Source organism: Zosterops lateralis (assembly GCF_965231275.1).
Source record: "Zosterops lateralis genome assembly, chromosome: 1".
NCBI lineage: Eukaryota > Metazoa > Chordata > Aves > Passeriformes > Zosteropidae > Zosterops > Zosterops lateralis.
The window spans coordinates 16,383,822-16,528,000 of record NC_139762.1 but is presented as its reverse complement, the minus strand read 5'-3'; the positions used below and the strand labels follow the sequence as shown (position 1 = coordinate 16,528,000).

The window sequence follows — 144,179 nt, the reverse complement described above, 5'->3', positions numbered from 1 at the left end:
CAGGGGTTCTTGGATGCCCTTCTTGCTTCATCACTCTCTCCAAAGTGCTGCCTACTAGGTGACATCAAAGCATTCCTGCAGAGGGATTTGTCCTATGCAGAGATCCAGAGAATCATGTTTTATGCTGGAGTCCCATTCCCAGTCTTACCTTGGTTTTCAGATATTCAGACAACAGTGACTGTCCCCCTTGCAGATCAGTTGGGCCAGCAGAGGCAATGCTTTTTGTTTACTTAAAACATTGAGTTCTCTTTGCATCTGCTACAAAACTGAGTCTTTTCAGAGGATGGGGGAGAGAGGAGGGAAGGAAGGAAATGGGAAATGGAGAGCAAACTTTATAAGTACATTTGTGAGTATTTCACCTGTCCATTTTCAGAGCCACTCATGCATTAGACTAAATGGTAGCACTGTTAGCAGTTCCACTGAGTGTTTTCTTTATTCTTAAAGAAATTCTGTAAAGGAAATTACTGTATTTGGAGATAATCATATAGATGAAACATCAATTTTAGTATTGCTGTTTCATTTTCACTACTTTTAGATTCTTTAATGTTGCACTGGTGTACGACCGTGTGTAGACTTTTTTCTAATGGTGTGATCTGAACAAGGAATAAGTGTGTTTTCTCTATTCTCTGATACATTATTAATTGGAAATACTACGGGCAATAATGCAAACTTCCAAGTATTTGTAAAAACTGGGCAAGGAAATGTATCTTCTAGCAGTTGGTGAACTGAAGGGTTAGACCTTCAGATCAGTTCCATAACAGTTTATTCAGAGTTTAAAATAATACTTACATGTGCCTATTTCTGATTCATAAATGTTTTCTTAAATAATGACTCACATAGTCATTGTCTTGGTTGCTGAAATTGATTCTCATACTGACTTCTTCAAGACTGAGCCTTGAATTTGAAACTTAGTTTTCTGCCTAAATCATGGTTTAGAAGTTCTTTCTGGAGGCTGGTAGGAAGTTTATTGTAACTTGCTATTGGTGCAAATACAAAGCTTGGCACAGATTCTGTAAGGAGCTTGCTGCTACCTTAATCTTTACAGAATCTAGAGTTGTATTGTCTACAGTTTACCCAGGAACAGACTATCTAGCTTTTTCAAGATTAGGACAGTAATCAAGTACCTTTGAATTTTGGGGTTTTTTTTTAGATGAACCAAATGGGTAATAGAGTAATAATTAGAATATGGGTTACCATGGACAGAAGCATGCAGCAGAACTGTGACAGTGTGTACCTAATTGCATTATATTCACAGTGATCCACTGACATAGGTAGGAAAGATTTTATATGAATTTTGACACTTAGATACAGGACACTTGTGGATAAATAATAGTGGATTTTGTATTTTGGTTACATGGGTGAGCCATGCTGAAGCACAATGTAAATTCATTTGTAAATGGTTATAGATGTTCACGCTGCTTCGTATTCCTTAAAAGGCAGGGCAGAACATGGTTACTATACATGCAGCGCCTTTCAGCATCACTTTTCTGTTTAGACTGCCTGTTCCTTTTGGGAATAGTGCTTGTCATGGCTACAGGCTAGTTTCTGAAAAGAAGAGAAAGAAGCCAAAAGCAGTGTTGTAGCAATGGAATGGACAGGTTATTTTTTCAGATATCTGCAAGTCGAGGGAGCTGGTGGCCAAGGAGCTGAAGCCTGGAGGCTGCAAGGATCCGCTCTCATTAGTGATGTAAATAAGCTCAGCAGGCAGCTTTCCTAGAAAAGGCTGTAGCTGGAGGAGGTGGAGGGCTGACCATGAGCTTCCCTAAAGTGTGAGTTATGTCTGGGGAAGAGCTCAGTGAAACTGAAGCCACCTGTGGGAAGAGAACCAAGACTTGAGGGGGTGTATTTATGAAATCAGAAGAGATGGCATGATTATCATTCCCTGAGGGCAGCAGTCTTACATTGAAGATATTTAGAAACAATCAATGTGGTTCTGTCACTGAAAACAAGAGCTGGATGTATGTCAAGAAAGGACTGTGATTATGATCTAGATTTGAGAGCTCATTCATATGCTCCAGAAACATGTAAACAATGTCTCTGCAAGAGCAAGGCAGCAAGTTTCAGTTACTTCTCAAACTTGGTGCTGATCTGCTCTGTTGTACGGTGGGACTGTTTGGGACGTCACAGGTAAGGAACACCAGTGAATTCAACACAGTTTTGCCCCTCTGCCCCCTTTCCCTTTTTAGGGAAAGTCTCATATTTCCTGGCTCTTGAATTGTTGGGGAAGCTGAAAACATTTGGAAGTTCCTTGTCCTGAAAAAATACACTTTGGGATATTAACTTCAAAGTTAACATTTGTTGCCAGGGACTTTTATTTCTCTAGATGTTTGATGCTCACAAGTGTTGCAGGAATAGGTTCTGTTGCAACTGCTATTGTTCCTCATTCCTCTCTAACTTCCTGGGAATCTGCAGCCTTGGCCTACAGTTGACTCCTGGATGAGCATCCTAGCGCCATGCTTGTGAAGACACAGTCACAAAACAGACATCTTGCTACCGTTTCTGTCTCAGATTCTGTTCTTTAGACTTGGAATTGCAGTATATTTCAGATTGGGAGAGGTCTCTGAACCTAGTTCAGTTTCCTTCTTAAGTGATGTCAGCTGTGAGATTAGACCAGGACTTTTTATCTAGCCAGGCCTTGAAAATCTCCAAGGATGGAGACTGCACAGCCTGTTCTAGTGCATCACCTGGGGACTGAGTGGGCTGGGCTGAAATATGTTGCCCCATCATTGTCACTCTTGGTGTCTTTTTTTCTGATCCTGAAACATGCTCTCAATCAAAATACTATCTGATACAAGTGGTCAAGCTGCTCCTTTGTGTAGAAACCCCCAAGTTTTCCCTTCTTTCCCTGTCTTTCCAGAGGAACTCATATCCATCCATCACAGTGCTCTCCCATCACATGCAAGCCCTCCTACCATAGCTGTTGTTCCCACAGTGTTGTAGTAACAGCACAAGGAGCTCTAGCTTCTCCTGTTTGTTCCCCAGGCTGCCCCATATTTGTATCTGTGCATTTTAGGTGGGTACCTGTTCATAAGGTTTTATTATTATTGAGGTCCCTTTCATTCCTATTATCCTGTATCCTTTTTTCTCAATCCATGTCCTCAAGCTGCCTGGTATAACTGGGGGGTTATGGTTGTCCTCTTCATTGTTCTAACTGACTGCTTTGATATGGCCACTGTGCATATCCAGCTTACAAGGTGTCCCTTGTGACACCCTGACTATAAATTAATTTCTAAAAGGCTCTGCAGGAAAATAAGAGTCCTTGAGTAGCAGACTGGTGTATTGCACTGGGAGAAAACCCCCAGAAAATATGGTGCCATGTGGAGATAGTGATGCAGGTGCAGAATCACCTTAGGGCACAGTGCTGTGTCTCTGGGACCCTGTTGCTTCCACAAGTGCAGTAGTGTGGTACAGGATGCTGCTGCTCAGCAGAGCTTGTCCCACTTGGATCTGACATGTTTGTGGTGCTGTGTCAGTTCTAGGTCTAAAGCAGTCAGGCTCTCAGCCACAACCTCACTGTGCTCTATGCTTGTGCTGGGTCTCTGGTCATTGAGGAATTGTGTTCTTAGAACAGCAGGTCTTCCCTCATGGAAACAAATTTTCAAGTTCAATTTTTTTATACTCTCCAGAGGTACAGGCTATGTTTTTGCTTAACAGAATTTTGTACCTTTTGAAAAACAAAAGGTAGACAAAGAACTTCTATTTAAATAATTTTGCAAACAAGCTAGTTAAAAGTCCATGTCACGTTCAGCTGAAGAAAATTTAGTATTTCCAGCCTGGGCTGCTTTGGAGATAGGATGAATCAACAATTAGGAAGCTTTTCAAAGTAAAGTCATACTGTTCACTGCAAAGTCCTCTTCCCAATGTTTTCCCTTGCTTATCACAAAATTACCACCAAGGTTGTCTTCTAGTACAAAATTCTTCTAAACATCATGGGTAACTTGGGGTCAGTTTGTTTAAAACAAGGGTGAGGATTTATTTGAGGCTAACCTGTGCCTGGAGATAAAATCTCCTTCTGCATAAATCCTCTTAGTTGAAAGTCTTGATCCACTGCTTTTGCAGACCTGTTTCTCATACTTTCTTTAAGCAGGGGATTGGTTTGCTTTCTCTTGCAGGACCTCCCTGCTTCTTTTCACCCTTCCCATTGTCTTTTCATTTTATCTGACCTGTAAAGGATACTATTTCATTGTATTTCATTTCCCCTAGTATTTTGTGAAGGCGTAGTGAATACAGCTGTATTCAAGAAACAGGTAGTTTTCAAAAGGTGAATCTCACATTGCAATGTATTTTTTTTTTTACTGCTTCATTTCTTGTGTAGACTAAATCTCCATACTGCATTTCCCATGGCTCGTAGAAGAGTCAATTAGTTGGACTTGATGGGTCTCACCTTTATTGAACATGTATTTTTTGGGAAGTCTCTTAAGTAAAGAGACTTGTTTAACACAGTCTGTTATATTAGAAAGCAAAAGTTCCCTGCAAATTTTTGAGAGGCGCTCTACCCTTCAGGATTCATTCTGTTTTCCCTTGTTATGGGGAAAACCATGTTCGATTTGTTTCACAGAATGACTTCAGAGATTGGTTTTTGTTCCCATGCTGAGCTTTCTTGTGCATACAGATCTGTAGTCAATGTAAACAGTGCAGCCCTGTACAGGAATTTTGCATGGAACAACTCCCAGAATATGTCTTGTAGGTATTATGCTCACAACCCAACAGGGGAGGTAAAAGCCCCAGCAATTACTAAGGCATAGGCTCTCATTTGTGGTGCTGACTCCATGAGATGGAACAATTTCCATAATTCTGTTTTGCTTTTTCTTGTGTTGAACAGAGGAAAGACATTGCTTTCCTGCAGAGAAAAGGTAAACATGTTAGAAGTTGGATTGTTGGGGTAAAGAGCTGTAGTATTTACATTCTTTCTGAATATTTCTATCTGAAGTTTGGTTTTCTAAAGCCCTTTTCTAGGAGCAATTTCTAGAGATTTTCAGGACGAGACAAATAACTGGGAGACTACATAGAAGCTTCATAGTTCGGGCAATCAGATAAATGGTACTTACTATGAGATTAATTATCAAAAGTAATTACATAGGGGAAGATAACACATGTAGCAATCTGGCAATATCAAGTATCACTGCCTTGGCTCTTTGAACTAGTTTTCCTGCCTTAATTTTCTGTAGTCCAGTGATGTATTACTTTTATAGAGGGATGGGATTTCAGAGAGCATATTCTGAATGGAAACTGCAGTATCCAATACATAGGAGGGTGAGTACTTAGCCATTGCAGTAGATAAAAAAGAAACATTACCAATTCCATTGCAGTAGATAAAAAAAGAAACATTACCAATTCCATAACAAAATAAGATTCAGGGATTTTTTTACTCCAAAATTAAAATATATAGAATTGTTCTGTGAATCTTTAGGTGATTCATAGTTCTTCCTTTTGACAATTATCTTTGGACCCAATCAAAATGGAGTTTGCTGTAATTGCTTGATATCTGAGCTTGCAAAGTAAGGTCTCATTTGAAATGACCATGATCTGTTTTGTTGAGACATTGTTGATCACAAAGATCTTAGTGATTACAGTTCTGCTCTAAACCCCATTTTTAAGAGGGTTTGCATTGCAGTTGGCTTATGAATCTGGAATACTATTATTTTCAGTTATCCTAAGAATGCAAATGCTTACAGATAGCCACAGACTTAAACACTTCTGCCACTTGGGCTGTTACGATCTACGATCTTAGTCCTCCTTTTTACTGTAGACAGTATTTTCAATCTTTCAACTGTGGTGCAGCAATTCATTTTATATTTCTTCTATGAGATAAATAATAAAGTAAAACGTGTCCTCTGTATTTGTTCAGTAAGTTACTGTTCCGTTGTGCTGTTGAAATCTTTGATAAGATAAAGAATAACATGTCTGGTGCTTTCCTTCCTCAGATGCAGGCAGAGATTACTGAAATGAGGATGCATTTCAAAGAGCAGTGGTTTTGAAGGGTTGGTCTCTAAATGCCCCAGTCTACAGAGGTCAGCAAAGAAGTAAGAAAACAAACCTCTGAAAAAGCCAATCTCATTGTCAGCTTCAATTCACCCAACAAACATTTTTAACTTTGAGGATTTTCCAAACAGAACAAAGGTCAAACCAAATGCTGTCAAGTCATGGTTGGAGATGGAGTGTTTCTTGCCTTCCAGCATCACTTTATGATTAATAATTTGTTTAAGTAAATGGTGGTCTGTGAAGACTATGTCTCTGTCACTTGCAAAACATGTTTCTAATGAAGAGAACAGAAATAACACTTTGGATGTCTGACAAACTCTGTGAGATATCTCTTAATGGGAAGAGAAGAATTTTTTTCTAGCTAGATATCTAAAGTTCCTGAACCCTGCCCTGGCAAAAAACTTGCTTTTTATCCTTATAAATTATAGAGGGAGAATACAGGCATCTCTGTTTTTCTTGATTTAATTTTATCCCACATGTATAGGGTTACAAGTATGTGGCAGTTAGGCATAAGTGATAGGATTTTATGCTCCAAATGCTGGTAAGAGAGAAGCTTCAGATCACATAGGTTAATGCAGGCTTGATTCAAAGACACCTAGTCCAAATCTCCTACACTTTTTTAGATCCTACCCACCATCGCAGCAGAAGACCATAAATATTAACAACTGCCAGCTGCTCACTCCTGTAGGGACAACTTCCCCTGGGGTTAATCTTTCTGAGTCAGTGGCAACCTTTAATTGCCAAGCTGACCTAGGGACTTCTGAAGCCTGAGAGTGCAAAGAATGGTTTGCCATCTTCACACCCCATTCCTAGCAAGACTTTTTTCCTCCTGAAAACAGTAACAGCAGGACATAGACCTGATTTTTTTCTCAGATGCAGGAATAGTGAACAATGATGCTATAGCATGGCCATTTCTATTCCTCAGATTTGTGCAATGTATGGGTTTGCGTGCACACATTTTTATCTAGCATCTTTGTTCTGTTTTTCAGATAACACTGATGACATTTTTTGGTTGTTTTTGTTGTCCTTGGAGTTTATTAAGCTAGAGCTTTCAGAGCTGTGCTTCACTTGTTCCCATGTTTTTCCTGGCAAAGAGTAAAATTCAACGCTGAGCCTTTTTCTGCTGGATGTTTTTCTTTTCTGTGATGAACACAAAGTATGCAGTTGGTGTCATGAGAGCACTAGGTGCAGGATTCAGCTGACACTTCCCAGCAGAAAATGCTCCATCTTGCCAGGCCTTTGAGGAGACATGACAGTGATTCATTTTGGTGATAACACAGTAGGAACACAAGTCCAATTGTTTGCTATGTAGGTCAGAATGGGATATGTTGGCATCTCTGTTCACAGACTTTACAAAGATGTCTGGGAATGGGAAGCATGACAGCAAAAAACCTATTCTGATATAACTTAAATTATTCTGCTGATGGAAGTAGGCTATGAACAGTTTGCTGTCTAGCTGGCAGAGCTGGACGTTGTCTATATATGAGGAGGTTTAATTTTTCACATTAAAGAGTTCATTTGCTCTTTACCCAAGCTCTGCAATTAAAGTCTGTCTCTGTGCCAAGGAGAAGGCCCTTAGATATACTCAGTCTTGATGTTCCAGTATGAGTCCCTTGCAGTAGCTGATGGACATGATGTACTTAAAATATCAGGAAATTGACAGTTAACTTGGTTAGCTCAGGACTTTTCTTGCCACCTTGTGCCTTTTAATGTCTGTTCTTCAGAAACCTGTTCAGCAGTCAAATTGGGTTTTGCTTGTTCAGTCAAAACTGGCTTTGGGAATGCAATTTTTTTAACACATTAAAACATTTTGCTGCACACCCCATTGCACATCATGCATGAAAATGGCATGTCTTTTTATGGGAGTCTACCAGCTCTCCCCTGATGTCTGTTCCTTCCAGGAAGCTTCTGGTTATTGAAGATGAAGAACAAAGATTTTTCTCTCTTTCCCTATATGAGTGCTCCAGTGGAGGACCCTGGGACTGCTTTTGTTTGGTATGTTTGGATGATGCATCTCCTTTAAATTAACTGTCAGCTTCTTCTCATACCTGTGGGAGAAATCTGAAATACCTTACAGCATTGCTCAAATATATGTTGTGACAAACATTACAGCCAAAACCATACTTTTTTTTTAGGTTCCACACCATACATATTCAAGGAAAAATATTCTCTCTTTGTCACATGTCTTGAGAGCTGAAAAGATTTTTGAAGCAGTTGGAGGCAGTGTTCCAAGATCAGAGATCAGATCATGTACCTTTTCTTTCCTTCCTGAAAGAAGGAAATAAATCCTGATGGCTGGACATAATATTGTCTGTTGTTATACTTTGTCTTGGGATGTTTATTAGCACAATGTGGACTTTTATGAAACTGTTCTCATCCCTCTATCAGTCCTAAGCATTTATAACAATTATTTTGTCTGGGGTTTTGTTGGTTATCTTATGAAAATGTCTCATATGGGAAGGATACCAAATGAGGTGATAATAAGTTTGAAATAACAATATGAGCAGTGATTTGAGGCTGCAACACAGTTCAGAAGGGAAGTGGGTGGTAACTGATCATTTTATTTCAGCCTCATCAAAAGAATTCAATTGAATCTATTTTTTTATTGTTGGTGAAGCTTATTTTAAAATAAAAAACAACCCAAAAACCAACCTAACAGGGAAGTTCTGTATACCTACCCAAAGGTGAGATTTCTCTTCTAGACAGTGTTTGTGGAAGTGTCTGTAGTTTAATGCCTTTCCACAATAGTCCCTAGCTGAGGATCTTGATTGTTCTTGATTATGAAGAAAGACAGAAAGAAGGAGAGGATCTTGGTTGCTGCTGCTGCACTCTTATGTGAAATGCATGCCAAGGCAGAGCAGAGCACCACATCCTGATACAGAGAAGCATCTGTATGTAAATGAACTCGAGTTTTCAAAGGGCTCCAGTGTTGAGTCCCAAATCTTTTCAGCAACTTTGAAAATTCACTAAAAAAATCAATTACAGGCTAGTTTATGCTGGGAAGAGGAAACGGAGCATGTCCTCTGCTGAAGCATCACGCTGTGATGAATGGCCAGTAGGTCTGGTGAGCCAGTTGTCGGTTCCAGTTTGGTCTTTGTTCCTGTAAATGAGCCAGTGTATATCTGGAAGAACGGGAAGTTGTCTGGAAACTTGATCCAACTGATCCAACAAATAGCTCAGTTGTTGCTGTGATAAAAGCATAGGATGACTATTTCAAATGCTTAAATAATGGTGATATTTTTTAATTACGTAAGTTATTATAGCCTTCTTTAACACTGCCATTACTGTTTGTTGCTGAAATAAGTAAAAGAAAAGAACATAGATTGTGTGCTACACTCCAGTCTTTCCATATAAATATTTCTAAAACCAGAATAAGAAGTAGCATAATAGGATAAAAACCATCTTTTGCTAAATCTTTATCACACACATTTTGACTGCCAGGCATAAAGATTATATAGATTATATTTAGATTTAGATGGTGTAATAATTGCCATTATATGAGGCTATTTTTATATGCATTTATTTAGTGCACTAATCTAAATAAAACTACTTTTAAGAAGTGCTAAGTTTGGTCTGATTCCTATAAAAATTAAGAGAAATGGAGTCCCCCTTGATTTTCTCCTTTGGTGGGAAAGGTGCTGCTGAGAAGGTGCTCAAAATCCTGACATTGTTAAAAACTGGATTTCTCAGTTGCTCATGATTTTTTTTTTTATTCCTCCCTCACAGTTCTGAGGCATTTTACACACATCTACATAAAAGATTTTTTTTTTTTCATAGTTAATCAGTGGAGGTAGAGTAGGGGAATTTTCCCATAATCAGTAAAAAATAAAAATAATAAATTCTGCTGCAGTCTAACACCAGGCAATTCTAGCATTAGCAGAGAGCAACTGTGCCTGTACCACTTCATCCTCGAGTGAAACCTGTCAGCAGCAAAATGCATGTGTTCTCTAGTGGCTCTGCACAGGCTAAGACAAGAAACCCTGGAAACTTTCCCCCGTGCCTCTGGAAAGAAACCTGTGCTGCACCTTCAGGAGCGGCTTCATGAGCTGCTCCGAGGCAGCAGCTTTGCACACCCCTTCAGCTGAGGTTTGCACACCCTTCAGCTGAGGTTTGCACACGCTTTAGCTGGGCTTGGCACCCTTTCAGCTGCGGCTGCCCCCGAGGGCGCTGCCCTGCCCATGTCCCCATCCCCGCGCTGCCCTCCCGTGTCCCCATCCCCGCCCTGCCCGTGTCCTCATCCCCGGCCTGCCCTGCCCTTGTCCCCATCCCCGCGCTGCCCTCCCGTGTCCCCATCCCCGGCCCGCCCTGCCCGTGTCCCCGTCCCCGCGCTGCCCTCCCGTGCGGGCAGAGGTGCCGGCACAGCCCTGGCCGAGGGGCCGGGAAAGTGTCCCGGGCACAGCCCCCGTTCCCCGCTCCTCCGACTCCGTCAGCAACGCAGGAAGCTCCGAACTTGGTTTTCCTCTGCTTTTTTAAGCTCCTGCAGCCTGCCGGCAGTAAATATCAGGCCAGTTTCTAATAACTCATGTTCCCGTTATGTTTAATCAGACAAAGACTGACGTGGGCTCCATTCCTCAGGCGGGCGCCCCCGGCGCGGCTGTGCCTTCCTCCTGCCCACACAGCCCCGGGACAGGAGCCGCTCACAGCGCCGGGCTCGGGACCTGCGCTCCTGGGAAATCCCCCCGTGTAAAGGAGTCCTTGTGCAATAGGCAACAGCGCGGACCTTGCAGCTTTCGCTCCTCCAGCTGACGGAGAGGTGACATGAATCATCCAACATGATTTTGGACCTGGGAGAAATTTTGCTTCAATGCTCTAACAAGCTGCAGCGTTAATTGGGGAAGTTTTAGGGTACATGCATGTCTCACAGAGATCTCAGCATCCTCGGGAATTCCCTGCGAAGCTGCATTCTCCAGATCATCTAAAGTCCCTAGGAATGGAGTGATGACTGCTCTGCTTTCTGTTGGCAGAGAAAATCACCTTCAACTTTCCAAAAAGGGAGAGAGGAAACCCTGATTGCTGTGACACTCCTGGGTTTTGCTCCAATTCTGAAACCTTGGGCAAAGTGCTCCATTTCTTCATGGAAATGGAAATTCCAGCTGAGGGAAGTTAATAAATCTGTTAACGTGGAAAGGGCCCAATTTCCCCCTTTGCCTATCTCATCTGCAAAGTCCATGGGAGTGTTTGTATGCTTCTCAACCCTGCCAGAGATACAATGCACAGCATGTTTTCTCTTGATATAACACTGGAGGGAGAAGACATTTTTCCACAGACAGCATGAAAACTGTGTTAATTCTGATTTCTCCCTTTTAAGGCATTTACACAGCTTGAAGAAATTTTGCTTGTATTTTATAACCAGAGAGCAAAGGCAGGCAGATGGTTGCTGTCATTGTGTGAGTGGCTCTGTACTGCACCAAGCCTGAGAGCAGGCATTGCTGATGGACTTTGGGTAAAACTAGCTTGCTATAGGCACCTGGATTACAAAACAGGTGCCAGTGAGTTAATTTTCTCATCATCCACTTCAATTCGAAACAGGAAAGTTTTTCCTGTCTTGGAAAATGGTTGCTTCTTGAGTGGTAAAGTCCACAAGAGAATCCTCTCTACCTTTCAGGGAGATCCTTTTTGATATGTGATTCTTGGGACAGTTTGACTGTGGCCTGTAAATATGAAGTTCAACATTTGTAAGCAATTAGCTTCATGTTGGAAAAACACAGGCCTTTTGCCCATCACCCATCTGAAACACCAGTACATTACAAGCTGGAGCCTCATTTTCCCCTGGGTGGAGATCTCTGGGATCCTTAGGGGTTTGCTCTCTCTGGGCTGTAGCTGCTCTGCCCCATGTGCATATACAGGTGCTGTGCCCTTGCAAGCAGCTGCTGCATCTGTACCCTGTGTGATGTGTGCCTGAGTGAGTGCCCACGCCAGGAAGTCAGCTCCCCCATCACCCTTTGTCACCCAGCTGGCAGTGTCACTGCAAGCCCCCACCATCCCTGCACACTCACCACTCATTTTCTGGGAGCCCAGCAGAGAGGTTGGGATACATCAGATGGTGAGGTGCATCCAGGGCTTCCTCTGCAGCTGGAGACAGAGCAACCCACTATGAGCCCTCTGCAGTTTCTCCTGGAACTCAGGTGCCCAGCCACAGCCCAGGGCACGTACTGCCTTGTGACCTCTTGTGCTTCTCTGACTTTTGATTCATGCTATTCATCATGTTAGAATTGCACAAGTCAGGGCCTGGGTTGTGTGCCATCCTCCCTTTTCTGGCCTGCTCACACCTATCTCTGAAACTTACTTTCCTCTCTTCCTTGTGCTGGGTAGGCTCTTCATTGAGATAAGTAATTCCTGCTCTCTGTATACTTTCTCTCTCACCTGCCAGCTTAGTCAGTGCTGGACAGCTGCACCATTTACACCTTTCTGGTGCTAAGTCCACATTCTGGATAAATGTTCTCTCTCCTCTGCACATTCAACAACTGTGAAAAGGGCAGATCCTGACAGTCAGGAGGCAGCAAAATACCCTCTCCTCTTTAGATTTTGAGTTCATCTCAGCATTAATAGAAAAAAAGTTCAATCTGTGTGGAGTTTAAACATAACCAGTCTTTGCTGATGGCAAATAGTCTGTTGGAAAGCTCTCCATCCCATAATGTGCAGGGACAACATGAACACGACCTTGCCGTAGCCTGTAATGCACTGAGAGAGACTCTGGGTGGTCTGCTCCCAGGAGTAGCAACTCAGTGGGTGGGGTGGTTCTGTAGATCATAATTTTGGATGACTTCAGTGCAGCACAGAAGACTAAACTTCACACTGCTGTTCCTTGTCAAAAACCATTTACTGCTTAGCTGAACCAGAGCCGAGCCTCCTTGTTGCTGCTCTGTGGAGTTCCACGTGGCACCACAGGGTGCAGGTTGTCCTGCTCTCAGGGTGCATGACCCTGCACCAGCAGAGGTGCAAGGGGCTGACAAAGCTGAGCACTTTTCCTCACCAGGCATGTGGTCCCAGCCATGCAATGATTGCGCTGATGGGCTCCACTTGAGGGTGTTTAGAAACATTCCACCACAAGTGCTTGGAAAAGCAAAGATCTCTCGCTCTGCCAGCAAAAGCATCTCCTAAAAGGAGAAGATAAATTACTTTTTCTATGTGGTAGGCTCACTTTCTAGAAAGACAAATGCCACCAATAGTGGTGGGAGGGATAAAGGAGGCAGCTTGTATAAGGAGGTGATTTCTTTCACCATGAAATCATGCATCTGTTCTGCCTGCCACAGACCTTGCAGCATCAGCCCTCCTTCCCTTGGCTCAGTTTTTTTTTCTCTCAGCATGAGGCTGCAAGCTGCTGTGCTAAAAATACATATTTTTAGCATGAAATAGCTGGTTCTGCAGGAGCACATATCAAAGATACCAAAGCACTACTTACAAGCTCTGAACCAACCTGCTTGGACTTCTCTCCTGAGGGTGGAACATGAGGCCATTGATTAGAATGGGCTTTGCTGACATCCCAGGTGAACTGGGAAATCTTTCCCATCCCTCCATGGATTTCTCTATGTTGTGGGTTTGCCTTAAGTGAATCTTTTTGGTAAGGAAACTGAATTTGAAAAAGAGTCTTCCCAAAAGGTTTATTCACAGTCCTGTAAGCATGAACCAGAATAATGTTACCATTTGTTCTGTGATATTTTCCTACAAATTTATTATTATTCCTGGGTAATTCTTTCAAGACCTGCTGGATACATCTAATAGCTGCGGTGTTTAATCCCTGTGAAGAGCTGTAGATTTTTCTATTTGGGCTGAGCTGACAAAGTCTGGTGTATCACATGCTTCTTACCAACAAAAAACTGTCATTCACTGAAAAAGTCATTCTATCAATCATTGAATGAAGAGATAAAAATTGTAACAATTTGAAGCCATATAACATTGGAATCACAGACTGATAAGGCTGGATAAGACCACTGGGAACCTCTGGAAATAATTTTGTCCAACTCCTGCTCAAAGCAAGTCAGCTAGGACCAATTGTCCAGGGCTGTGTCCAGTTGATGTTGAATGTCTCCAAGGATGGAGGCAATTTTTTCCATTTACCTCGCTGGGCAGCCTGCTGCAGTGCTTTACCACCCTCACAGCAGAGCATATTTTTCTTATTTTTAAATAGAATTTCTTGCGTTTCTGCTTCTGCTCATTGCCTCTTGTCCTGTCACTGGGCACCACTGAAAAGAACTTGACTCCATTTCCTATAAACCTTTCAGATACTTATATACAAGGATGAGATCCTCCCTGAGTCTTCTGCAGGCTGAACAGTCCCAGCTCTCTCAACTTCCCCCTCTATAAGAGATGGCTCCAGTCCTGTAATCAACTTTATAGTCCTTCATTGGACTCTCTCCAGTGTGTCCATGTCCCTCCTGTACTGGTGAACCCTGAACTGGACACAGCACTCCAGGCACGAGAGAGGACCTGCTGGCAAAGCTTTGTCTCAAGCAGCCCATGACATCATTGGTCTTCTTTGCCAAAGTTTCCCAGATCATATTACTGGCTCTCCTGAAAGAGGAGGAACATTTTCTTTCTTCCAGTCTTTAGGTATCTCTCCCGATTGCCAAAGTTACAGAGTGACCTCAAAATGACATTGGCTAGCCCCTCAGCACTCATGGGCACATCCCATGGGCCTGCATATGTCCAATTTGTTTAAGTGTTCCCTAACATGACCACTGAAAGTAAGTCTTTCTTGCTCTGATCTCAGGGTAATTATAGCATTGTACAGTAAGGATGCAATTTTCTCTTAATTCTCTGCAGTGCTCACAGTATGTTGAGGTTTTTTTCTCTGTTCAGTTCTACAGTATTCTCCAGAAAAAAAAAAAAATTACCTCAACAGCAGGTTTTCATGTAATTATAACCTCTAAATCTACCTTCCCTCCTTTTTCCTCCCACTCACTTTCAGCACCTTATTTCTAAATCCTCCTCCTCCCTCAGTACCTATGAGAGAACACGGGCAGTGCAGCATGTCCATGCACTCACATTTAATGCTTTGAGGGGCACAAGAATTGCATGCTTAAACCCTTTGTGTATGCTTGAAAATTTCAGCTTCATTTTGCAGAGGAGGAGAGCTCTGGTGAAGATTTTCCATTTACCTCATCCAAACCCCAGTGCTGACACCAAAAAATCCCCAGCATGTGGTACTGTTGCTGCATCTTCACAGTGAAAAGGTGAAAAAACTCTGTTTAAACATACAAATTTAACTTGCTAACCAGGGTGTGCTTTAGAATACTGCAGAATTTTCCTGAAAGATTAATGATGGTAAAATGTGCTAATGGCAGGCGAGAGCAGCACTGTATGCCCATGGAGGTGGTGCAAGCTGTGGAGCTGCTCCCTGGGGACCCTCTCCCAGCTGCCCCATGCCTGTGATAGCCCAGCATGGCATGGCAGCCCACCTGCCCAACCACTGTGAGCCTGGCCTGAGTTGACTGTGCTCTTGACAGGTCTTGGACAGGCTTGGGGAAGAGTTCCTGGTGGTTGCTGTCAAGCGTGCTGGTCCTCACGCTTCCAGAGAGCAGGCGTACTCTGAAATGACAGGGTTTTTTCCAAAGTGCTTGTCTGTCTTTTATGTTTGCCTCCTCAAGCAGAAGAACATTCTCTGCATTAATACAGCACTGCAGCCTTTTCAGAAATATTGGCCTGGCCTTTGCCTGTCCATCTGCGGGCTTGTGGAAAGGATGAGTCTTGCTTCATTTCTTTCTGTATGTGCCCACATCACCCCAGCAACCTGCCTCGGCCCCAGCCTGCTCCCCACCTTCCTGTCTGGTCTAGATGCTAAAATCTGCCTCTTTTGCCCCACGCTGACAGTTTTTTCCTTCTTAGTTCTTTCAGTGAGACAGGATCCTTCTGTAGTATCTGCCATGGTGTGACAGTTGGATTTTGGACACTGCTAGCTGAGAAGATCTTCTATCCAAGAAAACATTACCCATGCTGTAGGAAAGGAAAAAAAAAAAAAAAATAAAATGCAGCAACTTACACTCCCACTCTGGGAGACCTGTTTACAGTGAGCCTGGAGAGGCAGGCTTCATCTCCAGCTAGTTCCTGCACACCCAGATCGTGTTTGCTGGCCCAGAGCAGGTTGCATTTGGCATAAACCACATGTCTAAAGCCAAGTGCAAAATGGGCACACTGAACCCCTAAACAGACGGAACTGATGGTCACCAACTCCAAGCCCATGCCCCTGCCAATTTGGGATTCTTCTGAAAAGATTTCAATTCCACATTCTAGAACATGAACTTGGAGGGAGGGAAATCCTGCTCACAGGCTTGGTTAGAAAATGAGATGCATCCGATAAAGCACTTTCATTTTATGCATGTAACAGAAAATTAGTTACCTGGTGTCCTCGATTAATCTGCATATGGCCAGAAAGTGATTTCTACAGAACCCAGCGGGATAATCCCATTGCCAAGGCACACCCTGCAAAAGACCTGTTAAATGAGTCACCAGAAACTGTTGTGGAGGACACTGATGGGATAGAAACGAAATTAACTATTTAACTGCCTGGTCCTGGAGGAGCCTCACCATGCTGAGCCAGGCTGTCCTGTGGCACTGCTTCCAGAGGAACAGACTGGATGCACACAGCCTCTGTTCTGCCTCTGACGTGACAAAGGAGAAGCACTGCAGCAATTGCTTGTGCTCTGAGGTTGATCACATCTGACTTTCTGCAACCACACTCAATGGAAAGAGACGATTAGAGAAAATTCTGGTGCTCTTTGTGTCTCTCCAGTGCTGGGATATTGATGAGCAGTGACAGTTGCACGACTGCTGTCCTTTTCCATGGTGGATATGGGAGATGGAAGGGTAGAGGCATGGCAGTGTGTGCTGCTTCTTGCAATCCTGTTCTGGGAGGCTTTTGCCCCTGAAGACCCTCACTGCCACACAGGAGGAATAAGAATTGCATTGAAATTGCCTGGACCAGCAGAATATTTATGTGGATCCATAGACATATATATCAGTATATTTATCTGTATTTCTCCAAGTAGATGTGAAGATTGGTCATTTGCTTTGGGGAAGGGAGGGAGGGTCAGAGTGGATACCTTACCTAACTGCACCAGGAACCAGGTCATACTGGGTTTACTCCATGAAAAAAATCTCACTTCAGATCTGTGTCACACTCTAAATGTCACCAGAGACAAAGTGCCCCCAGTAACTCACCCTGGTTCTGCCCTCCCTGCCCTCCTCCTCTCCCTGTGCAATCCCTTCACTTCTCTAAATGATGCACCACAAACCATGATCACATCCATAAACATACAACATTATCCTGGTGCTCAGTGGGATATCATCACCATTCAGAAATGCAATGAAAATGTACCAGCCCACAAAGAGCTCTGAAATCAGAGTCCACATGTGTTTGAGCAGTGTGTGAAGGACACTGTGGACAGCCCATGTGCCTGTGCAGGCTTCTGCTACCAGACATGCCTGGAGACCAGCATGTGCTGCTGCAAGGTGAGCACAGGCACCTGAGCAGTGCTGTCAGCACACTGGTGTCCTGGCTGAGCTAACCCACCCCAGGGGATGTCAGCGCTGGCAGCACAAAGGCAGTGTCCCCACTCTCTGGGTTCTGAGTCCTAGTCACAGCAGCCACGTTGACATGGCCAGCGGGAAGGTGCTTGTATTCTAGGCTTCAGAAAAAAAGATGGCATTGCCCTGTCTTCAAAGCCACTGAGCTGTGTTTGCGGGAGATGCTCCCTCTTTAGGGAAGAGAGCTTTTAGAGCAATGACTGTAACAATAGTTATTGTTGCAGTCATTGCTCTAAAACAATCTAACGATAGTCTCATCTAGCATCAGTGTCATGTGGGACGCTAAGCACCAAAAGGACAGTGGCACACAAAAGTGAAAGACACTACATTTCGCTTTGAAGTTTCTGTAGCTGGTTACAGAGAGAAAATAGTTTTAATATAAGGGTCAGCCTGTCCAGATTTGTCAGTAGGAAGTGTCCAGTGGAGCTTTAGCTGTTTTACATGTTTAAGAACAGATGTGAAACTGAAGGTCTGTTATTCCTGCACATTTCTCATCTACTCTTTGCCATGAGACATTTCATATGTTTTATACCCCAATGCACCTCCCCTCCCATTGCTATAGTCCTGAAGTACTTAAATTGTAACTTTGTAACTTTATTTCACTGGAAAAAGAAAATATATTGCTGCCTCTCACATACAAAGTAATTATCCCAAAGGCTGTTCTGGTGTCTCTCTTGGTCTTTATCATGCATGAGGTGGAGGCTTGGTGCTGATTCTGGTGCTGCCACAGCAGTGCCTTTATAGTGCTTCTTTCTTCCCCCTGATCTAAGATTCTCTTCAAGCATTGCCAGCTACATGATCCCACAGTCATGAAAGAAATAACAAAAAGAAGTGTTTTCCAGCAGCCAGGAAGTTGGCATATTTCTAGCTACAACAAAGAAAGTGGCCATAGCCTGTTTTGTACAGATGACTTCCTTTAGTTAGGCCAAAAAATGTGACTATTTCAAAGCTGATTTATGTTTCTAACTGAAGTCCAGAATCTTAATCTCTCTTACTGTTTCCCCTGTCTGAACTGTGCTTGGCTGTGTGCAGAGCAAGGAATTAGGGTTAGAGGTGGAAGTCAGAAGGAAGAAAGATCAATTGTTCCTATTGCAAAAGTAAACAGCAGTAAGTGTTTAATTGTTTCTGTATTTTCTAATCAAGTGGATTTTTCAAACAGCTGTGAAGAGCCTTCAGTGTGTGCAAGCAGCACAGACTAAAATCAAATCAATCAATCCATGTCCTCCTCCCCTCTTGAGGAGCTTGCTTTTCTTGTCATTGGTCCAGGGAAAGGACAAGCTCCTCCTGTGCTCTAGGCCTCTGCAGAGAACAGAACAGCAAAAATACCACTTCTCAGTGGATCAAAATCATGGTATCCAGACCCAAACTGGACCAAGTCTAGGGAAATGTCTGGAAATTTTACTTGGTCACCTTCTAAATGCAGCAGGGCAATGATCAGCCCTGAAAGCTGAACCCTGCCTTCACAGCTGCCACTAACATCCAGGGGGCACAGCACAGGGCTCTGACTCCTCACAGCCCTGGGACACTGCAGGAGGACAAAATGTTTATGTGAAAACCAGCCCTTTGGTGAACACATGAGCTCCTGATACCTTGTTTCCAATAGATTTCTGTTTTGTGTTTGCCCTAGGAAAGTGTGGTTTCCTATGCTGTGAATTCCAGAACAGTAGGGCTTCACCCAAAGCAAAGAAAAGGAGGTGTCCTGGGTTGCAGTGTAGGATGTACACAAAGTATTTATTCTATCACCATCTTCATGAACTGTTGAAACCAGGTGGGCTAGTGTTTTCCCAAGCCCCCTGCCTTTTCTGCTAATGGCCCATTAACGCCTTTGGGGTGTTTTCTGCTAATGACTTTTGGGGTGTTTTCTGCTAATGACCCATGAGTCACAGGTAACTCCCTCCAGGGGTTATCTCTGTTAATGGGCCATCAAGGACCCATTTCACACTTCTCATGCTATTGTGAGATGCTCTGCCAAGGGGGAGGAGCCAAGCATTCTCAACTGGATATAAGCTGGGATTTGGGACAGTGCAAGTTGCACTTATCCACTGAATTCCCAGAGGACCAGAGCTCCCAGACCTTTCTACAGGATCACTGCTTCAGGAAGAGCACCTCACCTGGACTGCTTCCACCATCCTGCTCAGGTTGTATTCTGACTCTGTCAGTGATCCTTTGTGTTATTGTATTTATTTTATTTTACTTTTACCTTTTTACCTTTCTTCTTATTAAATTATATCTCTGACTTGGAGCCTCTCATTCATTTTGCTTTCAAACCACAACAGGAGGGTTTTCCAAAAATCACTTGGTCTTCAGCATCAGCCATGCTCCATTTGTGCTGGTCCTGGTGCTAACCAGGCTTTATGAAGATGTTTGGATGGAGGAAAATCACACAGCTTTGCACTACACATCAGAGCATGGTTCTCTCGCTGTCTGCAGCAGCTGAGAACCATGGAAAGCATCAACAAGTTCTTATCCCCAGTAAAGCCACAGTCTAAGCCACTGGCTGCCCACAAGTTTGCATGTCTTTCCATCACCCCAGACTACCCAGGAGTTTCCCCTTCAGTGCGATTTTTAACTCTCCTCATTGCCCTCCTGGAAGTGTGCTATTTATTTTACCCCTAGCATGCATCCCTCAGAAACAAATCTTCAAGTACTCAGAGGCCAGACTGGGGTCAGCTTCAATCTGATTTTTACCAGACTGGCTGGCATCAGCAGCAATGAGACCCTGCTACCCATGCCAGCCCTTGGCTTCATCCCCTCATGAAGATGGTGAAGGATGTATTTCCCCACAAAGATAAGGATGTTTGGTCCTCTGGGACTGAACTGGGCTGTCATGCTAATGAGTGATACCCTTGTGCTTAAAAATGGCCTTATGGATAGTGAGATGCAGAAGGACTGGATGAGTTTCCAGAGGCTCACTGTCCTGTATGTTGTGCAGATGATTTCCCCCTGCCTCTTTCCTATTTTTTCTCCAAGATTTCATGTGTTTTGACAAACAAATGTAACCAGAATGCTGAAGGGATTAACCAGGATTGAAAAGACTTTCTTGACTTGGTGATTTTGACTGTTAATCTTTGGTCTGCATTTCTCTGAGCCACTGGAAGGCTGCAGTGTTCCTGTATGGGATGTAATGGGTGTCACATAAACTCAGGCTGCTACACTGCAGGTTAACTGTGTGCAGAGCAGAGATGAAGAAAGGAATTTAGCGTGGGCAAGAGGCACACCCTCTATTTTGGCAAGAAGAAATTCACATTCTTACTCTGATTTACACTAGTTTATAGAGAAGGCTGAACAGAGTTCTTGAAGCATATGGTAGTGTTTAACTGCATAAAACTTGGAATCAGCTTCAAGTACTGCATGTGGAGAGATCAAAGCTATTAAACTATATATTTTGTATAGGAAATATCTATGATGAAGAAATAAATTCATCTCAGTAATAGCCAACAGGGAGAACTCTTTGAAAACAAAGGCTGGTGTGGTGTCATCCCTCTGTTTACTTGATTTGTGGGGAGACTAGAGCTCCTATTTTAACATAAACTCTGCAAAGGCTTGTGTACTTTGCATAAAGCCACTCGTGCTCCTGAGGCTGAGGCCAAGGCATGTGTGGGGATGGAGCTGGGCTCTCCAGTCTCATGGTGCCAGAGCAGCAGCTCTGCCTCCCTGGCCAGGGGAGGAATGGGGGCTGCACCTTTCTTCTCAGTTACATAGGAAATACTTTCCTCCTGGTGCAGGCTGATGCAACTTGCCTCTGGCTGTGTTTTTCCAAATGTGAAAGAGGGAGAAAAAAGCCTTTGCTTGGGTTCTTTTTTTGTTCACATCTAATTGCCACCTAGTCCAGATCAAGAGGAACCAAGGATGAACTGAAATGCCTGTTCTAGAGGATTTGTGAAAGTCCAGGATCCTTCTGCAACCCTTGGCACTCATGTTGACCTTCAAGCCATCACCATGGAAGGTCCTTTGCTACTGATGATGGCAGCCATTTCCTCCACCATCCTCTACTGTGACCTCCTCTCTTTCTCTCCCTGCTTGCTTTTCCTCACCTGGTGCAGTTCATCTTTCGTGTTCTGGTTATTTATCTGAAGCCTGCTCTCCAGGGCTGCCCCACGTGGCTATTTTAGTCATTTCCTCCAGCAAGTTCCTGCAATTGTTGGCCTGGCATTGTGTGAGTCACCCACCACACTTCCTCCCACGCTCCCTCCCAGATGGGAAAAGCCTCCTCCTCTAGTTTTCCTTTGTTAACCAAGGCATCCTGAAGCAATTCAACCTTTAACAGCACAAAGGCTATGCTTGACTGTGGCAGCCAGGTGCTTTGCAGGACCAGAGCAGAGACACCATCAGAGCAGAGGACATCACTGAGCTGCCTGGCAAGTGGTGCAGACAGAGGAAACCAGCTGGGCTGATCTGCCCCTTTCTTCTCTTCCTGCAGGTCCATGTGGTCACTCTGTCCCTGGGGCTTTTGACGGGGAGTGAAGCCAGATTCAACCAGAGAGAGACCCAGACCTGGGCTTTGCTCCTGCAAAGTGACCTTCCTCGTGGCCTCTCCTGCCCAGAGGACACATGTACATTGCATCCATCATCTGCTTGCCCAAGCACCTGCAAAAAAACCCTACCACACTGTCTGCTTTAGTAGACATGAGGCACAACAAACCCTGCTGCTCAAAGCCACAAATCTCTGCAAGCAGAGCCCTTTTGGTGACAGCAATGCTGGTGCTGACTGTCACCACTCTGTGATGGAGAGCAGGGCTGGTAGGAGCTATCCCAGCACACTGTGTGTGTGCAGGGTGGTGGGAGACAGCCCTGTGCATATGGGCACCACGTGGCCCTGGGAAATCACAGCTCACACCTGGCCACACACTGGCTTGGCCTCCAACTAACGAGCTGCTAGCATGTGAGAAATGGAAATATCTCAAATATATGCAGGGCAGGTTTCTAAATGCATGACTGGAAGTACCTCAGATATATGCAGGGCAGGTATCTGAATACACATGATGGGCATGTGTTTAAAATCTGAAAGAAACAGCCCAGCAAGGATTTTTTACATTCCTTCATGTTTCTTTTTGCCTGTTTGTTTTGCTTTTGGCTTTTTGTGTGTTGTCATACAAAATAAAATTGCATTTTTTCACCCTTGAGTACCAGACTGGTATGGCACTAACATTTCTGTTCCTGTAAGAGTGGCAATCATTGGCAAGTTTGGTCCTAAAAACTCCTTTTGATTATTTGATAGAGATATAATGTTTTTCCTGCTTGTGCTCTGCTGAACAGACTAATTCTCAGGGATGTCTCTTGCATATCAGACTTGCTTCCATCCATGAAGTCTAGCACTATGTTTGTTGGAATATCACCTTTGGCCACAGGTCTCCCCTGGAGGTGCCCAAGGACACACTCACTTCTCTGTTCTGCCTTGCACTGAGTGTGGGTGAGGTGCAGCAAAGGGAACCCTTTGGAGTAAGCCCATATGTGCCCATGGGTGGTTGCTGAGCCCCTCAACAGCCAGGCAGGAGAAGGCACAGACAGCTCTCCAGGTGAAGAGAAGCTGTCCCTGGAAGACCAGGGACCATACATGGGCTTTACAGCTTTACACAGCTCCTCCTTTATACAAGAAGAAATCTGTAATTTCTCCCCTATTAGTACCTGAGGACATTGGCTCAGCTGATGCTTTTTGTACTGCTTGTTAGGTCTGCTCTTCAGTGACACATTTCCCACTGGGAAGGTACTAAAATCATCACCCAGTTGCAAGGGATAATTATAATTTCTGCAGGAGTGATCCTGATGTTTCTCATTCGCACCAGTGCTATGTGTGGAAACCTGTACTTTGGAAGGAGCAGATGGCAAACGTGTCTCTCAAGAGCACTGGGAGAGGAGGAAGGCTAAACTGCCACCACCATTCCATCCTTCATACACGAGGATGCTTCCCTTTATTTGTTTCCTCTTAAGAAGCAACTTGGTCTTTCTTACAGGGAAGTAAAAGGAAAAGAAAAAAAGAAAAAGTAAAAGAGAAAAGGGAAAAATTTAAGAAGAGCAACTATTAATTAAGCCTAGGATTTCACAAATACCTTCTGAGAGGCTTCTGGTGAAGATCAAGTGTAATATAATATTAAATATTTAGTGTGGCCTCTCAAAAGGGATTTGTTCTTTACATATGAAAAAGGGATGAGACTTAAAGATTAAACAGATCTTTTTAATATCCATCTTCAGTTACGCAAAATAACAATGCAATCTGCAGTGACTGAAGAATCTGCATGTGGGGGATTGGGCAGAGTAATTAGATATGAGGGACAGAACACAGGTCTGCAGGGGAAGCTGTGTCAATTTGAGGGTGTCAATGAGGGAGACACAGAGAGACCTGAGAGGAGCAATGCTGACAGCCAGAAGGGGTGGGGCAGCAAAAAAGTGACCATGTGCATGAGGAGGAAGAGTTGTGTAACATTTAGGTGTGGTGGCCTCATAGTTTCCCAGTTGGCCATCAAGTGAACAACAGGTCCTACTACACTGCTGTGGTATGTCTCTGTATACAAGGAAGCTCAGGAGTCTTCCCAAAGGACTCCGAGGAGTCCCTCCTGCCCCAGACAGTGCATTCAAGCAGGAAATACCATGCCATAGGTATGTATATTTATATACACAAATGCATGCATATTAAAAAAAAGAATTTGTGAAATATATTTCTCAGGCGGACAAAAAAATATTTCAAAAGGCAGAATCATAGAATGATTTGGGTAGGAAGGAACCTTTAAAGATCATCTAGTCCAACTCCTCTGAGCAGAGACATTTTCAAGTTTATCAGGTTGCTCAGCACCCTGTTCAACCTGGTCTTGAATGTTTCCAGGGCTGGGGCATCTACCACTCCTCTGGACAACTTGTACCAGTGTTTCGCCAACCCCCTAATAAAAAATGTCTTCCTTTCAATGTTTAAAAACACTGCCCCTTGTCCTATGGCAACAGGCCCTGCTTAAATGGGAGTCCCATCTTTCTAATAGATTCCCTTCAAGTATTGAAATGCCACAATAAGATCTTCTTGGAGCCTTCTCCAGCTGAACAACCCCAGTTCCTGAAGCTTTTCCACATGGAAGAGGAATTCCATCCCTATGTAAGAAGAAAGGAAAAATCACAACCTACACAGTTTGATAAAATGAAGGGTTAAAAGAGATGCTCATGCTGACAGAAACCCTTCTGTTTTTCTTCTTTTAAGCAAGAAAACCATGAGATGAAGACAGGTCATGTCAGAGCCAGCAGCTTGTTTCTCTAAATGCCTCTAGGAGAGCTTGACTATGTGATGTGGCAGCAGCATGAGGCACTGCATAGAGCCCTGCCATGGTAGAGACCAGCCAAATGTGGCCAGAGCTGTGGGGACCCTGCACTTCACTGCTGCCCTGGCTTAAGCCCCTTTTTCACTTCAGCCTTTCCTAAACAATGAATTTGTAGTATTTGGCCTGGCAAAACTTGCTTGCCTGACTTTCTGTGAAGTTGATTACAGCCCTTTTTTTCCAAGTACACTCTGTGCCATTTTTGTGTCTGAATGAGCAGCAAGTACCTACATGGGAAAAAGGTGAGGGTAGCTCAGTCAAGAAAATAAGCCTTTCCCAGTCTTTTCACAACATTCCAGTTTCAATTGTGTCCCTTTTTTGTTCTGTGGAGCAAAACCTTGAATGATTTCAGTCATTTCCCTTTCAAAATAATTGCTTTCCTGATGCAGATTTGGACAGTCCAAGCAAAGAAGTGTTTTTCTTTCCAGCAGCCCTGGTGAAGGAGTGGCAGATACAGAAAATGGAGCCCTGATGAGCTCAGCATTACTAATGCCCATCAGATCCAGTTCTCATCACTGTTTTGCAGCAACTTGCAAATTTTAAAATGTACTAAAGCTGGTGTAACCTGTCTTGAGTTTACCATTTAGATTTGCCAAATACAGAATCAGAAACTCTTATAAACATTTGCTCTGACTTCCCAGGCAGCTCAGGCCAGAGGTTCCCTGAATTAATTTGCCTTTGAACTAGAATATTTCTGTTTAAAAATGCATTGTAGGAAAATTTCTGGGGTTTGAAAATCCATCCCAGTCTATGCTAAACCTCTCTCATGTTTGGTTAATGTCATTCCTAAAACTCCTTCCCTTTGATCTACAACTCCCATCCTCTGACATCCAGCTCTAGATTTTGCTGCCCTTTGTGTTCCAGATTGATGAGCTCCCGCATTACATTTTTATTCTCTTTGGATTCATTTACAGTGGGGTTTGTCTTGCCTTCCTTTGGGTAGCTGCAGTGAGGATGTCTCCAGCAGAGCAAGTCACCACAGGTTCTTTATACTTAGTTGAGGGAAATGGGTACTTTGAGGACACATTTTTGTCACCTGTTTAAGATCTCTCATTTAGAAGGAGAATTGCCCCCCTAAAGTGCTTATTTTCTCTGTGTTGGCTTCAAAGGGAGCCTAAAGGATAAGTTTAAATAATATCTGTGCTTAGTCAGATGAGAACCACCCAAGCAGGCAGTGATCCCAGGCTTCTGAATTCATCTCTGACAAACTCCAAAACCACTCTGAGAACCTCAAATCTGTTTTATAAAGAATAGTTATCACCCTTTGCAGTTATGCCCATCATGCTTCCTTAATGCTTCACAGCTTCCCAAACCCTTCCTGCAGTGGCTGCTACCATGATTCACAAGATGCCACCTCATCCCACTAGCCCAGCAGTCTGAGCTGGGCAGTGAGCTCCCTGCCCATGACAGGGGTGTGGCATTGTTTTCTTTTCAGGGGTTGTTTTTACTCTGTGGAGAGCTCCAGGATCTGTTTAGCAGCTCTATGTTTGCAATGAGGCTGACACCTAAATAAGTGTGACCTGCTCCCAAAGGTGGCACATCTCCTCGCCCCTTGCAAGACAGCTCTGCTAGTCTACCCCCACCACCTCACCCAAAGGACTGGGATGCACTGAAGGCAGGAAATAAAAAGTGAGATACTATTGAGTCAAGGCCAGAAGAGAGTTTCCTCCTCTCTCAGAGAGAATAGTCTCACTTAAGGGAAAGCTTCTTGGTTTGGCTGGGTAAGCCCTGAGCAGATATTAGTATCTGGGGAAGATGGTTTCTGCAGGGAAACACCATCTTCCTGCTGGCACTGCAGGTGCATATCTGACTTCCTCCACATCCCATGGCAGAGGCAGGTGGCTCTGAAGCTACAGTGACACCTGGGGTGGTTCTGACCACTGCTCCTGCCCCTGGGGACAGGTGCTGGAGCTGCAGGACAGTAGTGGTGTATCCCTCCCACCCTACTTTCCCTGGACTGTTATTTCCCCTCTTCCCTCTGCTCTGGCCGTCCTTTCTGGAGAGCCTTCTTCCTGGACACTCTTTACCTGCACCGTTTATGCATACTTCAACCTCATCCAAAAATGTCTCTTCTCTCCTAGGCCTTTATCCAGGACACTGTGAACAAGAAGCAAGCAAACAGACTGACTGAGACCAAAACAAGAGGGTTTCATTTTCTTTCCGTTCATCAGTTCTTGGGACTATTAACTACTTCTGAAAATTCAGAGAATTCCTTACTTGCCATGGGGCTGTGTCTAGTTCTCTGCTGGGTCCCCAAAATGCTTCCATTCTCGTGGCAGCTAAGGAAGGAAGAGGAGTTCTTCTTTCTCAACCAGGAGTACCTGCCTACACCTTAGTCTAGCCTCCAGGCAAATATTCAGTGCCAACATGAAGGATTGGGATTGCCACTTCTGCAAAACAAGTGAGAAATGTACAGAGCAGAAGGGAGCACAAAAAAAGACAGTAAATTCTCTGTAAGTGGATGGTTCACATATTTGGAATGAACACCTGGAGAGGTTGCTGACACCCCATCTATCCAGGCAGCTTCAGGCACTTCAGAGTGTTATATATATTTTATATAAAATTGGCTTTTCGCAAGATGTGTGTTATATAGTAAATAATGTTGTGGTAAGGATATAGAATATATATATATATATATAGAATATAAGTTTTTAATTCTGCTTTTAGAAAAGTAGGTATAGTGGTAATAACTGATGCAATATGCTTAAACTATCTGTTTGGTTGGGATAACATTCAGCAAAAATGTAAAGAGGACCCTCCTATTGATACACTACCTATCGACATCTACCACCTGAAGAAAGCACGGACCAAGGCCCAAGCTGGACGCGATAAAAAGGACACAGCCACGAAACACGCATGCTCTAAAAAGGCGGACCCAAGGAGGGGCCATGCAAAACAGTTCCTGGAATATGGAAACTAGTTTATGGAATTTTATGAATATTCATATATCGATGTAACGAAAAGAGTATTTAACGAGCGTCTCTGAGAAAGCAAAGTGTGGACTTGGCTGAATGCCAAGTCACCCGGCCGGCCGTAATTGGCTTTTTCTTATCTCCTAATTGTCTTAATTATTTTATTAAACATAGGTTTTTTTAATTTACCAAAAAGTGAACTTCGTTTTTCACAAGAGCAAGCAGCACAGATCCAGCTGAGAGATACCTGCTTTCCCAGACTGTAAAGCTAGCCCTGTCCCTGCTAGTCCTGTCCCCTCCAGCCTTATTTCCCTACATCCTGCCTCTTCCATCCCTGTCCCTTCTAGACCTGTCCCCTCAGTCCTTAACTTCACCCTTGAAAACCTACCTCTGATGTCTACTAGGTTTTCCCATTTAAATGCATAAAAGGTGATGTACAGACACAAATTGTCTGATGGGCTCATTTTACCTGGGCTGGAGGTGAAGGTGATGGTGAGAGATGGAGGATGAACAGATGGGAACAAAATGTCCCCTTCACTTGCATGATGGGGTGAGGATGAGTTGGCATTACCAGCTTGTGCTCTATTGACCACTGAGGTTTAGCATCCACCCCTGGGGAAAAGGGGGCTTGGATGAGCCTGACCCACAAGCAGCAGCAAAGACAGAACTGGGAGCTCCTGCTGTACCAGGGACCTTGTGTGGGCTGGCCCACCCAGCTCCAGGCTCACAGAACTCCCACGGAACACAGCACACACAGCCCTACTGTCTGTTTCCCACCACTTGTGCTCATGTGGGCAACATGTTTGTATATTTATTTTGCTTCAAAAGTTATAGTGGATTATATATTAATATAAGACAACATCACTGTCACAAAACTGCTGATTTTTTTTTTCTTCTTGGCCTGGTTCTGACAGAGATTCCTGTGTTTCTATTGAACTTCTTCCCTATTAATTTTACTACCAATTCATCCCATACTGACTTTCCATCAGCTGTGTCTTAGCTTTTGCTTTTACACAGTTCTTCAAGAGCAGAAAATTTCTTTAAAAGATAAACAAAACCATCATTGTCTGCAATTATTTGTTGCTATTTTTTCCATATGCTATTCATCACTGATCCATGGGATAGTGGGTTGTTTTGTATTAAAAACATGTCTATTGAGGTAAAGTTAAAAGGAAATTGAACAACCTTCTGGAGAAGAGTCTTGAAGGCAATGAAGGTTCCCAACTAGGGATGCTTCTTTCTTTGCTAAGAAAATCTCCACCAATGAAGCAGTTGTTGAGCATAAGTCTGGGGAAAAGCATTCCTGCAGTCACCTCATAACATGGATCTGATAGGTCTGAACCTTTGGTCTTCCAGCCATTGTGTGTTTAATTAGCATTGATCCTGAAAAAAGCAGTCCTTTAGAAGGATAATCCTTACTAAGTAAATCGCATTATTCTGCACAAGTCTGTTATGTGTGTCTTTCTCAAAGACAAACCTTAAGCCTTAATTTTTGTTTGTATAAAGACATCACACCTCCTCGAATAACTGGGGACAACATTGAGAGTGAAGGTGTTACTTCAAGACAACCCATTTTAAAAGGCCCACCTTTGCTCCAAAGCCTGGTGCAGAGCATGAACGTGCTCATTGCAGGCACCCAGACATGGAGACAGGGCAGATGGTTTGGGTGAGGGTTGTAAAAGCAGCACAGACAGAAAAGGGTGGGTCAAGTGGGTTAAGAGCCAGCCCTGAATATCAATATGCACAATGTTTCTTTGCAAGGAGTGTGGCTGCCTGTCTCTAAGGCGGAGTCCTCAGAGGTGAAGGATGCTCTTTCACATTTTCATTGAACTGCATATATTGAAGGGCCTTTCAAATCCATCCCAATTGTCAAAGGCATTTTCTTTTCAGATAACCCAAGCTAATATAATGCAGCAGCCTCAGGCTGAATCCCAGCTGAGAGCAGAGTCAGTTCAGTTATGTTATTTCAGTTTGTGGTTGTCCTCATAAGTCCTTCATAAAATAATACAGCTGGATCTAAGGTAGCTTGTAGGTGACAATGAATGCTGATTTGCGAGGAAGGATTTTCACACTAAAGGGATGATAAAGAAATCCTATCAGCAGGGAGGGTGCAAGAGCACATCATTACTCTGTCCCTGCAATCAGTGGGTTGGGTAGAGCTTGTTAGATATCGGCCCCTCATTAGGGCTTGAGGCTGTTCCCTACCCACCTGCTTTTATCTTCCCCTGTCCAAAGTGACCAACAGTGGTACATTCCTTGAGAGATCTCCTGCCTGATATGACCAGCCAAGGCTGGTGGCTTCCAGCTCAGCAGTGGGTCTATGAGCCCTGTGGCTACACTGACAGGGAGAGCAGGATTTCTGTACATCACATGCATGTAGCACATGGGAAAGACAGTCAGTACCTTTGGTATAAAGCACTGAATGATCTGGCCTGCTGCCTTAGTCTTCTATGTAATAGTAACAATGATAATTAATACTGGACTCATATTTATTATTTTTTTAGTAGAACAGAAAGCACAATACAGAAGCATTAATTATGCTCATTTTATATATGGTGAAAGGGAAGCAGAGATGGGTGGAATGCCTTCTTTAATGTCACACTTTAGTTTACTCTCAGCTCTGGAAATAAAATCTGTTTTCCAAATCTTGGTCCAGCCTGGAGATGCCAGGTCCCCTGATGGGGTTTTCTGAGTGCTTATGACTGCTTCAATGACTTTCCCATTGCAGCACTTCCAGAAACTGGAGGAAACCACTTCAGGGCCAGCGTTAACACACTTCAGTTGAAGGTCACACTGAAAATCATCTACTTGATACGGATTTTCTCCAGGAGAGCTGGTAGAGTGTCTCATGGCAGTGAGCAGAGCAAGCCCTGCCTTCTGGATGATTTACAGGCCCTCCAAAAACATGATTTCTATTCTGAAATTAATTTCAGGACTTTTCTTTTACTCATGTATGCCCTATGCCACTGCCCAAGCACAAACCAACACATGCATTTTTTTCTTTCATGTTTCCTTATGCTGTGATAGCTTTGATACCCACTACTCCAACCACACATTTTATTTCAAGATCCACTTCGTTTTTGCAGCCTCTTCACTCTTTCCCTGGCTCTTTTGTTTGAATTTGCTGTGTATGCTCAGGTGTGTGTTCTGCAACACCTCTCCAGCTGGGTTTATGTTCATCCTGAGGCCATGAGAGGGGGGCTCTATGGAACTGCTCTTCTCTGTCCACTGGTACTACCCAAGACACTTATCAAAGATTGTCTGACACCTTGTACACCATCTCTATAGCACCCAACATCACTGGCCCTGACACAAGCATTATAGGTTTTGTTGAGTTTGTGTAATGATGGCAAGACCACTGGGAAGCCTGTTGCCCTGAAGAGAATAAAGGATGATTAATGGTAAAAGTATGTTTGTGTATTTTTTTCAAACTGAGATTTCCTGTATTTCTCAGATTTGATTAGCTGAATTATTTTGTAGAAGGAAAAAAACCCTCAATTTTCATTTCAGTGAAATAACACTCCCATCCTCTATATCAATGAGTGAGCTCCCTCTTATCTTTTTGCCAGAACCAAAATTTTTGTAAAATCTCTTTCAGACAAGGTTTTAATCCTGAAATAAAACAAGTTTAAGCAATCATTTTGTAGCTGGATATTCCTTGATTCCCCTTATCTATCTAACTAGAAAGGAGAGCTGGAGAACAGCAGGGAGAAAGTGGAGTAATTTCTGGATTAGCTATTAGCAGGCCAGAGATTTTTCCTACGGAAACTTGCCCATTTAAACAGAAAGCTGAGAGCACAGAGTTTTTTACTACATCTTCCACTGAGAGTGAAGTGAAATGTAGGCATTAGTGCTAAATCGTTTTCAATTTTTGTAATGGCTTAACATAAATAGCTTTTCCTACTCCAAGTCAGTACATTTGACAGCTGTTAAATACTACTCTTGCCAAAACAGGCCCTTGTCACTTCAGCCCTTATCCTGGTAAAGCTCCGAGTTCCCAGCTGGATCATGAATTCCATGCTGCAAGGGAGCCTTTGCAGGGCTCTCTGTGGTTCCTGCATATGGGCAGGCAGAGAAGCCTCTGCAGGGTGACACATTTGTGAGGAAAGTGGGGGAGGCAGGAGGGTGTGGGGCTGGCAGCACATTTGGTGTGACTGAGCATCTGACCCACCTCCTACCCCTCCAGCCTTTGGCACCATCTGGTGTCCACCCAAACCAGGACATGCACAGGGTGAAATGGCTCTTGGATTGGCTTCCTGGCATGGAGACCAGGTGCCTCCCACCCCTCCCTGGCACAGGTTAACCATGCTGATACAGCTGAACCAACCTTCTCATGCCCTGGCAAGGGGCACAAATGAGCAACCAGGGTACCACCATCAGCTGTTTCTGCCAGAAGGAGTTAGATGCCAGCAAAATTGTGCCATCTCTGGAGAGAGGAGCCCTAAGGGCAGCTGCAGTCCACTGCAATCCTTTAGCTGTTCAGTAACAGTGCATAAGCCTACATAATTTTTAGGGGAGTGTCTGTCATCTCACAGATATAGTCTCCTCAGAGTGGGAAGGAGTCCTATAAAGCACACTAGAAAGATCCTTTTAGTATGTCCTGCATTTCTGGGATTGCTGCAGCTCGTTTCGGATGTCATGGAGGAATAGGTGACCCTGCCTCTGTGGCACCAGGCCTCCTTTCAAAACCACCTCTCCATGGGGTGAGATTACCAGCCTGACTGGGTGGAGCTATCTCTAGAAGCCCTACAAACAGCACACTTTGTAGTTTGCCCATTACACCAACAGCAAAAAGAAAATGCTTCTTGCTTTCTGCTCCATTTTCCCCTGGTGTCCTCTCTATTATTTTGTTCTTTTCCTTCACAGTAGTAATTTAAGCAATTTCCCATCTCACATTGAAGTGAAGTCATTTTAAGACGGCTTCCTCCTGCTTAAACTAGAAGGAGAAGGAAAAGGGAAAGAAAATATTTCTTGCTTGGCTTTGCTGTCAGTCCTCCAATATGAACAAGTACAAACTATGTTCGTTGGAGATAAGTCCCTTCACTATTCTGGCAGGAGTACCTTGCCTATAAAGGTACTGTCACACTGCAAATCTGAGATACAGAATTGCCAGGCACTCCCATGAATGCGACTGCCAGGCCAAAAATACCTAGCTGCTCTTCTTCCACCAAAGTTGGGGTGGTTATAAGCTTTCAAACACAGTATTTTCATTATATTGATATTTTCCAATACTATGTTGAAATGCATGGATAGTTAAAAAAAGCTGACCTTTGTAAGAGGAAATATATTTTTCAAAACGATGAATGTTATTCTGAAAGATCAATAAATAAAATATTGAAGAAAACCTTTCTGTTCATCACTGCAGGACAATACCCATCAAAACAAACAGCCACACTTGCAATACAGCTGCAGCAGCAGCAGACACCAGCCAGAACACACTCTCCAAGGGCCTGGGGATCCACAGGAAGGGATGCTCCTGCAGTGCCTAACACCTTTTTGTTCATCAGATGTGGCCAGTGGAACCACTTGTGTTTTGGCCCTCTTCCTCTGGCTGATCAACCTGGCCACACCTTCTTCTAAACTGGCTAAACTTCTTGGGTCCAATTTCTGGGGCCTTTTTTTTTTTTTTTTTTTTTTTTTTAATATCACTGCTAATGGATTTCTCTAGGAGATAGGAAAGTGTAAGAATTTACATGGATAATGTTCCAAGTATAGAGGAGAGAGTAAGAACAGTTTTACTGCTCTTGCTGGGGTAGCCCATCTCAGCCAGGGGTACAGACACAGCCCTCACCATGAACCAGGCATTTACTCTGCTCTCATCAGCTCCTCACCTGCTGAATGCTCAGGACATGTTTGGGAAGTGCTCAGATGTTGGGGCAATGAACACCACTGAGTGAAGATTGAAAAAGGACATCTCACTTCCCAGTTCTAGCTGTCAGGGCATTTCCCCAGCCCTTCCTCCCTCCAGGGAGCTCTGTGAGCAGCAGGAGGTGCTCAGGGCCATGATGCTGTGGCTGGATTTAAGCTGCTTGGCCAGGAAGAGGCACAATGAAGGTGCTGCATCCCAGTGTATGAGAGCAGCTGTCTCCATCCATTGCTTTAAGCACTTCCACAGCAACTAATTAGTGTTGCTTATTAGTGCTGCATTCCCCTAGCTGGGCATGCTGCAGATTGCAGCTGCTTTGGCACTCTGTGCAGCCCCAGGAAAAGCCCTGGAAGCAAATTGCCTTGCAGCATGCCCTGAGGGTCGGCTAATCGTGCCTCTGCAGGACCAGAGCAGATGGCTGAGCTTCAGACAAGGATGCAAAAAATGCAAAAAATCATCTGTTCAAGGAACTGCTTTAGGGTTTTCATCTTCTCTGCAGTGAGATACTTCTTGTGTCTGGTGAGACCAGTCTTGCTGTGGATGCTGAAGCTGTAGAAGCTGGGAGTGATGTACCAAAGTCTCCAGTGCAGCCTGAGTGGGAGCTGCTGGTGTGAGCCCTTTGTGCATCTTCCTGAGCCCCTCCCTGCCTGCAGCACAGACTCCCCAGCATGGCCAGCAGCTCATGGGGTGGCCTTGCCTTCACACCAGGAGGCTGGGAGCCCAGTAGGCACCACTCAACACAGATACCCAGCAGTGAGCCTGATGAGAAACACTCCCTGCCACCAGTGCATCATGAGCACCACACTGCTCCAAGGATGAACAGCACATTAATGGCAACATCTGCTCACACTGCATCTACTGCCAGCTCTTCTCTACAGTGACCACCAGCTGAGCAGGCAGAAGAAAATGATCAGGAGAAATTAAAGAGCAATTTGGTTTTGTCTGACTGAAATGGGATAATAGAGGATCCAGCATACATGCTCCTGGTGAGGGGATAGGACTTTGGCTTTGTCTGAGGCAGGACTGACTTTCAGGAGACACCTCCACAGGGTACTTGGGTGGGTGTAACCTCGCTGTCCCACCCAGGTAACCTGTCGTTCCTCACACACCTGTGCTATGTCCACTGCCAAGTGCACAGCAGTGCTCTTGCTGCACATCTTCACTCCTGGTGCAGCTTCTCCCCTGGGCTCAGCCTGTGCCTGCCCCTCCCAGCACAGCCAGTCCTGCAGCAGCATGTCAGTCTAGCCTGATGCTGACTTGTGATTGATAAATGGTTTTAATTGTAGTTCACAGAATTTCACATGGCCTGTGGTTTACAGAGCTTCCTAAAAGGCAGACAAATGTCTCATGAGTGAGAGAGCATCTCACAAGCTGAGGGAGGAGCTGAGAAAAATCATCCAATAGCTCTTTAACTTGCCTCCTGGATTTTGATCCCCTGTGTTTCATATGTTTGAGCTTTTCTCCTCAAATAAGAGAACTACTAATATTTTCCTTAAATAAACTTTCACATAAGGCATTTTCACATAATCAGATTATTCCAGGAGCTGGAGTATTAGAAGAAAGCCAGAGCTTGTTACGTGAGGTGTAAACACAGAACCCCCCGGGCATCAGAGTGCTATCACTTGAATAGGTGGGAGGCACATTTTTGCAGGGGGAGGATTATCCTTCCTTTTAAAGATTCACTTTTTGATCCAGTTAGCCTCCTGAACATTTAGGAGCCCCTCCCAAATTTTATCAGAGCCTCAAGGGACCGGTGGTGGGAGAGCAGTGAAAGAGGGGGACAACACACCATGACAGCACAAGACTGCAGCAGATGGAGAAGAGAAGCTGTGAAAAGAGCAGGGTCACTGAAAGGACAATGCTTGGATCCTGGCTGTGGCAGGGATTCTCCGTAGTTTGATGCTAAATTCTATGAACTTGGATTTGCCAGTGGTTTTGAGCAGGTAAGACCACCAACACCAGCCATGTCACCCTCATCATTCTGCTGTGAACTGAGGTAGCAGAGTCTGATGAATCAGGCACAGGTCAAGAGTTGCTCTTTGAGTCATCAATCTGATAATGGCATACAGTGTGTTTTAAAGACAGCAATTTAAAACCTCCTAGGTTCCTTTAACTGTAAAATGAAACAAAGTATTTCAGTTAAAAACCCTGAAACTCAAGTCTGGGTGACATATGCAATGCTATGATTAATCACATATCTGTGGATGCTTAGGAAATGAAACTAAAAAGGAGCTCTGATCTTTGGTTTCCTAAGTTCAGAAATTATTTTATCTTGAGACTGATGCAGGCAACACTATATTTCTTTTCCTTAGGAGGCATGAAGGGGCAGTAAAATGTAAATTGGGACTGAGAGTGTCTAATTAATGCAATTTCTTCTCTGCCATTTTGCTCATCAGTTGAGTCTAAATGGGAGGAGAAGGAGCAGGTTTGCTTTCAGGCAGCTTGGTTTCCATGGGACTTGGAGTTATTGATGTGTTCACATTATCTCCACAAGAGCTGATGTGGACTGGCTATGATCACATTTATGGCACTGCTTGGATTGGCTAAGAAATGCACAGAGTTCTGCTGTCTTAATATTGCAAAGCTGATTCTGGTTCATAGTGGAAGCTCCTCTTGGATTAATTTACTTGTGAAAGCTTTGCCAGCCTGCAGTGCATGAACAGTGTGTCAGTGCAGGGCATGGTGGGGCCTAGACCCAGCTGGATATTTTCCAGCAGAATGTTTTCTTTCATTTGAAGATACCAGTTGGCCAAAATGGGAATGTTCTTCAGGAATGTGCTGATTTTGACAGATTGCAGCAGCCAGGGGAGTTAAAACCCAGTTGTGGGGGCTCTTGATACAAAACCCCTCTGCACCAAAGGGCCCCAGAACTCCACAGCAGCCCACACACCTGCAGGACTGAAAACTGGATCTGGTTTTGCCGAAGGGTTCCCTCCCCACTTTCCTCCAAGTAACCTTCCTAGGGAAGCTAGACTTCTGCAGGCAAACCAGGCAGGCATCTCTGCTTCCACACAAGAGAGCTTTCCTAAACTTTTTCAAATCTTACAAGTTTTCCCATAGTGGAAGTTTGTTTTTCTGGTCTGCCTCAAATACAAATCTTTAAAAAAACCCTGTTTATAAGTCATTCTGGAATACCAGCACACACAGATGTACAGGAATCATGCTGCATTGCTTCTGAGAATTCATAACAAATTCAACCATATCTGCTTCAAAGGAAGACAAACAAAATGGAAAAGAAAAAATATAATGAGACCAAGGAGACAAATCTGAACAATAACGGAAAATGTTGTGTAGGCCTGAATTTTGGCAGCACACTACCTTGCCTTCCTCTCCTTGGACATCCTTGGGCTATGGCTCACTCGCATCTGGGCAAGGGAGACACCAAGCAGTAGTAGGGAACAGCAGCCTGGCTTGGTGCCCAGAGAGCCAGAGGTGCTCTGAGAAAAAAGTGCCTGTGATATCTCACTGTCCTGTTGTGGCTGAGGACAGGGTGTAGTGGTTTTTTCACCCCATCTGCAAACAGAGATCAGGATGCTGGCTAAGGCTGCTGCTGACCCTGCTGTGACAACGTCACATCTTCTGGACCCTGGCTTAATTCATCTCATTTGAGCTGCCAAGTAGTTCTCAGAGAGTAAGAGCTTCAAACTGCTCCTGTCTTAAACTGATTTGAAGAGATTTGCTAAAAGCAAAAGATGTTGTATCCAAGATATTCCCTGCATACAGCCCAGAACAGACTGCCTGGGCTTTTTTGTAGAGAACTGAAATGCACTGCAAAGGGTATGGTAAGGACTGAAATCCACACAGATTGTTACAGTTTAAAAAACACAGCTTCAAACTCAGGGGCATCCATACAAAGCTGTAACACAGGAAACTTAGAAGTGTTTGTGAAGACAGAAGTGTGAACATTTACATGAGCAAAACCAAGGTGCAAATTTCTATGTGATGGGCAATATCACTGCATCACTGTCATTGTGCAGGGGTCCTCCCTGACTATGTCTGGAATGGTGATTTGGCACTGAAACTGGGAATACCATGGCAGCAAGGGGGCAAGCACAGGAGTGCAGTTCCATGCAATGTGAAGACACGGACCATGGATGCAGTTGTCAATCTTTTTGGGATAATTTCTTCATTCATATTGAATGGACCAGCTTGAAGTATGGGTGCCCACATTAAGACTTGTGGCCTTCTATGTGTTTTCTGACTTGCAGGTGAAAGCAGAGCAGGCCATGCGTCACAGGGCTGAGCCCATTTCCATCATCACTGCCTTGTGATGAGCTCCCTGGCAGGCAGTGCCAGTACATCCACAGCACAACCTCAGAGCAGGGCTTGGCCCATAAAGTGCCAAATGCCCTGGCTTAGAAGAAGCTACTGGCACTTTTTCTACAATGCACTCAAGATTTCAAAAATACAACCCTGTCAGGCCTGCAAGTTGTGTCTCCGAAGGATGGAGCTGGGAACTCATCTGCCAGCCACTGCATTATTCTCCTTAATTTTACCTTGCTTTCTTGGGAATTTTTGTTGGGAATGGTTACTATGAGCTTTTTAGTCTTAGTGCATGTCTGAGTCTGATTATCAGAACTTTGCCAAAAAGTTCTTCGCCTTATTTTTCTCCTTTGCTTCTAAACACTGCCAGTCAGTGCACATCCAGATTGTGAGGCTTGATTTTCTAGAATGCAAACAGGAAGGAATAAGTTTTGGTCTGCTAGAGGCAGTGCATAATTTGAGTCCAATGACCTTTGCACCTTAGGTTGTGAGTAAGTTTCCACAGCTCAAAGGAGCAGTTCCAGTATGTGAGAAATCCTATGCTAAACATGACTTTTAGAAAAAAAAAGAGAGAAAAAAAAATTGCTATGACCATAAAATTGAGGAAAGTTCACTTTCCTGCTCTGACCTGACCTTAAGCCACTGCTCTGACCTTAAATGCAGTTTCTCTCTACTTCCTGGGAACTCCTGGTGTTTTGCTCCTTCTGACACTTACCCCAGAGAAAGCATGCTCATCCTTATTCATCCTCATTATTAGAAACCCAGAGAAGATTTTCCCTGCCTTTTGCAACAAATGTGCCTTTTAATCCTCCAAGTGTACACAGCAGAAATAGGTCCCAAACACTCAGGATCTTACAAGAGAAAACTGATTAAAGTGCATCAAAGAGGAATCTAACATAATGTTTTATTTCTCTTTCCAATGTCCTTCTTCTGTGCAGTTTACTTTTTTAAGTTCAATTCCTGTTGCCAACAGTGTGTATTTGTGTAACAGGGGCAGGCAGATGTTTGCCAGAGGTTTGTGCCCTGCCATGAAAGACATGTCAGGACACCTCACATGAGGGAGGTCTCACCACCTGCCTTTGTGGTTGGAACAGAAAAGCCAGACAAAGGGCTGCAAGGAAAGATGGTTTATTTCAGTACACAGATGGGAATGGAGACAGAGAGGTGTGGGGATAAAATTTCCTAAGAACTTGGGGCTGCCAAGTGCAGGCAGGTTTTCAGAAGAGCTGAGCTTCCATAAGTAAGTAAAATAATGGGCTAATTTATCCAAAGAACTCTGGACAAGGGGAAATGAGATCTTTTGGGGCTCTTGCCTCATATAGTTACTATAACGACTTGGCTTTAGTGCTGAGTGTATGAAAATCCATCAAAGGTGGTTTGCCAAAAGTGATGCAGGGAGTCTGTGATACATCAGGGGATCAGATCCTTGTGTCTCAAACAAAGTACATTATTCAGGCCTTTTACTTGTTTGGGAAGGACAAGATTTAGCTTTGGCTTAGCTGTCTTGCTTTAGAACAAGAAAAAAAAGAAAAATAAGCTCTAAGCAGATTGGGCGGATCTTTTGTGGCCTTTTGATGTTTCCCAGGGTGAGCTCTGCGACCAAATTGGATGGGGCTCTGAGCAACCTGGGCTAATGATGAGTGTCACTGCCCACTGCAAGTGGCTTGGGACTAGATGATTTTGTGATTTCCAGCCCAAATCAATCTATGGTTTTATGATTCTCTCTAAGAGGAGATGTTGTCAGGGCTGATCCAACTGTAACAAGGTAGAGACAGTCCCACATCACCCTACCCGCCCTGGCCAGTGCAAAGGGCTTTGGGGCTTGGTACAGTTTTAGAATGTCAATGCACATTTCATAATTTTCAAGCAAATTCCTTGGAGCTGCTAGGTGAGATGAAGGCTTGGAGAATGCCTGTGAGTAGTCAGTGAAGCATCTTACCTCAAGTCTTGTAATATCATGTAACATTTTTTGTGGAAAACAAATACAAAGCTCAAGCGCTGCTCTGCAGACAGTGTGAGGGGCAAGCAGTGGGGTAGTGGACACCTTCTGCCTTTTTATTCAGAAATATCTCTGGCTCAGCATTTCCTTCTAACAGGCTTTCATACTGCATCCTGGACAGCCACTTGGCTCTAGTTGTAATAGAAGTAATTGCAGGTAAATAGCTGAAAGCAAGGTACACAAACTGAGGATTTCTTAAAGATACAAGCTGCAGTTCTGTAAAAAGAGACTTTTTCCCCTCCCTGCCACATGAACACACCCTGCCTTGCTGAAATTGTCAAGAGATGTCATATGAAAATAGCCAAGGAGACACTGAGGCCATGGGACAGGACTTCAGATTCTGTCAGACCCAGCCTTGTTTTCATTAACAGCAATTACTCCTTTTCTCAGAGGAGCAGCCATTAGGCCAGACCTGCTCCCTTTCCAGGTGGCTGGTTTTGCAATTTGCTTTCATGGAATAGAGTGAAAAACCAAAATGACCACCAGACATTGGCTGTGTGATGGCATCTTCCAATTAACATGGCTTATTTTGCAGTCTGTGTTACTGGGGCCTGGCAGAGGTCCCTGGACTCCTGCAATCAGGGGTGTGAGAAAAACAAGAAAACCACTATTATTACCCAACAAGAACCACAACACCTTTCTCTGAATATCAGTGTTTTCTTAAGTTTAGGAGAGAGCTCTGCTGTTTTCCTCATTAGCTTCTATTTTCAGGACCTCTGAAACCCTATGTTCCTTTCCTCTCAGCCTACGTTTTCTCCACAACGTGCCCTGACACCTCCATCTGAACAAGGACCTCTGGCCTCTGTTACTTGCTTCTGTCTCGTTGAATGCAGCAGCTAAACCAGGGACTTCATCCTGACATCTTGCAGCTGGACCCCAGTGTGGGGTTCTCTAGCTGGACCCCAGTGTGGAGCTTTAGGGACACAGGTGCCTCACCATGGTCTGCCCCACACGCTTCAGGAGAATCTGCTCCACCACCTGCAGCACCTCCTTCCCTCCTTCTTCACTGCCCTTGGTGTCTGCAGAGTTGTCCTCTCACATACTCCCTCACTCCTCTCTCCTCTGTTATTCCAGGCAGGTTTTTTGTTTCTTAAATGTTATCCCAGAAGTGCTACCTATTGTCACTTATGGGTCCATGGCCAGTGGCAGCTCTGTCTTGGAGTCACTTAACCCTTTGCTCCTTTGCAGAGTCCTGTATTTCTCTGTGACCCAGCACTGCACAGTGAGCAGAGCCTGTACCTTTACAGGTTGTTTATGAGATACTTTAGGCTTTGTCCAATACTCACATACTAACACTCAGCACAGTTTCAGAGGTTTCTACCTTGTGAAATGAAACTGATTGTTGAAGCAGAGCTAAGCTGTGAAACTTAAACCTTCCTCCACAAGTATTTGTTCCAGAAGGAGGCTGATTTGAAGTTGTTCATCATGCCAGAGCCATGGCAAAGCCTGCAGGGCCTGGCTGTGGGGCTCAGCCCACACCAGCAGGTCCCTGCCCTTCCTCAGCACACCTGGACCTCCTGGGTCCAGGCTTGGGGGTTCCCCCACTCCAAGTACCCTGGACCTGCCACCTCCCTGTGGGTGCCTGGGAGCTGTGTGCAATGAGCTGTCTCCCACATAACCTTGAATGAGGGTCAGAGTCCGAAAGCCATTAACTGGGAGATCCTTCTGGATGGGTTGAGAGCAATTTCCTCATAGTAGGGGTAGGCCCTGCTGAGTTTGGAAAGGGGAAGCAATGCCCACATAGGGTCAATGGCTACCGGAGCCCTCCAGCACCAGTCAATAGGGCACCCATCCTTTTTCCCTTGGGCTTGTAACAAAGGTCCATTCACTTCATTTAAGGGGAACCTCTTTGGTGGAGTTGCCTGGATTAACCTGCAATTAACTGTAAATTTGTTCAATTTTAGCTTGTCACGTCATTCGGTATTTTATGTTCACTGATAGTCATGATTGGTGTAATTTTAGAAATAGAACAGAATGGAAGCAAGCACTGCAATCTAGAAAGAAAATAATTCAGATGCATGAACTTAAATTCACTTTTTTCCCCCTGCTTTTTCTCTTTTTTTTTAGTTTTGACAGCTATCAGAGTTTTGTATCTTATTGTGCTTGATATGGTGAGGGGCTGGTTCAGGGCCTCAGTTCATGGAGTATTTTGACTAAAGGAAACATTTTATTTCTTTTACAGCAGAAGTACCAGATGTCAAAACTGTAGAGCGGAAGTGTGAAAATGTGGTCTGTTACCATTCCCAGTGGGCTCCTTTTCCCAAAAGCTTATGTTTTCTAGATCAAACACAAAGTTCTGTGTGAATCCTAATGGGAGACCTTTTAATGATGTGGATTGGCAATATCACTTCTAGAAGCAGTTCCCCAATTTAAAAGAAATGGAAACTTTACTTCCAGTTTTCAGTTCACTGTATAAAATAGGGAGAAAACATGCAAAATAGATGAGCAACTACTCAAATTCCTTTAATATGGAATTTCCCAGCAACAATGACCATTATGAATTCTTCATCCCATTATCTCAGAAGGAGTGGCCAGTGTAGAAGTCCTTGATGCTGCAAAATTGTACTTCATTGTACAGTTCCTTGTGCTTCACATTTCCTTTCATTTGTTGCTCAGTTCATACAAATGCTGACTGAAGTACAAGACTGAATCTCTAAATAGGCCTAGCTCGGGTTGTGTTTTATTCTGCAGGCTTTAATGGGAGGCAGGTGAGCACTGCAACTTCCAGACTTCAGCCAGTGTAATTACAGTGCAGAAATATCCAGTATTGCATGAGGCTGCTGAAAGGGAATGCTCCTTTCACAGGTCAGGAGTGACTTGTTGCTGTTTACAATAGGGAAACAGCCTTTCCAGCTTGGAACCTTAATGAAGAGAGAAAGGAAACTGCAGAGCTGCCTTTGTTTTGGAGGCAGCATGTTCGTGGTCTGTACTGCAGCAGGATACATCAGGCAGGGAGCAGGTCTGAGCTGTCTCAAGGCACAGGGGGAAAATAAAAACTTCAGCAATGAGCAGGTGTTTGACTTCCAAATGCTGGCTGCTGTGTTGGAGTCTAACTCTGAAAAAGGTTTCAGACTGAAATATTGGGATTTTCTAGCAAAATAATGTGAACTTGAAGGAACTGGTGGTGAATTTGTGTTCACCTTGTTGACTTGTCTAGGACAACAAAGGAAACAGACATTAAACCCATCCCTCTGTTAGTACTTTTGTCCATATCCCAAAGAAACAGGAGTTATGTGGAATGCTGAAATGTCTTGCCTTGACATTTCAGAAATGAAACTGTAAATTTCCTCTATGTTTATTTTTAAAATGCTGTTTCTTTGTAAATTGAGCACAGGCTGACCTAAGAGATAGGCTAGAAAAACCAAACCATGCATTAGGATCAAAAGCTTTCACTTAATTCAAAATTATTTTTGCTTTCCCTCCTCCCAGTTTTGTGTTTTTAGTTTCTCTGGAAAAATGGACTCTTTTTAGGTCAACCTGCAGAGCAAAGTCTGCTGGCCTCTCTTCCTCCTGCTGTTTCCTATTGAGCCAGCTAAATAAAAATGAAAAATATATCCATCTGCAGCACAGAAATTTTCTTTGTACACACAAAATCTCCCATCCAGGTGCAATGGGGACCACAAGAGAAGTCCTTTCTGGCAGGCTGCAGAGTTGTGGTGCAGTGGTCTGGCCCCTGACATAACAGTATCTGCAAACCGAGAGACCTGGGCTCTTCCTGCTGGAGCTTCCTCCCTGTCCCTGCCCTGTGAGCATTTCTCATGCCTGCTTTCCTTGTGGGGTCCCATGCAAGGGTGAGGTAGAGCCTGTAGCTGGAAAACATCAGTGGAATTGATGTTATGACAATTACAGCCAAGAAAAGCCAGCTTGGGTGGAGTGAGCTGCTTGAGTGGTGGAAGCAGAAGTTGGTTCATGATCCAGAGGTAAGCTGATGGGAGGTCTGTGTGTGCTAGCTCAGGTGCACATCTCTGCCTGTGGCACAGATGCTTGGGATCTGTTCTGGTTTCAGCAGGGATAGAGTTAGTTTTCTTCCTAATAGAGGGTACAGTGCCATGTTTTGGATTTAGTATGAGAATAATGTTGATAACACACTGATGTTAGAGTAGTTGCTGAACAGTGCTTGCACTAAGTCAAGGATTTTTCAGTTTCTCATGGGGGAACCATGGCTGGGACAGCTGACGTGAACCGGCCAAAGGGATGTTCCATACCATGGGATGTCATGCTCAGTATATAATCTGCAGAGAGCTGGCTGGCAGGGGTCAACCACCAGCAGGTGGTGAGCAATTGTATTGTGTATTTTCCTATTGTTATTATTTCTTAAAATAAAAAAATTATTTCAGTTATTAAACTGGCCTTACCTCAACTGACAGATTTTGTCTTTTTCTGATTCTTCTCCCCATCCCACTGGGAAGGTTGAGGGGAGGGAGTGAACAGCTGCTTGGTACTTTGTTGTTGGTTGGGCCTAACCACAACAGGTTACCAACTTGCCCCACAAAACCTCAAGCTCAGGGGAGCCAGGGTGAGCCATGCATCAGGGGAAGTTCAGAGAGCTCAGTCTAAACTCTGAGAAGCAGGCTGGCACCTCTGGAGATGCCTCAGTTCACTTGGGGAACCTGCAGGCTGAACTGGGTGCCAGGCTTTGAACCACTGCAGGTTGTTAAAGACACCAGAGCTGTACAGAAAGAGCTCTCTCAGCCGTGTCTGAGCAACTCAACAAGCTGAGTCCCCACAGCTCCAGCCAGCACCCACGAGCTGGGCTGCTGAAGGACAGGAGCCAGCCAGGCTGGGGCTGGATGCTCTGCTGCCTTCCTCCTGCACAGCACGGGCCCTGATCCCCCAGATCCCCAGGCCAGGCTGGGAGGTCTGCCTGCGTTTTCCAGAAAGGATGATTACATCTGCAAAGCACCCGCCAGCGCTTTGGGATGAAGAGCGTTATGTAATTGTAAGATAATGTTATTTATAGAGCCAGGTTTTATCCAAAATGGAATTAAACTTGTGTTCCTGAAGTCTCTGCTGTCAAAGACAAATTGGAATTTGTCCACTAGCCTCTAATGCTTTGCATTCAAATTGTTTATCTCAGTTCATCCCAAAGTTTAAGAATATGTTTTATTTACAAATTATACATCTCAGAAAGTGAGGCAATCTCTTTTCCATCAGCTCTGAGGTGACCATGTAAGCCTGGGCAGTGGCCATGGAAGCCTGGGCCATAGTCGAGCTTTGCAATCACATTAGCTCTGACAATAAAGTACCATAAACCAGGAAAGGAAGGCAGACTTTGAGCTGGGTTAAACAGCAAAACCACAGTCCATTGTCCTAGGCACAATATTTTCCTGCATTTAGCACTCTCTGTAGCAATCCATGAGCTGCAGGAGGGAATCCAGCTTACATCCCTGTTGGAGGTGGCACTGGTTCAGTGGGTTAATGTTTGTACTCCCGCAGAACTACAGACCTTGTGACCTTTTAAAATCATGCATTATTAACTTAGAGAGCTTTACTTGCTCTTTTGAAATATTAGATTCAAATCCCTCATATCTGTACTTTTACAAGCCGTGAAAATGCAAATTTCTGGGATGTCTGCTGAAATCCGTGCTAACAGGTGTTAGGAATATTGTTTTATGAGGTACAGCACCTTGCATAGGTTAGTCTGTGGAGTTCATCTGTGCCCCTCACTTGTCATAGTATCTAGCATGAAATTCCACACATGCCTTTTATTTAGGAAAGAACACAAAAGTATGTTATCTTATTCCTCTGGAATTTTCCACAGTTATTTAGCATGTTAGTTTAAGCATAATTGGTTAGTGGGGTCTTGAAATCTATATCTTAGCTGTACTTATTTACATCAGGCTAGAAGTAGTTCATTTCAGTTGAGGTAAATGTGAAGCATTAGATTGCAAACGTACCTAATCCATCTCTCCTCCCCCATGACTAGAAATCCTGTGGTTAAAATAACACAGCCTCTATTCAGAGCACAAACTTAGAGCTGCGAGCAGGAGCAGGCTTGGGATTTAAACAACTCTCAGCAGATGAGTCTGTTCAAGGGTCTTTCTCGGGTTTGTTTTTCATCCTACTTTTGATCCATGAGAGGAAGCCAGGCTCTCTCCTCTGGACAAGCAAGGTAAAGATTTTCTGCATTCTGTATACGGTTGCATGTGCTTGTAAAGGAGCTTATAAACATGATTGCACAAAGGCTGTTGCAAAAGCAATTGTAAAAATGTTGCTGTTATAGAGCAAGAAGTGTTTGGCAAATGGCTTCACAAGCTTGAAATGTTAGTTTGGTCTCCTGGCTATTTCCACAGACAGTGAAATGATGAAATGACAAATCTTGCACAGAGAAGCAAAGAGCAGTGATTCTCCATCACTCATCAGAGAAGCTGAGCATATAGGAAATAGAAAACCTGGGTACTACTGTGATCTAGCCGGACTAAAGCAGAACTGGCACTTTGCTAACTGGCAGGTGTAGTCCCTCCTGGGTTTGTCCAGCTGCTGTAATCCCATTTGGGAGGCTGAGGGTGTGCTGGAGGATGGCACCGAGTCTGTTTACAGAGTATATGCTAATGCTGCTCCAGCGTGACTCTTACAGTAACGGTGGAACTGTGCTTTCAGGAATGTTTGGATGCGCCGTGCCAGATAATTAACTGCCTATTTTTGCTCTTACTGCTTTCCAAGTCACAGGGGATGCAGGAAAGCATCATCTTTCCTTGAATCCTTATTTTATTTGAAATCCAGGAAACAAGCGTGATGTCTGTGCTAATGCCTGTGGAACTGTACTCCCAGTGCCAGAGTCTGTTAACTCTCCCAGCCCTGTGCTGTTTTTCACAGGGGATTGTTCCACATCAGTCTTTTTGCACCACGATGTTCAAATGCAGAGGGTGGCACTGCTGGGGAATATGGAAACACCGTTATTCACAGTTTTGCTTAATTTGAAAAAATGCTGCCCCTCCCTGCCTCAAGGCATGAGACAGTATGATTGTGTTGTGGGGGTACTTACATCAGGGTAGCACGAACAAATATTGCTCCAGGTGCTACATTTTCAGCGCTGGAGAAAGCCTTGTTTTGAACACAGAGATGCTCACTTTCCTCTTCCCCTGCTTTCCACTCCTTTTTCCCTTCCCTGAGCAAGACAGGCTGGTTTCACATTGTCCTGTGTGTAGTCCCCACTGTCCCACATCCATGTCACTCCCCGTGGCAGCATGCTCTCCACTCCTGCTCAGCCAGAGGAAAGAGGAGGACCCTGCACGCCAGGTCCTCTCAGCACAGAGCTGCCCTGCTGTGGGGAAGCTTTGTGACTGGAAAAGGTGCCCTTATCCCTTGAGCCAACAGTACTGTTTTGTCCTGGGCGAGAAATGCAGCTTTATCACTTGGGTGCCCGGCACAGTGAGGAACAAGCAGGGCTGTAAGTAAGGGATACAAACACACTGCTTTTCCTGATTCTCTGAGCACACCGCGGCAGAGAGGCAGCTCAGAGGAGAGAGAACATGTGCAAAACAAAGAAATGCGGTCAGGCAGGAACTATAAAATTCCAATATAGAAAGTGGAGCTGATGTCATTTTAACATCCTAAGCAGTGCCAAGAATTCTAAGCTCCGTATCAAGATTCAGTGCAAAACCCCCACAAACTCACAACTTGTTCTTGTGGAAAAATTAACTTTTATGGAAAATATGCATGGGAACATGCCAGAGGACTGTGTTGTTTTATTTCTTTTATTAATTTTGAATACATTAGTTCAGAGAGCAATCCCATTTTAGCATCAGCTGCCTCTATCCAAGAAGCTGAAGCTCGCATACACAGCTCACACATACTGGAGGCGAGGGAGCTGTGTTTTTCCGTATGATCAGTTGTTAGATGGAAAGAGCTGTTCGAGTAGGAAGGGGAGTGGGAAGGCTCAGTGGGATGACTGACTTAAAGCATCTTTCCTGGTGACATATCTGAATCGTGATCAGATGCACCTGAATGAAGCATCATCATCAGCTATTATAATTCTGAGTGCGTCAGAGGTGGGATCGCGTGCAGCTCCTGTGATAAAGGTTACTCATCTCTGTCCTGCTACAGGACCGCCTTCGCTGCTGCTTGTAACTCTGTCAGACTTGAAAAGTTTAGACTGAGCTCTTCCAACTTGATTGTCTGCCTTGGGCTAAGTTCTTTTCTGGAAAATTTCAGCCAAAACTGTCCAGCCAGTTTTGTCCATTCCAAGAATGAGCATAGGGAAAAAGGAATTGTTGTCCAACTGGAATAAAAAGAAAGGAAGAAACAGAAGGGGGGAACCTGGTGATCCTTTCTTTGGATAGTTCTTATCCCTCTGTGCTCTGGAGTTGAGATCTGAAATTTGGCAGCTTTCTCTTAGGAATGTGAATTTTTTTTCTTTTTTTAAAAACTTTGTCAATCTCATCCAATTTGGCTTAGTGATAGCCTTTGAAGGGAGAAAATAGCAACTTCTTAGGGACGTGCTAAGGCTGAGCAGTCAAAATCTGCTGAGATTCCTTCCCACATGAGTGAGCTCAGCCCAGCAGCTCCCAGCAGCTCCAGATCCTAGCAGCTCCCAGTGCTGACCCCAGTGCTTCTGTGCAAACAGTCAGTGCTACCAAGTTCCTGCAGATCCTTGTTCTTACCCACAGCATGACAGGGACCCAGGTCCTCTCTCTGCAATCCAAGAGTCACCTCAGCTGGAGGAACAGAATGAAGAGAGGCTCTTCATGTAATGCTGCTCAGGGCAGAGTTGATGGTCAGTGGAAAGGCATTCAGGGAACAACACTTTCATTCTTTCCTGACCCAGCCTGGTGGCAGACAGGGACCCGGGCAATGCCAGGCTAAGCACAGATCTGGTACTCAGATGCTAAAGCTGCAGGATTGCATGGGAATGAGATGAGGAGTACATGGTACAAATGAGGAATCAGGGGCTTGGGAGCAGGTTGGGAAAGTATGTGTCAAGGTGTGACCCATAGGGAGAGTCCAGGTACTCAGCTGCCCTGTCTTTGGTCTCTTTGAGAAAATGAGTGCTACCTTAGAACTGGCTGCAGTCCCATTCTCCCTGCAGGGTCTTCTGTGCCAGGTCTTGCTGAGGCTCTCCCCAGTCTGCAGCCAGTGGCTGTGGGGTGTCCCACTGTCTGCATGTGCCATAAGACCCTGCTCCTGATGCCCACTTCTGGGATGAGACCTGGTGGGAGCTCTGCCTCGAGCATGTCCAGTGTGCCTGATGATGAACGCTCCTGCACAGCCCCATGTCTGTTGGTCACCTGCTGGGGAGAGCTGGGATGAGTGACCAAGATCCTGATAAACTGGTGCCTGGTGCAGTCATACTGTTGCTTACATGCCTGTCTCTCTTTCCATTTTATTCAAATGGCTAAAGAGCCATGACAGAGGTACAAGTACCTTGACAGAGGTACTAGCTCAGGGACACTTGTGGAAAATCCAAGTGCTATAGGGAAAAATGTCACTCTCATTCTAAGTTTTAGGAAAATCAGTCATTTTTATTGAGGAGAACTTGGGAAGAAAATAAAGCCTAGGACTACACTGAACTCTAAGGGAAAAACAAAATTCTGTATAATATCTCTAGTGAAAAGGGAAAAACAAAATTCTGTATAATATGACTAGTGAAAAAAGTGCATCCAGTATCATGGGATAAAGCTGAGACCTCTAGCAAAATATTGCATGATCATTTAATTACCAATTGTACCATAACACATAGCACAAAGAAGGCTTAATTATGGCATCTCTTGCCTCATGGATTTTTCATTCATAACAGTATTTTTATAGCCTATTTTTGTACGCAATGCATATGCAACACTGGAGGCAGATGGCAAAATCTCAGTGTTCATTGTGACGTGATTTCCACATCAAAAGGTAGGGAGCTGCAGTCTGCTTGTTTCCACTCCTGCTGGAGTGGCAGGGAAAGGTGGGTTATTTCACTTCTTTTATGACTATAGACTATGGAACAACCTGGCCAGCCCCTTCTTCAGAGACAGGCAGTGAAGTTTCATCATCTTCATCAGCTCCTGGGCGCCCCATGCACACATCAGAACTCAGCTCTGTAAGACTGTGTAGGAACAAAGAACAGGACAGGAGCTGTGAGAACGGTGTGAGAAGATCAGAGCTACCTACAGACAGCTACAGAGAGAGGAAGAAGTGCTTAGAAGCCATGAGACAGTGTTGGCCAGTGCTGCAGGCAGTGCTTGCTGCACACTTACAGCCTTGCCTTACTCAAGGATGTCACAACCAGGAGTTTTAAGCAGGGATTTGCAGGAGAACTGAAACAGAAAAGGAAAAGGAGTTGTGGATACTTATGGGCTTCTGCTCCAAGGGTCAGGGTAGAAAATGGAGATTCCTAAACTTTGATGCTGAATGAGTAGGGATAAGTGGAGTAGAGACTGACAGTTGAAGGACCAGAGATACTTATTGCAGATGTCCTTGTGGAAGTTGTCACAAAATAAATAATTCCAGGAGGATGTTGCTCTTACAACTTTGATGAGATGATTACAAGTAGGGAGCAGCACCATGACTGAAGCAGTCAGGTCTGTGCATAAGGTTTCTTGCACAGATCTAAAAGAGTTGCTGCCTTCTCATCTGCCACCCCAGCTGGTCCAGCCAGCTCCTTGCACTGCACACAGCCCAGGGCAAGAGTCAGGTCACCTCATGAGTGCTAACCCAAAACCTTCACTGCTTGATGAATTGTTTGACCTATTTGAGGCTCAGACTCCACTCAGAGAATCCCACGCTCTTCCTACAGTTTTGGTCTGAATTAAACCAGTATGTACAACATGACTAGTTTAACAATCACAGCACTGTGCCTTGGGATTTTGTCTCTGCTGGAAACTAAAGTACACGCAATTAATTGTGTGGTTCCTCAATGAACAAAATGGGGCTTTTGTGTATATTATTACTCATTTTTTTCCAATTAGTTGTGAATCATGAATTGTTTTGTCTCAGAAATTAACGCTATTTTTCCCCAAATTATCAGTTTTTACCTACTTTGCATACTCTGATGCTTCCACAGACTGTGTGGGCCAAGTCTTCTGTCCTGATCCATGCCAGAATCTTGGGTTTCTGAATGTAATTGCAGAGTAAGATTGAGGTCTCCAGATCCTGTGGCTTGAGAGAATCTAATTGATCCAAGACCTGAGAGAAGCTTGCTACTTTCCTGCAATTGCACTTCCAATATAAATATGTCTTCGTGTTATTCTGCTGTCCATCTTGGTAATCCAAACAGTGCTGTCCTATGTAGATCAAGTCCTGCTTAATACAGGGGATCTGCCATGTCTTCAAATGCATCCATGAAATGTGTGTCATTTGGACTGACCTTTACAGAACCCTCCAGTTTCAGGGACACTTTGGAAAATTGACTTACTATGTGCTCTATTGTCTTGCAACTCAGACGCAGAAGGGGAGTGAATACATAGTCATGTCAGGAAAGAAATACTAATTTCCGATAAGGCAGAAAGGCCTTAACTTTTTCAAAAGAAGGAGACTAGCACAGGGTGAGGAAGATGAGCATTTTAGCCTTTTGCACTGGTGAATTTGGGAAACCTCTACCCAGACATAAATTCAGATTTCCCACAGTGAGACAAATGTTGCGATTCTCCCAGGTCCTTTTTATATCAATCTTTATATCAATTCATTTATAAGACCCTCGTGAATCCAATAATCCAAGTCTATGTACGAGACAAGAAGGTTCCTAACAACCTCAAACTCACTGAGCACTTTTAACTGCTTATGGCCTTTGAGTATCTTTTCGCTTTTATTTAGATGTCTTGCCCCTCAGCAGAGAGCTTCTTTTCTCTTCTTTTCTGCTACCACCAGTTGGGTAGTACCAGTTTATGGCCTTGGCATTGTCTTCCTTGAGGGCAGAGAGCTCCTTGTATCCCACCACAGAGGGTGCCTCCAGCCCTGTGGCCACTATGCACAATAAACTCTCACCCAAGTTGCCATCCCTGACCCTCAAGCAAATCAAGAAGGGTTGTAAAGCAAACTCATATTGCAATGTGCAGCCTTCTGCCATCATGGCTGCGACTGTGTGTCCATCAGAGACTGGACAACATATGGGATGGGTGGTGCACAACCAGCCATACCCACCTTTTCCCCTTCTCCTCAGGCACATGGTCCTGCTGCTGTGTGTTGGGTAACAGCAACCTGTGGAGTTAAACCTTGCACTTCCAACCCCAGCCACCTCATGAGGCAGAATGCCAGTAGAGCTTGCAGAGTTCCTTTCTTGCACTGTATATCCACTGGCTCAGACTGCCAGGGTTTGCACCCTGCTGCACATTGGCATGAGGCAGAAATTCCCTTGTCAGTAACTTCCCTCAGAGATACAGAATCAAACAAAATTATGTTATCCACCTCCTACACCTTTGTGATAATGGATTGTTTTGGCCTCTTGCATATGTGTAATCAAATGCTGCTGCTTTTCACATGCTACAGATCACTGTGTTTAAATTGAGAGGGATCTCCCTTAAATATTTATTTAAACAATAACATTCCTTGAGCTCTTTGTAAATTGCTGTTCAAAATTGCTGAAACACTATTTAAAAAAATTAATTAAACAGATTTTCTGCCTGAGAACAGAGCTGTGGGCCAGCACCTCCTTCTGCCAGGGCTGAAGATCCTGCAGCTCTGAAAGCGAGTTCCTTCTCCACAGGACTTATGGACCCAGCCCTCCAATTGTGTCAGCAGTTCTCAGAGTCACAGAGCAGAGGTTCAGAAGTCATATTGTTTTTGACCCAGGAACCCAAAAGTCCTGTAACTTCCAGGAATAGGCTCCTTTCCTGGATGCAGGAAAACTGCTCTAAGAGCCATCTCTTCCTACTGGTACCTACACACCACAGCTAAGGCTGGGAACACAGCAATGCCAATCCTATGCAGCTCACAACTGCTGGGGAGCAGGAGGAAGATGAAGCTGCTAATATCTTTCAATAGTATTTAAATTATAATTTCATAACTTGCAGCTCTGGGAATTTTCTGAGCAAAAACATATAACACACAACATACTCCCTACTCTTTGGCTGGAGTCTGCAAATCTAAGAAGGACTCACTATCCCAAATAAAAATACTTTTTTTATTTTATAAAAAAGAGAGGATTCAAACTCTTCATTTAGCAGACCATTTTTTTGGTATTTAACTTTCAATAAAGGTGGACTTACACAGAAATGTTGGTAGTATTAAAGTTATCTGTTAAAAATTTTGCACTAGATTAACATTACGTGGAGAAGAGCTATAGCCCCTCTGCATTTCTAATTCCACATTCTTCCAGCATGTTGATGAATCAGTTATTGGCTAAATCTTCATAGTCAACATGGAGTGGGGTGGAAATTGAATTACTCACCAGCTAAATTAAGTGCAAAGAAGATAATTCATTATGCTGCTCCTTAGCTATAATTGAGGCTCATCTCCTCATTTGAGGCTCTGTGTGGGTTTAATCATAGAGCTGAAGAGGGGAGAAATACCAAAGCTTCTCTGAATCATTTTTATTCTTTCCCCAGTTTTTTATCATTAATTACATCAAGATATATCTCCAAGGAGACAAAGAGTGGTACCATCAGCCTGCTGTCCCCCAAAACCTTCACTTGTTTTGCTAAGTGCAGTGAGTCTTTGGATGGTCCCTTGGGAAGAAGAGGCAGGCTGCATTTTGCTTGAGACCAAACTTCTTGTTCTGAGCACAGATTTCAACAGACTAAATGAAAAGATACAGCCCTTTTAGTGCTAACACTAGAGATGAAGCTGGGAGATCAATCAGCCTTTTCTCAGCTGAAGATGATTGCAGAAACAGTTTTGAACATCAGGAGGGTATTGAGCATTACTTTCCTCCCATGGTGAATGCAATACGTGGTGCCTCAGACATCCTTTTCCTTTTTCCAGACTGAATGGGAAGGACCTCCTTGTACTTTTCTGTCCATTAGGCAAGACCATGGTCAGTAACATGGAAGAAGTATCACAGTTCAGTAATTTCAAATCAATACTTTATTACTTTTCTCTGTCCAGGGGAAGCACATTTTTCTCTGCATGGATACGTAGAGCCTTTATCCAGCTCTCATCCATCCAGACATCTTGTCTCAGTTTTAGGGTTAATTCCCTCCTTTTAATTTTCTGCCATTATTTACTTACAGCACCTAGAGTCAGCCTTTGACAGTGAGTGTGTCTGAAATAGGATTTCCAGAATAAAGGGCTTTTAAATTTTTTTTGTTTGGACCAGTCAATCTGAACAGCTACTTGGTAGCTAGAAAGGGTATTTTCTCCTCTCCTTCCAAACTTTTGCCCTTCAGCTCTTGCTTAGCCACTGGGCCTGGCAGCTCCACTTCAGGGGATCTTCTGAGCATCACACCTTTGTCCACAATCAGGTCAGAGAGTCAAACTACAGAAAATTTTAGGGAACTGCATGGTCCTGAAACTGTTGTTTCAGACATGTCAGGTTGCTTAATTCCAGAAATGAAACATTTTGATGGTTCAGAACTGAAAGAACTTGTTTCTAGTTTGAACTGAATTGAAGCCTCTGACTTCCTCTGTTTGTCGTTAGCCCATGCCCTCTCTTTTCTGCTGTGGTGTCTCATGAGGGCTCTTGCCTAAAGCTGTGTCTCACCAGCTGAGCTGCACACCTGCCTAACTCACAGCCCTGAAAAATGGAAGACTGAGGAAACCAGCCATGCGGCATGACCTGAAGCTGTGCCAAAAGATGCAAGCCCACTTATTTCACTGTACTCTTGCAAGGACTAGAGCTGAAGGAGGCTTCATGCCTCCTGAACATGGTAATACTAACTTCCTAACTTCCATCCTCCTAGACCTGGAGAAGCAGCTCAAAATGTCATGCTCTTCATCTGTTCTGGCTGTCCTACCACAAAACCAGCTGCTTCCTTCTGCCCAGTGAGTGCTGGAGTGTTGTGGACAATCTAGGCATGGGGCAAGAGCAGAACCAGGAACTGTGACCTCTGTACCAGGCAGCTCTGCAAAGGTCTCAGATGCTTGCATGGCCAACGTCTGCTCTGGTTTAGTTCAGCCCTGTTTGTGTGGCTTTGTGAGCACTGAAGCAGCGTGAGTCCCAATGTTTAACTATTGTTATTTATTAGGTAGAATACTGCCCAGTCCTGAGCCTGAACTCTCCAAACTGAAGCCAAATATATACAGTCCATCTTGCCTCTCTACAAACAGCATCCAGCATCAATCACAGCACTGTAAATTGTTTACACAAAACTGCAGACATCATAACTTATTAAATAACTCTCTTGTCGGTCAGATAAGTAAATATTTCGAAAGACTGTGAACATTGTGGCAAACTGGAACTGCCCAGACCAGCTCCAAATGAATCCAAGTTAACAGGGGACCATATTTGCCTTGCCTTTGATGTCCCTGCTCCAAATTGGGCTGAGAAGGGATCTGAAAACAAGCCTCCCTAAGGGAAGCTTATGCAGTTTTAAAGATGCTCAACCTTCTGTAGAGATAACAGGAAGAAGAAAACTGTGGAATGAGTTTGCAGAGAAACTACCTTCCTGAAGCAGTAAATTTGAACTTGTGGGAGTCAGACCCTCCCCCTCCTTCTCCATGTCCTCCTCTTTAAACCCAAACAAATGAAGTGGATGCCAGAAAGTCTGCTGTAGAAGGGGTTGAGGGTTCATTCCTTGGGCGATAGTTAGAGATCACAGGGGGGATTTCTCTCACTGTTGGTGGAATGGATGGTGGCAGCATCTTCATACAACCACCTCTTCTTACAGGCAGCCATCCCGGGAGCTTTGGCCATCAGGAGGGGAATGGTGTTGGCATTGACTCCCACAGTCCCATTGCCTGCCCATGGTAAGTCTCCGTGCTTTTCCAAACAGACCGTGGCTATCCGCTGCTATCAGAAACACTCCGAAACATGTTGCTTTATGAGATGTTTGTTTCCAGTCATTTCCAACAATTATTTGGGATCCTTTTCCTTTCGAGTTCACTGAGTTGTACCAGCTCACCACCTTTTCAAAGGGATTGTGTTACATGCAGGAATGTGGAGCTGAAAGGACCTGAGTTTTTGCAACAGGAATTTGCTTTGGAAGCAAGCGAGTTGGAAGGAGAGGAAATGGGCAGCCCACCAAGGGCTTCGGCAGGATTATCCCACCCTTTCAGCAAGCTACAGCCAGGGCAAGTCATGAGCTGGGACTAAGCCTGCTTCTGGTGGGGGTAGGGACAGACAAAGTGCTCTTACCAGCAGTTTAATACAGTCATGTTGCTTGAAACCTCATCTGAAAGATGCCCTCGGGCACAGACCTCACTGTTGTGAATCACAGAATCATAGAGTACTCTGAGTTGGAAGGGACCCCCAAAGATCACCGAGCCCGACTGTGGCAGCCACTACAATGTAGGAAAGCTTCAGCTGGGTGAGGCTGGCTGTAGGCTGCTGCTGTTGGGGTGCTGAGGAGAGCACTCCTCTGCACAGACCCCTGCCAAAGGCCAGGCACAAAGTCCATTATCAGATGAAACCCCATGGATTTTAGTCTAATCTGGTGCTGAATTAGTGGTGCTCAACTGTGTGTTTGGCATTTACTTGTTTGGTACCTGACTGGCACCTCCTGGTCTGCATTTTCTCTAACATAATTTTAATTCTTAGTCTTCTGAGATACTTCAACACCTCCCATTGCTGGTGCATCTGGGTAATTTTCTTAAAATATATATTTCCTTACACTGTGTGTATTACTTATTTAATGTCAGAGGTATGTGTGAGGCTGTCCATGTTTGCAAATGTCAGGGGTTTCATCCCAGAGCTAAATCAAATGCTGCCAAGACAGCACAGTGCAGACATAAATAAAACATAGGTTGTAGAGACCAACTGTCAGTGGTTCTCAACTCCTTAAATATCCATTCCTGTTTGTGCATAACCGTACTTACTGGCGCTCCAGCCTCAGTATATTCAGTATAAACTGATGATTGATTGAGAAAACAGGTTAAGAAAAAAAAAAAAAGAGTAATTTCTTACACAAGTGGGTGCATGTGGAGGGGAGATGGGAAAAGGATGCAGAGGTAACACTGACCTGGTGGCAAACAGGACAGCGTGAAATGCTGTCAATACAGTCAATATGTTCATGACCCACAAGTGCAGAGAGGTTTCACATATTGGAGTAAATGTTTCCTAATTCCTAGACATACATGGTAGAAAAGAACAGCACACAGAAGGAAACACATTCTGGTAACCTGCCAGAAAGAAAGGTGTTATTTTTCAAAAGGGAGCTGGAGACACTCCAGCTCTGGATTCATATTCAGCTCTAGCCTCCAGTCACAAATATGAACTTGCACTAATGCAAATGCCACCAAAGAGCCACCACTCTTGTGAGCTGTATGCCATACATACCTGTGTGGCACTGCTTACATGGTTGTCACTGAGTGGGGTGTCCCAGTAGGGCTGGATGTACCTCTGGGCATTACAGGAGCAATACCCTCCCATCACCTGGAGCCCCAAGGCCCTGGGACTCACTCACACTCTGCAGGACCTCACAGTTCCCATAGCTCATCTCAGCTGTGTCCCTTCCCCTCTGCTGGGTGATCCATCTGTTCCATCAAACTCTGCCAGCCCTGGATATATGCTCTTCTGTCGTCTGAGTAGGTGATGTGTTGGTAACTCTGCTGCTCGAGGCTTTGCTGTAAGGTGAAGGTACTGTGCAGCTGTCTCTGTGTTAGTGTTCCTACTGACCAGCACCTACAACAAGGAAGTCTGCAGTGGGGGCAAATTTGCCCTTAAATAAGTGCATTTCTTTTCCTATCTCCATTGCAACATGTCACTGTTTTTTCAACCATTAGTGATTTTTTTTCCCCTCTCTCCTAACATTGTCTCTGATTTCTGTGTCATGAGGGGGAGTATTGTCAGATCGCATTCTCATGATGGGAGAGGCAGAAAATCCGTTCTGTATATCATGTGACCTTGGCTCCCAACTCCACAAAGGATTTCTTCAAGCCCTGCTCATTATCTTGTTTTATACTTTAAAGAAAAGTGAAAATGCTGGTGACAAATGGCCTCATTTATCACATTTAATTGACTGACTATTCTTTTAAGTCTCTGAAACACACTTTGGGCCAAAGCACTGGAAAAAGAGCATTCCATTTACCCTGGTCTGCTGCCAGGTCACATTAAAAAATGTTCAGGAGGTGTTTTCTAGATCAGTACACGGAGCGGGAGCAAGTGTGTGCACTCTCACCACAACACACTTCCCTCCTGGTTTCTAGCAACCATGACAGTGTCAGCCCTGTTACAAGCAAGCAGCAGAAATGAGCAGAAATGAGAATTTCAAGTGAAACTGTTGTGGGAAGGGTGACACTAAAAAGTTGTATGTGAAAGCTGTCAATACTTCCCTGCTGACCAAGGGAGTGTCTAGAATGGGGCTGTGGGGGTCTCCCTTCATCCCAGAACTAACAACAAGACTATCCAACATTTTCAATGACAGCTTAGGCAAGGTGAAATTTAGCAATATGCTTGTTGCAGTTATGGCAGGTGTTGCACTGATTTAGGTTGCTGGAATGACAAATTGGAGATAGAGACTAAAACCCCAAAGATGCAGTTTGGGAGGGATGGCTGTACAGCTTTCCCTAAGAAAGGCTGCCACTGACTACATGGGCTGCTGGTCAGCCCCAAAGGCTCACGGGTTGTGATGGGTCATGGGCTGCCTCCTATAATGTCTTGCTGTTGCAAACAAAACCCCAAACATCACTGTAAACTACACAGATACAAATATGGCTTTTAAGACATCTCTCTTCCCTCAGTTCAGTTCCCCTTGCTAGTGTGAAACTTCACCTAAAGATTTTTCTGATGGAAGGAGATGGTATTCCTCAAAAAAGTGTATACGACTATGTGCAGGAAGGTAGGCTAAAGAAACTGGATTTGATTGAAGAAAAGAAACCTAAAGAGAGAAAAAAGCACATAAAGGGCTGATCAACAAGAAAATGAATAAACTGGTCTCTGTCTCTGCTGTAGATATCCAGCCACATGCTAAAATTTCAGTCAGGGTGTGTACTGGGTCTGGCTGGGAGGGAGTTAAGAAAGACTTAATATAGATTTAAGGAATGTTCCTAATAGTAAGTGTAGTAAAACACTGAAATACTTGGTCTCAAGAGACTCTGGAGGTTCTGTTATTAAAGGTTTTTCATAACAGGTTATCCAGACATCTGTAAGGATTCACCTAGGCTTGGGATGGAATGATGGACTAGAGCCAGCCTGAGTCCCTGGGGACCCTTTGCATGAAATTTTCATCACATTAATGTGAACACAAGACTCTTCTTATAGAGTAGTAAAGACACCACCCTGGCTTTTCAAAAATCCCTCCAGAAAGGTTTCTGTCTCGACTCAGCCTGCCTCCAGTTTGGACATGGAAATATTTTGACTCCTTTCCCCAGCCCACTCAGAAGACAAAGGGGCCAATGAACCCCAGAGTCACAGAAATCCTCTCTCCCCTCTTGTCCTCTGCTAGCCTGGGACCCCAGAGATGGAAAGGGCAGGGGAAGGACCCCTGTTCCAAGTGAGGCTGCCCTGGGAGAGCCATTCCCACATCCCTGCTCCTTCCCATGGCAGCACACACAGAACACCCCAAAGCCCAGTGCCACCCCCACAGCTGCTCACCCCCGAGGACACCAGGTGCCTTCACAGCCCCAGAGCATCCCCACTGACCACTGGGGGACTCAGCCTTGCATCCTTAGTAAAAGATTGACACAAATCCTGCTGTCCTGATTAGCCACCCATCTAATCCCCGTGATGTCAGCAGGGTTTTGCTTGGCAGGATTTGGCCCATTTCCAAAGAGCTTTGGGTTTCATAGTCCTGGCTCTGGCTGCTGGTGGCAGGAGGAGGCTGCAGGTGTGAACCTGCAGGAGGAGCCTGAGCTGGCTTTTTAGGTACCCAGCAAAATTTACTGCCAAGTTTTGTTCATCTTTGTGGGAAAGGTGTTTCATGAAGAATGCAGAAAAATCCTACCATGCAGTTCCTCTTTAACTACACAGCATATACATATATACATATATGGGTATGGGTTTGATTATATCTATGTGTATATATATATATATATATATATAGTAACTATACTGTTTTCATGTTTTTTGCAAGCACAGTTTCAGGGGATAAGACAAGGTACACATGTGGTGGGGGGAGGAAAGGAAGAGATGGAAGGAGAGTAAACTGCTGCTATACAGAGCAGCTCTCGTCTAACCCCCATTTTTTACACTGATGGAATGCACCCAGTGACTGTTTCTACTATTTAAGGAAAAAGGTTCCTATACAAAATCCTGTGGTTTTGAAGTGATCCTTTTATAGGCATAAAAAGATTTTTCCATATCCCTCTGTTTGATTTCTTTTCTTTTACTCAGACCTGGCTACTCAAATGGATATTTGCAGAATATCATGCACTGGAATCAGACACTTCAGTCCTATTCTTGGTACTGGAGATCAAATATCCCACCAAATTGCCACATAAAGCCATGGGGATGTAAACTGAAGTTGGTTTAGCTGTAGGGCAGTGCAAGAGATAGTTGAATTTTGTTTGGCGCCCATCCCAAAGGATCTTGTGTTGGCAATGACCCATCACAGAATTGAATGTGCTGTATGTTCCACAGCAGGTTTGCCTCTCTCAGGCTTCTCACTGGTGGGTGAATATAACGGTGTTTGTAATCTCATGATTTGGAATAATCATATGTTAACCTTGAGTTAAAAACACGGGGCTTTAGGGTGCGTATCCTAAACGGTAGTTGGATGAAATACACAGCCTGCACCTGGAGCAGGGACTTGAACACTCATTTCTCCTGTCCCAGAAGTGGGAAATGTGGCATTCACATCTGTTCAGGCCCAAAACGTGGTGGACACGTCCTGGACAGTGAGGTGCTGGCAGTGATGTGTCTGGGCTGTGGCTGTGGGCTCTCCTGGGGGAAGACTCCACAGGCAGCACACATCATGTGCAGGGTCTCAGGTGGGATACACAGCCCAAGGGCAGATGCTGAGCTGCTTGGCCCAGCTAAAATCCTGGGATGTGAAGCAGCAAAGCAAACCCTAGAGATTTACAAGCAAGTCCTGAGACACCTGAGGGTTCCTGTGTCTCTCTTTAGGCAACAGTGTCCTTGGGCACACGGGCCAAGCTGGGAATCCAAAAGCAGCATTACACAGCTCCATGCTTTGTAAGGACCAACATAATCTTTAATTTGTTACTCCAGCCTGTATAGTCACATACTGTGCTGGAGGTAGCTTTTCTGCACAAAGCAACAAACCAAGGGATTTACAGAGCTCCAGTAGCTACTCACTGCCAGATGTCTATTATCTCATCACATACATATGCTTCACAATGATGCTGGAGCTAATACTTTCCTCCACCACCACAGAGGCATGCCTGGTACCACCAGTTTGTGCCAACATAAATAACAACCTGCCCAAGCATCTCCCCTACAAATGCTGGGGGAAGGGGCAAGGACACATGTTCCAGATGGAAATACAACCAGGGGTTGTGCCCTTGGTGGCTTTGAGTTATGTAATTTTATGTCAATGCAACACGAGAGGAAGCTATTCCTCCACATAGTGCATCGTATTTGGCTGCCTGCTCACTTACCTTTTTATGAATGTAGGAGGACTGGTAATAGAGATGATGACAAAACTACAGTAAAGCAGCTGAGACCTCAGCATATCATAAAAAGTTAACCTGCTATGTGGCTCCCCCTTGACAGATGAGGTATGTTCACTCATCCCCGCCTAAAGTTATGTAAATCTCTGACTTCAGAGGAATAAATTTTGATTTACTCCCACACTGAATGAGTGGGAAATGCTGAAGCTGAATTTTGGATCAGTGGTACAGGCTTCAATTCTATAGACTTTGAGGACTTTCAATTTAAAATCATCTTTTTACTGTATATGAGGTCATCACAGAAAATTATGTGATCCACATATGCTTCCAGCTCATCTAGAAGGAACAAGTAAGGCCAGGCTGAAGATATATTGACAGAATGAGGATGAAAAACTAAGTGGTGTCTGCCCACAGAGGGACAAACTCATGGCTCCCTCCCAGATTGTGGGTGGTCTATTGTGCTTTGCTCTAGTCAATGAGAACATTACATTCATGCATGCAAACCTAATTTTATAAAACAGTATTTAAACAAACAATGAATGTTTTGTAACCTCATAATTCATACCCACTGAACCTCAGCTCTCTGTACTCCAGTACATAGTAGCCTTCTCAAAATCCTGCTATTTGATTTTAAAAAAGGAATGCTGTGGGTGTTGAGTTAGTGTAGAAGTACACAAGACCATTGATGAGTCTGTTTTCATCTACTCACAGCATAAGGCAAGTAGGTGATTTATTTTTATTGGCACTGCTGGCAGATAAGTTTCCACTATTATGAAGTTGTCATAGGCTGGGTTGTCAGTCAGAGCACACCCAGCAGAAAACTCAATTCAGTAATTACATCCTCCTCAAGGATGCATTGTGGAGGAAGACTGTGATCCCTGTTTCTGCCTTGGCACTCAGAAATAACCAGGAGTATTCCAAGTCAACAAAGGGCTTGGACGGTTGTTGATTCCTGGAAATGTTGCGGCACGTTATGGGACATTGCAACTATGCTAGAACTGAATGGAAAATGTTCCAATTCAAATTACAACTAAACCCTGAGACTGAAAAATAGAAAGCCTTTACAAAGATGCTAAGATCTGGTGCCGCCAACCCCTTTTACAGACTTCAGCAGAGTTAGGGCAAGAAGAGCAAGGTGAGGCATCTTCACTCGGCTGTTGCTCTCCCAGCTTCTCCAAAATTGGCACTGTGATCATCTGGACTCTGGAATTAAGAACACAAACTTTTGATGGATATTTCCACTCTTGACAAGTTGTAGCTAATTTATCCAGATCCTACCCTTTCCTTGAAGGAGACCTTGATTATCATGCAAATGATATTTTTACCCCATTCATCTGAGATCTCAAGAGAGAAAGGAATTTTTTTTAATTAAAGATTGCTAGAGCAGTCTAACAAGTAAAAAGACCATGAATACAAATGGATGATCACGGCTGAATATCAAAATATATTAACAGCCCTGCAGAATTGCTCCATAGATTTAAATTTCTGTGCTGTGGGTTTGTGTGTCTCCACAGTACTCACACTTCTTGGACAATGGCAGCCTATTCTGTACTCACTTGTTCTGTGGAAACAAGGCAGCTCTCCTGCAGCTTCAAAGCCAACAACAAAGACATCCCAAAGAATGGCAAATCACAGCTGCACATGTGCATGCTTTGAGCAGGTCTGAATGCATCAGCAGTGGAGAGCTACTCTGACTTTTGTGTCTTAAATATTTTCTTCCCAAAACCGGACTTTTGTCACTGTTTTCCTTTAAGTCACTTGTTGCACAAAAAAGTTGCCTTTGAACAAGTCTTTTGCAATGTATTTTAAAAAGACACCTGTAATTTAGGTCTACAGCTTTTAAAAACAAAATGCCTTAAGAAATTTGAATTTCATTCATCCATCTTTAATACCAGGTACATAGCAATTCAAAAAATATAGAAGGGTGTTCCTTATATTTTAGGGGTCTCTTCATCTGGTTTGTCCATCTCTCTTGTACCTCCAAAGGCTCGGCCACTCCTGCCTTTCCTGCTTTACCAAAGCAGTTCACCAGAGAGGCCCCAGGACCTCAACACCAACATCACTCTGGTGCACTCTGCATTTTGGAGAGGGGTGAACATCCCCCAGTGCCTGCCTGTGCAGGAGAGGAGCTGCACCCTGGGCCACCCATGGGCTGGCCCTGTTGGGACATACCAGGTCAGACCCACATACTGTATCCAGGGCTGCTCCTGTGCTCCTTCTCCTCCCTGTTTCTCAGCCTGAGCTTTGCCAAAGTCTGAGTTTCCTCTAGCAGGCAGCTGGGCATGCTGCTTTCTTTGATGAAATCTGTTTGGAAACAGTGAAGATCTGAGGGCTCCCTCAGCTGGAAAATCAGATTTGGCTTACCTGAATGTCAGGTCAGCTGAGCTGGAGTTAATAAACAGCTGAGGATGAAGAGGGACAAACAGTGATGGAGTGGCTTCTGTGAGCCTGTCAGATGGGTTTCCTGCAGCGTCTGGCCTTTGGTGCTGCCTCAGCCCCTGCCTTCAGCCCCCCTGCCCTGCCAGCAGCCAGTGCTCTCCTGGCCAAGGGGCAGCTGGTGCTGGGACAGAGCCAGCTCCATGGCCTTGGAACACCTCTGGCTATAGCACAGCCACACATTGCCTGGTGCAGACGGACCGACAGCACAATGTCACAAGCCTCCTTTTGGTGGGAAATGCAGGTAATAATCCAACTTGTTACTTGTTTCTGTCAGTCAGTGGGCCAGGCCCACTGCTGCTGGGCTTCCAGACTCTGGGGACAGGAAAATAGATGGGCCAGGCTCATCATACCCACATCTCTAACCACATAGCCAAAGCCCTCTAAAAATGTCCACAGAGGTGGAACAAAGTGAATTATGCAAGGAAACCTTCCTATACAGTTGCTCTAAACATACTGAAGTGCTTGAGGAGAACGTTCCTGCTCAGTATGCCCAGCTCCCCAGTGAGCCCCACACATCCTCTTTCCCTGGGCATGTCCCGCCCAGTGTGGAGTCTGAGCACACCCACACTGAGCTCAGAGTTTTTTCCAGGGTAGGAGAAAAAGGCAGACTCCTCCCATGTGCCGTGGGTTGGTTCTAGGATTGCTTGCACAGGCAAGGATGTGCCCACACTGTCAGGAAGCTGTGCAGGGAGATATCTTGCTTTGGAAGAGGGGACAGGGACAAAGACAAAAAATTGAAAAACTGCGGAAAATGTGACTCCTGGTTACCATGACTGTAATCCTCATTATACCACTATGCTGCAGCTGAAAGAGAAGTGGTTCAAGGCACCCACAGGCTCTGCCATGGGGATTTTATGGTCTTCAGACAACATATGGGGTGATAGCAGGTGTTGCCAGGGACATCTCCAGACAGGCACTGGTTATGACACTGCCCCTTCCCACAGATGTTTTGGGGCCCTGGCATGCCTGGATTTTGACTCCTTCTCCTTCCAAGGCATGAGTGCCCCTAGAGCAGGGATCACCCCAGTGCATCCTCCACCCCTCCTTTTGGGCATCTCATCACAAAATGGAGGCAGTGGGAAGGCATTGCTGGAGGTCCTCTTGGGATTCAGATCACCAGCCCTTACCTGGTTTGCTCATCTTCTTCTAGTCAAAAATGAGATTATTCCCTTCAGCTGCCAGAGGCTGAAAATAAAAATGAGTCAGATCTGATTTTGTACCACTGCAGTCAGACTTTCTGTGCTGCACAGGGAAAACAAAGAAAGGTGAAATCCCTGTAGGGAAGGATTTGCAAAATTCTGCGGGAAATTGGTATTACAGATAATTGTTTCCTGCTGAAGGGATGTAACAGAACTTTGCAGAAAAGCTGCCCTTTTCAGCAATATCCACTGCAGTGTACCCAGGCACAAAAGTCTGTCTCTAGCATAAATATGCTCCACTGCACATTTTCCTCCTGCACCTGAAACTGAGTATTGGTTAATTCCAATGGGATTTCCTTTAAAAGAGATATCATAGTGCAAATGATAAACCTGTTAAATTACAAATGAGGTGAAATGGTGGGTGCTTTGGCCTCTGGAGCATAATTTCTTTGATTCTTAATGGTAGCTGTTGAGGCTTACCAGTTGAAAATGTGAAGAGAAAATTATTGACTATCAGAACAAAATCCCCACTCCTAGGCAGGTTCATGCTGCCAGAAGGCACTTTTTTCATGTTTGGCTGAGCATAAAAAATGACAATTATCAGCATCTTCTTCTTTGTATCTAATTCCCAGTATTTCGAGAGTATGTCCTTTTTTTCTCCCTGTTGAAGGTACCATGTTAAAGTAAGTCAGCATTAATAAAAAAATACAACAATTAACATAGTTCTAGCTTTCATCATTGTATACAGTGATGGATAAGCTTATATATATATTTTAAAAAATCATTTTTTTTCGCCAAGACATCATTGGTAGGCTACTCTGAGCTACAGTGTTAACAGTGGATGGAAGAGTGGGTCCTCAGACAAGCTCCTCTTTATTCTTGCACTGATCTTACCAAAGCAGAATGATGGCACTCACTGAAGCAGATAATGCCACCCATTGAACGAAGCCCTCTTGTTCAGCTGTCTCTGACAGCTCTAAATTTGAAGCAGCAGAATCTTTGACCAGACAAAAGAAAACTTCTGCTTATAATTATCACAATAAGACCAAAACAAAGGGCAGTGTGACTGTTTTATTAATAGTGTGCTTTGCTGCTCCCAACCTTTGCAAAATCTGTGTATCTGGCTCTCCAAAAAATATTACTACTTGGACCTATTTCATATGGATTGTGAAGGATGAAGACATTCCTGAAAGCTCGCTTGCCAGTTCTGCTGTGCTGCCAGAAGCAGTAATTTGAGAAGGACTCACGGCCCCTTTGAAATATGGATCACAGCAGGGCCAGAGGATGGGGTCCAGACAGAACACATGGATGGACAGATCTACTGGAGATTCATTTTCTGTTCCACAGTAGCTCTCATCTTCCCTCCTCTGCTGCTCCGCAGTTTTCCTGCTGAAGACACATGTAGGCAGAAAAGACACCAAATCTCATCCTTGAAATCTTTTCAGAAAGGCTTCCACATTGGGCTCTTCTGACTGTGGGAAGAGGTGCCAACTGCAGAAGGCTGGAGCAGGAAGTGGCTCAGATCTCATGTTTTCCTTACACATCTCAGTAATAGCTTTTTGAAGAACTAGAGCATTTTTGCAGAACTGAAGAGTGCTGATGGCATCTGGTTTAACATGATAAACTTTGCTTGTCATCCCAAATTTACTGGCTAGCAGATCAGCTCATCTGTTAGATGGGTATAGTGGTTCCCTGACATCATCAGGAGTGAATGTGTTGCATCGATTAAACCTTTAAGAGCCCAGCTTGGATTTAGGTAAAGAGCAGTAACTGAAGGGCTTAATGAGGAAAACAGCCTCTGCATGTAGAGCCCTACCTGAGATTTGTATTTGAAAAGTGCAAGTGTCTGTCACACAGAGCCCTAACTGCTTTATCAGACAGGAAGAGAAACCTGGCAAAGGGTAATAATCTCATGGCAGGACACATAAATGTAGTCAAGATGTGGCGAAGATGTCACAGCACCCAAACACAGCAAGGGATGCTGCCATCCCAAATAATCAGTTCCCAGCACTGGGAACTGTATGCCTCAGTTTGTCATCTATTTAGAGCTCCCTTTGAAGTAAGTGCTTTTTCAAGAGCAAGGTGAATAAGCTGTAGTAGAAAAACAACTGTGCACTTTCTCACTCCCTGTAAGTCGCTGCAATTTGATAACCAGATTTCTGTGACTATTTTGAGCTCTATCTTGAGAAAAGAGGCACATGGACAGATCTACTCTGCAATGTAATAGAGTTGGTTATTGGAGAAATTTTGTACCTTGTTAGGAATGCCTTTAAGCTATTCTTGTATAGATTTCTATTGATGGGTGGCAGTATGAGTGGATTTGAGCCTGGCATCCCATGACCCTTCCAATTTCCACAAAAGCAGCAGATGCCAGACCTGACTCTCCACCATTCCCTATCAGGCCACCAGTAGCAAAAACAGTGGAGGAGAAATCACCCATTTTCTATGAAAGGTATCTTCATCACCTCTACTGTGGAGCCCTGTTAAAGAGTAGGAGAAGGAGAGTGTTACATGGGGGGAAGGTACTCAAGCCAGACTACTGGCTGCCTCCTCCCTCATCAGCATAAAACTACCTTCATGCTGTTCTCTTCATGACCCTCTGGCTGCAAAGACCCCCATGGTGGCTGTACCAGCTGGAAAGACTAGCATTGGCCACAGTTTGAGCAAGAGCAGCTGTGTCTGCTGAATTCTGAGCTCTGGCACATCCACAGAATATCTAACACAGCCACTTCATCTGCAGGGCTGGACAGCACAGACACAGCAGGCAGGCTCTGGTGGCCAAGCCCAGTCAAGATGACAGCACCTAGAGTAACCTACTGCAGAAGTCCAGGTTTTTAGAGAGGTTCAGGGAAGGGGCGTACAAAGGGGGGAACCTAACTCCTTAGGCAGCTGTGAATCACTGTCTTAGATTTAGGCACCTAAGTGCTTTTTTGGACTTCATCCCAAACACTTCATTGAGTGAGTGTTGCATTAACAACAGCTCAGTCAGAGGATAAGCAGCAACAGAAATGCTCCAAGCTGCTATTTTAATGCATCCTAGAATGCGAACAAATGATCACTGCAGAAACAGCTGTACTGGGTTATGGTGTCATTGCCCCAAGCTGTTTCCTTCACTTGTACAAGGAAACACCCTCAACAGAACTTCCTTCACTGCACTCCAGAAATCCATCCAGGCTAGAACCACTGACTTGGTATTGCAATGGGCATGCAGGTTCCACTATCCATACAGCTGACTCTACTAGAGGGGAAGGAGGATCCTGGCAGGTAGGGAATAACAGCATCTTAAAGCAGTATTGTTAGTTCTGTAGGGATTATTTGCCTCTATTTTCAAATATGGAGTGGCCACTTTTAGGGACCCAACAACTTTTGCAACTTGTTCTTCAGCTTCCCTTCTGAAATATGTTAAGCACCTACATGGTTAGTGGTGCTGCTAATGACCACTAAGTTCATGCTAAACAGAAGGACAACAGAGGCTGATGGGAATAAAAAAAGATAGGGCTGTGTGTGCCATTTTTCACATTAGGCAAGCATAATCTGACTTTGGAGGATACACTTTCAGGTGAACACTGCCTGCAGGGCACAACAAAAGATGGAGCTGAAGTAAGAAGATTCAGTTCTATTTTAACTTTCCCCTTGGAGTGGATGCAGCTTGACTTCTCTGATGTAGGCTGCCTGGCTGTAAGCTGCACATACAGGGGAGGGTTTAATGTCCTTTCAAACAGCCATTCATTCAGAGGCTGGCTGGCTGCTTTTCTCCCAGAGCACTGCGAAACAGCTTCAACAAAGGATCTTCTTCTAGGTTCAGATCTTTGTCAGGTGAAGGCAGAACTTATGAGGTCTCACATCTAGACAGGGGAATGTGGGACCCGCAGAACAGGGACTTGCCTGAGGGGGTGGCTGGGTTTGGGCACAGTGGCAATGCCATTAAAGCATGTGTGTGGTGTAAATGTCCCACAGCACCCTGGTCTTTTAACAGCCTGTCACCTCTAAGGGATGCTGCAATGATGCCCAAATGGTGCTCCTGTATCACAGTGCTGCAATATGCCCAAATGGCAGGGGTGAAGTTTGATCCAGGGAAGGAAAGGATGTGATAAATAAGGCTTCAGTGGTGTCTGTTTCTCATGTGAAGTAGAGAAAATAGGGTGAGGCAGAGGTGTAATTTCCACAGATGAGTCTGGAAGTCCTTTAGCGAATTGGGGGCTGCATAAATTGTATATAAGGTGACCTCAGAACAAACCCATGTAGTAAAATACACATGGATGCCTTTTGATTAATCTGAATGAGGCTTTGCCTAAAAAAAAATCTTCTATTATTTTGGTGCTTGGTTCCATTTTCTCTCTGGTCAAGGAAGGAAGGAAAGAGAGAAATAGAAAAATTCAGCTTGATCAGGAAAGTTTTCTGGTAAGAGAGTTTGAATTTCTCTGCCTCCCAAGAAAGGAAGATATCCTCAAAGCTATTTCTTTGTAATATCAGTATAAACTTCTACAATATAACTAATAGATTTTAATGACTTTCAAATCCAAATGAAGTCTAGTGCAAGCTGACATTCTGGTGTTGGTGCTGCAATCCTTTGCACAGTTTCTGTAACTTAAAAGGTTGTCAAGCAAAACCGTGTTTCCATAATGCTGCTCAGATAAATTCTTGGTACCAGTACTTTTCTAAAAAAGTATCTCCTCTCCTATCTCTTCTAAAAGCAATTCCAGTGGAGAGGAGATAAGAAATGGGGATGACATCAGAATCCGCAGAAGAATAAGAGATCAAATAAGAGTTAAATTCAAAACTAAAATATACATGCACAGGGCAAGTTTATTACTGTGGGGCTGAAACATATCCCCACTCACTGCACTAAACCTGTCTACACGCAGGTAGAAAGGAAGGAAAACAGCTTGGAAAGCTGACTCTGTACAGCAGGGATGCTCTGCACAGCTGTATTTTTCTTCCTCTGGTTTTCCACATGAAGCAGAGGTGGGTCTGTACCACCCCCACAGATAACAGCACACTCCCTGTGTGATTTCACAGTGCAGTCAGGCATTTAGAAAAGATTTCTCTATGAAGAATGGATTTGAGTCATAATCCTTTGACCCTGCGGCCCATCCGAGCCGGCCGTGACATGTCCCTGCTCCCTGATAAGGATTCCCCGCGCTGCCGCGGCGGTGAGCGGCTCTGGGGCGGGTGCACATCCCTGGCCTCCCTCCAGAGCCCCGGGATCTGTGCAATCTCCAGTGTCAAGATGTGTTTGGATACGGCAAGCCGTGACACTGCTATATATCAGATAGATAACAGGAGCATCCCCTTGCCCGAGGAGACAGATGCCTGGTGCTGGGTGTTGAGCGGCCAAGGCCCGTCCCTCTGTGGGCTTTCTGCCTGCTCTTTAACCCTGCATGACAGTCACGTCCTCAAGAGACTGTTCTTGGGAAGATAAACATAGCTTTCCTGGTTCAAAAATTACAAGCCATTCTCCTATTTTTTTCTTTAACCAAAAAGATTGTAATTTCAGCTTTTTGGGTGAGGCTCTCTGTGGGAATGTGCTGACATGAGGGGGTCTTGCAAACTCTTGTTGAACTTTTTGAGTGCTCCCATTACAAACAAGCCTTTCTTCACTCGCTGCCCTTGCTACTGTGCTCAAATTCTCTTATTTAAAAAACCCAAACAACCTACTGTAGATAGTTTTCTCCCCTTAATCCTATAAAACCAGCTCATGTAGATCCACTGGAGGGAGGCAGTATTTCAGAAAGGGCAGTGCTGCCTTTTGAAACTTAAGATTTGAAAACTTATATTACCACAGCTAAAAGCTGAAATCAGTTAAATAGCTATTAACTCAGTCCTTCTGGACCTAGTAGAAACTATGACACAAAGATTTATAAAAAGAGAGTTTTTATTGTGTATTAAAACACAGTTTCAAGGATACTCTCCTCTCCCTGTGGGAATCTGCACTTCCCAGGGAAGGGCTCACTGCAGAGGCTCCACCCTGTCTGGTTGGTACCTAAAGTATGGCAAGTGCTGGGGGAAGGACAATCACTCACAGGTGTTTATCTCCAGCCTCCTGAGGTAAAAGCAGGAGGACTATCATGGCAATGGCAGGCCCACAGCCCATGGCCCAACTGCCCCTCCTGCTGTGTGCCCTTGCCAGCTGCACACATCTGCCTCAGCACCTCTGAGCCTCTCGGTGTGGCACTGACTGGCATTGGGAGAAGTGGGTAACCTGCTCCAGGGCAGCTTTCCTTTGTCTTCCCAATAATTGCAGTCTGACCAAAGTTTTGAAGAGTAAAACCTTTCCAGACTCTATTTCTTGATATTTACTGCTGTAGCTATAGGTTCTTCTGCTATGAGTATATATTTTCTTTTCTCCTAATAAATCCTCGGGCTTCAGTTGCCTCTTAATAGCAGAGATTTCACAGCCTAGATGTATCAGTGTAAATAAATAAGAATGCTTTTATCTGTACTGCATTTGCCATCTTCCAGCTTATTGCTTATACATATATGTTCAGGAAAGGGAGGAGACATTCCCAAAAGATTTCTCTGGTTTCTACATTACTTCACATACCTTTATCTCTCTGGCCTCTGTGCTTCTCCTCCCCCAGGTTTTCAGAGTCTATTCTCCCAAATAAAGACCTGCTCAGCATCCATTATGTATTAGCAAGTTAAATTATCTGTATTAGTAAGAATATGATTGCAGCTGTTTTGAAGATGAAGTTGATTATTTCTTTTCCCCTCAATTAAATTTGAAATTTATTTAATGAAAAAGACAAAGGATTTTTAGCTAATGCCTGTGGGTAACCTCAGTTTGTTTTCGGTCTTCAGTGCAACTACAACAGGTCAGTATCAGAATTTGATACAGTAAATCTGGAGTCACAGCAGGATGGTGCTGAGCTGTAGCCAGATATTTGATGGGAGGACAGGGTGGAATCCACTGCTGGACTAGACTTACACCAGACATCAGGCTTGACCCAGTGGCTGCTGAGCACTCACAACTAAATGTGAGGTGGGAGTTTCCACGGACATCAACACGTTGTGGTAACTCATGACATCTGACCAAAGGCTGCTCTTCTTTCAGCTCATTCGAAGTCTGTTTTCCTCATGCACTAGTCCATACAATGATTTTAATGGGATCCACAGCTCCTACTAATTTCTTCTTATTACAGAAATCAAGCTAAAACCTGTACTTGGAAAAAGACCTTTTCCCAGCTGCACATATCTCATTTTCCAGTGTCTGTGAGTCTTCCCTCCTTATCAAGTGAAGCTCACATCTCTTGCAGGAATGCCTATGTGGCAGTCACAGCTGAGCCTCCATGTGTAGCCTCATGGAGATGGATGGAGCTGCCATAACATCTGCATTGTACCACTCTGTACCCTGGTACATAATGCATCTACTATCAAATCTATAGTACATTATTAAGCAAATGCAGGAATCAGTCTTCTCTGAAGTAGAAAGCATTCAAATTTTAAACTAAGAAAAGTAGGATAGATCTAACACCAACATGCCTTACTACTGCATAACTTTTCTCCTTTTATCTTCCCCTACCTTTGGGGGATGACTCTTCCTCCCCTCAACACCATGCTGAGAGGCCAGCTGGAGTTTCTAATCCTTCTCAAGAGCTTTTCAGCTGAATGACTGTACAAATATTTTGGTCAAGAAACACCCCTGAAAAACAAGGCTTAACTGTTCTGTTCCTCAGCTGGGTGACAAGGGTAATTACTGTGATAACTTCCCATTTCTCTTGGGTGTTATGATGAGAAACTCATTAGTTATTTTCTGAGTACCCTGAGCCAAATCCTTGAATGAAAGAGCTGTAAGGATTGTTTTAACAATATTTAGCACTTCAAAAGTTTCGGGAGCACTACCTAATTTTCCCAAATGTAAACCACCTAAATTCTGCAGGGCAATTTGTGTGCCACACCCCTCAGCCTTTTCGTCAGTCTTCACAATGTTCAGGAACTCACACGATATGGGTGTATGCTTCCTCTGTGTTAACTAGTCTTTTATTTTTAGCTTTTTTCCCCCCATTTTTTCCTCCCTCATGTGTCATACTTTAGGACTTTAAGGTATATCTGACAGACATGATAGCTTAGTCCTGAAACTTAAAGGAAAATACTCTCCATCGGTGCACTATTTCTGCTCCCCAGCAGCCTGTGGCCCAACATCTTGCACAGACAGCAACTGCTGTGAATTAAATTATCTACTCAATACACAACCCCATCTGCTTTTTTGGGATGCCTAAGAAGCAATAAAGCAGTTCAAGAAAATGATCCCTGAATACCAAGTCAAAATACAGCTAAGGAAGCACCAGAGAACTGGCAAATGAAAACCTTCCTTCTCCACAGCAATGCTTAGTGTTTCCCTTGATGTAGCAATAAATATCTGAAGTTTCTCTGTTTCAAGCTAAAAAGAGGTGCCACTTGTATAAACAGGTGATTACTGTAGGGATGGGCAATGTGAATTTTTTCTTGCAAAAAGGTAATAGCTATTTTTTTTAACTAGCAGCTGTTCTAAGTAAGTTTAATATCTTATGGCTGTAACATGCTATATAGGATGGACAAGAGGAAAAAATAACTAGGGGTTTAATAGCACATCTGTGGCTAGTTAGTTATGGTAAACTTCAGGTATGTGGTGATTTCAGCATATGTTCCTAAATATTTTCCCAGCAACTGGATCCAAGACAAAACCTGTTACAGTCTTTTGGGGAGTAATTAATGCACCTAATCACTTCAAACCCTACCAAATAATGAAAAAGTATGCTTGATTTCACTGTAAAAAGCACTGATGAATGATCACCTCCAGAAATGAGGCTCCAAGCCCATGACAAGTTCTGTAGAAATGGCAGGAAAGTTCTGATCCTGAGCAGTGACACTGCTGATGGGACATAAAACATAAACAGAGGACTCCCAAACAGGGAGGTTTTGGGGCCAGAGAGAATTATAAAGGCATAAAGCAGCAATAACTTGCATCGAGCAGAGCACAACTTCCCATTCACTTGTCACAGTGATGACATGCTGCAGTGCTGTTGCTGAAGAGTTGGCTGGTGTGCAGCATGTCTCTGTGTTTTTCCTTTTCCCTTCCCTGTAAATTAATTCATCTGTATTTCCCCCATCTGGCCTGTCTTGCTCATATGTGTGTTTCTGTTTTCCACAATTTCTGTCCATAATGGCCACTTGCAGGCCAGACTTGCAGGCGCTGCTCCTCATCTCCTGAGGAGTCAACTCCTGGTGTTCCCTGCTTGCCCAGGCACGCAGACATGCTCCACCATGTCCCACAGGATCCTGATCTGAGCCTGCCTGCTGTGACACAGGGATACTCTACTGCTTGCTGGGTTCATGCAGCCCCACTGTGCTCCTGTCCAGACACTCAACTTTGTGCACACAGTCATCATCAGCTTTTGACCCATGGTTTCTCTGCCCTTTTTGCAGGGGTACAATAATGATTCTCTCCTCTGTTGCCCCACTGAGTCACCCTGCCCCATCACACTGATTTTTACCTACATGGCAGGGCGGTGGCTTTGGTGCTCTTTTCTCTTCTGCAAACTCATTTGTATGCTTTTCTCTCAGCCACATTAAGTTCTTTTAGACTTTTAAAGGATGAAGCTCTAAACTCAAGAATGTCTTAGTATGGTCCCCTTCTCTGGAAAGGGCCAGGAGAGGGAGATCTCCTCAGTCAGCTGCAGGACTGTGGACTTTACAGGAGAGCAGTACTCCATAAGCTGTGCACATTGACCATTAAAAGGCAGAATTGCTTTCCTGCCTCCTCTGCTTTCCTTCATCTTTGCCCTTCTGACAGTCACACTCTGCACTGCAGAAACAACCTGAGACCACAACCCCACTGATCCGAGCACTGGGCAAAGACAAAACAAGAAGCAACATCTGCCTAAAGAACTTGCTCTCTGACAGGCAGAGGGCAAGAGGCTGCAGGAGCAAAGGGAGTCACTGAACATCGAACTGATGATGATAAGCTCAGCCCTCAGACTTCCTAAATCACAGACTAACAGCTTCACGTGTTACACTAACCCTCTGGGCAACCCCCCTTGGACATGAATAGGGGCTGCCAGCCATCATTTGTTGTTAACTGTGAATCCAGCCCAAGGCATCCCTCCTATTGTCTCAAAAAATCATGTTTGTTTACTGGTGTCTGACTGTGGAGCCACGTTCATCTCACAACTTCAGAAAGTTTTTCTCTGTAACAGGAGACCTAGGAGCATGAGCACTGTGTTCTTTTTTTAGGAGATTTCCTCTCTTGTTTTTTTGTTGTTGTTGTTTGGTTGGGGTTTTTTTGTTGTTGTTATTGTTTTTGTTTTTTCTTTAAACTTCAAGGTCTTTTGACTTCACTTGGGGGAAACCTTCAGTGACTGCAGGACGCATGACAAATCTGCAGGAGTGCCTCCTTCCAAGGATTGCACCCCCCCTTTGCAGCCCACAAAGTGTTCTCAGAAGAGATGTAGCAAAAGTTAGCTCCAGATGCAGAGAGGCAGCTCTGAGACATGCTGTCCTCTGTGCTTTTATAATGCTCTTTACAGGCTGTGACATCATGGAGACAAAAAGATGTCCCTTCACTTTGACATTATTCAGTATATGGTCCAATTTGAAATGGTCAAATGGTCCAATGGAATGGTCCAGCCTGTACTCCCTGCTCCCCACTTCTTTCTATCCCCTAAATCCAGGGCCAAAGCAGCTTTCTCAACAGAAAGCTGTGAGCTCCAGGAACAAGGACCTGCTCTGTGTGGCACACCGTAATTACCCACCAGAGCAAAAGCTTTTCTCCTGGGAAGAAGGGATGTAAACAGGACTGTCTCCTACAACCAAGGAGAACAAACAGCTCAGAGCTGCAGCCATGCCGACAAGAAAATCATTCTGGAAATTTTTTCTTACAACACAGAGGAGACAAGTATTTTAAAAACCCAGAACTATTCCCAATTATCTTGTCAGAGTCAAGATATTTAAAGAATAAACTGTAAGTTGTGACAGCACAACTTCCTTGGTGGAAACCTTTGCTACTGTCACACACACACAAAGCTGCTCAAAACCTAAACCTCCAGATTGACTACTGTGTCAGCTACAAGACTTTACCACGGGAAAATACAGGGGTTTCCCAACCAGCAAAGCCACGAAGAACTTCGCAGGTACCCTACAAGGGGTCTTGCTCAAGGTCCCCCTGCTGCCGGTGGCATTGTCCTTGGCGGTTGCATCCTGTGTCAGCAGCTGCAGGCTCACACCGTCACCGCTGGAAGACAAAAGGAGATGTCCGTAGAAAAGCAGGTCAATGACGATTACTCCCAGAGCCCTGTGAAACCGGGGCACCAGAAAATCTGTATTCAGTTCTGGGCTCTCCCGCAGACTTCTGCCACGACCTTGGACTCATCATGTAACTTTCCTGCCCTTGTTTTCTCACTATTAACTAGAGCATATATTGAATAGGACTCATTTTATGAACTTGTGTAAAAGCGCTTTGATAGCCTGGGGTAAAAGCCAATTAAGACAGGGCGAGCAGTTGATGGGCCCAACCAATTACTAAAGTAAATGATTCACAAACATACTTGTTTTTGAAAGTGTCATTAAACCAAAAGAGATTTGCAAATTATTCACCTGTTTTTAGAGGCCGAATAAATCACGGGGAGGGGAGAGGGGGGTAAGCAAGGAACCAGCAATGCTTCACAAACGCTTGAAAAGCTCGCTGAAGACAAGCCCTTTGGGTGCGTGGCCGGGCGCCGGCAGGAACAGCAAGTTTTGGAAAGGTTTGGTCGTGTCCCTTTCCGTGCTTGATAGACCCGTCTTCCCTCCTGCAGATTTCCTTGTGGTGAGAAAGTTGATGCCGTTCATCTCAGCCGAGCCATGAATTGTGCTCAGCTGCGGAGAGAGAGAGAGAAGGCAGGAGCGCCCCGTTCAGCTTTGCGGAGCACACACGCCGCTCCCGCAGCGCCGCTGCCCGCGGAGCCGCCCGGGGCGGGCTGGGCTGGGGCGGGCCGGGGTGCGGGGGACGGGCGGGGCGCCGGGACTGTCCCTCCTTCCCTCCCTCCATCCATCCCTCCCCTCGCTGCCGCCCCGCCCGCCGCGGGCTCGGCGCCTCCCGCAGCCGCGGCCGCTGAGCGCGGCGGCCCCTCCGCCACCCGCGGGTCCTGCGCGGCCCCCGGAGCGGTGAGTCCCGCCGGGCAGGGCCGGGCCGGGCAGGGGGCGGCGGGAGGCGGGGAGGGGAAGGGAAGGGAAGGACGGCGGCGCTCGGAGGTGTCCCGGGGCGGACGGCGGTTCGCGGCAGTGGGGGGTTCATCCCTGGGTTCCCATCCTTTGCACCTGCTCGTTCTTCTCTCCCCCCGTGGCCGCCGTCTGTGGCGGGGCTCTCTCTCTGCCGGCGTTCCCCCGGGAGCTCGCCCCGAGCCCTGGTCCCGGGGAAGTTGCTCAGTGCCGCTCGCTGGAGCCTCTCTCCCTTTACCGCCGATCCCCCGCGCCCGGAGCTCCGGCTGCGGCTCCGTGCCGCTCTCCCCGAGCCCAGAGGATGTGGCACCGGGGTCTGAAACACCAAGGGCCGCCCCTCTTGGTGGTTATCTGTACTCCGATATTTGCACAGTAGTCAAATGGCTCTTTGGGTTATTTTACTTTCTGGTGGTTGTTTAAAACCGCGTCGTGCTGTAAAGGAGACAAAACCCCCAGCTGTTCTGTCAGAAGGAGATCTGTGCTGTTATGTCATTTCATAATTGCCTCAGAATTGCAAATCATGGCCTTAGTCTGCCGCTGGATCTGTGCCAAAGAGCTCTTGCATCTGTAAAGGATGGGTGGTTGTTTGGGTTCTTTTCCCTTTTTTTTTTTTTTTTTTTTTTTTTTTTTAATTTTTTTTGTCAAGAGTTGAGAATAATGGCTTTTTATTGGCGTGGGCTCTACACGTTAAGTTACTCCAGCCCATGTCTTTAAGTGAACACACGATGTAACTGTTCTAAGCAGTCAGGCTGATTCGCAGAGTCAAGACATTAAATCTTGGCTGGTGACAATGAGAATTGTGTCCTGCTGAAAAGTATTCAACTGCACTTCTTTGCGTGAGCTGAAGCAGTTTCTCATTGTTACTTCAGAAGTTCCGATTCTGCCCAGAGTGGCTGTTGCTTTTTGTGGGTAACAGACACAAGGAAAATAGCAACCTTCCGGCTTCAAACTAAACAATATCAGATTAATGACAGAGAAGAGCTCTGCAGATCAGAGATGCAGCCACTTGCAGAGCCTTAATTTGTGCCAGCACTTGGTTTGTAATCACAGAGACTAGATCTGCCCTACCCTACTATGCTGTGCAGTTCTACCGCTCACCATGGTACCACTTGGAGGAAAAAGTGTGGTCCTGCCAGCTATTCCCTTTTCCAAGGATGCTTTGGGCAGCAGGAGCAGGAGGAAGCTGAGGGAGACTGCTGCTGTGGGGTAGAGAAGCTGGGCATGGCTGTGCCCCTCAAGGCATGGTCATCTCTGAGCTGCGCCACCAGGGCACGTTAGAATACCAACTAAAATACCAATTTAGTCTGTCATTTCAAAGGATGGTCCCTTCTGCATCCTCCTTTCCTATGCTGGTGTTCAGTATTTCTCCACGCTCCAACATGTATTTGCCAGCACTTGGAAAAGACGGATCTTTCAGGGTCTGCCAGGCTGTGTGTATCAACTGGCATATTACAGTACTATATTGTTCTTTAGATGCATAACTTCACTGGCCTCTTATGACCTAAAAAGCACACAGAAAATAAACAAGGGCATATTGTTCAGTGGGAAGGATGCAGAAAGTTCTTCTACATTAGCTGTTAGTTAGGGAAACATTACTTTTAAGTGTTTCTCCTGATTGTCAGAAGAATGGCATGGCACATGTGAGCTTGTTTTTTGCCAAGCAAGCTCCATTTGGAAGGTGAGGCATTTCTGAACTTCTTGGTCACCTTGGAACTAGTTATGAGTGTATAGCAAAGTCCTGCCCAAATCTTCTCCTCTAATTAATTTGGCCAGAGGCCATCCTAATTAACCTTGAGGGAGTTCAGGGGTGGGAGTGCTTGCTATGAAACAATTGTTCTCTTGTAATTTGCCGTTCACAATGTGTTGACCAAGCCATGAGCTGCATCTCTAAAATCCTCTGGGTCTCTTGCTGAAGCCATTACACCAGTTTATTTGTTTTTTTTTTTCAGATGTTGTTTTCTTATCCTTAAGTGGAAGGGTTATCTTGCTTTCTGCAACCTTGCTATTGTGCTTTGTTGCAAGGGCCAATGGACTTGGGCTTGCTGGGGAAACTTACTCACCAGTTCCAGCTGTGAAGGAAGGGGTTGGTCAGCCTTTCAGCATTCCTCAAGCAATTGTTAAGGTCTCTATGTGAACTGATGGCATCTTTTCACATCTACCTAGAAATAACCCTCAGTTCTTCTGGTACTGGCAGTGCCTGTGGGGAACAAAAAGCCGCATTAGCCTCTTTGCCCATGAGTATTACAGTTAGAATATTAATGGAATTTGTCAGCCATAACTTGGATCATCTCAAATGGTGAGGCAAGGGAAAAAAATCTGAGATAGTTGAAAAAAGGGAAAAGAAAGTAAAAGGCTGGGTTCTGCTTTTTGAAAATGCTCATAGCACCCTGCAAGTCACTAAAAGCGTGATGAAGGGGCAGAAATTAACAGCTGTTTCTGAAATTTCAGGATGGTCCATCTTTCCCCTTGTGATGATGAATGCTCACCTTGTTGATCCAGGGGGCTAATCTGTTCCTCAGGAAGTGGGTCACCCTTCACCAGTCTGGGCTTATCTTACTGGTGGGCAGCCCTGCCCAGCACACACAGTTCCTCAGCAGCACAGCATTGATTGTGTGTAGCCTTCTCAAGCATCTGTCTAGTTTTTCTATGCTAATGCATAAAAATGCTACTTTGGCATTTATTTTCTGGTAGAATGAGGGGTCGGGGGGAAATCCTGCTGAGACTACCAGTCAGGACACACAGATCCAAGAAAGAGAGATCAAAGGCGTCTGTAATACAGGAAGAAGCAGAGGGTCAGTCTGGAAAAGAGGGCATTTGATTATACGGATAAGGGTAATAGAAAAGGGGTAACACACAGGAGAGGAGTGGCTGAAATGAGTGTGTCTGAAATGAGTAAACAAACAGATGTGTAAGACTATGCTGAGAATTTATTTACTCCAGAAGACACAATCCTTATCTCTCTGAAAGAAGAGAAGACCACACCAACCTTGGAACACTTCTGCTCCCAGCCACATTTGTGAGCAGGAGAAAGTGTTTGTTTATGGATCCCGCCTCTGTGAGTCCTGGCCCGATGGGCTGGCCTGTCCTGCTGTGATTAGTAGGATGCTAATGTGTGTAATCCTTTTGATCACAGAGCCCAGGCTCTATAAGTCATGTCACTGTCACCTCAAAGAAGTTCAGCCATGTGATAGATTCCTTATTAAAAATTTTTGCTTTGAAAGGTTTAATACAGTTATTATTGAGATTTTTTTCCCCTTTTTTTTTCTTTTGTCTTGTACTGATGGAGAGCTTTTCTTTAAAAAAATGCAAAAAATAATATTTATTCATGAAGTCCTAATGTGGGAGTAGCTTATTAGGACTTTGCCCATAGGTGTTTTAGGTGGGATGATTAGCCCATAATATCTTGATTTTAAGATGCGAGCAACAAATGTGATTCCCTGAGCTTTGTTCCACCAGGGAGGACTGCTCCATACAAAACTGTAAACAGCATGGAAATATTCACCTGAGTCCTAAGAAATATCCTCTTTTGCAGTTCCTTTTTGGGAGGCAAAGAGTTGACTAATTACGCTTTGTGCAATAAATGTACTATTTTGCTCTCCTGTTGTGACAGACAAAAGCTGTCATTTGAGGAAATACACCATATGCTGCCAATTGGTGTAAGGACCAGTTATATCTGGAGCACAGTGTCAGTGAGTGTTCTTTAACAATTGCTTCTTTTCTGAAAAAAACCTGCCAATTTCAGTGGACTGATGTGATGGTCTATTATCAATGAAAGCAAGTGGTTGAAAACCAACTAACACAAACAGTGGTATCGGTGCATACTTGGACATATCCTCTCTCCCTGGTTATGCATTTATATTTATTTGGATGCTTAAGAGCCTCAGCCTATCAGTGCTCAGTCAGGCCTGGATTGGTCCATGGCAAATTTAAAAATCAAACTTATTCCAGATACCAGCTCCCATCCATGCACAGTCAGACATGTTTTTCAGCATTGTGTGAACCCAATACTCAAACACCCACATTACTTAAAAAGAAAATCTCTCCCTCTCTACCATTTTTTCACGGCAAATGTGAGAAAGCAGTGTGTGAAACCTCCTAACAAACACCAGCACCTGAAGAGCTGCCATCACTCGTCGAGCTCTGCCCCAGGAGATGCTGTGCACTCTCTCTCATGCCATGGTGGGTTTGCAGATGCATCTGCACCAGTGAGATACAAGACAGGAATAACTACCTTCTGAGAGTTAAATAAACTGGAAGACTTTCTCCTCTCATCCTCCCCACTTCCTAATTTTATTGGAGACACATTGTATCATTAATTTGTTCTCTGGCACAGTGCCTCCAGGATTTCAGTGAGGTCTTTTTTGCTCAAAGAATGCAGAGAGGATGTGAGCTGTAATTTTCACTGTCTATGAATCTCTGTTAGAGAAAAAATGTGAACTCTCCTGCCCGCAGGTAATGAAAGTTGAACACAAAAATTCACGTATTTCTTTTTAATTTCTTTGAGGTGAATGGGAGGGACTGGCCTGGGAAGACATGCAGAGCCAACATAAAGTTGGCTTATCTTCCAGCAGTGACTTTGGCACGTCTTCCTCCTGTGTAGTCTGCAGTGTCTGCATGTAGCACTAGTGGCTTTGAAGCCTTCAGTACAGCACTGACTGTAATGGGAACTCTCTTGAAGCTTTGCCTGGTGTGTATCCATGATCTGATAAGAGTCCTTTGGTCAGGACCCCATTCTGGTGCCTCTGCTCATCTGCTACCTCGTCTCTGCTCAGGAGCCTTCAACCCGTAAGTGTGTGTTTTGTGTCTGAGCTTCCCTGTCCCTCCCATCCCTGGAGGAGAAGCAAAGTTTATTTTCTACCCCTGTGCCAGACCTGCTCCCCCTTAGCACCTTCCTCACTCTTCCCTGCATTGCAGAGATGTCAGGAAAAGAGGGTGCAAAGAGGGTTGTAGCAGGGGGGCTGGAGGGAAAAGTCACATTGTATTTGAGGTGAAGTGGCTATTTGTAACACTGAGAGACTTGTACCAAGGAGTTTTGATTTTTTTGGAAATTTTTGGGGCATGCCAACAAAACAATAAACTTGGGGGGGCGCGGCGGGGGGAAGGTAGAGTAAGAATATTAAAAAGTTTAGTTTCCATCCCAAATCCCTTGTTTCTGAGGCAGGATTTCTTCATCTGCACCACTTCTGATAGATGTTCATTTAGTCTATTCTTGAAAACCTGTATTGATTCACAGCCTGCCATCATAAACAGTGGATAACTATCATTATGGCTAGATAGTTCCTCCTAATATCTAATCTAAATCACACTTACTTCCTCTTAAGTCAGTCCCTTTGGTTATCCACATCTGCAGGGAGCAGGACAAGATTATTGCAGCCTTTTAGCAGCCTGACATATTTAAAACTTGTTATCATCTCTCATTCCCTCACCCTCATTCCTCTACACTTTTATTCCAACTGAACAAGCCCACTTCTTGTACTCTCTTCTCTAGGGGTCACACTTGGCTAAATTTTTTATCATTCCTGTGAGCATTTTGCTTGAGGTGGGGCCCAAACTGGATATAGAGCTGAGAGGAGTAAAGAACCTGATGTGTAATGCTCCTCTTGATATATCTCCAAGCTTATTCACATGTGTGTACCAAGCCCTGCACTGCTCTAATCATGAAACAATAGAATTGTTAAGGTTTGAAAAGTCTCTAAGATCATTGAGTCAAATGATGTTTTCCCTCTTTGTGACTCTAGCCCCAGAGACTCTTTTGCTGTGCTGCTCCATTTTGCACTTTTGCCTGACATCCTTCTTCAACTTGTTTTTTTACACCTGCCTCTATTGAGTCTCAGTCATTCATTTCAGAGTGGGTCTCTGATTTATTAAGATTTTATTCTAATTTTAAGGTCTGAAAATGCTCTCAGCATTCTCTAGAGATTTGTAATTGTAATCTTCCTCCTAATTTACAAGCCATTAATGGAAATACTGAATAGAGCAAGACCCCCAGGCACAACCCTTATGTGTCTTTTCAGGTTGTCATTGGACTTGCTACTGTTCCTTGAGTACAGATTTGAAGCATTTGTATGCCTGCCCACAGTAAATTATACCTCAATTGTATTCACCTGGTTTGCATATAAGACTATCACATGCATTCATCAAAGCTTTCCTCATTCCAACGTGTGACTTCTACTGTTTTTTCCTCCCTAGTCACTCTGCTCCCAGCTCCATCAAAGAAGAAAATTAAATAGATTAGGCTTAATTTGTTCTTGACAAGTCTATATTTTCTGTTTTCTCATGACTTTATCATAATGCAGCTGCAGTGCAAGGCAGCAAGCAGGGAGATGGAAACTCTTCTTGGATCACACACTTGCTCCCTCCTGCTCCATGATAAATCAACACTTGTTATAAGTATTTACAAGGGAATTGAATAATAATTTGTCTGATTTGTTATCAAAGCAAGGCTGTTTGGTCTATGATACCCCAGATCTGTCTCCTTCCCCCTTTTGTTTGAAGTTAGATAATGTTTGCCCTTCATTCATCCTTTGAGAATTTCTAGAACGTATTTACTTGTGGCTTGGAGGCAGCCCTGACTAGTTCCCTACTCCTTCCTTACTACTAGCCTATGCTTAATTAAGCCCCACAGAGTGAGATACATCCAACTTGCATTAATGTTCTCTAATCTCTTTCTCCTGTGTTCTAGAGTATCTTTGCATTTGATCATAATGAACACTCTTCACTCTTCAAACACATTAATTTTATCTTCCTGACAGAGCGTGTGTCTACAAGTCAGTGGATGTGGTGCTGGTTGATTCTGTAGCAGAGGGCAGGGACATGGCATTCTGGGGTGGCTGCCTGCACAGCACCACTGCAGCCTGCTGGTTACAGTCCCATCTGACTTTATTGTCCTGCAAAAGATTAAATTAGCAAGGTAAAAACCTTGTTTAATGTGCTTTTGATAGTGTGTTTTATATGCACACATGGAAAGCCAGAGTGAGAAAACAGGAGCAATTAAAATGTCCAAAGCCTTAGATAGTCTCCTGGGATGTAGCTCAGGGTTATATTTAGACAGAGCAAGTAGCACCATCTAGTATTAAAACAACCATAAGAACCTGTTTTCCATTGCTCTAGTCTGTCAGGCTTTTATCACTTGATCTGAGACTTTCAGGTTGTATCTCTCTCTCAGGGAAGGTTTATTTTAATATTGTCAGCTAAACCAATTCAACCATTTCCAAGAAAAACTAGAGGGGAGGAGAGAAGGAATGTTGTTTTGCCCACATTAGAAAGGGGAAAGAAAATAAATCCTCCAGCTTTTTGATGGAGAGCTGCGGCGACATCATGTTCAGGAATAGGATCTGTGGTGACAAGGCTTGAAGACATCAGTGCGTGTTCCTGCCAGACTCATCTCTGTTTCAAATTATTCAATTTTCTGAAGACTTTCCTCCCCATCCATCAGCATACCCGAGCCTCTGGTGCTGAGCAGCCCACTGGTGACCCAGCCCTGTGCTCATGCCCTCGCTGCTCCAAGAGATGTGCCAGCAGAGCATGCCTGTGTAGCCCTGGCACAGGGCTGTGCTGCTGGAGTGGGATCATCCCTGTAGTGACAGCTCCTGCTTCTTCCAGGTGCAGGTGAGATGGGGTCTCAAATCTGGGAGCAGAGAGCAGGCACAGAGGTGCTTCTGCTGGAAGTGTAGACGGGACAGTAGGTGTTCATCAGGAGGGGAAGGAGGAAACTGGGATGATGGATGCAAGCTGAGGACTTGGCCAGCAGAAGCTGTGAGGGGTGCAGGAGGAAGGACGGGCTGACTGCCACAGTGGTGGGCTGTGTGGGAGGAGTGGCTCAGCTGGTGGGACCAGGAGACAGGAGGGCAGAGAAGGGATCCTGGAGGAGAGGGGGAGGACAGCAAGAAGGATTGGTGAGTGTGGGAAGGGGGAAATGAGGGCACTGGGGTACATGGTGGTGAGGAGTTAACAGGGGTGGGGGGATATGGGACTTCCTGGACAAAAGTGTTCATGTTGGATTAGATGGACAGAGGGATGGAGGAAAGCACAGTGCACAAATTACTGCAACCAGTTTTTTGGCTCATCTCATGTCTTCATTGTGTGGACAGCTATTTACCACACTTAGCTTCATGTGCAAAGGCACTAGGTTCTTGCAGTAGTTGCTTTGGATGTACCTAGTTCACTTTTAAAGCTGAGTCCTTCAAAAAATCAGGTTGTAAGCACTTCAGACTGGGTGCCTAGAGTGGAGAGGATTGTTTTCACTTTAGTCTGTCTGCATAAATATTCTGTCTGGCACATGTCTGATATGAAATGGGAATAAAGTCACCCAGACGTGAGTAAAGATAAACTAGTTTAATGTGTGACCCATCTAGATAATATGCTTTGTAATTCAGATGCCTGTTAGTAACTTTATCTTCAGAGCAGTGTTTGAATAGTTGCTCAGGAAGAACTACCATCACCTAGCCTGCACACCAATCAAGATTGGACTCCTGCAAAATTCACTAGCCTCCAGTCATGTAATTAGAAACTGCAGCAAATTGTATGTCCATGTGGAGTGCCTCGATTTTGGCAATTCTTGATGTTGTATGCTTCATTTTGCAGTATGAATCATGTTCCTTTGGTGTTTTCTTTTCTTGAAAGTTGTACAAAATCATTTATATTATAAATATTTCTGCAGAGATGGGCAGGGCAAATCATGCTCAAGGACTTCTGAGGTTGTATACAGCCAGTTAAAGGGCTACCCCCTTCCCCTACATTTCAAGTAGCAGAGGGCAGGAGGGAGATGTTAAAAAGGGCAGCCAGGACCAAATCCTCTCACTTCTGCTCTCCCACCCAATATGTGGCTGCTGTGCCAGGATAGTCTCTAGAACTTGGGCTAAAGGAAGGAGCCTGCCAAGGGTCTGCTCAGAGCACCATGAAGGGAACATTCAGTGCCATGCAAGTCATTTCAGACCATGGAGCTAAGACTTGCTTCTGCCATTGCTGCAAGTGTTGGCATTCATCATCACTGGTACTGGTCATCATACAGATGGTGGTGGTACCTCCCCACCCCCCCCCCGCCCCCCCCAAAATAACAAGGCTTGGGAACCCCTGACACTGAAAAAAACTACAGACAAAGGCAGATCATAAATAGAAAACTATGTATTTACCCCACTGACAATGAATTCCAGAAGCAGCTCAGAGGAAACTAGCACCAAATTTCTTCAGGTTGTTTCTCAGGAGTGCTTTGGGCTTTTCTCAGGCTGGAGGTGAGATCTCTGCTCATGGATGGAGTGCCCCAAGGTGAGGTGCTCTGATGACGTTTCCATCTGGTGGTCCCATTGTGTCCTGCTTGCTCAGGCTGTGGGTCTCCATTGTGTCTGGCTGCATGGGGGCTGATGCTGATTTCCGCCGTTCACACTTGTTTCTTTGCATCTGAGAGTGCTGTTGAGAAGTTTCCAGAGAAAATCTTGGCCCCTGTTTCCAATGTAATGCCGAGTTGTACCGGCTGCTGGGGACAAGTCGGAAACACTGGCAAGATAGCAGGCATCCTCAGGAAGCAAACCCTATCAGAGAGCACTGATGTCATTGGCAAACAAAACATATGAGGGCTGGAAAAACAAACTGTTTTGCAATGTTGTTGATCCTCCCTCAAATTAGAAGCTCTGCACAGCCTTTACTCTGCGGTCCAGTCTGACAGATTATTTACATGGCAATGCTGCAGCAATGGTTTTGTCACTCCTGCCAATCCAATTCCTTTGATTTTATTTTTTAGGTTTATTTATCTAAGGGAGGGTGGGGTGAGTGTCCCAGAACTCTAGCCAGATTCAGAAAGCTGGCCAGCGTCCTTGCAGATGATGGGTGCTGACATGGTTGACGTCCTGCAAGCTTTCATCAAGCAGGACTTCCGGCTTCCCTGTCCCTGATCAGGTCCGGTGCAGGAGATGCTACTTCCCCATGACTTCTGCACAGCCCTCTGAGCCTATGTCCCAACAATGTCCCAACTAGTGAGCAGCTGCCACCGGTGCTGCTGCTTCCTTGGAGCTTGTGGCATTAGTATGGAGTAGGATTCTCCCCCTTGGTTGTTCCCATTGCAGTGTTGTGATGGGCATAGTGATAGCATCCTTCTTCCAGATGGGCCTCCCCATCATAACACATGGTCCCACACATAACACCGTGGGGTTTCCCCTTCTACACATGGTGAGTTTGCAGAGCAGGAAGAGACAGTCATACCAGTTCCTCATGGCATACTTCCACTTACTGCTCCTCACCACTGGTGCCAAAAGAAGGATCAGAGTAAATCTAATATGCTCTAGGTTTCTTGCCCACGCACCTTTGCCTCTCTGATGGCTGCAGTGGTCGGCAGAGAGGAGGTTAAATTCTTCTCTGGGGCAGCCTGATAATACCAGGAAAAGCACATTTCTTCCTTGCACCTGTGAGTGCTTCCATGGGCTTTCTGCTGTTTATGGTAGTCACACTGGATCTTTCTCGTGTTGGAAGCTGAACAGCTCTAGCAGCCAGCTGTTCCCTTTGCTCTGCTCATACCTGGCTCCTTCCACAGTCTGGGCAGGGGGTGGATGGAAAATCAGCTTTTTAGGTCAGCATTCGAAAATAACCCACAAAGTCTTCCCTCCCTTCCATGAGGGGAGGGTCCCACTCCCGCCTGCTTGTACTTACTGTTGGCTCACTTACTCAGAGCTCTTACTGGGAATTTGGAGTTCTATTCTAGCAGAGACTAATATCTTCAGCACAGAGCTTTATTTCTTTTTAAAGGGTGTGTAGTGTTACATGTGTGAAAAGGGAGGAGATTCATTAAGTTCTAGGGACAAACCGGTTTAGGTGTTCAGGAGTCTCTGAGGCTGAAAAACCACTTTTGTGGTGTTTCAGGTTAAATTGTGGCTCTGCATAAAAGTCGTGCCAGTTTTTCTACACTGTGAGCTCTCCTTGGGCAAGTGCCGTGGCTGCTGTGGGCAGCACAGTGCAGAGGTGGCTGGAGGGTCCCTGGGTGCCCGGGAGCTGCACACCAGGCTGGCCCAGAGCAGCTGGCCAGACTGGCTCCACAGCTGGTACAGCATCCAGGAGTCAAGGCAGGACAGAAAATGGATGGGCACTGGATAGCAAAAAAGTGGCCATAACACACAGAGTGCTGCAGCACAGAAACTGGTTTATATAGCACACCATCCACTTCTGTGTATGTGTGGCCTGAGAGATTTATACTAATAAACATGCAACTGCCATCTCAATAGTTCCTCCATTTCAAATAAATCCTTGTGAACAGTAGTGAACAGACTTCTCCCTTTCTTCATGCCCAAGAAGAGCATCAGAGACCAGTGTATAAAATGCACTTTTGTGTCATGATCTCTGCAGAGACAGTCTTCCTTTAAGCAGCTGCCAGTGCAGGGCTCGTGATCCTCAGGTGGACGTGGTACAATTAAGGACACACAGTACTCACTACATGTGAGTTAAATGAACTCTTCATGCAGGGAAAACAACCTTGTGGTTTATATTTTACATAAATCTATTTCTGTGTGTTTTACCTTTTTATCCACCTTTTAAAATTTCCTTCTTTTGGCAACACAATTCAAACAGGGAAGGATGTATCAGGACTGGTCTATTGTTTTGTACAACCTTCAGAACAGAACATTACCTTCCACACATTTTAAAACTCTGGATGAATAGCTATTCTATAATTACCATAGTAAGCTGTGAGTTCGGTATAGACAATAGAGACTGTTTTCAGCCAATTAATTCAGTTTCCTGGGTCTTTGCTCTAGTCAGTGCAGAATTGAGGGCTGTCACTGGGGAAGAAAAATCTTGACGATCTTGTGTCTTGCAGATCCTTGAGATACGATACACATGGGCAACATAAGTCATGTTGCACAATGGAAGTGTGCTGTAAAAACAGCATACTTGAAATCTTAGGTTTTGTGTTATTCTAGCTGAGGATTGCAGCAGGTCAATGCAGGGAGAAAAGAAAGTAATGTGTAAAAAGGACTGTTTAGCTAGGGTATTGCATATTACATGGGTTTCTCATGTGGTTGCATAATTCATTTTTGTTCTTATGCATATTTTGTCCTTGTTCGTGTGAACATTTTTTTAATTGGTATATGCAGAGCTGTAGGGAGAGGCTTATTGCTCTGTAATCCACCCCCTTCTCCGGCAGCAACTTATAACACAGAGCACACCTTTCCATGACTGGAGAAAAAGAGTTCTGAGGAAATGCCTGCTCAGGTTGTGGGCTTGCCTCCAGTGCAAAGTTTTTATTTTGAGATGGCATTAGTGAAATCTGAAAGCTGCAATCACTAGTGAATTCTTGAGTGAAAGGGACTGAGTCAGCAGCAGCAGCACAGCATCTGCTGCTTGGCTGAGTGCAGGGAGGTGTATTGTCTAGGGAAGGACAGCACATGATTCATCAGCATCTGCATGCACTTTTGCTTTGTCTATTATATTAAGAGGGCAAAACACTGAGTAAAGGAGATGAGACTTTTAGCTTCAGTAGCCTACCAGCTGATCAAAGGTATCTTTCCTTCTCTGAAGTGGCCTTCTGCTTGTTTTTGGTTATGTTTTGTAGTGATGGATCCAGCTGGAAAGAGCTTTCTGATGGCACAGCTGTGAGTGAAACCAGCACAACATGTTCAGTGTTGAAGACCTCCTGATTTCTCATGGATACAAATTGTCAAAAAATCCCCCTGTTTCATATGAGAACAGATATGATGGATACCAGCATGAAATCAAGGGGAACAGATCTGCTCAGAGAACAGCACTGAATGGGATTGAAGCAGAATCCAGAGCTAGAGCCTACAGCAAGAAACCTCTGGTGAAAACCAGCTCAAGCAGCACTGAAAGCAGCCATGGGAGCCAAGGGAGGCAAGCGAGTCCTGGTTACCACCGTGACCTTCAGGGTTTGTCCACTTTTCATACTTCAGAAGGGGGGTAAGTTTCAGCATCATGCCATGGCTTTGCTTTCTCTTTCTTTTGGTCTTGACAGATAACTAATCATGACTCTAACTCTTAACACCATCTTCCTGTGATCCTTTCTGCTCCCATCCTAGTAACCATTTCCGTTCACTGGATGTCCACATCCAGTGACACATCCATTCACCTTCTGCTAGAGAAAGGGAATTCCATTGGGAATACTGAGATAATGGGAAGTGGCTGAGTGTGGGAAAATATGTTTTACCAATGTGGTCTGTTTGAGAGGCCTTTCTGATGGACTTAGGAAAGCTTAGTTCTAGCACAAGGGAAAAAAAGGGGAAAAGGTATTCCTTTTCTTCAGTTTTAAAATTGCACCCAGCTTCTACTGCCACTTACACACCCAGGTTTTACTGTGGATTCAGCAACATGCAGCTCTAGATGGGTGTTCCTACATGCACTGAGGACGCTTGTTCTCTTAAGGCTGCTCTTGTGGAGTAAGCATGAGAAGGTGCCTGTGCAATTCTGTTTTAAAACAGCTCCAAGCCAGTGGAAGTTCTTGCTGTCACTCCATAAAACGTGCTTGTGCAGCCATGGCTTGCTCAGCACGGAGTACGTGCACGGCGGGGCTGGGGCCGGCTGGGCAGGAAGAGCTGTGTGTACACACCGGCGCTCGGCCATTGTTCTGCAGCTATTTGAGTGCTGCAGATGGACAAAGGAAAGGGGCTCGAGCAGGACTGGAAGCCAGCCCAAGTATGACGATGGTTTACAAGGAAAAGCCCCTTCCTCCTGCTGAGTGGGCTTGAAACTAAAGGCAGGGCAAAACACTGTCGCCTTGGGAGCTTGTCCTCCTACAAAGACCTTCAGTAACATGTGGCAAAGCCATATGTCCCCTTACTCCTGGGCTCGTCTGCTCTTTTCCTTCACATCTTTTCCCCTTGCAAGTCTGTTTGCCTGGAGCAGGAATGGCTGCTGGTTGCCAGTTAAGATAATGGGCCGGAAGAGATGTGAGCCCTCTAAAGCAGTCATAGAACAGCAAGTCCTGGTGAAGGTCTCCAGGTGGAACCGTCCATTCTAGAGAAGCAAGGACAGAACACATGTGTAAAGGTAACTGGGGGGATCCTTTCTGGTGTGTGTTGGATGAAGTAAACTGGACAGCAAAAAAAGTGAGGAAAGATACTGAAAAACAATGAAAGGGAAAACGGTTTTGAAGCAGGGAAAGAGAGTGTGCAGTGGTGCTGGGGAAGCTGGTGCTGAGTTTACAGTGTGGAGAAATACTATTGTGAAGAAGATCTGGCTGTGCAAGGCTGGAAGCTACCGCAGCACTGCTGCTCCTGCACCCTGTTAGAGCCTATGTGGATGCACAGGGGTTTGGAAGGGCTGCTGCCTCCCTGCTTCCAGTTCCTCTGGATGCATCTGCAGGGGCTCACACATCTGCCCTACATCTTGGACATAGCAGTGATATCTGTAATTGCTGGCCTTGGCTAAATACCAAACAATGCTCTCTAACAGTTTAAACATCTCTTTCTAAATGCAAGGGGTGGGACCTTCCAGTGTGCAGCATAGTTGAATATTATATTCTGATTTTTAAAAGTGGCTTTTCCACATAAAATAAGGAACACAACCCTGGAAATGGCTTTGTCACACTTTCATACAAATAGAAATATTTTCTTGCTATTACTGTTACAGCAAATTGATTCCTAGTGAGCCTACTAGGAACTCTCACAAGGCACTAGCAGTTGGGAAAACCTTTGTGTCTTCCCTTTCTTCCATGCCTGGGAGTGTGGAGTGCCTCCAGTGTGGAGTGTGACACAGTGGCCCAGCTGGTCCAGGAAGGGAGGAGGGAAGCCACAGCTGCAGCACGGCAGTACCTTGTGTCAGTTCCTGCGCCCCAGGTGACAGTCCCACTCCACATCCACTCCCAAGTCACAGGCTGTGCCTGTGAGCTGCTCTGAAAAGAAGATACCTGTGATGGCCCAGTTGGGAGTGCTTGGGCCTGTGACAGGTGGTAAACTCCACCAGACATTTTAATATCACTGCTTGGTTTCTGGACTGCTATGGGAAATCAGCTTCTGGTTCCCAGGCTGGGAAGGTACTGCACACTGCAGAGACCTGGGGATGATTTGGGCCCGAAGAGGAGATGACCACCCAGCAAGATACTCTCTGGGCATTGCAGGCTTCCTGCCACCATTTCTGTGCTCCTTTCCCAGTCAGCACAGAGCAGGAGAGGGCCTGAACAGGCTACGTGGGTCCTTCATAGATGGTGTCAGTTCCACAGCAACTCAGAGCATTGCTTAGGTTCCTTGTCCAGGGAATTATCTACACCATACTCTTGTTTTTGTCTTCCACTGATGTAGAAGAACTAATCACCTCCCATACACCATGGAAGTGAGTGTTGTTGCCAGCCTTGTGGCTGCCTTTGCAAGCAGATTTGCAGGGTTTGTGGTGTTTTGTGATGGCAGGGGATAACGCTGTTGTCTCTGCTTATTAAGGTTGTTCTACTAATCAAACCTTGCTGAGGAGCTGCTCCTGCTGCTTGTGAGGGGAGAGATGCCCCAGTGGAATGTTTGTTTCCATCCTGTTGTTCTTCAGGCAAAATGTGAGGGAGCAGATGGTGGGAGGGCTATCCTGGCTTAACTGAGTATTCAGAGGCCACACAGTAAAGGTTTGGAAGAGGAAACAAGTCAAAGAAAATGGGAAAGCTGTTCCTGTAGGTATAGATGAGAGTTCTCTCTTCAGAGAAGGACTCCCTTCTGATTTTGTTCTAAGTAGAGAGAAGAGGCACTTTGCTTAGTTGTTTGTGTGGGAGGTACTATGTTAGTAGCTAGCAAATTTAGCGATAAATAGATATCATCATTAATGAGATTACCTGCTGGAACAATTAAAAAAGTATACTGGTGTTTTCCAGTGCTGGGTCTCAGAAGAGTGTGTGAGGATAGGATCTCAAAATAGAACAGAAACTGCCAGTGTCCAGAACAGCCCTCTGAAAAATTTTCCACCTTGCTGACTTTGTTAACAGTGCTCTTTGTGGGGCACAAAGTCTGCGCCAGTGCCTGCAGTTCATGCAGGATGAGCTACTGAGTGCCCAACACCTTCCACTTGCATGCTGGCAGCCAGCAACAGGGACAGACATTTCCTACAACTCCTGCAGTGGCCTAATTCTGTGAGGTTTGGACTTCGATGCCTGTGCCACGCTCCTTCACTTTTGGCCCCATTATCTGCATCCTGCTGGTCCAGCATCACCCTAAGGGAATTGGGCAGCTTCAACCCACAGCTCTGAGCAAGACAGCTCAGTGAAGTGTGGTCATGCAGCCAGTGCAGGGTAGACTGATGGGCTCATTTCTTGTAAAGACTTAAAATTCACAGAAAGCTAGAAATAGTTTTGGGAATTTAAAACCATTTTAATTAAATTAACTTTATATAGAATCAATTCAAAGCTGTTTATGAGAGGAAATGTGATACTTGTTAGAAGCAGGCCTGTTCATAGTGTTAAAATCCACTTCCTTGATCCACTCTGCCCCTGGAACTAAAATCTCCACAGTTGGTCCCATGGGACTGCTCCATCTTTGGCTCCATCCTCCTCCCAGCTGTCAGGCACTTGTAAGCTGCTGTGTCCAGGTGTGCATTTCTTTGTATGTCAGCACCAGCACATCATGGAGAGAGACACAATTGTGTAGTGGCACAATCAGAGATGAGCTGATGCACAGAGGGGCTGGGGGGTCTCCTCTTTGGTGATATGTTATAGGCACAAAAGACTGCACCATGACTGGTACTCATCATTCAGAGATCTACATTGCTGAGGCTGCAGTGAAGCATTTTAAACTTGGAGTGGCTCTTGGAATTTTCTCCTTCTACCATTTCATTGACTGCAAGACCCAGAAGTGCCACATGTCCTGGAAGGAGGCACTCTCTGCTGCAGTTGTGGCCACAAACAGTGTGGTTGTGCTGTGCTGCCCCACTGCCTCCTGCCTGCCAGGTGTGCCTGCATGCAGGTGTGCAGGAGCTGCTCTTCGTGAGAGCAGAGGAGACTTCAGAAAGGAGCTGTACTGGAGGATCCTTGGAGCATCCCCTTCCCACTGCACAGTGCAGTGTCATCTTCAGAAGCTTACTGGGTTGTTCATAGAGGCTGGCTGTGTAACCACTTCTTGTGCCTTAGCCAGGACTTAGAGAGACAGATACTTTCTCCTATGAATAGATCTTAGAAAGGATCAGGTTTAAAATGCTCTAAAAAATGCCTCCTTTAAATGTCTTTTTTACATTCACCTTGCAGTGATGTCGTAATAGAGGTTACAAGGTGGATTGTATCATGTTCTGAAGTTCATTACTGGAGCCTAGTTATTAACCTTTAAAAATAAATTTAAACTTTCAAACAGCTTTTAATAAATGTAGGGGCTCTCTCTGTTGAGAAGTATTTTGGGTTACTTTGTGGGTTTTTTTAAATGGTAAATTAAGCTTTGCAACATCACTGGACATTTAAAAATCAGAATTTTTAGGTACTTTTCTAAGAGATGCTACTACCTAAGCAGGAATCATCTCAAAGAAGTCTGATGGCCTGTGCTGAGCAAGATGTCAAACTAAATAATTGTAATGGTCTCTTCTGATCTTGGAATCTATGACCATACTTCCAGAAATTTCTGTAAACCCTTTTAAAGTGATGGATAAAATCAATCAGAAAGAGCAACCTGTCCATTTCCTCCTCACTCTTGCTGGACACTGTTTCTCACCTCATTTTGTAAACACAGATACAAATGGTGCCACAGCAGTATGGGGATGAGATGAAAAGGTAGAAGACAGCATTTGTTCAGCTGTGTGTTTCCACATGGAAGTGTTGGTTGTTACTACAATCAGATTCTGATATAGGAGGTGTCCTGTTATATTTCATTGATTAATGAAGACAGCTGTTCCTTCTTGGGGTTCAGCAATCAAACTGTATTTCATGCTTCAGAGGCAGAACATTTTGTTCAAAAGTTCAATCTTAATCCAATTGAATTAATAGGAACAAGATGCTCTTTATCCCAGTCTTGTTTTTAAACTTTTAGACTTATACGATGAAGGCAATATACATAAAAGAAAATTGCTGTGGATCTGGATGGCTTAATTTTCATTCTGAATTTTGACTTCACAAACTCATATTTAAATAGATCATTGTTTTTAGTAAAAAAGAGCCAGATGACAGTGCTTATATACCTTGGGGTGGAGGGAAGAGGAAGAAATTCTTGGGTTCAATCTACATACTTGTCCTATTTCTGTCAATTTTGATTTTTCTTTCCAGTCTTGTGCTGGTGGCAGCCACATAGTGTAAAGGCAGTTATATTGTTGGACACCTTAGGTACAAGAATAGCAGAATGCAATTCAAGTAGAAAATTAATTATTTATATAGAAGGGTACCAATTTTATTCTGCAGGAATGAAACAGTTTATACTTTGTTCAGAACAGACAAAGAACCTATTCTGTTCACATAAATCTGTGTTCTGAATTTCTAATCTGCAATGTGTAATGTCTTTCATATTTCACTAATAGATTCTTTTATTTAAGAATTTTATACTTATTTTAAGTATTGGTTCCATCTTATTCAGAACTGTGTTGATACATTACAATTGTTGTGACATGTGTCATTTAATCCAAAGCATCCTGAGGAAATTTGTTCCCTCAGAAAGATGAACAAGAATCAATTCTGGAACTGACATGTTTAATTTCAGCACTTTTACCTGGATGCAAATCATGTTTCTTACAGACTATATCTTAGGAAATCTTATAATATAGACATCTACCTGGTTTTGCTACCTCTGCTTCTTGGAATCCTGTTAAACTTGAATACCACAGTAGTGTCCTTGAAATCTATAGATTTTGATCTAGTAGGATACAGAAGTAATTCAAGACAGTCACTTCTGGTTTTATAATGGCATCTTAGAATCAGAGGCTGGCCTGGGTTGGAAGGGGCTTTCAAGATCATCTAGTTCCAAGACCCCTGCTGTGGGCAGGGAATTTTCTAATGTCCATCAAGGAGGGCTGTGCATGTTTGCACAGCAAGTAACCATGTGCATTTGTCTCTCTTTCTAACATCTTTGCATAGCTAACATGTCAAAAGAGCTTCTGTCCCTTCCTTTCCCCATGAAAATTGACTGACTTTTAAATCTTCTCATTAAAATTGTCATCTGATTGCTAATAGATTACACAAAACCCATTGGCATAACCATTAATTCACCTCCTAATGGCCTTACCCATGGTGGGAAGAACAGGCACCTGTGCACACTGCCTCTGACACTGCTTTTTTTTTCCAGGGTTTATGACAGGCCTCATTTAGCATGGTCTTCCCAGCCCAAGACTGATAAAGATCTTGCCTACTGGAGAAGACGAGGACAGGACTTCAGTGTGCTACTGGGCTATTCCCAGAAGGCCAGTGTGGAGATGAAAGGCCTTGCTACATCCCCAGGGGCACCCCGGCACCCCAAGGAGAATCAGCTGAAAGTGGAGACAGGTGCAGGGTATGTCAGAAGAAGTGGCCTGCAGGAAAGGTGTGAAGTGCCCAGTGACTGCAAATGGAAAAGTCTGGAAGTAGAAAGCTGGAACCAGCCAAAAAAGGTAGGGAGGCAAATGTCCGAGGGTGACAGGGAGAAGCTGCTTCAAGAGCTGTATTCACTGACCCTGGGAGACAATGTACTCAGCACCCACAGCAGGGGGAAGTCACAGTCATTGCCCAGGGTCCTTTCACCTGAGAGCATGAGGTGCGTGGAAATGCCCTCCCTGTCCAACAGTAACAACTCACTCAGCATCACTAAAACCCCCTCCTATCCGCCAAACAGACCGAGTGTGGAGCCAGCTAAGCACCATGGAACAGGAGGCCATTTCCTTCCCCTGGTGAAGCCCAAGTATGGGAGACCTGTCAAGCCTCCATCCTATGAACTGCAGCGGCAGACTAGGGCACCTGCAGAAACCGTGGGTTGCCAGGACCACTACCAGAAAGAGGAACCCGTCTCCTACTTAGCCAAAGTCAATGAGTCAAGGCAAGATGCTGGCATTCCAGACTCTGGTTTGGAGCCTCCTGTGTACGTACCTCCTCCTTCTTACAAATCCCCACCTCTCCAACACGTGACCCCACGTTCCCCCAGTGAAGTGCCTAACACCAACACATGCGCCAGCAGTGACCCACAGGGTCCTGCAGAGCGGGTTGTCCCCTGCCAACGACCAGCCATGAATACTTTTGAAGTGGGGGGTGACCCTTGCAAAGACAACCATTTTCCTCATGGGAAGCAAAGCCATGCAAGGCGCCCTGCTGACCACCTGCGTTCCGTTCAGTATATTCCCTTTGATGATCCTCGGATACGACATATTAAAATTGCACCACTGGAAGGTCTGCAGGGCAACTCTAACCACACTGAAAATGCATGTCATCCCAGTTCTGGTGCTTTGCAAGAGAGAAATCTTGAAGTACAGTACAACAGTGCCTTTGTGGATGCATCAAACTTGTCCAGTTCTGCAAAGGGAGAAAGAACTTCTGACAGCTCCACCCATAGCAACAGATGGTTGGCACCATCCATCCGAGATCAGGAAAATTGTGCCTTGCCGGACCAAAGAGACAATTGTAGTGCAACTAATCACAGCCCCCGTAACGAAGCCAGCACAGAGTACACGAAAGGCAAACTTTCTGTAAGAAACTCACATATGGACAACACCTGTGAGACTGTTACAAAAGTGAAAAAGTTTGAACCTGGAACTGGGATGCATAGCAAAAAGAGTTCAAAGAAAAAAATGAATGAAACTATATTTTGTTTGGTCTCCATCCCAGTTAAATCAGAATCCAATCTGCCAGATACAGATAGGAACAACAACATAACTCAGAGCCCTGATAAGAAGAGGTTTGATAACAATGGGGCTTTGCAAGAACAAAGTCTCTTAAGTATGTCTTCAACAGACTTGGAGTTACAAGCGCTTACAGGAAGCATGACCAATAAAAATGAGTTACAAAAACAAGAGCTGTGGAGACCAGAAGAGTTCAAACAAATGAATGACCTCAGATTTATTCAGCCTGCAAAACACAGAGAGCTCAAATATTCTGGCTCCTGGCCAGGTGATCAGTACAAAGACCAGCAGACACAGACCAGTTTCTCTGAAGAACCCGAGAGCCCACAATTTTTCCATGGTACAAAGCCTGGGAAGCCTGATAGTAGCAAACCGCTATCTCCCAAACTCCCGGGATGTACAACATCCACAATGGGGGAAAACCAGACAGGGTCACCTTCTGACGGGAGAGGCTGCAGGCAGGGTGGTTACAGTATAAAGGGACAGACACATCTCAGCCAGTCTAGCAACAGTGCATTTTCCAGGACTGCCACCTCAGTCCTTCAGTCTCCCTCCCCAAAATCCCACCAGAGCCAGCCTGTGCCTGTCCAAGAGAGGGAAAATGGCCTTCTTTCTAAGAGAGATGTAGTTAAAGGAGAGCCAGGTGCTCCCTGCAACAGTAAAGAACCGTTTGGGCAGTTCCTGTTGAAACCTGTAAGTCGCCGTCCCTGGGATGCAATAAGTGAGCTAGAAAGTTTTAACAAGGAGCTACAAGGGCAGGAGGAGAGCACAAGCAGTGAAGAAGATTTGGAAAGTGCTACAGCTCCTCTGCAGGCAGGTGCCTTTCAGCAGAAGAGGGAGTCCAGAAATGAGAAATCAAGCCAGGAGCCAAAACGTGGTGGGAAATCAGAAATTGTTCTGTCAGAGGTGCCTGTATTTAGGTCAGGAAGGGTTAAAAGTAAGTCTGAAAGTTGGAGCATGGGGACAGAGCATGGTGGTGAGCTAAGATGCATTGTCTCTCAAGGCTCCTCAAAGCCAGGAGGGAGCAGTGAAGGAGTCAGGTCAGCAGATGGAAGTCTGATGACGGAAATGGGGATGGGGGAAGCTAAGAGCAGAGCAAGCAAACAACCAGTTCACGTGGGCCCTGTCAAACGAGTTTTGTCCAGTAGCCCAAGTAGTTCATGTCACAGTAATCCTTTCAATAACCCTGTCCTGCAGGAGATGAGTGAAGACCAAAATTACCTAGACTTTGTTAAACTGAGCAAAGGTACAACTCCCACAAATGATAGGGTATTAGAGAGAGGGTCAGTAGTACGCTCATCACTAACAAAGAGGAACCAAAGGTGCTCTGAGCCAGATTTGAGGTCAGTGGGACTTGATGTGGCCCCAGAACTTGGTGCTAACAACACTGATCACTCTTTGGATGCAAATGCAGTGGAAATCCCTGTGAATGAGTCATTGCAGGCAAGAGCTGCAAGAATTTTAGGTATAGATATAGCAGTGGAGTCACTCCTTCCAGATGACCATGTTGGACCCCAGAGAGGCACTAGCCCTTCAAATGGTGTTCAGGACTTTGAGTCATCAACAACGGTGAGCACAGTAAGTAACAAAGAAGGAAAAAAAGAAGATTCTTATGAAGGCAGACGAAAGTGTGGCTGGACAGAGAGTGCTCTCTTTGTCAGAGCAGGAGGACGATCTTTATACCTTGATGAATGCCAGGCCACTCACCAGGAAACCAGCGCTAAACCACCAGTAACTGAGCAAGTTCTTGAACAACCTGTGAGTCCCAGCCAAGGTGAGGACCAAAACTTGGTTTGCAAGTCAGCTACTTATCAGCATTCAGAAAAGAGAGTGAGGAGCACCTCAAAAGTGATAGAGACACTCCAAGGCAAGCTGACGTCTCCACCCAGCCGGACTGCCATGGATCGCTTGGTGCGAATGAAAGAAGTTGACTCTGTGTCGCGGATGAGACGCCTGAGCATTAAGAGTGCAGACTCAGGGGAGGAGGTGGATGAGGAGAAGCTGTCGAAGGTACCAGAGGAGAGAGAAGGCAAACTGGCAAGCTCAGGGGCCGTTTCCAAGCGTGTTATCTCTCTCAGTGAAAATGGATGTTTAGGTGGAATTGACAAGAAGAGGATCGACAGAGATTTTTCTTTAGGTAAGACCCTGTTATGGGAGATCCAGATGGGTACTCATTCCTTATATAATGGGCATGATCAGTTTGCTTGCATGCCCACGTAATGCTGCTCAAATAGTAACAGGCTGTAGGTGGTACTATCCTCATCTGGGAGCCACCCACTTTGCTCTCCTTGTGGAAAAGATGAGTGTTCTCTGGTCCCATTTTAGGAACAGTTGCTGTAAAATTCACTTGTGATACGGAAATTCATTCAGAGACTGGAGTGTTCCCTAAGGTCTTATCTCTGTCTAATTGTTTCAGGGAATGGCCAGGCTAAAACAGTGGAGTTCAAAGACATCCACTCTAATGCCAGTGTTTGGGAACGTGTGGTGATTTAATCATAGCTGTTCATTGAATGCCAATTTTTTTCCTTCTCTAATACTTAAGTAGACACATACTATATCACAGTTCAGAAGAAACTAAAAATAAAAATCTGATGTTCTTCTATGAAGCCTCTGGGAAATGGCTGCATATAGGGGCCTGGAAATTCTCTCTCTCTCGTGAATATTTTCCAGATCAGATGTTGAGAATAATTGTTAACCCCAGGACAAATTGAAAGTTGACTTTTTCAGTGAACACCTTTTTTTTCCCCCCTATTTTTTGGTGTTTCTGATCTCTCTGAAACAGGAACTGGGATGAACTTGTGTAGTCCATATGCATCTCCAAAGTAACATGAGCTGTTCCCTCTCTAAAACAGTTTTCATTTAGCATTTTTTGAGCAACTGAAAATAAGTTGTTGCTATAGACCTCTGTAAAGGGATAAATCTCCCAGGCCACCTGCCTAGTCCATTAAATAAATTGGAGTGAGCAAATATATAGTGTGAAAGTTGTTAAATTAGTATTAATCTTCTCCTATTAGTATTAATCTTCTCCTTCCTTTTTACATTCTTTCTGTTATAGTTGGCACTTTACCTTGAAATCTGCACAGGTTATTCATTTAACCTCATTGATATGAATGTGTTTACAGTTTTCCAGTACAGAGGGGCTGAAATTAAATGGATTTTTAATGGAAATTTAAACTGTGTTTATGCATTTCTAACTGAAAAGAAATGCTTGTATGAGTTTTAAGTATTGACCCCTGCAGCCTTGTAGCCTTTTTCTCCATGTCTTCTGTATCCCACATCTTTGTCTCTTTCTGCTCTGAACAGTATTTCTCCATACCAGATTTTTCAAACAGACTGATTCAGCTTTCTTGTATCCATCAGGTCTAGTATGCCCCACATGCATTTCATATGCTTTCCTCCCTTGGGGTTTCTGCTGTAGTGAAGAAAATAACTGTTGTGGTGACATGACTTCAGGGATGTATCAAAACAGATTGTGTGCATTTTATTGGAGAGTTATTCTGCAGTAAATTAGGTCTAAATTTATCCCTCTTGCTGACAATGCCAGGCTTGTATTCTGCAGTGTGTTCCCACTGCAGCAGTTCCCTCAGAGCCGTAACAGCCCTCCCCATGTTTGGATGGCATGAATGTCCCTTCCTGCTGCACATGTCCAGTACTGCAGGGTGACACCCATGGGGTGGGCAGGTGGCTCCTCCAGTGGCCTCTTCCCATCTAAAGAGACCCTGATTTGTTGATGGCCCCAAAAGCTTCACCTTACAGGGGGGCTGTAGATTCATGCCTGATGTTGTTTCTTCCTCTGTAAAGTCTCACTCCAATTTCCACAATAGCTCATTGGTACCGTTGAAAGCCCAAATGAGAGTTAATCCTGGAAAAACATTGTATTTGTTGCTTTCAAAGAGCAAATATTCCATTCTAAAAGGCCACTCTATTTGGAGCGAGGTAGGGTGATGTTGGTCTTATAATTGCAGACTGGGCCTGTCACAGAGGCTGCAGCCCTTAGCAGAAACAGGCTTTCACATGTATAATGTAGCTTGGCAGACGAACAGTCATCTTGGAGTAAGAGCCCTGCCAAAACTGAGTGCAAGAAGCTCATCTTACTATGCAAATACTGCCATTAGGAGAACATCTCCAAGTGTTCCCAAATGCATTGGATGTCTTTTCTCCTTTGCTGTTAGGAGACATGAGACTGCTAATCTGGCTTTGTTTCTGTAAAAAGCATTTTGAATGAGCTTAACCAAATGTTGAATAAACATTTCTGTATCAGTGCTAGAACTTCAATGTCTATCCCTCTCAAAAGGGTGACCCGGCCTGCCAGTCTGGCACTTTTGCATCCTTGGTTTAGGTGCTGAGCGCATGGGTAAGCTTTCAGGGAATATACTGAGCCATGCAGAGGCCCTGTGTCTTGTGGCCTGGTTTTCTCCCTTCCTCCCCACCCCTGTCCTGCCACTCCCTGAAACAGTGAGCACCTGAAATTTTGTGGGGAATTCTGTTAATGTGAATGAGTCTGGCCTTAGGAAAACCAGGTTTCTGAAATGTAAATCCATTTTCATTCTTAGGTCAACCTGTCACAGAACACTTCGGACTTTTACATTCTAACAGTTTGGATGGCACAATATTTATTTACAATCAAAAAAATGTTACTGCTTTAGAGGCATCTTCATACACCATCAGTGCATTAAGCTTAAGAAGATGCAGCATTATCCTAGAGCACACTAGCCCTCAAAAACTTTATTCCTGTTGATTTTTTGCATTCATGTAGTGTCTGTTTGGAAATACCAGAAAAGGCTTAGCAGAAATCATAGGTGTTGCTGGAACAGATGCCTTTCTTGGCTGGACTAGCAGCTTGAGGAAGGTGGGCAAGAGAAGTGATAAAAGATTCTGCACCACAAATTCACCCACTAGGGCCAAATCCAGAAGTCCTTTCTTAGCCAGTTTCCCCCTTGACATGAGTGTGGATGTAGCAGATGGACACTTGCACATAGGAGCAAAAATTTCCCTGGAGGATTTTTAAGCTTTTTATGTTTGAATGAAGACACTCACTCACATCAACACGAAAGTCCTGAGGATGAACGTTTTACTCCAAAGTGTCATATTTATGTGTGGAACTATTTTCATGCTCAGCTGTTTAAAGGCGAGCGCTGTGGGAGTACAGCCTACGGGAGGGACGTTTAAGGTTAGCACAGATCCTCAGGTTGCGTAAGAGCAGGAGCAGCACGCGGCAGCACGGCTGCACTGCCGGTTTGTCCGGGCCCCTCTGCGCCTGCACACTCCTCCCTGGGCAGCTCTGGCTCCTGCACGCCATGACCGTGCACCCCAAGGGCAAGTCAGGTTGTCTGCGTGATGGCACTGGGCAGGCAGACCTCACAGGGCAAAGCCTTTTCATCCCTATCCTGTCCCAGAGTGAGGAGGGTGAAGGAAAAGGCTCATGTCTGCTCAATTTGTGGCCAGCAGTGGGATAAATCCAATTAAAAAATCTGATAGAAGAGTGTCCTCAGGGATTTGGGAAAAGGAAAACCAACCTGTGGTATGTCCTGTGAACTGGCCGGAGGGAGGCTGGAAATGAAGAAGAGTGTTAGTAAGCCAGTCCAGTGCTTTAGTGAATAAGGTTGAAACATGAGCTGCAGTTTTGCAGACTGAAGAGAGACAGACTAACCATAGTGATGCATCGCAGCTGTGCTTTCCTGTTTTCTGTTGAATTAATCTGGAACGAAGGATTTGCAATCAAATGAAAAGACCCTGATGACTGCATGGCATAATTACTCCTTCAGCCAGCCTTACACACCCTGCTAGGATGCTTAAAGCATTTACTGGTCCTTGGTGCTCAGTACAAGGGGGAGCAAATCTTATGTCTTTTTCTTCCTGTCAAAGCACCTGAAAACTGGAAGTAATCACTTAGCATTCAGTGTGCTTGTTCCTACCTACCCAACGCTTTTCCAAATTCTATCTTTGTGCATTTGATCAGAGTTGTTCCCGAATTATACTGGTAAAAATACAGAATTTGGGTCAGGAATGTGATATGTATCTTTAATGCAGCAAGCCCATTATCAGCTTCTCATTTTTTAAATAAAGAAAAGGGAAAAGATGTGTCATTTCCACAACTAGCAATATTGAATAGATTTCACAATACATTATTAATAGTGTTTTCTTGTTTGTTTTGGTTTTTTTTCCAGAGACTTATGACCCCACCAAAGTTGAAAAGGTGTGAGATTAATGAAGAGGAGAATAGAGAAATTTCTGCTCTTCTAAGAATGTTTCACTGATTTTTTTTTTCTGGGTGCTTTTTGTTTGGTTTTTGTTCTTTAATGTTTGGAAATTGTCTCCATTTGTGATGTTCATGGTGTACTGATAATGCCTTTACCACTGCCACTAGGAATCAGCTATTCATGTCTGAAACTGTTGTGGAGACCACAGAAAAATCTGACTTCTGCATTGGAACCATCTGGCTGTGAAGTGTTTAAGACAATACCTACCATTGGCAAAGAGTTTTCATCTGAACTTTATTTCAGTCTTTAGCAAGGATGATGAAATGCTTCAAGTGAGGTGTTACATTGGTGTAAATGTAAACGTGGGAGATTAGTGAAATTATTTTTAAAAGAATGTGAATCTATAAGCTAAACTTCTAAGTATCTACATTCTAAACTTTGTTTAACTTAAGGGATTTTTTGCTATAAATAGAAAGTGCTGCTGCACTGTGTGGGGGAAGGAATGTGAAAGAATGGTAGCAAAGACTGATTGTAAAATTATCTCTGACTTCCAGAGTTTGAATTTACTTGGATTAAGTACTTACTTGCCACCTAGAAAGAAGAAAAACAAAACCCAAAAGCTTCTAAAACATGGAGGACTTTTGTAGTACAGTGTACAGAACATGTAATTATAGTAGCTGGCAACTATGTTTCAAACCAATGCAAAGTATACCACTGGCTGTTTTGCACTCAGTATTACCTATTTTTGTTTTGCTGTTTAGAAATCCTTTATATGAAAGAATAGTAGCTGGTTTAAAATAGCCCATTTTAACAAAGTAACTATATTTCTTGTTACAGAATACTATCTATTTTTCTACGATGTAAACAATTGCTAACAAGTGGCAAGTATAAAGAAGTATTATTATTATTATTATTATTATTATATTTTAAGAAGACTTATTCCTCTGAGTGAAGGTGCCCCAAGCAGATTTCACTTGTATATCTTAATGCACACACCATATTGCCACTTACTCAGTAGTGCTACCTTATTTTGTTCTGAAAAAAACAAAGCCATCTATCTATCTATCTATCTATCTACTACAGGGTTAATTTCTAATTTTTCCCACTCAATCCTTGGATCGTTCTTCTTGGAGCCACTTTCTGAAACACACTGAGAACTCTCCAGGCTGGTGCTGCTGCCATTCCGTTCCAGGGACGCTGATTACCAAAAAGTGGGTTTGGATCTTTGTCCCAGTGTTGCTGAGTGGCTCAGATAAAATACCTGCTTGCTTTCTTATATTTTGTTCCCTTTTACAGATTATGAGTTTGGATTAGGCAAGTGCACAAAAATAAGCAAAACTGGGTTCTTCCCTGAGGTCACCAGGGAAGTCACCAGGTGTTGCTGGGGAGAGGTTGAGGTGTCTTTTTGATGGCATTTAAATACATGGCTTTAAATATGTTTTACCTGCACACACAAATGCATGAATTACAGAATTTATAATAAAGCCTATGCATTCTGCCCTTGATCCTGAATTAGCCTGCTTAGTATCTGTGTCTTAAAAGCCTTTATGTCCATTCCTATATGTTTTTTGTAAGTACCTATGTACTAATATCCTTCTCATGACTTGTTCATGTACTTCACCATTCTATTCTATTGGCCTTTTCTGGGTTTTAGCATAATTTTATTTTTTAAAATCTTGTAATTTCTTAAAATATTTTTTCCTAAGTCTGTAATTTGGAAAGAATGATCGGGAAAAACACTCATCCTATGTTTTGGCAGCAAGAGTTTCTTGTCTGTAACAAATGATTCTGTTACATATGGACTATTTAAAGCTTGCTTGAAAAGAAAATGTGGTGTATAATTTATTTTATTAACTCTTGTGCATGCTGTGTAGCAAAACTTGTTGACAAACTGTTCCTACCACTCTTACTATATTCACCTCTCTTCATCACCGTCTAGAACATCTGAGGACTTGTAAATAGCTAAAAAACATGTTTTTCCCCCGGTACCTCCCCACCTGCCCATAAAAAACAGTTCTGAAAGAACTTCAGCTCTCATCTTCCCCCTTACTAGTGAAGCTGAGATGCATAGTAATTAATTGAAAGTGTAATTTACCCTTGATTGCTGAAGAACTGTAAATTGTCCCATATAAGCTTTCCTGTTACCTTCTCTTCATATCTACATGGAACAAAAGTTTTCTGTGCATTTTATTTTCTTCTGATAGGAATAGGTTAATTGATTCTGCAATGTGTCTGTTTCATCAGTCATGTCAAATAATTTTCCAAAGCACATGAACATCCAAGATGTTTAAAAAAAAGGGGAAAAAAGAGTCAACAGTATTGCAGGGAAAGTTTTATTGGCCAAAACCAAAAAAGTAAAACCAAGAAAGTGGGTAAGTTTTGTTTTGCTGTAGTATGTAACTGACCAGTGGATGAAGGAGCAGAGTTAGCACTTTTAGAAATGGTGTATTCCTCTAACAACACTGGTAGTTTCATTTGATAGTATGATACAGACAACAGAGAAATCCGTAAGGTACAGTTTTCTGAACAGTTTTGCCTCAGTGTTTCTACAGTGTCGGTGCCATGGGTCAGCTATTGGAATGGACTGGATGGTACCATAGCTAAACAGCTTTTGCCAGTTTGCAGTCAACAGAGAGGCCCTTTTACGCCAGACATGGTTAAAAAACTGTAAATGGTGACTGCCAGTGCATGTCTCAATAGGTACATAAAACTGTCTTGGCAACAGCTGTCACTGGTAATGGCAACAGCAGGAGCTCAGGGCTGAGCAGGTGCAGAGATGGGGGATGCACCAGGCTGCTTCCAGTGCCTTGTGTAATGCAAGCACAGTGAAAAGTGGGGAACTCTGCCTTTATTCTAGAGGGAAGAGCAGAGCTAGAACCTCAGAAATTACATTTTTACAACAAGCTGTGTAGCCAGCTCGTGGTGCAGCTATGCTGTTGTAGCTGGGTAAGCTGAGGTTGGGGGAAGATACTCGTTTCATGAGCATTCTCAGAAATTCATGCAAAACCCCTGAAACCTGACATTCATACATTTAAAAACAATGTTTGATAGGCACACTCGGGACCTGGATAGCTAAAAGGGACCTGGATGGCTAAAGAGGACCTGCCATCTCCTTCCCTTTGTCCTGTTGAAATCCAAAAGGGACAGTCACATCCTGAGGGGCTGGTGCCAATATCTGCGACTGGTGGCAGGGAGATAAAGACGAACATGACATTCCAGACTCCTGTCTCCTCTCTAAGGAAGAGAAGCCACCCGTGAATTCCGGGGGTGCTGAACGGCCCGAGCCCCGGTGCGGCAGAGGCAGGGGGAGCGGGATCGGGGCTGGGATGGGGAGCGGGAGCGGGGGCGGGCGGGCTCTGCCCGGGGGTGGCGCATCTGGAGAGGGCAGCGCGCTCCCTCCTGCGGTTCCCGAGCGGCAGCAGAAAGTTGGTTTCCCTGAAGAACCGCTGTTTGCGGGCCCGACGCCATCCTCCTTGCCAGAGTCGTCTGGAACTAGACAAAGTGCGGTCTGAGCAGTCTGTTCAGTGTTTGAAATGCCACCAGCACCACAACTAAAGGAGGGGATGGGAAGGCAAAGGAGGGAAATGCCTCTGAATGACTTGAGACGTCGGTGACAGGAATGCCCAGTGATACAATACACCTGACCAAGCAAGCATCACTCCTCAGATATTAACTCAAGAAGCCCTTCCCAGGCATGAGAAGGGCTGTTGTATTTCATACCACGGTTTGTCTTTATTGAAAACACCAGCATCATGTAGCAAAACCATTAAGTTTTCTTGACTCAGTTCCTGATGTGGGGAGCAAGTCTTTGTACTGAAACATCCAATGACTCCAGGAAAACAGTAAGGACAGCAATGCTTAAATTGGCAAAGTCACAGTATTAACCTCTCACTCTTAGAAAATAACCAGTCCTATGAAGCTTATTTAAGGATAAATATTGGAATTTTGTAAAATATTTCTGTTTAGTATCACCAATCAATATAAATATCTAGAGTCAACATTCTATTGCCTTTGCCACATGGGCAGCCTACTGCATGTTGGTTTTATAGTGCTTGACCTTCTCTTTGGATTAAAATGTTAACATCTTCTTTGCTGCATCCTTTCAAAAGGAAAAAAAAAAAGTGGAGTGATTGGGAGAAATGCAGAAATCAAATGTTCTTGCATTTTAAATTAGAGAAGTTCTTGCAATTGCTAAGTGGGTCCTTTTGTCCAGCTTCAAAATCTGATAGAGGCAAGTACATGTGAGAAATGAATCTTTACTTGGCAGGAGCCTTCAGCTCAAAGAAGATAGACAAAACAGTGCTAAAAGGAATGGAGAGAACTGACAGCTTGTCAGACTTTTGAATGTTTTGTGTAAAGCTGTCCTTTTGGAAGACTTTGGTATTTTCTTGGTTGAGGATCAAACAATCCCCTAATTTCCCTCCACTGGCAATAAGCCACAGTGCTTCAGCCCTAATTTACTGGAGGGTGTTTTAATTACAAGTGAGTCTACAAAATTTAAACTTCCATTCTTCTGCATAATCCAAAATAAGGGTTCAAGCTGAAGATTTAATGAGATGATGACTGTATTGCTGAATTAATTAGAAAAGCTGGAAAATTATGATTTTTTTATTCAAATTTGCATGACAATGTTCACTGTCCCTCCCCTGTGGACTAAATGAAATCTGTTTATCATCAATTCTATTTTCAAAGGAAAAAAAAAATTCAAACAAAGAAAAAGGGAAATCCTGATATCAATAGCAAAGCCCAAACCACAGTGCTACCTCCCACCCATGCTGAAAAATATGTTTGCAATATGGCATGCAGAGCTGCACAGCAGGGAGAGGGTGAAGGGAACCTAAATCAGAATTGACCGACACATGGCTGAGATTAGAAATAGAAATGAAATTTCCCAGCCAAGAGAAACCACAATAGCATACATATTATAAAATGAAGGAGGAACTTTCTACCCTTAACAGCCACAATCTCAGCTTTCTTTAGAGCTCTGGACCAGCAGAGAAAATAATCAGAACCATTCTTAAAGCCATTCCTGACCTGGAAGGAAAACAAGGAGATATATGTGCTAGACAGTGAATCCATGTGTCTTTGTCCTTATACAATAGAGATAATTCTTCACACTGACTTTTAAGATACTGTGGCATTTCTCCAAAACTAATACTATGTCATTGCCTTGGTTTTCTTCTATCACTAGTCCACAGGCAGATTTAGTGGGATAAAAATAGAGGAAATAGATCTAAACATTATAATACTATTTATATGATATCAGAAGATGAATGTGTTTTAAGAATTTTTTTGTATTTTTTTCCCTGCACAATGCAAATACTGTTTCTGGACTTGCATGTAAACCAGAGGGGTGCTGTTATTCAAGACAAGACATTTTCCAAATGAAGATTTTGCATGAATACACTACTCAGTGATGTTGTTGATGTTGTTATCATGAGGTAAAATGGAGCATGTGCTCTGATGTTTGCACTGCCTTCAAGAAAGATAAATGTATTGGTGAAGTGTCAAAAGGCTGCAGTATTCTCTAGGGGTCTGCTACTTCCAAACTTGGTGTCTACAGCATTAGGTATAGATTTTATCTTTTACTTTTAACAATTTCTTTCCATATCCACACTGTCTCAGACCAGCACAGACATTCATTTCCAGGTTGTGCTCTGTTTGTTTGCTACCTGCAGGGTGTGTTCTGCCTCTGTGCAAGGGTGGATTCCTCCTTTACTGCCTGGCAACCAGCCATGTAAATGGGCCAAACCTACACCATCAGAGCATTTTCCGCTCCATGTCAGTGTTTTACTCTCCCTTTGCAGAAATTGATATGGCACTGGGATAGTTTACTTTGGCTATGTTGCAGTAAAGAATGGCATGTTCTGTATTTGTGCTGATAGAACTTCAAGAGAGCTAAGTTATCAAGTTAACACAATTTCTTTTTTCCCCAGGCAAAAGTCTAGGTTGCTCATGGTTAGAACGTGCAGCTCTGTCTTTTGTCACTGGCTTACAAGCAGGTCAGACCTTACTGTAACACTCACATGTATTGCTGTGTAAAAGCAGTAGATTCATCCCAGTACCTCTCACGTGTCACCAACAAACCTGTGGAACAAAAGTCTCAACAGATCTGGGAAGGCTGAAGATAGAAATCATTGTGGCATTCTGCTCTCCATCATCCAAACCAACCTGATCTCACTATACCCACTCCTTCCTCACCTGCTTGAAGTATAAAAACCTCTAGTGCAGCATAATCCCACCTCCACCCAATCTGAGTCTAGAAACCAAATTTCCTACATTTTTTTTTTCTGCTGGTAGGAGAAAGCAGGCATTCAGTTCTTTTCAATTGCTGACACATGGGGGGTTTTGTTTCTACTCTTTACCTTAGTTTTGACCCCTGAATTAATTCGAGCATGTTGTTCATTACTTTTTGCAGATACACATAACAGAATGGGCCCATTTGCTATCAAGTACAAAAGGCAGAAGTCCCCAGGGTCCAAGCTCTCCTGCTATATTGAGACCCAATATTTCAAAGAAAGAGGCTAGCCCCATAGGAAAAGTGAAAGCATAAGAGCAGAGATCTTTCTGCACTTGCTATCACTCACCCTCTGCTGTACCAAGGCTGATGCCAGTCCCTCCAGCAGGGAGCCATCTCTCACTTTTGCTCTAGGATGTCACCTGGCCAGCACTCTCATGGCATGCTTCAGAGGACTCATGTTCTGCTTGCTGCTACCAGCAGGGACTGGGGCTGGCCAACACAGTCTGTGCTCCTGCCAAGCAAATCTGACAGTGCTCAGGCCCACCCTGGCCTGCAAAGCACATCAGTAGGGAAGTGTAGTGATGGCTAACAGTGAGGAGAGGTTGCTCAGCTCTTACTCAGAAGTTTCCTTGCTAAGTCAATCAAAAACCCTCCCAGATGCAGGGCTCCCCCTCTCCAGCACTAACAGTGAGAGCCACCAGCTCACTCACCCTTTGCCACTCCAGCCCACACATGCCTGACCCTTGATAATCGCGTAAGACCCTCAGCTCTTATCTTACTCTACACACATCTCATCTTTTTTATCTCTCCCACTGACCTCTCACAGCTCCTTTGTTTGACCTTTCTGGGCAACAATGGTATGTTACCACATTCAGTTAAAGCTGTTTATCTCTCAAAATTGCCCCTTTCTTGGGGGAAAGAAAAATAGCTCCCTGGGGAATCCCTTTGCACCATTTATGCAGTGAGGTGCTAACACCAGCCTGCAGAAGTGTGATACCTCAGGAGATGATGCAGAAAGGAAGGAAGCCAACTCCTTCCTTTTATCCCTTAAAAGAAGATCACTTACTGTAACAATAATTAAGATCAAGGCAAATTCCTGGGGAAGAACAAAAAAAAAAAAGGAAAAACCCTAAAATCTCTTTGAGGTGCTATACTATGCTCTGTAGCAGTGTATTTACAGCCCAGCTGTAGCTCACTTTACCATCAACAACTAGTCCTTGGGAAGGGCTGGGCAGATGCTGCCCTAACCAGCGACCTTCAGCTTCTCCTCTTACCCCTTCCCTACGTGATTTAGTCTGCAGTGTATTTGGACTTTCCTTCCATGTACTGCTCCATATACCTTCCAGGTACAGCCTTTAGCCTGTCAGCATGATAACAACACCACCAGTACCCTGAAACCCACGGAGCCATGAGCACGGTGACCTGGCTGGCTCACGTCATTTGAAGTGGCAGGGGGTTATGACATTTTCTGGGCAGGAAAGCTTGTCATTTGTCCAATTTTCTCACTATTATTGTAGCGTAATGTTTAGAGTATAAAGGAAGTCCTCTGCTCTCCCAGTGGTGGGTCACACTATAAATACCCCAGATGGCACAGGACAAGGAGGGCTGTAAAACTCAGGATGTGGGTCACAGGATGGCTGGCTGCTTGCTGTCTGGGGGAACACGATAATAAACTCCTGCAAAGAGCTCTGATAACACCACATGAAAGGAGTACAAACACTGTGGCGGAGATCTTCAGCTGCTGTAAAATGTCACCGCTGTCTTCAGTTCATGATATGCTGCTTTTCTTATTTCCTTCCCTTCTCAGCCTCCTCCTGAGTGCCTGGGGTAGAAAAGCATCCACAAACCATCTTTTGCCTTCTGCATTACTTTTCAGCTCTTTTTCCCTCTCTGTGCAGACACACCTCCGTGTTCCTGCAACATCCTCCTTACCCTATGCAGCTCTCATACAATTCTGACACTTCAGCCAACCCTGAAGGATTTCAGCATCATGCAAAAAATACAGAGCTCTCTTCCCTGCCCTCAAGAGTCACAGGCACAGCAGGGAGGTGAGCCAGGACTGTCACGCAGAGGCCACCAGGTTTCTGGGACAGATTTTAAACAGAAATATTCCTTTATGTTAAAATCCTCCTTTATTCTCCTGGAGAAGTTAAAAAACAAAATTCAGGAATTTTGTAACTCACACAAGAACAGGATGTCCATTGAGAACATTGTGCCTTTTACTTCAGTTTTATTTGGAAAATATTATTGGCTAGGTTGTTGGTGTTTAATCTTGGGGTAATGTTTTTGGTAAGATTTAGAAAGAGTATTAATTAATCCAATACATTCCATTATATTGGAAGGAGGAATACAATAGGAAGGAGGAGTGGGAATAATGAAACAATGGTGAATTGATTTCAAACCTTCAGAAATGGTCTTTGCAAACCCCCTTTTCCCCCCACCCCAAAAGTAGTTATTCATGGTTTTGATCTGAGTACCTGAATATTCTCCCCACCCTCAAACTTTCAAAATACCAAATCCTGGTGTGGACACAGCTCTATGAAGTGTCTATTCCAGCTGAAGTTCAGCAGTTGGTAAACGTTGGAGACTGCATTTATATTTGTACAGTTTTGTTAATGGCTTAGAAATTACACTGCTTCAGCTATGCAAGTTAAGCAATATAGTTTTGTAATGTAAGTCCACATTTCACCCAGATAGGGTTGAAAGGTGCAACTCACGGGTCCTGAGACAAAGCAGATTTGTTTCTTTTTTATTCTCCTTCCCCCTGAGATAGGAACTGCCCCCTGCTGCTGAATCAGCAGGATGTGCCCCGTGACACTGACTTTAGCTGGCTGGAGAGCTGTTAATGGGTCTGAAACCCGTCCCCTGGCCCGGCCTCTCACAGCGTGCACGGGAGAGGCAGGAGCCGAGCAAACAGCATGGGAGAGGGAAGCGGAGACCAGACTCCTGATACACACAGCTGTTATCTGTGATAAGCTGCATCCTGTGCCATGCTCCACCTCGCTGCGGCAGGGAAGGCGTTTGAACTCCAAGACCCTTTCTCGGTTCAATCCCTATCTGACAAACACACAGCAGGCAGCCGGAGGGGAAAAAAAGCAAAATTCAACCCATCCCAAATGACTCAGTTTTTAAGATTTCTGACCAATTTCCTAAAACTCTGCCCTGAGGACTTTTTTAGGCAGTGTCGGTATATTTCAACGATATAAATAACTGAAGAAGCTCAGAATCGCTGTGGGTGGTGATGCAAAGAGATCGAGCTGAGATGGGGGCAAACCCCTCAATACTGCAGGCGGGGCAGTAAAAGAGAGACTGCTTTCGGGAGAGCGTCTTGTTTGGAATGGCTGCAGCTGAGCTCGGTGTCCCATCAGCTGAAAACCCACTCGAGGGCGGCTCTTGGTTTGCGTGTCCCTTCGCGACGAGCGCTGTCCCTCTGACAGCGACGGCGCTCTTCAGGAGAACTGGCTGATCTCCTTCCCCACGTCCTCCTCAGGGACCTTTCATCCTCCTCACGTTAGCAGGGACAAAAGTCACGGCTATGATGTGTGTCTGTCTTAACTTCGTGTCACCTTTGCCACGCACCGCTGGCCCGACCCCTCCTCGACCCGCGGGGAAAGGCCCGTGTTTCCCACACCCGCCGGCGCCGCTCGGGAGGCCACACGCCGCTCCCGTAGGGGAAGGCTGTCACTGGCTACCTGTTTGTTTCTTCTCCGCAGAAGATTGTTCATCAGTGAAAACTTATTTCGCTTTTGTTTGTTGGTATTGCTGCTCCCTTCTGAGGCAAAAGGCGACCCGCCTCGGCCCTGCCCCTGGCCCGGCGCAGCAGCGCCACCTGCGGGCCGGGAGGGAGATGGCGCCGGGGGCGCGGCCCTCAGGGAGCGGCGGGAGAGGCTGCGCCCGGCCGGCCCTCACCAGGGGACACGGGCTGCGGCACAGCTGGCATCAAGACAGGCTGGAAAGTTTAGGGGAGCATTCAGAGATAAGGTGGGAAGGATGGCAGGCAGGTGGAATAGGTTGGAGTTGTTGGGTCCAAGTCCTGTTGAACTGGAGCCTGGACAAGGGGCAGGAAAAGCTGGTGGGAGGTGAGGGCAGGGAGGCCAGGGATACAAGGTGTGTCGGCTTGTTGGTCTAGCTGTGGCACACTGTTAGAAGCATCGTTTGGCAGACTTGGATAAGGACAAAAAATTCATAAAACATTTCAATAGAGCTCACCCTTCCTTGGATTTACTTGTGAGGGATGTGTCACAGAGTCACAGAACACCCGGAGCTGAAGGGGCCCACACGAGTCATTGAAGTCCGTCTCGTGGCCTTGCACAGGACCACCCCAAGAACCACACCCTGTGTACCAATTACATCTGTCCTGAACCGCTTCCATTTTAACTCTTCTTAGGAAATGCCTACCTGCAATGATGTACCTGGCATCAGCAGCTCCCATCAGGTCTGCAGAGGCACCTAATACAGCACCTGGTGCTGTGCTTCTGGATGGCCAGTCCATCTCCTGCCATCAACCAGATTATCCTTTCAGCATCCCTGACACATGTAGGTTCTGCTTCAGCAGATTCCCCAAAGGCAGGGGGACACACAACTACACTTTAAGAGGATTTCCCAGGATTATGGAGCGATCACAACATGCATGAAATTACTCAGTAGTATCACCACATTCACCAGCTACCACTGACCTTTGAAAACTTCTGTGTCTACTTCACTGGCATGCGCTCTTGGTTCTGAACAAAACACCTCTACTCTCACTTTGGCCGAAACATCATAAATATTTGACGCTTCAGTAAAGCCCTGAACAGCATCCTACTTGCCATCCCTCCCATAGCCATCCCTCCCTGCCCTTGGTATCATGCTTGGCTTGACCTCATTTGCACCTTGCATTCTGGCCAAAACCCTGTGTTTTTATTTCTTTCCTACATCAGTCTACACCAACTAATAGCCTATACAGACACAGTTTCTCCTAGTCTGACTGAATATCAATTTTTAAATACAAAGTAGTATTCTTTTAGAAGAAAAGACAGACATTCCCTGGAATTTTAATAAGAAGGAATAAAAGTCAATGCATGGCAGCCACACTCTTCTCTGGTGGTTTGTCTGGTACAAAGCTGAATTATGAGGTTGGATTTAGATACTTCAGGCTACTGGACTCTTCTGGCAAGGGAGAATTCAGGTTCCCTGGAGAGGGGGCAGAGTTTCTAGCCTTGGAGACTAATGGTCTACATGGTCCATGTAACTCTACATGGTCCTAGGCAAGTGGTGACCTGCTTGAGCAGGGGAGTTGGACCAGATGATCTCTAGAGGTCTCGTCCAACCATAGTCCTTGTGCCATTAGTGGTATTTATTTTTAATGAATATTTCAAAAGACATAAGGTTTATTCCAACGACAGGTTTCATGAAAGCAGAGCAATAAGATACTGTTTTCAAAATTGCTTTAAGCACAGTTTCTCCCCACTTGCCAAACCTAGCAGCCAGAGCTCCATAGCTCTTTTCATGCCAACCATCCTATATTCCAGTCCCAAACGTGTAACTCATAATCCCATTTAACTTTGATACTGTGACTGAATTGTCCCATCCCAATCCTGTGGTTTTGGATCCAGCATAGGCAAATTTGACATTTCATACTTGTATAAAAAATAGCTTGAGGGCTAAATAGTCTTTGGAGGTTGGCTTTGTTCTTCATTGCTGATTGGGTGGAGATGGCTAAAGAATAGCAGGGAAGGGATTAGGCATGTTAGCTTCATGCTGGATGAGGGAAGCTGTGTCTTGGCATTTCTTTCATGGGAAGCTATGTTCCAAGATGACTGGGAACACCCACTGAATGGAATAATCAATTATTCAGCTGCTCATTAACCTCACCCATCACTTATACATTTTTTTTCTCAAAATTCGAAAGAGCTGTTGCCAAATCAATGCCATTTTCCCTGAAATCCATCTCAACTCCGAGTCTAATTTATATTTTCTCCAACCTTTGAACTCAGTGAACCTCAGTTATGGAGACAGGGATATTTATATTGAAAGATGTCAAAAGATGAGTTGGGAGAAAGAAAAAAGAATGTTTCAAGAGTGCAGTAGCATGGAGGTAATCTTTCACTCTGGATTCTGGTGTAAACACATTTAGTGAACATGGCAATGGGTTTTGTGTGCCTCCCATCTTATAAAGTGGTGAAGCATTTTGAGATCTGAAGGTAGGAAAATGTTGTAATAGCACTACATATTTATGACTGTTTTCCATGTTGTTTCTCATCTGTTTTACTAGAAATGTTTGTTTTTTCAGCTGTCTATCTGTCTTCTCTTTCCTGGGAGATTTGCAAATGCCTTGCTCCACCTTCTCTATAGTGACACAAAAGTCAGGCAGTGCCATCACATTGTCTGCACTGTGTCAGCCTTGGCTGGTTACACAGTCCTTGGAATTCACACAGCAAGTCACACAGCATGGCATAACATTTTTTACCTATGCTGATCCCTTTGGAGTTACAGACTAAAGAGATGAAGGGCAAGCAATCCAGATCTACCTGGATGGGAAGAAACACATGGCAATTGCACTTCTTTTGTCTTCCCTTCTCCCCTCAGCTTCTAACTGCCATTGATTAGGTAGGATAATCATATGAAAGATACTGAAGAAGGAGAAAATCTACAGTCATGATAGCAGAATTAAAACAAAACAAACCCAAACACACACACACACACACACACACAAAACCATGCCAGAAAAGGTTACAAGTCCTGCAAAAAGAAGCTACTCTTCTTTCAAATGAGTAATGTATCAGTCTCTCCTCTGCAGGTCTCCAGTAACATTTATCTGACTTTTTTTTGCTGAACTGACCTAAATCAGAGCACAGGCTGCCCTAGAGGGTAATTCCTGCTAGACAAAACCTTAAAATAAATATTTCTCAAATTAAGTCTATTTTTTTACAAGAAAAACACAAAATCCAGCCTGATAGAAGGCTGCATGTGATGGAAAGAGCTAAGCAGCCCTCTTCTGCTTGAAGCCAGGAAGGGGTGAAACCTTTTCAGGGACAACTACTGCTTCCTCAGGCACATCTTCCTAGTCCCACTGTACTAAAGGCCAGGTCTGAGTCCAGCAGCTGCTGCAAATCTGACCCTCTGGCCAGTTCCCAGCACCTGCAGGCTGCTTCCAGCAGAGCCACACCAGCTGCTTTCTTGAGTGTCCAAAGGGCACAGATTTTTCTTACAATGTTTTTCTGCATGGATTTATTTGCATAAAATGAGTGTTCTTTAAACTCAGATTTTATTTATTTATTTATTTATTTATTTAATAAGATCAAAAGCCTAGTGCCCTTTATTGCAGCTGTGTCTGTTGCTTAGCATGTAAGCCAGTTCTAAAACTCTACACAAACCAGCTTTGGGGGGCTCTTCTTTCCTGCAGTGCAAAAGGCTTTAGGGAAAACATGTATCACTGAAAACTAAATTCAAAAGAATAGACGTGAGTATAAAGCCAAAAGCCTGAAACATAATTTGGGATGACAAATATTCAAGCATATCTTACATTAGGTATCTAAATTAGAACCTTTTTGGAGTTCCTGTTTCAGTTCCCACATTTTAGCCCTCAGAAAAATACGTAAAGAGAGGCAATGCTCATACAGACAGGATCAAAGTAGTGGTTTTCCTTTCTCTCCCAAACAGGGTTTTCTTCAAATGAACAGTAACATTTTGAAGAAACCATCTGTAGAAAGAAAGAAGGTGATTTATATGAGTACTTGTTTTCACCTTGATCTAATAAATGATGAGTTATGGTCTGTGAATTAGTACTACAGAATGTTAGTGGAGAACAGAAATGTAGCAATACAATCTGAAGAGACTTGTTATTCACATTAAGAGAGAGTTACTATCACTTTTTGGCTGTGGACTTAGTTCAGTACAACTCTTGGTGTCAGTCTAATCTCAGTGAATATCTAGAGGAAGATGCTGAGGATTCTCTGCAGTCCTTCTATATCTTTAAAATACACCAGTCCTTAGCTTATTAGCTTTGAACACTGTGTGGAGAAATGCTTTTAGATCTTACATAAAGTGTTATTTTGGAGAGATCTAGCGAGTCTACTCATTATTTGGGTTGAACAGTTTTGTCTTTTATAAATCCCCAGTCTTCCTGTTTGTGATTTTGACAAACTTTAAAAAATGTTTCAGCAGGAGATTTTCCATGACATCCAGCTTAAGCTACTTTCAAAATCAAAGTTAAGGATCAAAAAATGCTGTTTTTTCATGGCCTGAAATTCTTGAGTGGTCTTTCTTGTATGGGTGGTGGGATGACTGACAGTTCTTCCATTCTTTGGAAAGGGCTCACAATGCAAAAAAAAAAAAAAAATCTGACTATAGTGCAGAGCATGGAGAAAAAGAAATGCCTTTGAAAGACCACAGCAGTTTTTAAGATATATTTAGACTGTGATTTTAGAACCTTACAGAGTCTGTCTTCTCTGAGCACAAACAGAAGGGAAGCACATATTGCAGCCAGGAAGGATAGGGATAGAAAGGACAGTACTGGCCCAAAGAGATGGATTGTCCCTGTCCCTCTGCCCCAGGTGATGCAGGGCACTTCATTCAAGCAGTCTTTGAAGAGGTGGGTGGTACCACTGGGAGCCAGTGGTAGTTGTACTTTTGGCAGATGAGGCACCAGGCTTAAAAATCCTGAAAAATCAGGAAAGACACACGTCAAACAGAAGAATCAATTTTCTGGCAAGCTCCAGCTGTCATAATTTATATTGGCGAGTACCGATGGGATCTTCATTCATGGAGGTGCTAATTACACAGACCATATGTTTTCTGTGGAGGACAGTGATGACTCCTCCAGAAGGAAAACCTGGCTGTATCATTCCAAATTCTGAAATGGAACATAATGACCTTATGTCTTGGTTTGCAATGCAAGATGTATTCTATTCCCAGTCTGTTGAAACTGGTTGAGGAGGTGTTTTTTCTTTAACTACGGGGGGTCAGGGTGAGTGTCTTTCTGCTAATGGGCCAGCTGTTAAAACCAGGTGGGGCAGTGTTTCTTTATCTCTTCCACAACCCATCCTCCCTCCAGAGGGATATCTTCTCTTAATGGGCCATTAAGGCTCACCACATGACTGATAAAATTACATCATCCCATGGTGAGATGATCCACCCAGTAGGAGGAACCAAGCATTCCTATCTGGATAAAAGCTGAGATTCAGACCAGTAGGATAGCCTGTTTTCCACTGGATTCCCAGAGGAAAGCTGGACCATCCCACCACCACTGGACCCTTCTAGAGAATCATCTCTGCTCCAACAGATCTGTTACTCCAGCAGGACTGACTTGGACTGCTTCCAACACCCTGACCAGCAGGGTGTCAGGTCGTATTTTGACTCTGTCAGTGTTTCTAGGATTTTTGTTTGTGATTGGAACAGAATAAACTTTTTGGAATAAAGATCTTATTTGCATAGTTTAACTTTTTTTTTTTCCTTTGTGAATTGACCACAAGCAAGTTATGACTATTTACAACATTTTTGCTTAATAAAAATTACTCTGTGGATAACTCCCTGGTTAAAAGCAATTGAAGAGCAATCTGTATCTAATATGCACTATTTGGACACTGAATGTGTTGAATGAATTCATGACTCATAAGGGTGGTTTTGCACCTTCTTCTTCCACTGGGCAAGTAAAATTTAGCTTCAGGTTTTGTGCAAGATCAGTCCCACTGCACAAGTCCAAAACTTCCCTTTTCTGTGAATGTTTTCAAATGTTCCTTAAAAATCTACTGCTTGGCATAAACGATAGATGCTGTCAAACTCAATGTGCACTTGGACACCTGCAGGGGCTCTGGAAAGCAGCTCCTGATTGCTGGACAAGTATGAACAACTTAAAGGCAGTAAATGCTTCACTTCACACTTCCTTTTTATTAAACAGCCAACAATCTTTTTTGGCCTATATGATATTCCTAAGTAAAGATGTGAAAGAATGTTTCCACAAAATCATTTGTACACACAAGCTCTAGCCCGGGAAATTGCTTGGTTGTATACAGGGCACTGTTTGGAAGAACTGTGTGTCACATTTAGGTCACTGTAGCATATCAGATCTGCAAGACCAAAATACTTATAACATCACAGCATAATTAAAACAAGTAACAGTTTCCCTTATTAATTTCTGTAAGTCTGTTAACTCCTGGCTGTCATGGATTTTGACCATCTCCAACATGTCTGATACTAAGCTGTACATTACTCATTGGCTGTGTTAATTACGTTATAGCCTTTTATGAATTTTGAGAGACAAAACTCATACAAAATTAGAAGCTTCCACATTTTTGATAAAATAATTTACTTGTCTTTTAATAAAAAATATAAAGAGTTCAATGAAAGGACAGGAAGTTTTACTCAATTGTTTTGCACTCTATACATAAAGGCTAATAGGCAAAAACTGTTTTTAGGCGAGAGGGAAGAGGGAAAGGCACTAGAAGAGTTTTGGTCTGTCCTCAGGATTTCCCCATCTGGATCCAGTCATTGTGTTGCTTCTGCCTGTACAGACAGCACTGTATATAGCTGTGCTGTTTGTATTTTGCCTCATGGGCCACTGTGACTTGAAGATTGTGATTAGGCTTGAATCAGGACCCATGGAGGGACTTCACTTCAACTGGGTCCAATCAGCACCCTGACTCCCTTGGTAGGCAATGGAAAGAGGGGGGTTATTAGAGACCCTGTTTTTTAGACACCCATTTAGGATGAGACACTCTCAAGACTCTACTGCTCGCACTGACCAGGTCCCTGGTTGCTATTATTATTTAGTATGCCATTATTTATTATTGCTATTATTATTTATTATGCCATACCCAGATGTCATGCATGTCTCTTGCACTCTATCTCCCACAGCCACTTGCACTAGAGCTGCAGCTCCCCTTGCTAATCTTGCTGGGCTATACTTGCAAGTCTGGCTGGAAAGTCACTCCAGGTGTAGAAGATGTCTACAGGGCCTGGGAATTTAGCTGAGTAGTTCTCAGAGACAGGAGAGCTACACCAGGGAGGCAGTGAGCAGTGGGAGCTGGGACTGCCCCATGCCTTGCCAGCTCCCCCAGAGCTGTGGGAGCACACAGGAGAGTAGAAGGAGCAGGGAGTGATGTGCAGAGCACGACAACAACCCCTCTGTGGTTTTACCTTGCTGAGACATCTCCTGGGATGACAGCAGGTAAGAGGGGAGATTGAATTCCTTCTCCTCCAGATCTGCATTTCCATACTAAACTATTCTCACTCCAAGAACCTTGCTCACATGCACTTCTCCTGATAATTCGGATTTTTCTTTCCTCTGTAAATCACATACACTATAGTGCCCCATTTATGAAAACAAGAACTATGACAAAACCCTCCTAACACCAGTAAATCTTCTTTTAATGAATTGGGCCTGTAGCTTCAATTATGAAGCTGGGATGTGATGGCTGCTGAGTGAGCCATGCCAACAACAACACTGAGGCAGATCACTGTCATAAGGGTGTTAGGAGAGCCTTGGGAAAGGCTTGGATGCTCCCTCTTTCCCTTCAAGCACTTTCACATCTGCACTGCATTATATTCTCATCCAGATGACTTTGCTGGGATCTCCAGTGTTCTTGGGAGTATTTACATTATAAGAAAAAAACCCACTAATTTATTTGTTCAGTCTTCCACATAAATAGACCCATAGTCTAGTGTGAAACAGCTAACATTTATCTGGTTTGCTTTGTTTTCAAATGCACCTAGCCTGGATTTTCAGTTTTACAGTGTATGTAAAGAATTAAACCCTTTAATTACATTGCAAACCCCCTGGATCATATATTTTTACCTTGTTTCTGTGTACTACATGCCATAAAACACTACTCTCCCTCAGCATTACCAGGAATAAAGCACTTTCAGGTATCCTGTAGGAGTTGGATGGGTCACTTACAGGTAGGGGCAGATCTAGTGCCTCCCACATGGACAGGTGATGTGAGAAGGATGAAAGCGCTATCTCTCTCCTCTCCTTTGGGAAGTACATTTGGGCCATCCATAAGACAGGGTGTTGCCAAGTGCAGTTTTCTCTTTAACAGTGAGAAATTGCCTCTGGACTGACATGGGATAGGTGATGCTCTTATTCTTCTGGCCTTGGGAATGGAGAAAGTGGCAAAGCGCAAAGTAAATGCTCACCCTCAAACCCTCCTGCCCTCATCTGTGACCAGTGTGACGATAAAGGCACTGGAGTGGAGGGATTAGATTGCCTCAGGTCTTTCTTTATGCAGCACCTCAGATTTCCATCTTTAATGTAGACATCAGGATGATTTTTTGCCCATTCTTGTCATATTGATACCAGTAACAAGCTTTTCTTGCTACCTCCTCCTTCTGTTAGCCTTGCAGAGTAGCTCTCTTGAGTCATCTTGGTACTGTAGTAAAACTCAGTATTGCAGAGGACCTCTTTGGCTACATTTTAATTTTTGAAAGTCTGCACTTGTCCTGTTCTCTGTCTTCCTGTGGCAGTCTGGGTCATGTTGATTTAGTGATGGAGGATCCCTTGGTTAATAAATGGGAGAAGGGAATATTAAAACAATAAATTTCACTTACTGGAATGCTTGGCCTAGAGACACCTGTTCCTGTGGATTTTCATCACTTTAAGTGGATACTGGTCTAGGAGAGCTACTACAGCACATAGGCACTCTTGTGAACTTCAAGTTTGCTAAAGGGAGATCTCTGAGCACTGAGGAGAATTACTAAAGTTTTTCCATGTTGTACCATGTGTTCCATCTTCTTCCCTTAAGTGATGTGCTTTATTCCTGCTGGCAAGGAGAAAAAGATACTGAAAGTATGAACATTTCAAACATATTCACCTGAAACTGGGCTTCTGCACAATGTTAATGATCCAACTTTGTTATTGCTTTTGTTTCTGTGAAAGTGCCTGGGTTCTACAGAAGTTTCCGTTCGGGGGAAATTCCAAAAAATTTGGGGAATATTTAGCTGCAGACTTAGTGCTTTTCTTATTGAAACAAAAAAGAGGAAATTTATTGGGTTGCAGAAAATACATATTCTTGTGCATCCCTTACTTTCAAAATATTGTGATGAAAACAGAATACGTCCTACACAAAATGTCTGTTCTGCTTAAATCTACTGCAATTCTGAATTAATGCACAGTCCTGCACAGCATTGCTTGGCAGGGGAGGGGTGGCTGTGCAGGAAGTGCATGTACAGCTGCTGGAAGAAAGGTAACAGCAGTCATCTGTGTGTGTACCCAAGCTCAGGAAAAAGGCTGCAGATGTTTCAGCTTGTGAAGGGCCACAGCATTTTGGGGTAGGGCAGAGGAGGGATGTGTGGGTGTGCATTTGTCATTCTGGTGACAGCTATGGTGCTTTGGAATTTGAGGATGAGTATTTCCACTGATAGTTCAATTTCTGCAAACCAGCTGGGGGCACATCAGTAAGGTCAGGCATTACTCATGAGTCAAAAATGAGTCACTCTTTATCTAGATATCAAACTGTAAATGTTCTGGTCTGGAAAATCATTTTGCCGGTATAGACTAACCCCACAGACTTGCGGTCAGCTGCATAACCAAGAAGGAGATTTCAGGGAAGGGTGTGGCTGAGAAAGCAAGAGAAAAGACGCTAGGACTGTGTCCAGTTTTAGTCAGAGGAACTGCTTTGTTATTGTATTACAGCTGCACAGTGTTTTTAACTACAAACTCTGCTTCAGACCCAAGCTGAAACGAGTGTCACAGCAGTTTGTATGGCAAAACAAATTACAAATTCCCTCATGACACTGTTTGAAAGTCCATTGAAAGCATTGTTTGGGCAGCAGCAGGAGTCTTTCAAATCCTACTCGGGTTGCAGCTCCTATTTCTAAAGGTACAGCTATACAAACAAGTTACTGTGGGGACATGCATGTACATCACATCATGTTTTCCACAGCAAGATCCCATTCACAGCCCATGGTAAGCGAAAATTCCCTAATTATAAAGGGAACTTTGCTCCAAGGCAAGAAGAAGTTGCCACTAGCAGCTACACTGACACTGTAAATTCACCTCTCCACTTCACTCAGAAATATCTGTAGATGTACCCTGTCTTACTAAAGCACTTGTTAGAGGTGCCGTGATGCAAGAAATAGTTGTGCAGGAGGTATTTGAAAAGTGTTAGGGTTGTTGGAAATGGATACAGCTACTCTTGCTGTCAATAGGAAAAAGAGAAGTATCCCTCTGTATGTCTATGTGTTACAGTGTTATCTGCTTCCTCCATCCACTGCCAGGACAATTCTGTCTGGTGGAGTGTTTTCTATGTGAATCCCAATCTAAACTCTCATAGTTAAAAGGAGATGGGCTCAATTTGCTGTCTACTGCATGGGACACAATGAAATGCAGAAGTGCTGCTCTAGGTACTTGCAGCATCACAGGAAAACAGCTCCTGCACTTCTGATGAGCTCCATGGCCTGGGCTGGTGGAAGTCCCATCTCAATGTGTGGAGAGGCCATAGACACAGTGTAGACTTAATTTTATGGACTTCATTCATAGACTTCATTTTACCTGTTACTTTCCTTTATACGAGCAAAAGGAAAACAGCGAGTCAAGGAGACAAGGATTGTATTTGAAGTCTACCCATATTTCCCCTCCAGCTAAGATTTCAAGTGCCTCTAATTCCCCAAATTAGTGACAAGGTTAAATACTGCCAGAGAAATATGGGCTAAGGTTGGAGCTCCAGCCAGCCAATATCTAGGTAATAATTTAAAATGTATTATTCATGAATGCTTTATTACTGTTCACATTAAATTATAATTCTTTCAGTACCAATGTCCCTGCTTTACATGAGCAGTGTTTAATATTAGCTGCTGTTTGGCCCTTTCCAGCCAAATAAAATCAGTCTTAGTTCATTCTGTCATGCTTAAATCAACCAACATGGAACTTAATGAACTCCCCCTGTTCTGTGACTTACCTTGCCAGGATGGGAGGGGGAACGTACCACCACAAAACATTCCACAGCACTTTCCTTTGACAGCACACTGTCCAACCTGTGCATGGACCATGACAGTGCTACAGGATGCTGCACCTGCCAGCAGCTCTCTCTGCCAGCACAGGTGAGCCACTGTGCCTGCCCTCCTCCACACAGCTGCTTTGGGAGGGCAATTCAGCAGCAGTGGGTCCTACAGTTAGTCAGCTTCCCAGAAAGACTCCATGAGGGATATTCCCTCTTTCTCTCCCCTCCATAGTAACCCTTGTCCAAGGTTGTGAGAACAACCCTGGTGCTGGGCTGGCAGCACAGAAAGCCCAGGCTCTGCAGCAATGGGAAACCAGCCTATCCCTTGAGTGAGTCTGACATATAATGATGGAGACTGGAAACTTTGGGTATACCAAACCAATCTCTATTAGGAGTTTGAAAGCTGGGCAGGGCACTGGGAATATTTTAGAACCATGAAAGCAATGCCAAGAACAAAACCATAGAATAATGTCAGGTTCTTTTGATTAAATCTAAAACGTTCCTAGTATTACTTGAAAACTAGAAGCAGACAAAATTATCCATCATGTTATAGATACCTTGGCTGCAGAAATATGACATCAGCATAGAAAAGTAAAAGCTAACATGATTAGTAGACTATTCTAGCATTGGACTTGCCTGCATGAGATCCATATGTACAGAAAATAAAGTCTTTGGAGCAAAGACTGTATCTGTAAAGCAGGTGGAACAGGTCTGAGCATAAGACTAAATATTGTATATTGAAAAACTGGCAATGGCCTTCAAAAATGTTTGCACATTTGAAGAGTTGCCACAGATTTGTGCTTCTATTGAAGCTGGATGTTATCCATATGTTTAATTCCACTGAGCTGGTTAGGCTAACTTGGATCAAGCATCCAGGTATGTCTATCCAAAAAAAAGAGGTTTTCAAAGCACACTTCAGCTCCTGGAGTTCATAAAAGCTGTGATTACAGAACTTGTAGTCAGTGATCTGTGTGATGAAGTTTGCATGCTATTGCACTGAACACTGGGCCCCATATCTCCCAAGCCTCTGGATTTTTGCACTTGCTGTTTCCTAAATGCCTTAACTCAGAAACTGCAAATACCTCTTTTGTCATTTATTGGGGGAAAAAATGGGACTTGATTAAAGACTGTTAAAGACTACATACCTGGTAGTATTGAATTAGGCCTACAGAATGGAGTGGTTTTCATTTCTCAGGGAACATGAAGAAGAAATTGCATCCTGCTGAATTTTGGTAACAGTTTGACAGGGGAAGGTCCATAAAGAAAACACTATCAGCAAAGGTCTTGTGAAAAACCAAACTTCAAGATCACTTGATTCAAAAAGTCCTGATAAATCATGTTAAATGTTTTCTGTGCATTGTGAAGGGTTTGACAGCTGGTGTCTCCATATAACTGCAAGCCTGGGTTAAGGTACAAATTATACACATACCATCTTCTGCTAGCCTCTCTCTTCTGAATCCAGCTTTGCCCTTCCAAATCAATTTGGGTAGAGCATTCTCTGGCCTGATCTTCAGTATTCTAGCACAAATAATGTGTGTCGAAGTTCATCCATCCCAGGATTTTTGTTTCTTTGGTGGGACTTGAGGAAATTCATGTTTCCTTTCTTGGGAAATGCAGTGATTTCCTCGTGGTGGATGAAAATTTGCCAGTCTCTGCTGGAATAGCTTTCCCTCACCCAGGAACATGCTGTGCTGTGCGGCTCTCAGCCATGCCTCATTCAACCTCCAGAAGTCACCCCATACCACATCTGTCATGGGAATTGTGACAGCCAGAACAAACCCACAGAATACCAGAGATCAGTAGGCTCTTTCCTATCCCTGGCCTTTCTATCACTGTTACCACACTTAATTAATTCCAGAAATCCTTAAGTTTAAAATCTTGTTTGAAGGTGAAGCTCGCTATACACTATTGGAAACTTAAACAGTAATTTGAAAATCACTGCTAGTCTAGATCTAGACTAGATCTGTTTTAGAGAAAGAAAGAATAACAGTGCAGTTAAAATTCTTTCACAACACCTGATTTCTACTCCTTTCCCTGATAAGCTCCTCCATGCCCTGAGATGAATGGTCTCAGTCTGGTGGGCCTGGGGCATTGCAGTGAATCAGGGACATCCAGAATGTATTGCAAGGAGGATCATGATGTTTAGATTGATGGTGTTTCCTTTCTTCATCTAGGATCCACTTGGAGTATTTTCATAAGCTTCCTAACTTGCTTTTTTCACACCTTTCCCTTTCTGCATTGGTCTGCAGATCCATGTGCTCTGGAATTTACTATAATAGTGCTTTTTACATATGTTTAGTACTATTTCTTTTTCTTATTTTACTCTAAAACCAGATTTTCCCAGTTCTGTGCTTCATTGAACTAACTCTACTTGAATTTTATTGAAAGGAGAGATATTTATAGCTGTGGGATCACCTGTGGAAGCCTGTGCCACCTCCCTTGCCATCCCATGCCTGTGCTCGTCTGTTCTGCATCCTGTCAACTTCTCCATAGATGTTGTGGCCAACCTGTCCACTCCTACACTGCATTACTGTATTGATCAAAAATAGCTTATTCTGCATAGAATAACTACAGTCTCTGTAAAACTGTGGCCATAGCATGCAAAGATGTGCAAAAATAAAACCAACTAACTTTGCACTTAGAGAACTTACTGCCACATCTAAATGAAGCAAAATGAAGTAAAAAAAAAAAGCTGCAAGCAGGTCAAGGAGAGTTCAAACAGAGCAGAGTCCAAAAATCTCAGTCCTGAGTATTTTAAAATCCAGTGCAAAGCTTCTGGCCTGAGAAAGGCAGTGCTACGCTACAGGGCTACCTCATCACATGATGCCCTGCTCAGCTTCACAGACAATAGTTTTTCCAGTGCCTGACATGAAAATAAGATTGCAGGCACTGGAGCATGCAAGGATGGATGACAGTGACACACGAAGGCAACAGCATGTTTCAAGTGTCAGACCAGTCTGTTCTTGCTTTTTTTTGATTAGCTGTTTGACAGCTGCTAGTGGGGAAGTGCTGCTGTGGGTGATGGAACAGGTATCTCCTTCTTTTCATCTCTTGAGCTTCTGGCCTGTCTTAACAGAGGCAAAGGCTGGGTTTGACAACCCGGCTGCATCCCAGCAGGCCTGGGAAGGTGCACCTCCTCAGGATTACCCTGCTTGCTTCCAGAAGGCAGCAAAGCACTTCATATTTGGCATGGGCAGCATGTCAAAATTCTTTTCTTTTCCCTTTCAGACACACTGTTTCACAGATAAATAGCACCTAAGAATTCCTGGCCTCACTGAAGTATATTCTGATGTATATGTATCTACATATACATCAGTCTGGCTTTCACTGAATTAGAGCCATGGGGCACTGGACACTTTTATCCCAAGCTGTCAGTAGGTCTCTGACCCTGACAGTCCTGCTGTAATAAGATACTTAGTGCCACCAAGCAAGGAAAATGCCATTTCTCTTTGCAAAATGGACACATTTCCTTGGGTAATAAATGAAGCGGGTCACTGTCCCTGTGGGCTGGCAGTTTTCTTTCGCTTCTTGCTCCTTGATTTACTGTGTGTGGGAGCAGCTTGGCACATCAATATTGCAAATTAAATGCCAAGCAGATAGGTGATCTTTTGAGTTTGCATCTGGGAAGGAAACAACTTTCAAACTGAGGTTCAGCTTTCCTTCAGTTCAAATCATGGCACTCAACTAATCAAAGTGTTTGATCAGCAGTTTTTATGCAGCTCTAGTCTGCACAGTCTGTTCTGGGCTTTTTCTTCTCCCTTTTCCTCTCTCTGTCTCTCTCCTTCAGCAGTCATATTTTACCTCAAAGGCTAGTTGAAGCTTCTAAACTAGTATTACACCACTCACTGGTTAAATGGAAGCTGCTTAAAATCCCACATAATTGCATTGTCTTTGTGTATCTGGTGTGTGGAATCAGTGGGTCTCCTAGAACTATTAGGGCCAGGCACAGTTCAGCCAATGAAAATGCTAATTAGGATGGAGAAATATATTGCATGCATTCCACAGATTTAGCTCTAAAAAAATACGAAAAATCAATAGCCTTAACACTCTAAAATATCAGATAGTTCTCTCGGACGATGTCTTGGGAGTTCTATAAGCTTTGGCAGAGATTATTTTGTTAATATCCCCCCAATAATTAGATCCAGGTCCATACAGGATACACCCTGAGCCCTGTCTTGCCTTTCAGCTTCAGCTGGTTTGTGGTGAACTTCTGGGTGTGTTTTAAAATAATACAAAAATATGTCACTAAATATTGAAGCTACAAAATGAAGCCCCTGGGCTAGGGGAGGCCAGTAACAAACCCCTGTGCAGCCCTTCTGTGCTGCCTTGTGTCACATCCTTCACAGACAGATGCTCCATCTCCTGCAGGACCTCTGTCCCACCCAGGGTACAGCAGCTTAATCAACCAACAGCTAATAAAGAGGTGGGTTTCATCCTGTTCCTCACAGGGCAATCCAGGATCTTGTGTCCTGTGGCCTAAGGCATGGTCAGAACTCAAATCCCAGACCCCACAGCTGGAGCTCTGCAGTCAGTTGCCAGCACTCAGTAGAGCTGGTGAGGATGTGGCTGTCCTCTGCCTTCTCCAGATATCCCATCCACCCCAACAGACACAGCTCCTTCCTCTTTGTCATCCTTCCCTTCTCCCTTTGGGCAGAACCCGCTGATTTCTGTGTCCTTTACTTCCAGCTAAAGGCAGGATGTTGAATCCTATCCCTTGCCACTCTGTTGGCAAAGGGACATTTGGGACACTGTGGGGGAGCATGTGCCTGGCACAGGGAGCCCACAGGGCAGTCCACAGCTGCTCAGTGCCTGAAGCAGCAGGAGCATGGCTTCTGGTGGCACATGTCTGGGCCAGTGCTATGCAGCAACAAAGGGCAGTGGGGCACTGCTGGGGCACCTCGAGAGCTGGGCAGCCTCTGTGTGTCTAAAGCATGTGAGAAGTGCAAGTTCTCTGAGGCAAGAGTGAGTGACCCAACTCAGGGGATGTTCTTGGAAAGGCATGTATCTGAAATGGCAATGCTAAACTGCTGCTGCAGCACAGAGGTGGCTGAAGGAAGCTCATCAGAGAGGCTACAAAGAAGTCTGCTAATATTTACAGTGGGCAAAGCAGCGTGTATTTTATTTTAGCCTTACTCTTGGAAATAGATGAACTGGTGTAAACTGCACTCTCAGTGTCACAGGGCCTCTTATAATACCAGCACTTTGCTACAGACCAATTCTGGAAGACAAAGAAGGTGAGAGCACATTTGCACCCACTGGAGGAAAGGGCCCACTTAGCCCCCTGCTTTACAAGCCTCCCCACCTGTTCCTTGCCCTGGGTCCACAAAGCCCCCCATATACCCCTGGCTCTCTGCTCTGGCACAGGTTCAGGAGTGGAGAGGCACAAGGGGATGGTTCCCCCACATGCTTGGCCTGTGTCAGAACTTGCCTTCCCTTCCCTCAGCCCCAGGGCTGCTGTGGAGACACCAAGATTATGCATTAGTGTGAGAGGAGGGGATCCTCTCCGTTCAAGGAGGAGAGCATTAAAACATAAATAACTGCAGAAAATGAAAATTATGTTAAGAAAACAAATCCAAAGGTTTTAACTGTTAAAGTGGAAAAATAACATTTTATAAACATAATCTTCCTAATACTCCATAATGTACTTCTCTGTGTCACTCAGCACAATAATTTCCTGTTCAGCTTCACTTTCTGAGCAAAAGCAGAGACCAAGATTGGCAAGCTGTAACGGGAGAGCCGGGTTCTCCCCCAGCCCCGGCCACCAGAGAGCCTGCTTTCTCCTGCCTTACTCCCAGCATAAGCCTGTTCAGCCACCGGGTGATCCTCTTGAATCGCTTTTTAACCGAGTCAAGAAGACTAATATGGCAAGAGACTTGTTTGTGTGTAAGGAAAGGGATTTGTAGAGAAGTAGCGAAGGGGGAGGGAAGAGAAGACATTTGGCTAAGAACTGCTTACACAAGTAAAAACCGTATTTTCTCCACATCTTGCTTTCAGAGAGAGTTTTTGGAGAATGAGAGCTCTAGAAACATGTAATTACCATTTGCTTTCTCTACAGTTTTGTTTTTTTGTTTTTGTTTTGGTTTGGTTTTTTGTCTTTCCGGTATTGCTGTGCTAGAATCCAGCTTGCTTTGCAGACTCTTGCCTGTATCTGTTGCTGTTCCCAGTGGAGACCCGGCTCGTGTTCGGGGTCTGTTCTCCCTCTGCCGCCGCTTTCCTGGGCCGCCCCCCCGAGAGCCGCGTTCGCTCCCTGCACGGCACGTCCCGGCTCTCGGGGTGCGAGGACGTTTGTTGATTGTGCTTGAAGGAATCCAGATTGTTTTTCCATTTTGGTAGAGCTATGTTTAGGCTGCCCGGTAACTGTGCCCTGGACTTTCTAAAATAAATCGATGCACAAGGCCCTGATTTAGCGGCTGCCGGTGCCAGCGCGGAGCCCAGTCCGGCCCGGCTCTCCTGGCTTGGGGCAGCCGCGGGCGCGGATCCGGTTCCCGGTTCTCTGGTCCCTTCGCAGCCCCGCTCTGCCCCAGCCCCGCCTGCCGCAGCCCCGGCCTGCCCCAGCCCCGCTCTGCCCCAGCCCCGCCTGCCCCAGCCCCGCTCTGCCCCAGCCCCGCTCTGCCCCAGCCCCGCCTGCCCCGCTCTGCCCCGCTCTGCCCCAGCCTCGCTCTGCCCCAGCCCCGCTCTGCCCCGCTCTGCCCCAGCCCCGCTCTGCCCCAGCCCCGCCTGCCCCGCTCTGCCCCAGCCCTCCTCTGCCCCAGCCCCGCCTGCCCCGCTCTGCCCCAGCCTCGCTCTGCCCCAGCCCTCCTCTGCCCCAGCCCCGCTCTGCCCCAGCCCCGCCTGCCCCAGCCCCGCTCTGCCCCAGCCCCGCCTGCCCCAGCCCCGCTCTGCCCCAGCCCCGCTCTGCCCCAGCCCTCCTCTGCCCCAGCCCCGCTCTGCCCCAGCCCCGCCTGCCCCAGCCCCGCTCTGCCCCAGCCCCGCTCCGCTCTGCCCCAGCCTCGCCTGCCCCGGCCCCGCTCTGCCCCGGCCCCGCTCTGCCCCAGCCCCGCTCCGCTCTGCCCCAGCCTCGCCTGCCCCGGCCCCGCTCTGCCCCGGCCCCGCTCTGCCCCAGCCCCGCCTGCCCCGCTCTGCCCCAGCCCCGTCTGCCCCAGGCCTCCTCTGCCCCAGCCCCGCCTGCCCCAGCCCCGCCTGCCCCGCTCTGCCCCGCCTGCCCCGCTCTGCCCCAGCCCCGCCTGCCCCAGCCCCGCTCTGCCCCAGCCCTCCCCTGCCCCAGCCCCGCCTGCCGACCTGCACTCAGGTCAATACAGCTCCGCTATGAATCCAGCTGAACCGCAGATTTGCACCTAATGCGGGGAGCTCGGAGCTCCCGGGTTGTTTTCCTATTTTAACCATCACTCGATATGTATTTAGATTTGTAAAAAAAATAGCCTCCTCTCTTTGACCTCTGGAGGAAACAAGTCAAACAAAACAATCTCTTCTATTGCAAGTTTGGTCCTAAATCTGTATTTTAATACCAGAGATCCACTTACAAACTGAACCAAAGGTTCAGTTTACAATCTGAACAATTACTGACTGTAATTTTCTAAGTTGTTCTGTTAAACTTGGAGAGTCAGACACAGGAAAATTTTTCCTCACTCATCAAACACTTTTTTTTAACATGGACTGGACATTGCTAGTCAGAAAGTAAGTCTGTAGGAATTAGTCCTCAAAGCTTAAAAACAATTTCCCTGTATTTCAAAAGTATAAAGACTGATTTTGGCCCATGTCTTTACCAACAAGTTTGTAGGCACACACTGCCACTCTGTCCTGTGTAGACTTTGCAGTGTTTCTGTAAGGCTCACTGACATATTTATCTTACAGACTAGCCAGTGATGCTCCCTGCTCGCAGACATCAGCTGTGGGCTGGTGCTAGTAGCATCATTTAGAGGTTTTTGCAGAACTGAATTCCCACTGGGCTGGCAAGGCTGTGTGCCAGCAGCCTGTCTGGCCCCACAGAGTGGAGGATCTCCAAAATGAAACTGAGTTTCATACCTAAAATATCAGCCTTGAAGACAACCACAGTGTCCTTTATTTAGAACTCATTTGAGACAATGTTAGTAATTAATTTGGTGTTCAGTTTTTGTGGTTGGGATAGGATTTGTATCAGGCTCATGCAGTTGAAGCACACATGGGTCACATTTATGAATAAAAGGTAGCATTGCTGGGGTCATGTAGATCTTGAACAGCACCCAGCTGTTCACTGAGGTGCAAACTTGCCAGGCATTATGAACTTCTAAAGTTCAAAGGAATGGTCAAATCCTACCAAATTGCAACATTTCTCATAAATATAAATGCTTCAACATATCAGCTGTCAGGAATTCAGCACCTAATCTGTCCCATCACCGACTGGAGTGATAGGGACACTGCATTGGAAGGATGCCATTCTGGGAAGCTATCACATATAGTCTGTAAATTAATTCTTGAAGATTTTCAGCAGTTTTGTCTAATCAACTTTTTTATTGGTATTTTCTTTTTAAGAAATCTTTTGACTTCTGCTCCAGTGATCTGGTCAGACCCAAGAGTGAGGGGCTGAGAAGCTTCAAATCAAATCAGATGTGAGAACTAAATAAATTGGGGGGTTCTTGGCAAGCCTTCTCAGAAACATAGAAACAGATGTAAAAAGAGGCACAGAAGAAAAAGCAATGCCTCAGCTGCTCCTAATGAGAGTCCCAGCAGGGAGCTGGTAAACTCTGCTCGGGGACTTGCAGGCTCCTGGCTAACCAGAAGAGAACCTGAAAATGCAGTGTCAGCATATGCAAGAGTTAAAATGGCTCTTTCCAGCCTCGTAAAGCTACCACCACATGCTGCTGGTATTGTATTGCACAGCTGGTATTACATGTGCTGTGGCAGGTATTGCACAGCCTAGCAAGGCTCCTGTCTTGTGAGTTCTTGTGCAGCAACTCTGAAATAATCAGTTCTGCCATTTTTGTTAAAGCTTAACTAGAGAAAATGCAGAAATGCGTGGACTGCCCCTGTCATCAGTGTGGCCTGTTTGGAGGGAAATTCAAGGTATATGAAGGATTCAAGAAGAGTAATTTTCCACTGATGCCAGATTTGGGGCCCATCACGCTGCACCGATGGTGCCAGCCAACTCTTTACTGAAAGGAAAAAAATAGGAAACATGTCATAAGACCCTCCCTGAAGAAAGGTTGCTCTGAACACTGGCTGGAAAAATTCCCATGCACTTCAAGTGCCTGTGGTTGTATTAGTCATGCAGGGATGAGAAAATAGTCTGCTCTGGGGGCTCTGTTGGTGGTGGCTGGGAGAGTGGGATGGAGCTGGCTTCTCCCAGCTCTTCCACCTTTCCTTTCCAGACCAACAAGAAAAGGGGCACGAACCACTGACAAACATGCATGGCAGCTCTGGTCTAAGCCAGGGGAGCTGATCTGTTGTTGAAGCCCTGCTGAGGATGGCAGGAGAGGAAGACATGCACTGGTTATTTTCAAGTACAGAGAAGCAATATTTTAACAACTGTTCTGAAATGCAAACAAAGAGAAGTTCACTGCATAATGTTTCCTGGCTTTGAGGTAATCGTTGTTACAAAAGCAAGTTATCACTTTTAGATTTTTTTTTTCATTCCTGATTAACCAAACTCCAGACTGCCTGCCTCTGAAATAGTCTTATTTTGTGATGCTGTCATTGCTAGAAAATTAAAAAGAGAAGCCTTGACTTGCATGAAAGCTCTTTTCTTGCCTTTTTTGGTAGTGTGTCCTACTACAATAATTCTGTCGAAGCACAAAGAAAGGACACTTTCTAATTGCTAAGCAAAAAGCAAGAGAAAAATCATAAAATATCCAATGGGGTAAGCCATGCTTTAGATATTGTATTTCTGAGTATTTTGTCACATTCTAAAATGAGTGGTATTGCCCTGGAGCTCCTGTAGTGGTGAGGTTTGCAATGCTGTTATCCAGCAAGCAGGTAAAGAACTACATGATGATGTAAAAACTAATTTTTTTTTTTTCATGGAAAAAGAAATTCACAAAAAAACTAACCAAAATGGATCCTTTTTTTCACTGAAAACCAGGCATTGGTATTTTGCTGTGAAATATATTTCACAGCAGCAGCTCACAGGCCCATTCCACTGTTGGGGTGTAGCTCCCATGCCAGACTAAGCCTCTCATGGTGCCCCAGGTGTTGGTGTCCTCTAAGCCTGAGGGGCTCAGCAGGCTGGGGGAGACCCCAAGGAAAAGAAGCATGGAGCTCTATGCAGTGGTAATTTAGGAATGACAAAGCTTAAAAGATTCTGTTTTCTTATGGTTTCTAGGAGTCCACTTGTTCCATATAAAGCCAACACTCTGAAAACTAAGTAGCACTAACTGCCTGGAAAAATGTTGACCACCTGTAGTAACAAAAACAACAAGCTGCTGAGCCAATCCTGGGAATGTACCTGCAAAGCTGAATGTGCCCCATAGTTAGGAGGGTTTCCATGCCTCTACATTCCTGGCCAGAGAGGAAGGGCTGAGTATGGACATAGAGGATCACAGTGGAATGCAAGGCAGGTCACGAGCTGCAGCAAAGACGGTCAGATGGCCAGTGGTAGGTGTTTAGTGTATCTGTCTCATGGTTTTACAAAACGAATTGAAGTATCTATATAAGGAGAAGCTGAGGTATGTATAATCCATTAGATTTGACAAGGAACATCACTGGATATAATATTGTTTCCTAGTGGTCTTGCTGGGATGAGAACCCTCATTGTTACAGATGTTCCTATTTGTCTTGTTATTCTTGCTAGCAACTATTTATCTCCTCTCTTTGTGTTTATCCCTGCATTTCTTTTAGCTAGTACTTGCAGTATCCTGTGGTATTGGAGAGGAAATTTGGACATGAAATTGCACAGCAGGGAGAAAATTCTCTGTAGAAGTAACAAGCAGTAAGAAAAGATATGCAATGTTTAACATTTCTTGCTTTCTTGCTCTGGGCAGGCTGGTACAAATTGTATCTTGTGTCAGACTACAAGAACCACAGAGGGAATATGGGATACCAAGGGATTCAGCTAACAGGAGACAAAATGTGTTTGTATTAATTGTGTAGTGCTCAAATGTGTTAGAAATATTTATATAACAATAACAATCTATTTCATAGCTTACGTATGACTTGGTATTTCCAAAGACACTGTTAAACAACAGTGCTTGCTGGAGTCTCTGACAGTGAGGACAGCTTGTATGCACATTAGAATGGATAGGTTGTACGCAAATAGACATATTTTCTGGCAGAAGTCCCAAACTCAGATCTAAAACTTGAGGAATTGATGTAGTTATGCATCTTTAGCAGAAAGTTTGGGAAAGATTATCTTCAAGGAAGGCTACTCTTGCTTTGGCTTGTGGCAACCAGGGGGAGCATCTACAGATACAAATCCAAAAAACCACCAGTACAAAAAATTTTCAGGAAATTTGCAGCTCTCTCATATAAACATATTTTATGAGTGTCCAGAACTGCTCTAAATATTTCCTTGTTGAAATGGAGTCTCACTGTTGTGGGAAACAGCTAGAAAATAAATTACAAGTAAACCAAGCTGTACCAAAATTGAATGGCAGCTGTACTACAACCTCACAGAAAATGTATGTTTGAAATTTTGCATAATTGCAGTGTGTGTGTCTGAGGCAGCTGGACTGCCATTGACCTTCTTTGCAGAAAAAAACCCAAACCAAAACCAACCAAAAAAAGCTCACCAAGGAGTTAGGGAGGAGGGTGGGGGGAAGAAAAAAGTCCATTCCAGATAATGAGACCGCAGAGCAACTTGTTATTTGGAAATTGGTTTCTCACTGAGCCACTGTGTCTGCAATGGGCTGAGCTAATCCCCAGTCATAAGCACTAGAAGGATTGATCCTGGCTGAACTCTTGTCTGTCATGCTTAGTGAGAAAGGAGCCAACAGTCCCTAAAATACTCTTTCCTCCCCAGGCTGGGCAGTTGCCCTCCATCACTGGTGTGAGCAGCACTCCTGCTCCTTGCATGCCGGGCTGCTGGTGACAGGGTGAGAGGAGAGTGCTGGAGACTGTCCAGCAGCTGTGCACAGCACAGGGCTCTGGTGCTGAAAAGCAACTCAACTGAATAGTTCAACTCTGGTTGGTTTTAAAAATAAGAATGAGGGAAAAGTACAAGAAGTACATTGAACCTCCAAGGCTTATCAGCATAGACAGCAGTCTGACCAAGCCAGTTTCCTCAGATCAGGGGAATGCAGTAGGAGGGCTTGTGTGTCTCTCTAGCTTGCGTGTGCAAAGTGCCCAACCCAAACAAAATCAAAGTGGTTTATAGCCTGCTAAGAGCAGAGCACTTAGAACTTAGGCTGATTTAATCAACACAGATCTTTGTGCCATAACAAGACTTGTTTTTCTTGAAACAAATATTTGAGACCTTGAGCAACACATTTGAGAAACTATAGAATAAGAAGAAACATAGATCTCCTTGAAATAATTACCTTGTCTTGTGTGCACCTTTGAAACTCTCAACACCCTGACAACGTTTTCTGAAAAGTTTGTTGAACTTCATGGCCATCATTATTAAAGGTATTGAAGTTTTATCAGGGAAAGGTGGAATCCTTTCTCTGCATCACTTCACACTGAACCTGCATCAACCTCCATTTGATTTGGTGTCATTTCTTACAAACATGACCCAAGCCCACTCCAACATCAGAGGAGAGAGAAAAGGTCAGAACCATAAATTTTTGACCTTGCTGGATGAAAGTAGACATTACACTCAAATCCCTGTTACTAATGGTTGCTATACTTCATGGCAGTGCCGGCAGCGCAAAAGGGCACCAGCAATGACATCTTTCATCACTTGTGCTAAAATGCTCTTCACTTACTGCCTCTTGCATGGGGTGCCAGCGAAATGAGATGTAAATGGATCTGTTGACAAACAGGTTAAATGTCAACACCCACAATGATACGTTGTTAATAGTAAGGGCACAAGATATTACAGAATTGTTTAAAAGGGGCAAGTGCTGAAAGGTGAGCAAAGTTGTCATCACGGTTATTTATTGTGTAAGTACCATGGTTGGACTGCTGGCTCTGGTTCAAGACAGCTCTCATCCTAATCTTCATTTTCTTTCTGACAGGCTGCTGCAGACTTTGCTGCTGATCATCCACAGCCTTGTGGTTCCCCTGCCAGTGTTGCCATGCAGCAGGAAAGCTCAGAGGACACACAGGGAGGCACCAAGCCCCCTTGGGACCAGTAATGAGGGACTAAAATGCCTTTTGCTTGGTGGAAGCTGTTCTGGGGCACGGTGAGAGCTCCTAATAAGAGATGTTAGATATTGTGCAATTCAGGGCAGCTATTAGATGTGACTCTCCTTCTGTGTGCTCTGACTTGTTTGCTTTAGAGGGAGATTTTTTAATCACACTGGTATTTATATTGTTTTGCAATGTTTTTATTGCTATTCTGAGTCTCCGTTCAGGGCAAAGAGTCTCTGTTTCTCTAGGCACAACTTAATAACTTAATTCTGTTATTCTCACTTGATTCTCTTCTGTAATAAGGATCTTGAGACACTGCCGGTTGCTACTAAGGGAAGCAAACTGAAAACTTCCCTTTCTCTAATGCTGAAATACACAGGTTTCTTGGTGGAGAAGGTGCTGTAGTGAATGACTGCTGCTTGTTTTCACTGTGCCTCAGGCAAATGAGGAAAGATCCTACAGAAATATATTACAAACATACACAGACAAGGTGGTATTTGTGAATGACTTGGTGTCTTCCAGGTAAAGCAGGATAGCAATTATATAAATGATTAATTTTTTTGTAAGGCTGTATTACTGTGTTATCTTTAATCCACAGTTATGCCCCCATGCCCCATGAAGGTCTGCTGTCTTGGATGATGTGTAAACATGGCAAGGTATATAATGGGCAAGATTAAACTTATTCCAGTCAGTTTTTGATGAATAAATATTGTGATGGTACATTTTAACGATGTGAATGGAGAAACTATCCCATAGAAGGATGTTAATACAAAATAGCCAAAGGGAAAAGGAACTTCTAACCAGATATGCACAGCCCTGAAATCATTGTTTCCCGTCTTAAGTTGATGGATTTGTCACTTCCTCCCTTGACTCTTTCCCAAATGTAGATGCCAAATGAAACAAAAATAATAACTACAGATTAAAATCTTTCTAGAGTGTTAGAAGAATCAAAAATCTCCATGCAGAGCATTAGCAAAGTATCTCCAGGAAAATTTCATTTCAGTATAAAATGTAAGAATGTTTCTTACTAGAAAAAGAAAATATATTAAATAATAAAAGGAAAACATGACATCACAAATCAGCAGGAACTGTGGAAGCAGGGCTGAGTTATGGCTCAATCAGGGATCATCTCAGAGGTTTCTTACAGCTAATCCTGAAATAACTTCTTCTTCTAAACAAAGCGAAAAGAGTGCAGCTTTGAGATGAGAAACCAGGGGGAAAGTGAGAATTCCTGACACAGAAGACATATTTGGTAATTTCTATACTTTGGAATTAGAGGTGATGCTCTATTAAAAATATTTTCAAAAATATCTTTTCAAAGATTTTTTCAAACAAGTAAGTATTGGATTGAAAACAAGTAATGACCACTTACATTCTAGAGTTAAACAATGGAATGGATCCAAACTTTGAGGCCATAGGGCAGAATGTCACCTCACTCCTGGGGAAACCTTTCCTCGCAACATCTTTTCTCTAATGTCAGCTTCCTTCCTCCATGTCCATAGCTGTCAGAGTGTGATCCAGACCGGCAGTTCCTTGGTACCCCATAGAAAAACTAGTTCCATGGAAATATCCCAGACACACTGGTGGTGAGTCATTAGGCTACATGGCAGCTACCAGTGCTCTGCTTGGCTTGCTCTCCAAGCTCTGTGCATCTCCAACTCCTCCTGGCTTTCTGCTTCCTTTTGCTTTTTCCCTGTGTTATTCTTAGGGCTCCTTCTTTTTGCTCTCTAACAAGGCTCCTTCTAGTGCTTATTCTGTTTCATGGTTTCCTCATGTGTCCCTCACAGTGTGCCAGGTGGGAGCATACAGGTGCTGGAAAACTCTCTTATTGTTTGCAATAATAAGAAAGGAAGTATTACATGGCCCTTTTATGAAATTTCTTGTAGGCTTACAAAGCTCTCCCTGTTGTGGTGCTAAAATGTCCTCACTCCACCTCAGGCTGTACATGCCTGCATGCCTCTCCTCACAAATGGCTTCCTCCTGTAATAAAGGAAGTACCTGAAAAGTGTCCATTTGTAGGACAATGCTTGAGTGCTCTTCCCTTCAGTATTGCATCAGTTTTGCTTCTATCTACTCATGCCTCTCTTTTCTCCACAGTATTTTCCACACTTTGAGCCTGACTTCCCTTTCTCTTCCTGTTCATTAATCCTATTCTCTTGGTCAGGTCCTGGCTCCTGACAGTTTGTACAAACCGAGTGACTCCCTTCTCTCCAGATCTCTGCTGAAGTCCAGAATCTCTCCTATCTTTCCTGCCCTCTCTTCTGCCACTTCTTGGGCCTCTCAGCAGTCACAGAACATGTTCTTCCACTTCCAGCTATCCATAGATATGAATTTAATAATTGCCTCTCAAAGACAATAAATATTTATACTGTTAGTATTTTAACTGTTACTCACTCCTTACTGAATTATTGCACAAATTCAGAGGGAAGCAATCTTTGGCCTGACAGCAAAAGCTGCTGAAGGTGGGATCAGCAGTGCCTCAGAGCAGATGTATCAAAGGGTGTCTGTGCTGTGCTGAAGAATTTTGTCTTTTCAAGTGGGAATTTGAGAAACTTTTGTGTACCATAAATTTACAGCCTGTGTTCTCCTGTCACTGTGCTTCCATACAAATCCCAGCCAAATAACTCATACTGCATACTAAGCCCTGGTTAAAGAATATCACACATTACATGAACTTATGCAAACTACAAAGGTTACCAAAGATTTAACTCCCCAAAACAACAAGATCTTACAGCTCTAAGACCGTAGCATGAACTTCCCCAGGAAATACCTCATCACCTTCTGCCCTCAGTATAAACTCTGTTTCTTTGATGTTACCTTCTTTTAAATATATAATAACATGTGTGTGTTGTTAGAAAATTCAAATAATTGTATATTCTGGAAGAGAGAGTAAAAGAGAGCAAGCATGTGAGAAGCTAATCTCAGTAGGGAACTCAGGAAGGAGCTCAGATGTGTTGATGGAGTATACAAGTTTCAGTGTGGGAAGGATGGAGTAGCTGAATGGCTTGCCAGTACAAAGTCACTGATGTAGGAAGGGACCCCACAAGGTCTGACTCCAGGCTCTTTGCTTGACCAGTTTTTGCAATTAAGAAAATAAACCCTTTATCTTCCTACCATAACAGGCACTATTCAAAATATGACGTTAATAACAAACACAATGTCATTTACCACAGTTTAACCCTAAGGTGAGGGTAGAGATAACATTATTCCTGCAGTATTTCTTCCTGGTCTTTAGTTCTGGTCAAGTGCAAGGCTCCTTAATAGTGACAGTGGTAACTCTGGGGCTTGATAAACTTGTCTTTATCAGTGGAGTCAGAGCATATTATTAGCAAATGTATATGGATTCTATGTTTTGCTATAGCACATGTTTGTATAGCCTTTTCTGACAGTTAAAGATGTGCTAAGTCTCCTTGACAGAAAACAGACATTTTAATAAAATGGCTGCCATTTAACTAGAAACTCCTGGGCAAAGCTCTATGGAAAACTGTTCCCATGACCTCTAGGGAGGAAGAAATGTTTGTCTTTTAATAGGGTTCCATTCTGTAAAAAAAGTCCTTACTCTGCAGTATCCAGGCTTTTTTAACACAACCCTAATGATGCAAGTCCTGAGGAACTGCATATGCCATTTGCAGAAACACATTGCTAATTACACTAGTCTTTACTTTCAGATAAAGAAACTTTGAACTGTTTCAGAACAATGAATTTGGAATAGAGTAAGACTGAAGTGGAATCTTCTGTAATGCATCTAATTTCATTACATTGTACATTTTAAACCTGAAATGACAATTGTATATTGATTTACTTACCCATTTATGCAGCTGACTCATAGTTTTGTGTGTCTGGCAATTCATATTTGTACTTTGCATTGGTTTTGTTTTGGATCATATATAAGTTCACATTTAATGTATTTATTTTAATATAAAGCATGTTTTACAAAAGTAGCAGAACCTATAACCCAGCTGTCTTTATTCAGTGTATTCTGTTCATGCCAAAGGGTCACTAACTTGGATTAGATCCTTATTCAACATTGCAGGATTGTTTATAGGCTGCACATGTCACTGAGCAATTGTAAGAAAAAAATAAATTTATGAGCTGCCCTACCTGGGAGTGCTCCCCAGTGGCAAGACGAGAAGTGAGCAATGGGAACTGAAGTTGCAAAGGAAGTTACACCATCTGTCTTCAAAGCCAGACACAGGTGAGAGATAGAGAAGGGATGAAAAGGGGCATTCATAAAAAGCTGAATCATCACTAATCTGCTTGTACTCAAACACAGAAAACAATAGCTTGTTTCATGATAAGGTTCTGCCCTTCCAAAGCTGCATTCCACTTTGGCAGGGAGAGTACTCTATGCCACAAACTTGGGGTGATTGGCTTAATTTCACCAAAGGGCTTTTGCCAAAACTCCACTTTTTGTCTGTGGTTGGCACAGAGACAGAATGAGTCTAATGGGCAAGCAAAATATGAGAAAAGCTCTGCAGAGTCCACCTGGACCGACTGCTCTGAGGGCTGTTGCTTGGCAGAGCTGAATGGACAGCCCTGCTGGATGTGATATCTGTGCAGCTCCTTAGGCAGCTTTGGCTCTGAGCCCACCAAGGGTCACTGCTCACCCCATCTGCAGTGGCACCACCTCTGCATCTCTAATTCAGTCCCATAGCCTTAATTACCTACGTGTTATATGGCCTGTGGGTTTGTGCTGCATGTGCTGTACCCATTCTCTACAGCTTAAAGTCCACCTGGGTTAAAAATAAGAGCAAGTTTCTGTCTTTTTCTTGCACAAGTATAAATAAAAATAATTTTGAATTAAAACCACAACACAGATCCCTGACTCCTCTGTCAGGGGCTTTTCAAAGCAGTGTGCCTTACCCTGGCATCTATGGCAACCACCTTCAGTTTTATCTTGGAGCAGCAGCATTTCTCACATCTCCATGAGCAGGATGGCTGGCTGCCCCTGGGCACAGCCCCACCCTGGGGTGCTTACAGGCTGCTGCACTCATGAGGAGGGAGCCCATTGCTCCACAGAGACCTTCACAGCTGCTCTCCTGGCACAACACAATTCCACACTTGAATCCTGAGCTCCCAGTTCAACCCATGACTTAAGCCAATGTATAAAATGCATATAAGTCACATATGTGCCCATATGGTAAGAGAATCCAAGAGGGATGAAGGTTTTCCTCAGGCTTCTAGCAGTTGTAGAAAGAAATCCTTCTAGAAAAAGAAGGGCTGTGCACTTTTTGACAAGCCTGCTTTCCAAAGGAAATCGCGCTGGTGTGGTTGCACTCTGCCTGTCAGACTCCTTTCTTCTCCTCCAGCCAGCACCTTTCCAGCTTGTATGCCAGCTCAGACAGGCTGGAACAGGATGAGGGTCCCAAAGAGGCTCTTTCTCCCTGTCACATGAGACCCAGGGGCTGCTCAAAGGACTAAGACCCAGGTTAGTGCCTGCCCTGGGGGAAAAGCCACCAGTGGATGTTCAGCAGTTACCCAGTCCAGTCAGATTGCTTGCTGGCAGAGCAGTTCATGACTATGTGTGCAGGGGAACATCAGATATTTATACCAGAAAACATTTATTTCATTTATGGGTCATGAGAAGGAAAGGAAGAATTGGCTGGGCTTCACATGGTGACACCAGGCTGCTCAACTGCTGATAAAGCTGGATTTTCTGTGTTAGAGTTCAACAGGGAGAAAATCACAGCAATCTTACAGACTTTAATTGCAGAACAAATAAAACACATAATGAGGGTCTCCATTTTTCATCACATTTTTAACACCTGAAATGAGAATCACTGGGGCTTGAGGCTTTGCTAGTTACAACATAATAATATTGCAGACCTTTGTTTTT

The 144,179-nt window shown here is 44.3% G+C and overlaps 2 protein-coding genes and 1 long non-coding RNA gene across 6 annotated transcripts in view; all 3 read left to right on the top strand.

The window, feature by feature from the left end:
- MTPAP (mitochondrial poly(A) polymerase) overlaps window positions 1–5,839 on the top strand; it is a gene marked incomplete at its 5' end in the record, with an annotated part of 18,917 nt that extends 13,078 nt beyond the window's left edge. The window contains one exon of the mRNA XM_083869638.1: window positions 1–5,839. This exon is cut by the window's left edge and continues 1,098 nt beyond it.
- Window positions 5,840–45,812: 39,973 nt separating this feature from the next.
- JCAD (junctional cadherin 5 associated) lies at window positions 45,813–105,810 on the top strand. Of its 4 annotated transcripts, none has more exons than XM_083878485.1 (4): window positions 45,813–45,952; window positions 55,524–55,602; window positions 89,647–90,008; window positions 96,269–100,022. In XM_083878485.1, exons 3-4 carry the CDS (start codon window positions 89,707–89,709, stop codon window positions 100,005–100,007), a joined length of 4,041 nt encoding a protein of 1,346 aa, XP_083734611.1. In that variant the 5' UTR covers window positions 45,813–45,952; window positions 55,524–55,602; window positions 89,647–89,706; the 3' UTR covers window positions 100,008–100,022. The 4 variants fall into 4 exon arrangements, with proteins under 4 accessions (XP_083734611.1, XP_083734612.1, XP_083734613.1 ...); XM_083878487.1 differs by lacking the exons at window positions 45,813–45,952; window positions 55,524–55,602 and adding exons at window positions 77,002–77,060; window positions 103,955–105,810 and having other exon boundaries at window positions 96,269–99,924; XM_083878486.1 differs by lacking the exons at window positions 45,813–45,952; window positions 55,524–55,602 and adding an exon at window positions 76,568–76,660.
- Window positions 105,811–130,857: 25,047 nt separating this feature from the next.
- On the top strand, window positions 130,858–139,931 carry LOC310919950. The gene is made up of 3 exons (XR_014591884.1): window positions 130,858–131,026; window positions 138,229–138,396; window positions 139,846–139,931. It is a non-coding gene; the product is annotated as an uncharacterized lncRNA (long non-coding RNA).
- The last annotated feature ends 4,248 nt before the right edge of the window (window positions 139,932–144,179 follow it).

What these genes read in the sequence shown, in the direction of transcription:
- JCAD (XM_083878485.1), top strand. Translation starts at nt 89,707, where the DNA reads ATGTTCAGTGTTGAAGACCTCCTGATTTCTCATGGATACAAATTGTCA. An exon ending in TTTCATACTTCAGAAGGGGG is followed by an intron (nt 90,009 to 96,268) that starts GTAAGTTTCAGC and finishes TTTTTTTTCCAG; the next exon opens with GGTTTATGACAGGCCTCATT.